General features: G+C 39.7%; 7 protein-coding genes across 16 annotated transcripts in view; 2 read left to right on the top strand and 5 right to left on the bottom strand.

Moving 5' to 3' along the window:
- Window positions 1-3849, top strand: part of LOC128380537 (inactive tyrosine-protein kinase PRAG1-like) — an 18758-nt gene extending 14909 nt beyond the window's left edge. For both annotated transcript variants that reach the window (XM_053340394.1, XM_053340393.1), the window contains one exon: window positions 1219-3849. In XM_053340394.1, the coding sequence (XP_053196369.1) occupies window positions 1219-2400 (1182 nt within the window). In that variant the 3' untranslated portion in view covers window positions 2401-3849. The remainder of the gene's footprint in view (window positions 1-1218) is intronic.
- A 2977-nt stretch (window positions 3850-6826) lies between these two features.
- Window positions 6827-11537, bottom strand: edf1 (endothelial differentiation-related factor 1). The gene is made up of 5 exons (XM_053340309.1): window positions 11294-11537; window positions 10298-10349; window positions 9049-9209; window positions 7550-7643; window positions 6827-7432 (listed from the first exon to the last, which is right to left on the bottom strand). Exons 1-5 carry the CDS (start codon window positions 11369-11371, stop codon window positions 7365-7367), a joined length of 453 nt encoding a protein of 150 aa, XP_053196284.1. The 5' UTR covers window positions 11372-11537; the 3' UTR covers window positions 6827-7364.
- An 8304-nt stretch (window positions 11538-19841) lies between these two features.
- prrc2b (proline-rich coiled-coil 2B) lies at window positions 19842-42462 on the bottom strand. Of its 5 annotated transcripts, none has more exons than XM_053339726.1 (31): window positions 42328-42462; window positions 36429-36606; window positions 36138-36315; window positions 35580-35682; window positions 34956-35019; window positions 34684-34827; window positions 33990-34303; window positions 33700-33824; window positions 33426-33589; window positions 33138-33222; window positions 32863-33013; window positions 31877-32222; window positions 31575-31762; window positions 30771-30972; window positions 30456-30663; window positions 28292-30316; window positions 26834-26997; window positions 26500-26615; window positions 26255-26396; window positions 26007-26083; window positions 25531-25818; window positions 25205-25306; window positions 24879-25071; window positions 24704-24801; window positions 24470-24597; window positions 24080-24320; window positions 23771-23935; window positions 23547-23626; window positions 23319-23400; window positions 22702-22911; window positions 19842-22321 (listed from the first exon to the last, which is right to left on the bottom strand). In XM_053339726.1, exons 2-31 carry the CDS (start codon window positions 36541-36543, stop codon window positions 22154-22156), a joined length of 6666 nt encoding a protein of 2221 aa, XP_053195701.1. In that variant the 5' UTR covers window positions 36544-36606; window positions 42328-42462; the 3' UTR covers window positions 19842-22153. The 5 variants fall into 5 exon arrangements, with proteins under 5 accessions (XP_053195701.1, XP_053195702.1, XP_053195703.1 ...); XM_053339727.1 differs by having other exon boundaries at window positions 30456-30660; XM_053339728.1 differs by having other exon boundaries at window positions 36138-36312.
- A 5779-nt stretch (window positions 42463-48241) lies between these two features.
- Window positions 48242-56619, bottom strand: LOC128380410 (inactive phospholipid phosphatase 7). Its single transcript, XM_053340220.1, has 2 exons — window positions 56142-56619; window positions 48242-49783 (listed from the first exon to the last, which is right to left on the bottom strand). The coding sequence occupies exons 1-2, from the start codon at window positions 56617-56619 to the stop codon at window positions 49395-49397; spliced, it is 867 nt and encodes a 288-aa protein (XP_053196195.1). The 3' UTR covers window positions 48242-49394.
- A 1651-nt stretch (window positions 56620-58270) lies between these two features.
- On the top strand, window positions 58271-67312 carry fam78ab (family with sequence similarity 78 member Ab). 2 transcript variants are annotated; one of them, XM_053340012.1, is made up of 3 exons: window positions 58271-58733; window positions 59488-59791; window positions 65895-67312. In XM_053340012.1, exons 2-3 carry the CDS (start codon window positions 59529-59531, stop codon window positions 66418-66420), a joined length of 789 nt encoding a protein of 262 aa, XP_053195987.1. In that variant the 5' UTR covers window positions 58271-58733; window positions 59488-59528; the 3' UTR covers window positions 66421-67312. The 2 variants fall into 2 exon arrangements, with proteins under 2 accessions (XP_053195987.1, XP_053195986.1); XM_053340011.1 differs by lacking the exon at window positions 58271-58733 and having other exon boundaries at window positions 59018-59791.
- Window positions 67313-81490: 14178 nt separating this feature from the next.
- Window positions 81491-109740, bottom strand: nup214 (nucleoporin 214). The gene is made up of 36 exons (XM_053340284.1): window positions 109590-109740; window positions 108751-108946; window positions 108507-108661; window positions 107736-107934; window positions 107578-107648; window positions 107432-107492; window positions 107135-107238; window positions 106476-106582; window positions 106253-106319; window positions 105722-105845; window positions 102919-103077; window positions 102267-102747; window positions 102020-102138; window positions 101803-101891; window positions 101315-101398; window positions 100145-100294; window positions 99841-99999; window positions 99644-99747; window positions 99351-99530; window positions 98896-98984; window positions 98483-98569; window positions 97788-98096; window positions 97448-97615; window positions 96910-97021; window positions 94953-95028; window positions 94291-94360; window positions 94088-94172; window positions 93168-93220; window positions 91551-93065; window positions 90082-90149; window positions 89778-89961; window positions 89436-89585; window positions 86886-87057; window positions 84349-84494; window positions 83853-83886; window positions 81491-81897 (listed from the first exon to the last, which is right to left on the bottom strand). Exons 1-36 carry the CDS (start codon window positions 109629-109631, stop codon window positions 81861-81863), a joined length of 6006 nt encoding a protein of 2001 aa, XP_053196259.1. The 5' UTR covers window positions 109632-109740; the 3' UTR covers window positions 81491-81860.
- A 6137-nt stretch (window positions 109741-115877) lies between these two features.
- Window positions 115878-143352, bottom strand: LOC128380044 (nucleus accumbens-associated protein 2). Of its 4 annotated transcripts, none has more exons than XM_053339714.1 (7): window positions 142991-143352; window positions 121372-121553; window positions 120507-121268; window positions 118745-118921; window positions 117300-117405; window positions 116958-117055; window positions 115878-116863 (listed from the first exon to the last, which is right to left on the bottom strand). In XM_053339714.1, the coding sequence occupies exons 2-7, from the start codon at window positions 121481-121483 to the stop codon at window positions 116331-116333; spliced, it is 1788 nt and encodes a 595-aa protein (XP_053195689.1). In that variant the 5' UTR covers window positions 121484-121553; window positions 142991-143352; the 3' UTR covers window positions 115878-116330. The 4 variants fall into 4 exon arrangements, with proteins under 4 accessions (XP_053195689.1, XP_053195691.1, XP_053195692.1 ...); XM_053339716.1 differs by lacking the exon at window positions 142991-143352 and adding an exon at window positions 121959-123246; XM_053339717.1 differs by lacking the exon at window positions 142991-143352 and adding an exon at window positions 122658-123246.
- Window positions 143353-144179: the final 827 nt, after the last annotated feature.

Below are 144179 nucleotides of genomic sequence, written 5' to 3'. Positions count from 1 at the left end.
ACAAGTATTTTATGTATTGAATTGAAAGCGTGTTTTATTTAACTGCGTTCACCTCCAGAACACGGTCATTTCATTTCATGTGCGATTTTGAAAACTAAGAACAAAAGATAAGTCATACAGGACTTAAACAAATGTGTTGTGTTTGGGAGCTTGTTGCAGTGAACAATAGTGTTCTTTTAATGTACAACTCATGTTTATCTTCTCCGCTCAGAGCTTCTTCTCAAGTGTGCAACTCACAACTCAGGCAAGATTATCTCCTCTGTTGTTTTAAGGAATAATTTGCACAGTGACTTTTCGTAAATTGATCTTTTAAGCAGGGATTTGACAGACAGAACGAGGAGATTAAAATAGGGCAGTGGTCTTGTTTGTTCTAAGGCTACAGATGGGATGGTCCCACTGAAAACGCGCAAACCCTCAGGGCATGAAGTGTAAACAAGAAGGAAAAAGGGTGTGGATTCAGTCTCTCTGACCTTTGTCCCCCAGTCCTTACATGGCAGCAGCCGTTTGTACAGTATGTTATGCCACAGCTCGGGCGCCCGTAGTCTTGCTTAATATCTCAAGGTCCAATTAATCTTTACATTCCAGGCGGGATTTACAGTCAGACAAACCCCTGTTGTCAAAGCCAACACACACACAAAAACTACATACATGTAGTACAGATTCAGCACAAATACTAATGATCATGTTTAATCTAAACCCAGAATGTATTTAAGTTATATATTGTTTCTTTTATACGTATATTGCAAAAAATATTTTAACATCTTCTACCAGTGTGCTGCTGACTCAAATTTGAACTGCATGAAAGTAGAATTTAGTCCAGTTAGTCACAAAGAGCTTATATCTATGATCCCAACACACTGAGAACTTTGATTTGACTCAAAGTTGAAAATTCTCCAATAGCTTGAAAAAGACACTGCGATGCTGTAGTAGTTGAACAAAAGCCGGGTCAGCCTACAAGTAAATTATTCTTTATTTATTTGTTAAGCTTTTCAGTTAGGGATTACGTTTAAATCTGCATTAATGAAACTGATTTCACTTGAATGAGAACAGGAACTGAATTGGCTTTGACCTTGGATCCAACTAACAAGAATTCCTTTCTTGTGTTTCTTGGCTCTCCTCCCTTCCCGTCTCTGTATGTGGAATCCCTCCCCCCGTTCCCTTTCTTCTCCCCTGCTTCATTCCCTCCTCCCTTTGCACTTTGTGTTTATACCTCTCCAGATCTGTAAGAGTCCATCCACGGAGGCCAAACAGGGCCATTTCTACAGTCTGTCAGTGCTGCAGAGCATGCCTCCCCACTTCAACCTCCAGCAGGACTGTGGCCACTTTCTTGCTTGTGTCCCTCAGAGCATGTTGCCCTCCGATCAAGTCTCTCTGCCAACAACACCTGCTTCATCACTGCCTCAGTCGTCCGCGCCTGCGCCTGGCCAGCAGTCAGACCGAGAGCGAGTGGTGGTCATCACTCCTGAGATCCCGCAGCAGACAACTGCTGACTTTGTTCGGGAGTGGGAGGCATTCCATAAGAGTCAGCCAGAAGTGTATGAGCGCCGCATATGCTTCCTCCTCCTGCAGCTCTGCAATGGCCTGGAGCACTTGAAGGAGCATGGGGTCACACACCGTGACCTGTGCCTCGAAAATCTTTTGTTGGTGCCTCATCACCGCAGGTCAGCGGCAGCACAAACTCAGCCCCCCCAATTTCCCCAACAGAGCACCAGTGACACAAGCACCAGTAATGGTTCAAGTGCTGTAGAAGCTCAGCGTCACCTGCCGCGGCTCCTCATCAGCAACTTTGCCAAGGCCAAGCGTCGATCCTCTGAGGATGCTGCTTCTACCAACGCGGACCCTCGCATCAAACGTGACCACGCCAGACTGGCCCCTGAGATTCTGTCAGCTGCGCAGTATCGCAAATTTGACGAGTTCCAGACTGGAATCTTGATCTATGAGCTCCTCCACCAACCCAACCCATTTGAGGTGAGTCCAGCTCTGAAGGAGCAAGACTACCGCTGTGAGGACTTGCCCTCCATCCCTTCTGTCTCCCTTTATTCAGCCGGCCTCCAGAAGCTGGCCCGGCTCCTGCTCCAACCTGACCCCATCAAACGCATCCACATCCAGGAGGCTAAGCGCATACTGCAGAGCCTGCTCTGGGGCCCCAGGAAGGACCTGATGGAGCAGCAGTTTGAGAGACATGGACATGGGAGAGGCTACGTTGACGGATCCCGTCACGAGGGCCTCCTCAACTGGCTCGACGTGAAACGGGCACTGCTGATGATGAAGTTCGCAGAGCGTTCACTGGAGCCCGAGAGGAACGCAGAGCTGGAGGATTGGCTGTGCTGTCAGTATTTCTCCTCGGCTCACCCTCTGTCTCTCTGCCATACTGCTGAACTGCTGTACTCACTAAAGTGATGAATCACTTTAGGGTTAAAAATGTGTGCAAGTGGAGTCAAAGTATTGTGTGAGCTTGTGAATGTGCGAACGAGAGAGACCAATTATGTTAAAGTCAATGTCTAGACACTGTGGATGGGCACAGACAGCTTGGTGCTTTGTATTCTCCATATTGTCCTGAAAATGAGATACTGTGAAGCTGCCCACCTGTTAGCACCACAGCTAACATGAGAGTCATGCATCCACCTAACCGTCCACTCTTCTACACAAACAGTATCCTGTCACCTTAGCAAAGACATGACCTGTGAAAACCTGTTTTTAGATGTTCCTGTAACAGCCACATTCATATAGACTAAAATTGCTTTGTGCTAGTGAAAAAAAGAATATAGACCAGCATCTATAATTCATTAATACACTTACCAAAGTTTCAGGTTTAACACTGTATTGTGTGTTAAATATTAACTGACTGATTTTCCCTCTGAGAATAGGCTAACAGTTGATAATATTTCTTATTCTGTCAGCCAGCTTTGCAAAGTACTGCTGTGTTGTGTTTTAAATGTGCAGCTAACTTAATTTTTCTGATATCTAAATAAAAACCATGAGAAAAATAGCAGACTATCACTGTTGCACCTTGTCTGCCATTCACACAGTGCTGTACTGTATATTGTGTAATCAACACACATTCAACTTTTCTTTAAACACATCCACACAAAAAATGCACAATAATTCAGTTTCTATAGTGAATACGTGTAGACATGCTAGTTAGGATGATCCTTGTTGGACAGAATTGCATAACAAACAGACAATATAAATCAATATTCATAAGCTATACTACTTGATTGAATTGACAAAACAATTGGCAATATTAGCAATTTCTCCTACTGAATGGATGATGCCCTGTTTTTTGCTTACTTTTAATACATATTTAAATGTTATGACATTTGTCACAGTGCCTTTTGTTCTTTGTATATGTTACAGTGACTTCGAAGCCAAATGTATATATTACTGATCATTCGTCCTTTGTGAAACTGGCCTTTCACCGAATGTTCTAGAAACAAGTTTGTACAGTGTTTGTAGATGATATGAGCAAACAAATGAGCCCAAGCAGGTCTTAAAAAGCCATGAATATGATGAGCAGCAGTTAAAAAATATTTATAATTTGTTATCCTGTAGTTGTCACTGGAATTCATTTTTGTTTATTTTGTGAATTATCAAGTGCATTTGCTTTTCTTGGCACGGCAGCAGCTGGGCCTGTTTTTTGCCTCCTATTTTTCCTGCGTAGGCTGCAGAGAAAACTTTTTATCTCCAACAAAAAATGTCCTAATAAAGTCCGGCATGGCAAAAATTTAACAAACAAGTTTTTTTTGTCCATGACTGGAATTTCTAACAGCAAGAAACATGGTTCAATCTTACAATTAATACATTTGAGTTATTTTGTGTGTGCCTCACCTATTTGCATCAATAAACTGTGCATATATTTTCTCACAGTAGTATCTGGTGTTTTGATCTTTTTTTGTATAATTAGGCTGTTAATATTTTGTTGATATAAGCAGCTCAGTACTGTGACGAACAGTACAGAGCACGTTTTCATACATTGTAAACCAGTCTTTGTTTTGTTTCTTGTCACACTCTGTTTTCTGGCTTTCCCATTGAAAGACTCTGTGACAGCTATTTCAAAAACAATGAAAAACTGTAACCCTGCAACAACTCGTGCAGTTAATGTATGCCACTAGCGTCAGGCAGCATGGAAATCCAAAGCAAGATACTATATAGCACATGAATGCAGTTTCTTTTGCTTAGTTTTTCTGTGCAATTGTACAGACTTTTTAAACGTATATAAGCAACTGTAGTTTTTTAATGTACAGATTGAGAATAATAATAATATACTATAATAATAATATTCAAATTTCAAACTCAAAGACATGTAAGCGTAGACTACTAGCCAATGAAAGCTGTAAATCTTATGTCTGTAGAAGAAGAATCAGCCTTTGTGTTAGACATAGAGTGTGTGCACAGCGTATCGCACAGCTCAACAACAGTTTATACGTGTGGTGGAATCTCAATTTGAGTTTGGAGCCTCGGGCCAAAACAGACCCCAGACTTTCCCCCACCCCAATACCCCCGCCTCCCTGGTGCTGCCCCTCGACTCCCCCTCATGTAGCTTTCTGCTTCACATCACTCCTTCAAAACCACTGTCTGCTCCCTTGTCATAGGTGGAACTATGTTGCTATGGTGTTTTGACCAATGGAATGGCATTTCCAGGAAAGCGGTCCGTCTCTGTCTCCCTCGCTCCTTCACACACACACACATACACACACACATACACAGAGTGAAGCAGCCTGTTGAGCAATAATCTAAATAACCCCCTGGTAACAACAGACAGGCTCCCTTCTTTGTTTGTCCAGTGAACACCGGCCAGGAGGTTGCATACTTTATCAGAGAAAATATGCATCCTGGCATTCAGTCTTCAGCAGAGAGCCTAATAAAGACATCACACACAAACCTCACTCGGCAAAAGTATGAATATGATAAAAGTACAACTAATATACAGTACCAGTCAAACGTGTGGACACACTTTCCCATTCACATCAATGAGAAAGTGTGTCCAAACTTTTGACAGGTACTGTAAGTAATGAAACAAAGAGGATTGTTAAAATTAAAAATCACTCTAAGTTACTAGCTATTGCTGCTGTACCACCAGGGTTCTTGCTTGTTGGTATATTTTTTCTTCAATTTCACTCCTTGTAGTGACCGCTCTGCATTCAAATGTAAACACTTTGTAATTACACTGTCATTATGTCTATTACACTTAACTAGCTTATCTGTGAAGACTACTATCTCCCACTTTTGCATGTATTCAAAAAGTGTGCCCACCTACATTTTTAGGCTACACATATTGTATAAATACCTCTATATCACCTAATACAAAGGATCATTTATGTCAACATTTGTTTAGAATCACAATGACTAAAAAAGGGGCGAGTCTCATGTCACCCATCATGGCCTTTTGCCCAATAATGATGCATATACTGGTCTCCAGTCCACAGCTGCAGCTTCTTCAGGTGTGCTGCTACTGCTGTCTGCCGTCCTTTCCTCCCTCTAATGATGACCACATTGATTTACAGATATGCCAGGGGCACCACAAGGTCTTATCTCAGCTAACCAGGGATGGTGCTGCAGGGCTCTGGAGGATAAGAAGTATGTCCGCACTGCACACACTGCTGTACGCTCTTCCTTTGTCTCTCTGGTGGTCTCACCAGAGAGACAAAATATCATGTTGCTTATGACTTTATTACCAAGGCCTATCATACAATATCTCACATGAACCTCATGAGCAATATTTAGAGAGAGAAGAGTGCTGGTCTCAGAAGCTCAAAATAACTTGTGGCCTGCTCCGCTTCCATTGAATCCCTAATTTGGAAAGGTCGCTAGAAAGTGGATAAACAGACTTTTCTTGAAATGATTCTTCCCCCGCCCCAACTGATGAACTGCATCAGCTTCCCTCTTCCTCCTTCACACTCCACCAACCTTTCAGCTCTAGTCAATACAGTAGCCCAGAATTTTTTGTGGACATTATGCAAGTCTGCGAGTGTGTTCTTCTGCCCCACTTGCACTTCCCCTTGTTCTGCAACAACAGGGTCCCTGCATCATTAATTAAACAGCAGCCTTACCACAAGCAAAAATAAACAGCTCTCAAGTCACTGACGCGTGATATGAAGTGGAGCACTGTAGAGAAATAAGGAGCATTGTAAATTAAAGCTACTTAAAGTCAAGCTTGATTAAGATGAGTCTTTTGAAGTGTGACAAGTTTGCACACAACATACAAATTAATTCAACATAGTGTCTCTGCAAAAGTGCTTGAATACATAACTGACACCTAATATATCAATGCATATAACGTACTATACTTAATCAGCAGTTAAATCATATGTATGTAACTTATGTAGGAAACATAAAATGTGTAGATGTTTGTTCATTTGAGTATATAGGTAACTATGACTACTATAAAAATAGTAATAGTAAGTTTGTACAAAAAAATGTTCTGTATCACAAATTTTTAAACTTCACTTTTCACTGACAGTGGTACACGTGTTATATCTCTGGCGTTATACTGACATCTGGTGGCTGAATATTACTACTACATTCAAAATTCAGGTTGCACAGTAAACTTTCTCCCAAAAACTACAGCAACCAAATGCATTGATTGTAAATTAAGTTATTTTATTCTCATATGACTATGTTTTAAAAAAAAAAAAAAAAAAAAGAGAAAAGCTTCTGTTATGAGGCATTAATTACCTTTATTTAGAGTATTTTGTTGTCACAAGTAAAAAAAAAAAAAAAAAAAACTGCCTAGATTACCATTTTAGGAGTGTTTAAAATAGCTGGTTGCTGGTTTTGTGATGAAGTTCTGTGCTAAAGTGGGTATCAATTCACACTCACATATGCCTTGAATTGCCAAACTTTATTCTTAGATCAAAACAAAGCACAGCATTAAAACATTTCAACACTGTAATGACATCCACCCACTGTCGCAAGTGTGTGAAAAAGATGCATTCAAGCACTTTTGGCTTAATATCATGCTTAGAACGGAAGTTGGTCGAACTATATTTGTTTGGCCATGAAAACAAATTCACCTTTTAAATGATTTTACATCACCACCAAAAAGTAGAATTCATCATGCCAAAAGCCTAAGCAGACATAAGTGAAAAAAAATTCTCAGAAGTTTTGAGTTTGTGATGTTTGATTATTTGATAATATGGTCGAGAACGTGTTTCAGATGACTTGTCAGTGTGCAGCCTGTATAGCAGTGGAGCACCAGGTCCTCAGGCAGGACACAGGTGAGATCAGCCCGGGTAAAGGAAGGGATGGGGGGAGGAGAAAGGGGGAGAGTGCTTGGGATTCTTGGAGGTGGGGCGCAGAAGGGGTTTAGCCTTCAGTTATAGGGGAAAAAAGGGAGAGGGAGGGCTGATTTCGAGGCTTTGTGTTCATTTCTTCTTGGGTTTTGCCTCCAGGACCAGGGGTTGGCCAATATCCCTCCCACGAAGCTTCAGCCCTGTTCATGACAGAATAAAATATCTCCTGATGAACATGGCTGAAGGTTGAGACATAATAAACACAGACATTAAAAATGTTGGGACTGAAGTAGAAATACCACAATAATAATTCTTACCAATTGCTCTCTCAACCTTGCCCAAGACCTGGTTGTTGGGAATTGCTTTCCCGCACTCATAGTCCGCAATGACTTGAGGCTTCTCATTAATTTTCTGAGGAAAGAGATTTGCAATACATAATTTATAATCAAGTTAAACCACCCAAGTTGGCACAACTATTCAAGAAGAAAGCTGTCCATTTGACTCTGTGCTGCGTTGTTGACATTATTGCAGAACATTGCATAACATGGTAATTTATCCCAGTTAAAAGTGAGCCAGCTTTGCGACACTTAAAAACCCGAAGTTAAACCTGAAGTTACCTCATTAACCCCAAAACCTGCTTCATAATATAACAACGCCACAAATACTTGTCAACCTGACACTTGCACAACTTTTCTTTCAAACACTGAGACATTATAACACATTCACTGACTGACAGACGGACACTAATACTTCGACTTGAGCTGCATCAGACCACATGTTGACAACACCACAAGATGTCTGCACGGAGACACATACTGCTTCGTCCAGGCAGGCAGACAGTGTCCCATCCGTGGCTCAGTGTAAGGCCAGGTAAGGTGCACTGTCATCACTGTGGCTGCAGGGGGCCACGCTGCTGCCCTCGTGACTCAAACAGCCGCTGGTGTCGATATTTATTTTTCTACACAGTCCTTACATTTCAAATTTCAATATTCACTTTCAAAACCGTATGAAGGATTTGTCAATTTGCCATTGCACTCTCTTTGAAACTCTTATTATTTCTGAACTCAAGTATAGACATTTACTCACAAGACGTTGATAATGTATTGCTGTGTACATGATTTGTTCAAGTTTTACAAAATATTAGTCCAGCAGCTGTCTGTATGTGAAGTCAACTTAACCTATGGTTCAAATAAATCGCTTTGAAGTGCATTTAAATGTAATGTATTTTTGTTAAAATTTTGCTCTTTTAAGATGTGCTGTGTGGTTTCCTACAACCTCACGTAATATCAACAATAATAATAATAATTTTCAAGAAAAAAATTATCTTGATAGCTAAATTCAGGTATCAGGATCAGAACTGAAAAAAGGTTGATGCATCTCTAATTGTTTGTGACTGACTTCTAATTATAATTTCAATACAGGAATGTACAAAGCAGTACTATTAGTAGTAGAAGAAATACTATATTTAATAAAAGGCAGTCTCTCACCGATCTTAAAGCCCTGCTTCTGGACAAGAAACGCAACAGGCCATCAATTTCCTTCTTTCTGAATGTTGACCTCTGGAAGGTTTTAAGTCAATGTGTCTGCAGGTTGACTGTACTGTCACAACATTTGAGTTTAAAGCTGTGTCACTGCTAGTTAGTTACCTTTATCTTATTAATTGATTTATTTTCCTCTGTACATCACTTTATGCGAGCAAATTTCAAATCCAACAACAGGCAACGTTTTACAAAACCAGTCTAAGGCATTTTGTCCAGCATTACCACTGCCTGTTAACAGTTGTACAAGCCAAATTATGAAAAGTCGGTACACTCACAGTGGCCAGGTCTTTCTGTGTCAGGCCTTTATCCTGTCTCCCTTTCTGAATGACCTTGCCCACCTCCAGGGGAACTCTGGTGTGGTGCAGCTCCTCTGTCTCGCGGTCTAGTTTGGCCGTGTTCTTTGTCACAAGATGCTGTTTGTTCTGCCCTGCAGACCCTGGATAACAAGCAGTCGACAAAGGTAATGTTGGAGCATCTTATAGGTTGGTAAACAGGGAAATACAGCAGCACTACAATGCATTGAGTTACTTTAGTAGAGCCAGGCTGATATATTGGTCAGCTGATATTGGCCTATCACAGATATATTGGTATTGGCATACACCGTAAAAACTGGTGTATAAACACACCCATGTGTCCTATTCACCAGTAAAATACAGAGAGAGGATGGATCTAGATATGATTATAGGTATGTAAAAGGCTGTCCACACTAAGAATGATAACTGTAGCTGTAAAAATACGCACTCTGCGCGCAGGTGGTCGAGTGGTTAGAGTGCATGCCATGTACGCAGCCAACCCCGGTTCGAATCCCGATCGGAGGTACTTTGCTGCATGCCACACCCTCTCTCTATCCCATATTTCCTGTCGGTCTACTGATAAATAAAGGCGTCTATGCCAACAAAAGGATGATGCTTTGTTTGACTGTGGGACAGACAAAGAGTCCGAAGACAGTGTGCTTGGTGAGACTTCCAGCGCACAGTGACAGCTCTGATGAAGAGTGTTTGGGACTTGAGTAAGCATTTAGCTACACACACTGAATAGCTACTGATGCATTCAAATAAACCAGGCTTCAATAAAAAAGCGTTTTCCTCCACATGACATCCCCCAAAACATAATGCGACTTATCCAATATGAACCAATTTTTCTTAAATGTTATATAGGCAGTGTTATGTGTGTATTTGATCCTTTTTCTTAATTCAAATTTAATATGTACATATATAGTTTTTTGTTGTAAGTTTTATTCTTTATAGGAATTTATAATGATTAAATTTCCAGTGATGTTTACAGTTTCAGTGCACTGTGTTTTATAGTTTAACTGTAAAACATTATGCCTACATGACATATCTTTACCACATGGGTTTGATAACCACCTTGCAAAAAGTTTGTGTTTTATAGGTTTTTTATTCCCTAATATCAATATCAGGACCTTACTTTAGTGTGTGTCATGTTTGAGCTGGAGGATTGTAATTTGAACACATGGATCGCAAATGAACTGTGCTCAAATGTGTATAGAAAGCATGAATTTACATTTCTTGGTCGTCTCGACTTCTTCCCCACGTCTCTGAGCACTGGTGATTGCCTGGAGGAGGGGAAAAAACAAAAACACTATAAATTTCCAAAACCCAGTTTCATTGACAGTAGACTGTGCACTATGACCTGTTTTATGCAATATCCCCTTTAGTTTCTGCCTCAGCTGGTTAGTTAATAAATGATGAATCTTATCTGAGTGTAACGAATAAGTCAAACAACACATGATTATTACTGTCTGAATCATAATACTGCAATCTGTCTGGGTAAACACTGCATTCTCCTAAGCGGACTGTGAGCTATGACTATAAACCATGTAATTAAATTAAAACAGTTCACGTACGTGTGTACTTGACTTCTCATTACTCCCAGACATCTAGATTAGGGTTGTCCTATCCCACATACAATAACACAAAACTATTAATGGAGCACCGTTTGGTTACGAGTTGCTAATTATAACTAAGCCACCACTTTCAAAGGTAGTTTCTATTTTAGGGTCACCGTCCGATATTTTAGCTAGTCGGCGGATTGTAATTAGGTTACAGAGACCCCAGACTTAGCAAATGAGGTTGTAAATTAGTAACTAAACAGGTTTAAAAAGGGCTTTCAATTAGCAAAGATGGCTGTAGCTAGATGGACTTGGGTTGAGCTACTTTCGGAGTTTCATTTGTTTGCAAAGACAGTACAGCATGCGGAATAAAGGCTCGTTTTCATTCAATTTAATACAAATCGAAGGCAACTCTGTAGCATAGCAACCACTTTAACGCTATTAAAGATGCGCTGAAAGAGAAACTGTTGTTGTTATTAAACTAAAGCTAATGCTAAAACCTCGAAGCACATGCCATGTTTGTTTCGATCCACGTTACAGAACATGATAGTTTCTGGTCATGTTTTTATACACGAGCTGCTTACTGTAATCTGAAGCTCGATTAAAGGCTCTATTATAGAACTAAGAGTCTGTTTTAACAACAAATAAGAACAGAAGAAGAGGCTAACCTGCTTGGATTTGGCCTGGGCAGCAGTCGGCCCCTTCTTCCTCAACACAGTCACGGTGTCCCAGTCGCTTTCTGCCATGTTATCAGGGGGGTTCACGCGATACCCGTAATGTTCAATATATGTACAAAAATAAGCTCAACTCACAAAGTGTTCAAAATTATCTGTATTTAAAGTATATAGCTAGAGCTACTTTAGAGACGCTCCTTCCACTATTGTCACCCACGCGTTTTCTACCAAAACTTTATGTACAACAGACTGATTAACAGTGATGTCAGCAGCGCCCCCTGCTGGTGGAGCACACGCAAGCACACACGCACACACGCACACACACACAGAGACCTACACACACACACGCACACACAAACACACAAGATTTCAGTCGTCTGATCACACATTGCATCAGACAGGAAGAATAACTAGCTTTTTTTTCAGTTTGTTGCACTTGTTGGCACCAGGTTGGCACATTTTTGAGACCAAAATGAAAGAACTCATGCCCGTCTTTCTATTACAAAATAAATCTTAACCTATTCGTACAGAAAAAATTTTTATCAAAATGTTCATGATTACAAAAGAGGTTACATCTGAAGTCAGATCTTTAAGATTTTGTTCAGGAGGGGAGTTTTTTCTCATTTTTAAATATACATCATGTTACTGAATACATATATTGCTGTTTATAATTCTTTTAATATTTTGTGTGGAGCACACCTGGACTTAAATGGGGTCACAATACCAATTAATGTCAGACTTCTGACGTTTTTCATAAAATACTGTTATTCTATATTCCAAAATCTAGATGAACTAGTGAATATATTTTCAAATGGGAGCTTGATCTTGCTTTATAAGAAATGATCTCCTTTATACATCATGTCAGTATCCAAGAAAAACACCTGAACTTAGATTTTGCTGCTTAATGGGTACACTTAGCCTAACAGCTGAAAACATTTGTTGACAATTAAGAAAGTAATCAAATGTAATAAGTTACATTACTTTAATTAAGTACCTGAAATAGTTACATCACTTATTACATTTTAAATAGAGGTGAATAGTAATCTGTAGTCTATTACATTTCCAAAGTAACCTTCCCTTCCCTGTCCCTCTTCTCCCTTTCTCTCTCTCTAGGCAGATGGCCACCTACCAAGAGCCCAGTTCTGCCTGAGGTTCCCTTCCTGTTAAAGGGGAGTGTTTCCTTGCCACTGTTGCCAAGTGCTTGCTCATGGGGTGTTGGGTGTCTTTAAATTAAATTAAAAGGTACAGTCTAGACTTGCTCTTTGTGAAAAGTGCCTTGAGATGACTTTTGCTGTGATTTGGCGCTTTATAAATGAAGACTGATTGATTGATGAAGTCCAGGGCTTCATAATTAAACTAAACTAACACATTATATTTATGCAATTTATTAGAAATTAGCTTAAAAACAATAGCTTAGATAATTTAACAAGACAACAAAGGCTTCTTGGATGTAAAATTGATAAACCGACAGGGTTGGATAGGCATACTTTTATTTAACAAATGGGCTCTTTCAACAACACAACACTACAGTACCTAAAAAAGGGTAAAGTCTTACAATGAATGTAAAGCTTGATTTATAATGTGTAAAAAATTCACTGATATAAAAAGTGAAATGTGCAAGGTGTTTCATTGTCAATCTTCTAGCACAGTATTTTGCATTAAATTGAAACCTCAGTGGATATATGAGCCACACACTCCCATATCACCAGTTGCAGGACATTTCAGAGGCAGCGTCACTGTTACGTCGTGTGCGGATGGGGGACCAGCCATACTCAGATTGGGCATCCTCAGCCTGGTAGAGACGTCCCAAACGGTATCCATGTTTGGAGCTCTGTTTCCCTACCCATACACGAGGTTTGGGATTCATCTGGGAAAAGATGAAGCAAAAATGAGTTAAGAGACAAATGGATCAGACTTCCCTACATGTTCCTAAATTTCAGTGATTGGGGGGACAGGGTTTGTTACAGTTCAAGCAGATTAAGCATGTTGTTGTTATTTTACCTCTGATATCTACTTTGAATACATTTCATATTTCAGTTGCTATTATGCTTATAAGATTTTTATTGGTTTTCCAAGCAAATTCTCTCCCCCCAGCCTCGACAATGAATATGTTTCTGTTTTTCTTTATCACATATAACAATAAAATAGCTATTTTAGTCTCTCAGCCCTTGAGTGGGTTAATCTGGCCCTGCCCACAAACAGAAAACTGTTGCTATATGTGTGAGAAACAATTGTTGGTTTTAGCAATCATATTTCTCTCATTTCACTTTACAAGAAACAAGGGATGCACTGTTGTCCTCCTGACATGCTCACAAAGGAAAGCCAGTCCTGTTTTTCAACATTGTTCACTGACAATGTTGAGAAGGAAATTAGTTCCATGATGAATGATGCAACCACAAAATCCTCATTAGGTTTGCCTCAAATCTATGATTACCTTTTAATTCCATTTAGACTACAAAAGTAACAAAGCAGTTTTCTCCTGTTCCTTAAAACAAGTTCTCCTGTTGATTATGCTGGTCGTAGATGGCTTATCTGTGTCATAATGGCTTCTTTTAAAATCTTCATCTGGGCAGTTTGTCAAGTCAGGAATGCATCAGTAAACACTATAGTTATGTTTCTGCTGGCTCCTGAAACATTCATTCTCAAAGACAGTGCCTTTTGTAGTTTCTATTACAAATACAGGACTATTTTTAATAAAGGCTGGATCTGTTCTCACTGTTAATTATTAAGTGTGTAGAGGTGTCTTTGCTTATTTCATAAAACTGAAGAGGCTTGCTGACAACTTTTGCATGCACATTACTTGGGCTGCAACTAACAGTTACTTTCTTTAATACTGATCAATCTGCAGACTATTAATAATTACAATTAATAAATAATAATTTTGTCTTCAAAATTGTATTAGACCAAAACGACAATATTTTTAGTTTACTGTAACCAGCACAAGTTTGATTACTTTACTTGAAAAATGGCTAAAATAATGAATCAATTATCAAAATTTAACTATTCATTGCAGATGTACAAATTAGCCACAACCCCTCAGAAAAGTGTTTGTCACCTGAACAAAGACGGTTGTGTTCATGTGAAGAGTCTCCACTCGCTCCGACAAGTGATTTAACCATTCCAGATGATCACTGATAGACTGGGTCAAATCACTGTTGCTCTGCAGTAGAAAACAAGGTCAAAACAGAAGAGAGCGGAATGAATTTTTTGAACAAACACTTTTTATTATAGATGAAGATTTGGATTTATTGTTGGCCAGATTTACCCCAGACAAGTTGTCCTTCAGCTCAATGGCAGTCAGGCGAACATGCTCCAATTTGTCAATCTGCTCTTTCAGCCTGTCGTCGAGCTCCTGCATCATCATCAGGCCTTCATCTGGCCTGACACCGCACTTGTTTGCCATCCTGGGTCACAGAAAAAAGATCTGTTATTCAAAGAAACCAGACACATACTGGTTTATGACGTAAGACAGATAAGAATGTCTTTGTGTCGACCAAGAGTCTTCTGTGGTGTAAATGTGTTTCTTTATAACAAATGATCTACCCATGAAGCTATTTGAGATAACTGTAGTGACACTGAACGTTAGTTTGAAAATATGTTTTTAATCCCAGTACTTTCAAATGTATAGTTTTCCACTAAGTAGACATGTCCTTTTCTAAACCTGGACCCTGAGCTCAATGTGGTGCTGTAGTTTTACTTGTAGACAATTAAAGCATTTCCTCACTAGAGGGAGACACCGCTCTCATTTCACATGCATCACATTAAGTTTGGAATAAATCTCCTGCAGGGGACCTTTCTGTACTGCAGTGCAACACATCTTTAGTGGCTGTAAACTATTCTCAAAATGTGAGTAAAACAAGGAATAAATGGGTAACAACACAATAACACAATTTGACCAACAGTGAGAAGCTTCAGATACAAAAGCACTGATCCTCCTGATGAATGCGTTTTATCGACTGTTCTCTTCCAACTGGCATCAAGTTGCTGCCACTTGATACCTGCAGCTGGAAGGAAAACAGCCAGTCTTGTAGCTTAAATCTGACAATCACTGCAAATTTCAAGACAAAAAATCTCTAATTGGGCAAATAATCCTAACCTTTCTGCATCACTGACTTTATGTTGATCATTCACTGGATAAAAAGGCATATTAGCAAGAATTAAGAACTACATGCATAAACTAGGATTCTGGTTGATAAAACCTTAATGTAATATAAGATGGAATAAAAGAATAAAAATAACAATAAAAATAGTATTAGTAATTTTATCAACCCTATAGCCCCTGGCAAAGTAAATTGGAAAAAAAAAGTAAATGAAACAAAACAAAAAATAATTAAACATTAAAAAAACAACAAAAAAAAAACATGGAAGTAGGACTGATTCTCTCCCATTGCCGTATATATTCCTATAGGCAATTATTATGAGTTGTTGAGTTGTAAATGACAAATGCATAAACAATAAAAAATAATGATCACAAAAAAATGTACATATCGAAAGAAGTTAAAAAATAGAATAAAAACAAGATATAAAATCAAGTAAAAATAGCAGCAGTACTAGAGTCTGATAGAAACGCTAATTAAAAAGCTAAATTGAAGAGAAAAGTGTTGCTTGGTAACAATCATAGTATGTAACAGATGGTTAAATGTGCCCCATGTATAAATTAAAAGCATCCTTTTTATATGAGCAGTGAATATGTTTGTCACTGTGCTTCTATGTGTTATAAATAAAGCTGCGCAAAAAAAATCCCACAACATCTCAATTTCACAGTTTTGTGTTTAATATTAAGTTGAAGTCAACTTTTAAGAGTTTTTGTGTATCCAGGTAAGATGGCTGCCATACAGTAACATTATCATCCTCTATGCACTCAACTAGCTAACTGTTAGCATTGTGATTCTTCGACTCTATTCGCCTCAACTTTAGAGGAAAACAGGTTAGCTATCATGTATATTCAAGTGAAGGGATGCTAACTAAGGTACCGACACGTTTTGTAACTAACAGCACATCATAGCAGTAAACATCACCATACATACTTCCACTTTACGATCCTGCATTTTAATGCAAACTGGAGTAAAAGTTTAGTTTCCCCATCAACCTCTCCGTCCTCACGCTATTACTACTCCGAAAAGAAGGAGGGAAAGAAAGACCAGTTACCTTGTGTATCTGACGTAGAGACACTCAGAGGTATAAAAACCAATAAGTCCTGTGCTGAAACTTCCTCACTTTGCAGCCACTAAGAGGAAACAACCTTCTTCGTCCAGACAAGCCTCTTTGTCCCGAAACCATCCCGGGAATTTGACACTTCTGACGTCACGACCCCTGCTTTTCCACAGGTAGGGAGGATCAGGATAATCTGGGACATTTATTTACATATGAATCCAATACATTATATCAATACCTAATATATCACTATGAAATCCCTATGAGGTTTCATTGTTAAATCAGAAGACAATTTTTAGATATGAACTCAAAAGGAAACATATATTAAATGTTCCTTGTGTCAGATCATTTCAGAATTAGTAGATTTTGTAATCTGGGACATTATTTTTTAGGTTTAAAAAGACATTGATTTATACAAAGCAGCCTTATCTGCCACAACTTTCTGAACTGTGCATACCCATATTTGGTCATTTAATTTTGTAAGCCTACATGTTGTTTTGCTTTCTGCATCAGATAGCTAATCAAAACTAGTAGTCTGTATAATGTTAACTTGATAACTTACACAGTTTGCATAGTTACAGCTATATAGGCTACAGCTTAACTGAATTGAAAACGTTTTCCCACATTAGTCAATGTCCCACATTACCCCACTCTACCTTCATTTTATTAGGGTGTTAAAAAAATCACCGGTCATCTGCAACCAGAGATATTATCCATCAAACTGCTCCACCTCTGTTTATTGGCTGTCCCCTGGACCCCATAGAGGTGGTGGGAGAGAGGAGGGTTTTGGCCAAACTGTCCTCCTGTGAATGCCTTAAGCAGCTCCTTCAGTGACAGACCCTTCTTACACACCCCAAGTGTATGAAGGAGCATTTCCGCAGGTCATTCATTCCAACAGCAGTCAGACTGTACAATGCTGCACTATAGTTGCACTTTAGGTCATTTTAGGGTCCTTTTTTATTTTTTTAAATTGTATTGTTGTATATATATGTTATAATTTCAGTTTATAATTTTATTGTTGTGTGTATATATATATATATATATATATATACACACACACACACACACACACTACCGGTCAAAAGTTTTAGAACACCCCAAATTTTTCCAGTATTTTATTGAAAGAAAGTTTTCAAGCTTACCATCTTGGTCTTTTTTCCTAAGGTAGTTCTGGCATATCTAGGACTTATGTTTTGGGTCATTATCTTGCTGTAGGGTGAACCCCTGACCAACTATGTGCATACCAGAGGGTACTGCATGGAGCTGCAGAATGCTGTGGTAGTCGACTCTGGATCCAGAAAAACAGCCCAGACCATCATGCTTTCTCCTCCATATTTGACAGTTAATGTCACACACTGAGGAACCATCCTTTCACCTACTCGACGGCATACAAAACTCAGAAACTTTTAAATTTTGATTCATCAGTCCATAACACCTTCTTCCAGTCTTCAGTAGTCCATTGGTGGTGTTTCATGGCCCAGACAAGCCTCTTCTTCTTATTCTGACGTCTTACTGTAGCAATGGCTTTCTAGCTGCAACTCGACATGTCAAACCTGCAACTCCAAGTCTTCTCTTCACAGTTGAAACTGAGACTTGCTTACTACGACCGCTATGAAGCTGTGCTTGAAGCTGTTGTCATGTGAGCCGCCTATCAGACAAGCTGTTGACTCTCAGAAACTCTGTTGTGGCTTTGGGTCTGCCAGACCTCTTCCTTTCAGGGTTTCCTCCAGTTTCTGAGTGCTTTTTGATGGTGAAGCAAACTGTACTCACTGACACCTTGACTTTCTTCACAATTTCTCTGTAGGACAGACCTACATTTTAAGTGTTTTTGTATAATTTTCAGTTTTGGGTAACCTTACCTTTTTTTTTAACCTCTGGCAGTTCACCACTTACCTTTGTACCATTTCAAGCTATTCATTGGACTTGAACTGCTTAAATTTCAATAAAAAACTGAAGCTCAAACAGTACATTGATTCAATTAGATTTTCCTCTCATCAAGAGACTGTAAAAATTAGTGTTTTCTTTCATTTCTTTTTGTATAACCTGTAACTTGCCCTAGAGCTCAGAGTTTTTGTTGTTGTTAATTAAACTTCTGCCAACTGCAAGGTGAATATTTTGATATTTTATACATGATCCTTTTGTGGAAGAAGAAAGTGTTAATTGTCTTATAAAGGAAAAAATATATCTACACATGTATTATTGTGGTATTACAGTAGTTGTTATCAATGGAAATCAAAATTCAAACTAGAATGAGGAACAATTATCACGTCATGTGACATGTGTAACGGTGATAACTTTATTATAATATCACTCGATATGGCAGATTATTTAAGAGTCAACCTATAGCACTGCTGCTTTAAATGACTTAAAGAAAACCCTAAATCATACATAGTTTTCAGAAATAGCAGAGGTTTTAGGTTAAATCCTTAATGGACAAATACTATGAAAATACTAACAATAATGCTTTGCCAACCTTTCTGAATTATCACGTGTGGACATCAGTAACAAGAAATTAAATCAAAGTGTGGTTTTCCCTTATCTGTTTAATCTGGAGGATGCTGAGAGGCCTGAAGTGGTGGATGTTTCCTGCATTACAAGAAAAGATGGAAAATATACCAAACTTTGTCACTACTTTCTCTCATATAAGGGCACTATTTCATGAGTACAATTTCTAAGCAGACTACTTCAAAGGGAGAACTTACTGTACAATGATAGACAAAATAAACTGCACAAACATGAGCTGTCCTGGATTCAGAGTTTTTTTTGTCTTGAATAAACTGAAATTGCTGACTTTCCATTTAAACCTCATTATAGGGGTGGGAGGGTTTTACGGTGTAGACAATGCCAGAAAAATCAGCATAGACAGAGAGAGCAGGATGTTTGCTCTAGTTAAATGATTTTGTGGCATAAATCATGCATAACAAAAATATCTGAGCAAACCAGAAGTATATTTTTGCAAATCCCGATGGTCTTTTGTTAGTGCTTGATTGAGGCTGGGGTACGGTTCACATAAAAGGCAACTATTTGGAAAAAGGCTCACATACGGAGTTCAACAAGGTCAAACTTTCATAAACTGTTCCTTTGGAGGAAGCCAAGGATGTATTCCAGAGCAGGAAGGCCTCGGTTGCCTGGAGGAAATGCTGATCTCTGGTCTTAAGTTTTAAAAAACCCCACAACATTCAGTGTTTAGGGGAAATACATGGAGAAAAGCCTAAAACCACTCAATTATAAAATACTCCATCAAAGCCACTTCCAATAAGACCACCACATATCCCTAAAAGAACCCTCAAATAACAGTCCCAACACTAAAATCATTACCCCATAATTTCTTCCACAAGAATTTGATGCATGATTTTAATATGACAAAGTGAGAATACACAATCAACGGTACATTTAAGAAATCACAACTGCTTTATTTCTTTTCTTTTCAATAAGCTCTTTTTTTTTTTTTTAAACAAGGGAGAGTAATGACCAAATATCTGAAAGGATAAAGATCAGGTAGGATAAATAGAATGCTGGATCAGCTGTAGAAAGCACTGGTCCTCTTGACAAAATGAAATATGCATCTTAAAAGTACAAAAAAAGTCAGGGCAACATTTGGTGCAGGTACAATGATGAGAAGCATCAAGATCTTTTGCAGTAAGGGAGGGAGAAAAAAAAAGAAAGAGGCAAAAACAACTCCAAGCCCAGTAAACCTATCAACAGGTGAAAGCAGTCCATTCTGAGAACATGGTGACCTTTTTTTCTGACGTCAAATCCTTTATGGTGCCACAATATCTTAAAATCAAACGTGGGTTTAAGCCTCCCCTCACTGACAAGGCTTGACTGTACAGTTAAGTATGCATATACATATATACCAGTGAAACACTGTCATAAAGATAAATCGCAACATTTTGTAGTGTCATGGAGCGTTATACTAAGCAGTAACATTTAACCAGTTATGACATTGGCATTGTGAGTTTCAAAATGAGTGTCCGTTACAACAAAAAAAAAAAAATTCAAATAAAACAAAATAAATGATGACTCCAACAGCTTCACATTTTCAAATAGAACAAACACTTTAAAAGTCCTTCGTAGTCCACTGGAACTGCAGTGCTCACAACAAGAAAAAAAAAAAGAAGGAAAAGCTGAAGCAAAGATCATATTTTAATTCAACAAGCAATGCTAAATGCTCCCTCTTTGTGATCGTTAGCATCTAAAACAGAAAAGAAAGAAAAACAGTTATTTGGACCCTGATCGTGATTATAGTTAGGCTGCAGTTATTGCTAGTGCCACCTCAGAGACCAGATGCTGAATTATCAATTGAGTGATGAATCTTGTTTCTTCACAATTTTCAACCGTACTGTTAAAGTGAGATTTGAAAGGAATTAGAGAGGAAAAAAAATGTCTTTCAGGAGCTTTAAAAAGGAAAAAAAGAAAAAAAAAGTCTAACTGCCCCGTGTTGATGTACAAATCATCACTTACATCACAGGATCATTAACAGACAATTTGATTCATTACAACCCAAACAAAGCGATACGAAAGCAAACATTTCAATCAGCTATTATGGAGTTGAGGGGGGGGGATTTCCTTTACAGCAATTATGAATGAAGCCCCTTCTTCTTCTCCTCCTCCCCCCTCCGCCGCCACAAACTTCACAACGAGCCAAAAAATTGTTGCCAGCTTGGTTTGATAAAATCCACACAGTTGATGGCAGCATTATGAATGCTGAGGTAAGGTAAAGTCTTTGTGAAATGTTGCTATGTTCTAGGTAGGAGTCCTGGAAGTTTACACGCGTTCAGCACGTCACATGCACACGCTTGTATCAATGCCAGTGAAGTTCCAGTTGGAAGCAACATGATTTTGGTAAAAATGTCCACCTTTTTGTTTGAAATTTTACATACAGAAAAAGAGCGAGCGACAGAATGTAAAAGCAAAGAACAGAAGTTTTAAGAAAAATCTTTTCTACCAATCTACGCAGTTTTAGCCACAGTTCACAGGGCCGGGTGAAGTAATCCCAGAAGATGCATTTCTGGGGGGTGACGCGCTTCACTTTTGCCGTGTTGACATGCAATGATGTCCAAAAATTGGAGTTACGGATTTTTTTCTAGTTTAATAAAAGAAGTCCGTTGCCAATAGGATGAATAAGTGATGATGACTTGACCGTTTATTTACCAGCAAAGAAGAAAAAAAAGACAAAAAGAAAAAAAAGTGCCCCACTGCATTTTAAATTTGTTTAAAAAATTTCGACTTCGCTTCTCATAGTGAGTAGTATCAAGTGTCTGCCTGGTCTTAAGGGCTAAAGTCCATTAACGGAGTAAATACAGTTTGGCAAAATGGTATGAAAAATGAACCGTTTCTCTTAATTGGCCATTTTTCTTCCCACCCTCTCCTCCCCCCACTTCGGAGATAAACACAAAAAACAGAAATATCTTTTCTCTTTACCCCCTCTCCCCTTAAAAGTGACTAATAATAAATTAAAGAGGACCTTGAAGAGATCTGCTTAAAAGACTGTTTGTGTCTATGTATATATTTATATATATTTATATATCTCTATACGTGGTGTGAAATAATAAGTGTCCAGTTCTGACAGTTCAAGAGGGGTAATTCATTATGATGTCTGCATGGATGCCCCTTGCCTTAGTGCCTTTAGCTCAGGCATTGGTCAGGGGGGCTTTGTGTTGGTAGGCTGGGTGGTGATGAGGATTTTAAGGTCCATTGTTATGCCTTGCCCTCCTCCACTTTGACAGCCTGGGGTTTGATGGCTCCAGTGCGTGCTGGTTTGGCTTGCCCCGTGGAGGGAAGGGGCTCCTGGAGTTTGCTGGTCATGCCCCCGGATGGTGTCTTGCCCTCACCCACTGCCTTGCGCACGTCTCGTATGGTTTTACTCTGCACAAAAAAAAAAGAGCAACAATTACTAAAATCTACAACAGTTCTGGGCAAGCTTTGCATTTATGAGATTAGTTTGATTAGCATTAGATTAAGCAATGGTGTGTCACCCTTTATCTGCTTTTGATTATATAATACAAAAATCATTACTGTTACCACATGAAAATGAATGCCCAGATTAAACATTTTCATAGTACAGTGCAATTATCAATATTACTATCAACACAACAGAAGTATAGCATTAAAATGTATCTTATCAACAACTCTTACTATAACTTAAAGTCAAAAGGGACACACTTAAAAATACAGAAAATCAATGCAAATTGAGAGAAAGAAAATTGATTAAATTAAATTACCTATATTTACAGGGGGTGGCTCACCTTCATGCCATCCTCTGGCCCTTTGACAGGGGGCTCAGGGGCTGAGGGAGGGGTGGAGTGGGAAGGGTCACGGACGGGGTTGGGGTAAGGGGGGGGGCGGATGATAACAGGCTTGTTGACCTGCATGACTGGTCTCTGGATGGGGTTGGGGAAAGGGCCAGTAGTGGGGGGCCGCATGTGCATCACCATGCTGCCCTGAGCGGGTGGGACCTGTTGGTCATGGGAGGGAGGGAGGAAGGAAGGGAGGGAGGGACAAAGCAGATTAGCAAAAATAAATGGAAAATACAAATAGTTAACATGCTGGCATTGAAAGTGTTGACATTTTCTGACTTAGTCCAAATGCTTGAATTTAGTATCCTGTTTGTTCCAGTTTCTTGTCTGTTTTTTTGAAACGTATTTTGTGTATTGGAAATTCCAACTGTACAGTGACGGTCATGACTAGAGCTCACTAAAAGTGAACCCTGTACCATTGCTTGAGATTTACAAGTATTTTTGACTGCAGCTTTCACAAACATATTAAAAACAGGTGCTGGAAAACAGCACTGTAAAATGCCCTGTATAACTTGTTTATTAAATATTAGATTAAATATATCTTAACATTTATGTATGACAAATACCTGTTGAGCAAAGTGTGTAGGCAGAGGGCCTACAGGACCCCCAGGACCTGAGGGCTTCCCGCTAGGGCTGGCAGACCCAGGCCTGATGAGAAGAGTGGAGAGAAAATAAAGATAATTTAACAATATGTATTACACACATTTCTCACTTATTGATGGAGCAGTACAATGGTATACGCTGTACAGTTCTACACATTTAATTTATTATTTGCACTTGGCATTATCATTCACCTGTAGGACCCTCCGGACATGCCTGGGGAATGATTTGGCTTGTCAGAGAACTGGAAGCCTTTCATTTCCATCTGTGAGCCCTGAGAATGGAGCAATGAGAGCAACACATAGTCAGTATACATGAAGGATGATGTTATGCTTTTTTACATTAGGAATGGACAGTCTGTGTAACACTAAAGTCTAAACGGAGTGGTTTTTGATTGAGTAACAGGTGAGTAAGTCACCTCTCGGCCCGTCATGACAGCAGACTGGGAGCCAGGTGGCAGCATTCGGCGTGGGGCTCCTATTGACAAGTTCTGTCCCTGCTGCAGCTGGATGGACTGAGGGAGGATGAGATGTTGCTGAGCTGAGCCATAGCGCAGCTGAGAGCCAGGTAGAGGCATGGCCACCTAAAAAAACATTTTTTTTTATGTTAAAACTACAATGATGGTGAGATTTCACTATTAACAGGTTTACACCTGCTGAGCAAACATAAATGCTATGTACGAAAGAAACAAAACCCTCAGATGTCTGAGACGCTGTGATCCACTAACCTGGATTAGCTGAGAGTCCATTAACTGGGATGATCCCATACCAGGACCCTGGTTCATCTGGCTGTCGTAGACTAGCTGCTGGCTGCCATTCATTGGCTGGTAGTGTGACCCGGATTGGGTCTTGACCATGTCTGAGGGCTGCATGCCAGGGAAAGCGGAGTAGGGTCCCTTGAGAGGGGCTCCACCCGACAGTACCAAGGGGCTGGGCTGTGACAAGTTGGGGTGCATATAAACCTGGGACCTTAAAGGAGGAAGACAACAGAATGAACGAAGGTGAAACAGTAAACTACAAACAAGATTCATCTGTGTGCCACAGACATGAAACAGATAATGATGACTGAAGGGAGGCAAACTAACAGAACCAAGAAAAACTGAGGTGCCAGTCAGTACCTGAAGGGAGGAATAGAGTTGAACATCTCTTGGGACTGAGAAACAGGTAGACCTCCCCGAAGACCCAACTGAGCCTGCGCCTGAAGAGACGTGTGTAAAGAGATGGGAATCTGCTGGCCTGCAGCCGCCTGAATAGATGAACAAATGGAACATGGTGACAATTTTGCAGAAATAAAGACATGGCTGTCAAGTTTATTTATGTGTGTGTCTGTGTGTGTTTGTGTATGTGTCTACCTGTTGGTAGGTCTGCTGCTGGGTCATGTTGGGAGGTACCAGGCGTGGCTGGCTAGGAAAGACATGACCATCCAGATACAACGGGGGGATATGATTACCTAAAGAACAAACAACAGATGTTAGTTGGGTTCTTTTTAAAGATGAAAAAAATTAAGAAAATAAAATCCACTTTTACCTTGCATGGACATGGAAGGTGCTACTGATGCAACAGGCATTGGAGGCATGGAAACCCCTCCAAAAGAACTGTAGCTGACACCGCTGGATGAGCCGACGCTGCAGGGAGGCTGAACACCTGAAGCTCCTCCACCAGGAGAGCCCTGTTCAGGGAGTGACTGGGAGTTCTCCCATGCCTTGCGTGCTGATTCCATCTGAAGAAAAAGAAAAAGTTGAAGTTGAAGTTTTTGCATTATTTAAGAAACAGTTGCATAACTAACTTTTCCGTTATTTATTACATCCTTGAAAAGTCATAGTTCAGGGTATGTGGGATTGTATTTCAAATACCTTGAGTGTGAGGTCGGCACTGGGAAAGGAGATGGGGTTGAGGTTAATGGCAGGCTGCAGGTGGTTGGAGCGCAGCATGGTGATACTCTGATTGAGAGCAGTCTATTTAAAAACAGAGAACAAGTTGCATGATCAATCAGCTGCAAACCATTATCTCTTTAAGTATGAAAAATAATCTTCCATTATCAAAAAAAAAACCTTGAGGCACTCTTTTACTGATATCAGAAACAATTATCAAGTCAACCTTTGATACAATCAAAACACAGCTAGCTTATAAATTTAAAAGACCCCACTGAAGTACAGATAAAACTTTATTCATCACTCACATTGGTGGCAAGAGCATCCTGAAGCTTGTTGACAGGATTGGACACAGGCACTGGGGTAGAACCTGGTGGTAGACTGAAATCAGAGTCTTTGGCACTGACACCAAACTCAATTGGGGGTACAGGCAGCACAGTGTCCACATGGAGATCCACACCATTGACTGGAGTGATGGGGCCCCCCTCCAACCGATCAATACCTTCTGAGCCCTTGCGGTGCTTCAGGGAGCGTTCATTTCCAATGGGCCCTGGCTTGTGCTGTTCTTTACTCTGTTCTGGGCCTGCATCAGAGTCCTGGCCGAGAAGGAGATAAGTTTATTATTTGTTTATGTTTCTCAAATTGATCCGATATTGTTGTCAATAATCAGGCAGAGAAGAAAAACGTTAAAATGGAGGATGATAAATATTTTAAATACACACGAGTGCACATACAGAATATGCGTTTTAAGTGGAGATTTCAAAAAGCAATTGCATTGTACTACCTCAGAGTTGGGCTCGCTCCCAGTGTAAGACACCTGTTTAGTCCAAGAGTCTCCACCTGAGGACTGCACTGAAAGAGCTGAAAAAGATAAATAAATGCCATCTGTAAATTATTTATATATTTTTCATTACCATTTTTTTCTCACTAAAAGGCCTAAAACCATCTATAAAACTGATGAATGTCTTTACAACAACAACAACAGCAGCACAGAGAACAAAGCATCGACAGAAAGATGGATTTGTCTATTACCTGAGCTGTTGGTCTCCCAGATTTCAGTTCCCAGGTTGTTAGAAGAAAGAGCTTCCTCGGGTTGTTCGATGCTCATGCTTCCCTGCTTTTTGGCAAAGCGCGGTGGTATCTTGGAGGTGATTGTCCTGTTCTTCACTGGCACCTGACACAGGCAACGAGAAAGGTTTTAACAACCTACATACTCTCCTATCATGCCATGTAATCTGTCACTCCACTTGATCTCAGAGCATCTGTTGTGAACTTACAGCAGCCCCCTGTTCCTTCCTCCTCCTATCATCTTCTTGTGGACGTCTTTGCTTTTTGTTCAAGGCATCCTGGTATCCATCTGGATTTGAAACTGGAACCCCTGCATCTCCTTCGACTAAAAAGCAGGCATGTGGTCAGTGTTAAACATTTCTTTATGTAGGTAGAGAGTGCAGACTGCTGACAGGACACAATCTGTTTTGGCTTAAATTAGATAAGAAATCAGTGTCTGCTCCTAAAAATGTAGATTGGAGCACATCATGTCCAATTCAACTTTCAAATTGTTACATTTCTAACAAAGAATACAAATAGACCAGTTCGAAAAACTTGACTCACTTGGATAGCCGCTGAGCTCATACTGTGAAAGAGATTCGCCTATGTCTGTCTTGACAGGTCCTGGCTTCAGCTCCTTGTCTAATTTCTTCCCTGAGGGCTCACTGGACTCCCGCTCCTCCGGCTGCTCTAAGCTGTAGACTGGGCCCGAGTCATCTGGGCTCCTGCTGTAAACACGAAAAAAGAAAGACAAAAGGGGTTAGTTGTTTCTGTTAGCCAATTAAGTCCAGCCAATACTACAGTTGGCAAGTGGTACAAGAACAAAAACTAAACAAAAACTTAAAATTTGGGCTCAGGGGGGTGCTGTGGAGGATCAACAGTGCTGTAAAATGGGCCTATCTGCAGTCAAGCACAGGCACCTTTCCCACACTCAAGTAGTCATTTTCTTGTCCAATTTTGATTTTTTTATAAGTCTGACCTGCTGACTCCAATTTTTGGTTAATTCTACATTTCTTTCTTCGTAAGAATTTTCACTGGGGTGATGGTTTTTAAGTGTTTGACTTATTTGTTTCAAATGTTTTCATGGTTGTGCCTCCATAACTCATTTTGGACTTACAGGTATTACAAATGGCAACATTGGTGTCTTCTTCACTCTCCTTGAAGAACTTCCCCACCAACATGTGTGTGTGTGTGTGTGCGCGTACTGTCTGTGCTGCAGCTGCTGCTGTGTGCAGACTAGCATGTTGTGTGTGTGTGTGTGGCTGTGATGTTGCTGTCTGTAAAAAACAGCTATATAAGACTGGCCCGTCGTGGCTGAGCAGCTGAAAACCGACCAGTTTCGATCAGTGGCCAATCAATCAGCACATCTCTGCAACTTGGACAGGCTGCATAGTGAGATATGCTCAGTACCTCACTTTGTTTGATAGCCGATGTAGTAAAAAACTATGATTAAAAGTTTTATGTCTTTATCATTGAAACAGAATGGAGGAAAATCTACAGAATAAAAACTACAGGCAGCCGATTAATTTAGCTGAAAAGGCATGTGGATGTGTTCACAGAAGGCCACACCAGTATGCATCTCGGTCACTTTGGAGGAATTAAGTGGCTTAATGTTGGTACAAGTTAAAAATAGACATTTAACTCTATCAGAATGACAGGCTGGTAAATCAGTGCTGGTAAAATGAAAGCTAGGTATCTCTTACTGAATGATCTAAGGGTAAGAGTAAGCGCTCACTTTTGTATTTGTATTAAAGGACTGAGCACACAAAATAGGTGGCAATTCCTGTCACTGTAAGAGTGTAAGCCAGAGTACATTAATGTAAAAACTATAAGAACACGAAACTCTTATTTGTTTATAACTAGTAACTACAACAACCGGACCTGAAACAATACGCTCAAGTGTTAATTAATTCCCCCCCCAAGTAATAAGGCTGTTTCATTCCCAGCATCTATAAATACGGGTACAAGACAGTGTGACTACAATGACCTTTGCGTTAAAATTTGTCCCACTATCGGTCTCACCTCTTACAAGTTGTCCCTCCATTCTGCCAGCTGTCACTCCTGTTAGAGGAGGTGGGGGGATTATCAGATGTACGTGTCATCTTGCTTGCTTCCAGCAGGGATGGCTCTCCTTTTCTGTTCTGCCGTTCCACCAATGGTCTCTGGCTGGAGAAGCTTCGCTTGGAAAGTTCCCTTTTCTCAACAGAGCCTGGTTCACTGTGGCCAGAGTCTGAGGGAATGTCACCATGTCCCTGTGTAGCTGTCCCCACACTTCCACCTCGCTTCTCTCTCCAGTCACTGAAGTCGCTGTTGTCTGATCCAGTTTCCCATTCCTCTGCCTGGCCGTGCTGATTTGTGCGTCCCGCAGAGTAGTGGCCGCTGGGCCAGTTGTCATCCCCAGTGCTTTTGGGGCGACCAGGCCAGGGGTTTGCTACGTCTCCATTTATGTACTCGTCACTTGTCCACTGGTTTGAGCCAGGTTGTTCTTGTCGCAGACGACGGAAGCGTGGAGGCTTGTCTTGTCGTGGTGGGCGGCGCCTCCTTAACACCTGCCTGTCAGGGTTGTCATTGTCAAAATAGTATTCTCCTTCACGGTCCTCTGTGCCGTTCTCCATGAAGGAGCCAGATAATTTAGCTGGATACTTGAGAGTGTCGCGCTCAAGCGGAGGCCTGCGAGTGTAAACAGTCTCAGCTCCAGGACCATAACCATTTTCTTGCATGGGACCACCACTGCTACTGAACTGGGGGCCACGGCCCCTCCATGTAGAAATATCCCTGGAGCCTCCAAAGCCTCGACTGTAACTTCCAGTGGTGTTCAGTCTGGGAGGCAGCATGCGACCCCTGCTGGCCTTGGCCTTTTCTCTGGCATCATTGGTTGCCTGCTCATCTGTGTACACCTTGTTGGATCTCCAAGAGTCTCGGTCAGCTTTACGGACTTCTCCAGACTCTGTGTAGCCATCTCCATTTTCAGACCCCTTCTGTCGGCGCCTCTTTGGCAATTCCTCATACTCGGAGGCTTCACTCAATGTCTCACTGACATTACGCCTCCGGGGTTTGCCCCTCTGGAACTCCTCCACCTTGACAAGGTCCCTTGGTGGTGCTCGCCCTCTACCTGTCCGCTGTGTGCCACTGTTGTTATTGTTATTATAAGCCCCTCTGATATTGTCTCCACCTCGGCCACCACGGGTCCCACCTCTAGAGCTAAATTCCCTAAAGCCTCGACTACGGCCTCTACCTGTTCCTCTGACTGCCCCAAAGGCCTGTTCTTCATCAATGAAGATCCAGTTGTTGCGCCGTGGGGCCTGGGGCTCTCGGTTTTCCTGGTTATCTCTAGGTGATTGGCTCTTGCCACTGTCCCAGGTGCTCTCCTTAGGAGAGTCATCGCTTTGGGTGCTTAGAGGCCTGTCTGTTTTGGTGGGAGCTGGTGACTGACGCTGCCTCTCTTCGGGCTGTTTCTCAATAACAGGTGAAGCTGAGCGCCTGTTAATGGCAGGCTGGTTGTCTTTCTTCAAGTCATAAACATTAGTTAGGACTTCTTTCTCCAGGCGGTAAGGGACGGGCTTCTCTTCAGGCTCAGGTTTAGGCTTCTCGTTCTCCTTCTCCTCCACTTTGAGAGCCTTGAGAACTGGCTTCTTGATAGGACCAGTTCTACGGGTCATGGTGCGCCCAATGGTCTCAGATGGCTGGCCAACACTACTACTGGAACATGAGCTGGGTTCAGACCACTGGCTTTGAGCATTACCGAGTCCTCCATCTAGTTTCTGGCCTCCATCTCTTTTCCAATTGTCCTTGGGGGCATCTAAGGTCTCATCATGAGATTCAGGGCTATCTATCAGATGCTTATCTCTAGAGTCTTGTTTTGGGTATTCATTATCTGCATGGTGCTGGGAGTGGCTCTGAGCAGTGGTCAGCAACCCTTGGTCATGGTGTTCTCTGTCTGGGCCTCGGCTCTGGTAGGCATGATGAGGGAGATCATCTTGAGGGTGGGACAAGCACTCACTAGCCCTCTCTTCATAGGAGTCCTGTTGGGAACAGGCCATATCACCTCTGTGGAAAAAAGAAGATTTAAAGAAGTTGAAGAATGACAGCAATGACAGACAAGGACTTTTAATCAAAATGAGAGAATTCCTTAATTTAAGAACAGCAAGATTCACAGGTTCTAATATTTTTAAACACAATAACTGACCTGTCATCTGGCTGACCACTTTCAGAGCTTTCATGCTGTCTCTGATAGGGTGGAGTAAAGCTGCGCAAGGGGTAGCCATCTTGGTTCCACATGGGATAAGGCTCAGTGGAAGGGGCTCTTCTCTCCTGGTGCAAATTGGGATGACATCCCTCATCAGAACCAGGACTGTTCAAGTGGTCTTGATGCATCATGGGTTTCATCATTCCTGCTGAAAACAATCACAGAATTCACAGGTTTTTTCCATTGTAGAAAATCTGAGGAAAGTCTGATTTCAGTTGCTTAGGTATTAACTTATTTTCTTGAGTTGATTCTCACCTGAAGAGTGCACAGCACCAGGGTAGTAATCCACAGGAGATCGACCTTGGGCCATGCGGGGATCCATGAAAGGTGGCATCATCATCCAGCGGGGGTCAAACCCGAGGACATGTGGGGGATAGTAGCCCCGCTGGGTGTGGCTTGAACCAGAGGGAGCAGGGTGACCTGACTGCTGCCAGTGTTGCATCTTGTATACTTGTTCCTGTAGAATTGATACAACAAACACATTTGTAAGATGGTGGAAAATCTCCACTGTCCTTGTTCTGTGTAAAAAAAATACTTCTATAGTAGGACACTGAATCCAAAGCTAAATAAAGCTCAGACATCATAAATCAATATTTACACCTGTGCTTCTCCTTCTGTCAAAATGTCATTCATGAAGAAGGCCTATGTATGCTTGACTAACTCCCTGAAGGTGAACTATTAAGTTAAAACTAATTCTAGTTTACATGCTATTAGAGTGTGAGTGATTAAGACAGAGGAGCTCAGCATTAGAAATGTCCATGTGAAATACTGAAACTTCATATTTTGCAACTTAAACAGATATGAATGCATGCTGCTATTCTTCTTATAAACAATATTGGCTCCCAAAACCCCTAACAGGAAAAAACAATGGACAATCAAATCAAAGACAAATACGTTAACACCTTTCACAAGGCTGACAACATTTCATGTTGGTGACTGCAACCTTAAAATAACCCTGTGTCCATTTGAATCCTTTAAAGCCCTCTTCTCACAAAGCAGCCACTAACACACTGACACATTAGTTTGGGATTAAGACTGTATGAGTACAAGGGCACTCACCTGCTGCTGGTGCTGTGGTTGTTTCTGAAAGCGTGGTGGGATGGGTTTGGAGGGGTGACGTCCACTGTAGTCTTCAGAAGGGGAGGAGGGTTCCTGGCCGTCATCCCCGCTGCCACGGTAGTTGGAGAAGCCAGGTTCCTCATGGTAACTATGGCCAGGGGAGTTGTCTGGGGGACACTCACTTCCATCTGGAAATCATTTGGTCAGAAAAAATGCTTAGAATTTGTTGTTTAAACCTTCTTCCAAATAGTTTACATAAAACATATAAGTCTAACTGTATGTAAGTATATGCAGTTTCTTACCTTTTGTGCTGTACTGCCAGTTCTCAAGGTGGGCTTTACTCTGTTCCCTGTTTGGAGACAGAGGGGCTTCTTTGACCTCTCCATCTTTCTGGCCCTCCTCTGTCCTTGACATCTGCCTTTCAGTCTTCCCAAACTTCTCATCCAGCTTTTTGAGTTTTTCAGCACAGGCAGCCAGCCGTTCCTCTCGGGCACGTCTCTCCTCCTCCTCCCTCCTTCTACGAGCCCTTTCAACAGCTTCTGACAGCTCCGGCGACACATACTTTGCCCTAGCTGGAGCCTGAGTCTGAGACTGGCGCTGGTGATCTTCCTGGTCAGTCAGTGGCTCAACTTGGTTTTTCTGCATTGCCTAGAGGTGGAACAGAGGGTTACATTTAGAAGGACTGCTGTTTTATGAAACATGTATCAAAGATGTTGTATTCCTTTAAATTCTACAAACATGATGAAAAGGGGGGGGAAAGCATGATGAGCAACTATGGTCCCAGGTCGAATTCAAACTCTACATAATGTGTACCTTCGGCGACTATGTCATACACATACCCAAAATTAGTTTTGTCTGCCAAGTCCTACCTAACTTAAAGATTCAAATAATTGTTTAGTGAAAGAATATTAAATATGTAGGCCTAAAAGTCTGCCTGTAGTTTATTCTAGAGAATTAGTCTGACTGATGGAAACTGGCCAAAGAACAGAGCCATTTCCATTTTGTCTGTCACATCCTTTTCACAAAGGCTTGCAAAAGTCGTCAGAGACATATCACTATGGTTACTGCAAGGTCATCTGTCCCAATTCACAATGACAATCTCACTAGAGGGCATGTGAAGGCGTACTGCTATTCATATGCTCAGTAGTGCTGCCTTATCCTTTACAGTCACAGAGCGATTAGAGGACAAGGTGTGTGTTAACTGTGAATAACACCATAATGAGTTAATCTTAGATAAGTAATCTCAAAAGAGTAAAATTACAGTGAAAAAACACAGCATAGTGTATACCTGGGTGTCCGTAGAGAGGTATCTGCCGTTGGTCTTCCTAGGAGGCTCTTGGTGATGATGTTGGTAAGAATAACTCTCCTCAGGACCCTCCTGGGGGTAACATGCTTCACCTGAACTTAAGGCGATTTGGTTCTCTCTCTCCCATTCAGTCCTAAAAAATGCATTGAATCAAGAACCCTTTAAATGATGACAACATTGTGATATGTGCATTTTCACCATTACTAGAGGGTGAGCTCATTTAGAGCATCAATAAGCTATGAGAAAAGAGATCTCACCACATCTTGTTTTTATCACTGGAGTGTTCTTCTTCATCGTCGCTGAACTTCAGTTTCTCACTATAATCAACTTCTTCATGCAGTCCTGAAAAAACAAAAAAATGATGAGTCAGCATCAGTGGGAAGGGATTTTTTTTTTTTTGTTGTTTTTAAAAAATTGTGGTGGGAATGAAAATGCAGAAGCTGGGATATGTAATACGTGAATACAAAAAGCAACATTACACAGATAATTCTGGTCTTTTTTCTGGTTGCACTGTAGGCAATTAAACAAGTTTAAAAGATACTGACCAGCCCATCCGTCCTCACAGTCATTGTCAAGCTCATCCAGATCCTTCAGGTCCTCTGGGTTAATGATAGCTGGGCGTTGGGGTCTCTCACCAGGCCTACGGATGGGCTGAGAAGAGAGTCGAGGTGGAGCACGGACAAAGCGGTTCTCTCTTCTCACATCACCGCTGCATCAGAAATAGTAAAAAGACAAATAAGAAACTGCCAGAAGTCACAAACCTGTATGTCAAACTGTTAAATTAGTGGATACATTTTATCACAGTATGAATGCACTTACTTGACAAGTTCAGGTTTGGCATAGCTCTGTCTAAAAGTGGGTTTGCTGTCAAATCGGGCTGGTGCTGCTACGGTGGTAGGGACATGGTCTGTGCCTGGGGCTTCACGTGTCTCTTTAGAGCACATCTGAAAGCAGCAGGATGAAACAATGATTTCATTGCAGAAATACATTTAGCCTACAAAATGATTTGACTATATCTAAAACCTAACTTTATCTAATACAAATAAAATAAATCCATTAGAAACTCTTTCTTATAGCCTGAAAAATCATAAATGTCAAATAGTACTCACAAATGCTGGCAACATGTCATGGTAGACAGCAGTTGAAGTGTGGTGAAGCTGGTACTGCAGGGCAGTAGGGACGGTTGTTCTGCGGACAGGCTGGGCGGGTCGCAGTGAAGGCTCTTTGGGGTCAAGGCCTGGTGACTGAGCTGTCACTACACTAGAAGAGGTGGTGCCGGTGGCTGAGGTGGGGTGAGATGAGGCTGGAGGGGTGCCAGTCTCACCCAGGGCAGTGAGCTTAACCTCAGGATCTGCTGGCAGGCCGAGGGTCAGGGACGAGGGCTGAAGGTTCCTGCCACCACCTTCCCTCCAGCTCGTCACATCTTGAAATAAGGGGGAGGGAGATTTTAGAAATAGCACTGAACAAATTATACACTGAATGAGTGTACTGACACAATATGAACTTTAAAAGAATCACCATCCAGTTTTCTTCCACTAGTGCCAATGGCCAGCAGAGTGGCAGCTGTGAGTCAGTACACCTTAGTGGGAAATATGTCAGTATGCCTGTTGTATGCCTGAGTAACCTGCTCTCTGTGTTGGAGTTTGGTTCTTTGGTATATTAATGGTATTTCAACAGTATCACTGATTCCATACAGTCAAACATTTTGTAGCCAATTTAATCATTTGCCTTCCAGGAGACATTAGCTTATCTTTGAGTTTACCATCCAATTCCTGTGAGATGGGAAGCAAGGACAAAACTTACTTTGGGGGCGGAGGCTTGGTCCGGGCCCATACGACGGATCGAAGCCGCTTCTTTCCTTGCCAACCCTGTCCTGTTCTCCAGCTGCCTTCAGTGTGGGAAATTCCTCGTGAGAGAAGGGCTGAAGTCGGTTTGAGACCCTTGAACCTGATGTCATGGAAACAAGTGGTTGCATCAATTAGCAAATACATATAGGTCTGTAATCTGTAATGCATATTATTCACCATTAGCATGATATTAAATTTTAACACATAGGTAAATCTGAGATGACTCACCATCTTGCTCTACTGCCTTTCCATTTAGCTGGGCCCATTGCTTTGGTCCACCTGTGTTTGTGTTCTGTGGAAAAGCAGACAAACAAGGTCACCGTCTAATAGTTGCATTAAGTCTCTGACCTTTTCTTGAGTCTGCCTATTGACCACTCCCCTTACTTGACTTCTGATATGTAAAGTAATCAACAGTGTTAATACTTTTTCACTTCGGTACATTAAATGACGACGCTGCAGCTTTTGAAACAACGAAAATGAGTCTTAATTACAAAGTCAAAAAAAAAGTCAACTGCCAACTCCATCTTTAACATCTCTCTGTTAGCTAAACTTAAACAGAACTGATACTCAAACAGAATAGAGGAGTGTGTACCATCCTCTCAGTATCTTTGATGAAATACAGTAAATCCACCTGTGTTAGAGGATGCCACTATAAGACTATTAAATAGAAACTGAGTCATGGTGAGAATGGATGACAAATAGCGAAAAGTATCAAATAGGCTATCACAGGATTGAACAGCAATTTGTTAAGGACATTTATTTGAAAGACATAATCCAGTTTAAGTTATCTTCTAAAAAGAAGTGACATGTTTAAACAGCATCTTTATGATGGTAAAAATACACATTACACACCTCTTGGTTGGCTATCGGTAAGGGCTTCTGAAGATTGGAGACAGATTTCTGTAAAGCCTGCTGCGGCGGCAACTCCGGCAGCTGTGGTATTGATGCAATAGAACTATAAAGAGAAAAGGTGAAGTAGAGTTTTGGGGAAATGAGTCAAAAGACACATGTGCAATTACTTAATACATGGCAAGAGCAAAGAAACAGTCACAACACTCTGGTCTGACTTGGATTAATAGACTGGACCTCCAAGCAGGTGTGAATGCTGCAACTATCTTTAATCATAAGCTAATAGAATTGAGAAAGCAGATTATTAAAAAGATAAAGACTTTTATCTTACACTGATTCTACCCTCTGAAAAAAGATTCAATTGCTTGTTCAACATTGACATTGGGCTTCCATTTTAACTGGTGCAATTAACCTTTGTCTTTACTCTTTAAAAGCCATACATATTCACATTTGAAAACCACAAATTAGAGTCTGCCTGAAGAGCAGTGTACTGCACAAAAACATTTTTCCTGCACTTTGTTATGTTGTTTAGATGTAGACGTCAAGCTTTCTCCCCCCTACCTCTTTTGTTCGGGTTGTTCCTGCTTGTTTGCCCATCCTGTACCGTCTTTGGGCACAATAATCACGTTGGGATCGTTTCCTTTGTTTTCAGACTTCAAGCTCGGTAGGTGAGCAGGTGGGGGCATGCGCCGGGCTGTGGCCACTTTGCCAAGACTCTGCAAGCCATGTCGCGGAACTACTGGAAGAAAGAAACAAAAGAATAAAAAGATAAAGCGAAAGAAGTGAGATTTTAATAAGGGACTGAAACAGAGTGACCAAGACATAAAGAAGCTATCAAACATATCAACTTACCTGTGTTTTTCTGAGTTTCTATTGATTTTCCCTTGTACTTGTCAAATAGGCTGAGTGAGGAATACTTGCTTTTCCCATCCTTGGACTTGGTTATTTGCCCCAAACGATCGGACATTGCGATGTAATGTCATCGAGTATGGAAATTTTTCTTTGCGCCTCTTCCCAGTGCCTTCTGATTCTACAAAGAAAAGAGGAAATGCCCATTAAGTTCAGATCCACAGGAGGAAAAACAGATTTGCCTGTAGGGGTGCGACACTGGGCATCATTTATATTTTAGTAAAACTGAATTTATTGTAGATTCTTGTCATATTGCTGAGTATTGATTGAATGTGAACAGACATCACATTTTTGAATTTTGACTGCCAAAAGCAGAGAATTGTAAGAACAGGTATTGTGTGTGTTGTCCTTTTGGTTCGATGAATACATTTTAAAAAAGAAACAAAAGTGTAAAATTAAATAAATGACAAATAGGGTGTATTAAAATATTGAAATAAAGATGTATTTATTTATTCAATACTGACCAGAAAATCTGCAACATTTCAAATGGAGATCTATAAACAGCATTTGTTTGTTAACTGTTAATTATATTCAAACAAGTTGACTATCCTACATTACATTTGCACAACTTATGTTTCAGGTTCTACCGTCTAACAACAGAATTACCACAGAAGCCTGTCGACCGGTCAGTATGCAAATCACTCTGAGAGGCCATTTAATGTTATGTAAATTCTGTGTTTTTGCACCAAAACCAACATTCCACTTTTTTTTCTCTACACCATGCTGTACTGACATGATATTTCTCTGTGTGCGTTTGCATGAGATTTGGGTTATCTAACTGTTTAACGTTAAATAGCTACAGCTGATCAAATCTATACAAGATGGCTGTCATTGCAATAAGATAAATTGAAGCTCTGATGCTAAAAATAAGATTAATGTAGTTTTATTGTATCCTGCACTACTTGAATGTACTGTAGTAGTAGTAGTAGTAGTTTTTGATGTCCTTGCAGATTCTGGGGATTATGAAGACAACTGGTAACATCAAAAATGGTACATTTGTGTATCATGCAGCATTAAACACTTAATTTCCTACTTACTAATCTTTATCAGCTTCCTTGTGTGAAACAGTTTTCCTAACTTACAGCTCTTTCCATCAATGTGATGTGTTTGAAACTGCTGGGCTGCATATGGCACCAGTGGATCAGCGTGGCCTATAGTTAGTGCCAGGTGCAAAGCACTATTGAGCCTGCCTTTAAAAGTGACCAGTCTGAGTCTGCAGCGGTGCACCGGGTTGGTAGGCGCTCAGCCTGAAAACAGCGCTACATTAAAACAATGCAAGGCGCTGAGTTTTTCCCCTAGCATTTTTTTCAGGGGGAGGTAGGCCCCACTGAAACTACTACAACTACTGTTGTTGCAGTCGGGCGTGTCACGGATATGTGGTGTCGACAGTGTCATCATAGACACACACACAGTGAGGTGGCTGTTCGTTTATTTCTCTACTAAGAGATTAAATGAAACCGGTGCATATAATTTAGGTAAATAAATATTTATGATAGGCTAACAATAAATCAAATACCATGGGAGCAGTTTTTATCTTTCATCACAACAGTAATATTTGGGCTTTACTACAAGTAGTAGCATTAGTAGTTTACTACATTTCTCAGCAGTAGTTTCAATAGCTTTTCTGTTTTCAGAATGAAAAAGATTTTCAGTAGTAAAGCTGATTATTGATCATGTAGAGCAGTAACGTCAACACAAGCTGAACATTTCTGAAGTTCAAGCACAGAAACGCTTTCGCGATGCCTCGGCCATACACAGACCTGTGTGTGCCCAACAGAGGCATGTATGGCGGTGACATCACTAAAGAAACCTTCAGCTGATGTCTGCGCTGCCTCTGCTGCAAGGGAGTACCGACTCTGTCCCAAAACCCACACCTGCAGTCTCTTTAGAGCGCTCTCACATACCGTCAGGTAGCCAGCAGGCGTGTCCCACGCTTAACCCAAACTGATGCACACTCCTCCCAACCCTGTTTTAAAGTTTTATTCAGAGCCACAATATTCACCACAATGTGTTACACAACATCAGTCCAGATGTTGGCCGTATTGCGTCTGTGGGCTGTAAATTTCGCATGAAAATGATTATTACGCAAACACCACATTATGGCAGAAACTCCACAGATGGTTATTACCGAATATTAACAATGAATCTGTTCTTTTTTATGAGACAGATATCACATATCTGACACCATCAAGATCAATATAAAATATATCCATTATTAAAGATTTTTAGAACTATACCCCATTCTTAAAAATGTTATCACACAGGAACATTCGACATGAAAACTGTATTGTCTTTTTTATGCAGCCTAAATTAAACCTATCTGCTTATTATAATAGATCATTTAATGTAGTTGCTTTATATTTCTCTTCTCAGCTCCTGAATGTGAGTTGTTTTTTTTGTTTTTTTTACTGTGACTGTAACAAAGTCTGGTTGGTCCAACAAATCAAAGGAGCTCCACTGAGCCATTTACAGTATTTGTATTTAAATGAGTGACAGGAGGTCCTTATTAATCTACAGCGAGCCCTCATAAACTTTCACACTCTTGCAGTTTTAACAGGTAATGTGACAGTAGGTCATAGGTGTCACACAAGTAACCACTCGATGAAGACACCTCTTTTTAAAACTACCACTCACATAAAATACAAAAATAATAATAATAAATCAAAATATAAAAAGTAGCAAACTACTTTTGTCATGTTGCGGCATCTTACTTTACTAAATATCTCTGGGTGATTACTTCAATGTAGTGGAGATTAATTTCATGTAGAGTAACCTATAACTTAACTCACTACGCTTTACCAATAACCAACGCTGTCTACCAGACTGTACACCTGATGGTCGGACATCACGAGTACACAGCTAATGAAAAGCAAAGCGAATCAAAACTTGATAGAGAGGTCCAGTTGTACCTTTTTAATGAAACATACTGTCACATTGCAGTGTAAGCAGAGGAACAGACAGTTTAATTGTATTTACACTTGTATGTAAATGTGGCTGAATAGTTTGCCCTGATGTTTTAAAAAAAAAAACAGGGACACAGACTGACTGATAATTACCTTACAGGGGAGTAAAAATGTTCATGTATGTTGGCAGTCAGATGGCTGCCAGTGACGGCTTTTGCTCTGTGATCATGTGCAGCTTTTAACAAAACAATTTGAGCCAATGTGAGGCGACACATCAGTCGCCCTTTGTCCGCACCAGCCTGTATGTATGTGTGTATGTATGCACCCTCGGTCACATCTTTGTCTTATAAAAAGCATTTCCCCTTTTTGTATGATTTGGCCCATATGTTCCTTTCAAACGAGTAATCATCTAGTGTGTTTTACACTTAATTTCATTCCAAATTAACCATCACAGACCAAATTGTAGTTGACAAGAAAAAGAAAAAAGCGTTATTATTTTGTCTGGCCAAGAATCCCTTCTCATTTTTGGTTGAAATCCCATTTCCATCTATCCGTCTTTTACTGCTAACACATCCATACAAGAAATGCCTTGACATAAACCACATTTTGCAGTAAGCTTAAGCTTATTTAAACTACATGCTTATGAGGGCAGTAATGGTTATTTTAATTACGGATCAATCTGCTGATAATTTTCTCAAATTACTGTTTAATCACATTTAACAATACATTTAAAAGGGTTGTAAAATAGTGAAAAACTGTTACAATTTCTTAATAGCTCAAGGTGATGCCAATAAGTGTTTTTTTTTGACCAAAACTAAAAAGATAAATTTAGTTAACAATCATGTCTGACACATAAAAGCTGAAAAACTTCAATTTTTTGAAGCTGTAAACAAAAAATGTGGCATTTATCCATCAAAATGACTAAAACAAATGATCGAAAATCAAAAGGAGTTGCCAGGTTATGTTTTGTTAATCAACTCATTGATAAACTGACTAATCACTGCAGCTCTAGTACTCGATGACATTAAATTATTTGCTCCAACACACCTTACACTTATTAACAAACTGCGATATGTGATAATATTCACTCAATGAAATTTAACAATAAATAGCAAATGATGTTGTAATATCAAGCAATACTACAAAAATACATCAAGGCAAGTTGATATACAAAATTGAGGAAGACACTTTAAATAATAAATTACACTATAAACCATTGTTGTTTACCTTTAGCTATCATTAAATGGTACATACCTCAAATTGGGAGGGACCTTGAAATGGGTTTATTAGCTTAATATACATTTAAAATCTGCCACAGCAGTAAAGTAAAGGCAGAAAACATTTCTGAAAATGATAAAACAAAATCTAACCAAATTGTTACCCATAAGCAAACAGATTTATGGTCTGTGTTTTCCTGGTTAAATGTGTGTTACATGACTACGGCTGTTTTTGTTTTTTTATGGGTGAACATTGTTTTAATGATGGCTACTTGCGCTAATATTTCACAGCGGTTGCTTAATATATGTACCAAAACAATTTAACGATATGTGGAGAGATGTTGAGTCTAACACGATGAGACACAAGACATTAAAAAGATGGGCTGTATTTTCTCTCTCTCTTTTTTTGGAGGTGGATTGTGTAACTTAACATTAGCTATGCGCCAACAGTGCACAGCTGATGTTTTTTTTATTTTAATACACAAACTCATGCAAATAAACATCGTCTTTAAAGCGGAATATAGCAGACAGCCCATAATGTAAAGGAGGCCGCTCGACCAAAGCTCCGCATAGGCGTTATATCGCAACTTAAAAAAGGAAAATATCCACACATCAAGATCAATTTAACGATCATTATGTATGAAACCACATTTTACCCTTTTAGAAAAATAGCTAGGTTGTTTTTTTGTCTTACAATGGCCACCGAAATTACACATTTAAACACGGAGGCTAACGCTGTGACAGCTAGCTCGAAGCTAAGGATACACATTCTTTGACTTTGGTAACACATTTAAAAAACGTCAATTTCCATCAGATAACCAATCGAAAATAACAGAATTTGTGGGAAAACACAATACACTGTTAGTATAAGATAAGTTCACTGACCGCAGAGCAACGTTTTGAGCCTCTTGTTAGGTTGAGTGAAGGTGTCGTTAGTCACTGTGAAGCTAAGAGCTAATGCTAACTTCAGCACATGAAACTGAACACCGAAGCAAAACGGGTGAAGGAAAACAAAAACACAAGCTACTTCAACTAGTGGGATAAAGAAAAAAACTCAAATACTGTCTTTGCGAGACATCAGACTGCACAGACTTACTAACATCATCCTTAAATGTTAACAGCAGAAACTACAAGGAGGACGCTAGGTACAGCTGCCAGAAAAAAAGATGCTAGTAAACATTAAGTGCTACTACTGGGCAAGCTTTATATGATTATAATATATACTACACTGTTATGATATTAGTAGATAACTGATGTCCAGTTTATTAAAGCTAGCAAGCAAGAATAACTAGAAACACAACCCAAATTGTATCCAGTTTAGCATCGGCTAGCTAGGACAGACCGTTAACATAGTCGCAGCTTGTTCGGAAACTAGCGACTAACTTCCAGGGTAGCGTTAGTGTTTCAGAAACACCCATGACAGGCCGGGGTTTTTCTGTGCATTCAACATTTTGTTCATGACATATACAAAAAAACACGCTATTTTTTTTCATGTGTAGGAAAATCTCTGTGAAAACCCCCTCGAACCCCTACCCCCCCTCTCCCCACCTTCTTCCATGCTAACATTTTACAGAGCGGGTCTGAAGACAGCGATGGAGAATGTAGGACAAGGCGATTAAAAATGGCTGCTGCCCAGAACAAAGCAACAATAAAAAACTGGGCTAGAGGAGAAGACGGGCAAAAAATGGAGATTTGACACATCCAAAGACACTCATAACTCACCGATTCAACGACTTAGTGTACTTTCTGAGCAGTGACAGTGATATATTTCCACAAAATGTTGTCTATTCAAAGGATGGATGGCGATTGTAGAGCCCGATCTTCATAGGTTGAACCGCTCGCAGTGTTGTTGCTGGGGTCCTACCCGGCCTGAGAATGATACGTCACCAAACGTCGTTGGCAGGGTAACACAACAAGCCCCTCTGCCGGGTGACTTCAGCACTTACAGGCAATGAAAACAAAAAAAACATACATGCACACACACACACACCACTCTGTTTCTTTTAATGTGAAATGTCAACAACAACAACAAAAAAGTTTGATGGATTAATCTAAATGGAGTCTCTTTGTGAAGCTCTCAACTCTGCATACTCTTTTGACCTCAAAGATGTTATAACTCAGAAAATAATGCTGCAGAATATCTGATTAATTTTGTCATTCTTTACAGAGCACAACCAAATAATCTATATATATATATATATATATATATATATATATACAATATGTAAATAAACATACTTTGTTTCCCCCAGACGTGGTTACCAAACACAAAAATATGTAGCCTACTGGAGGCCATGTTATTTTACAATTTAAGAATACATTTAATTTTTATAAAATGACATCAGTGCACTGAAAAAGTAGGAAAAAGGATTAAATATATATACAATATTTATCCGTATATCATTATAAAAAAATATCGGCACATATCGGACAGCACCAATACTGATGGTTGACTGATAAATTGGTCAGGCTCTGATTTTTTATGTGAAGCTGGTAGCTGCAGCCAATCACAGCTGACATTGGGTGAGAGGTGGGATACACCCTAGAAAGCTAACATGAAGTTTAGAGACACACAACCATTCACAGTAACATTCAGGGGCAATTTAGAGTCCACATTTGACCTCGTGTTTTTGGTCTGTGGGAGGAAGCTAGAGAACCCGGAGGGGACCCATGCATGCACTGGGTGAAATGTGAACTTAACACAGAATGGACATGGCTGACCAGCGGATTCAAACCCAGAATCCTCTGTTATAGGAGGAAACAGGGCTAACCACTGCATCATCATGTCTCTTAATCTTCTTGGTGACATCTTTTACCCAAAACCCAAAGACACAGGAACTTCCCCCTGTCTGTCACACTTAAGAACAGTTAACTCAAGTAAAATAGCAGATTAATACCAAAGACCTTACGGAACACCTAACAATTTTGGTAACAAACACTTATGAGATTTCAAGATTTCTGCACTTCAGTTCTAAACTTGCGCAGAAACACTTTTATTGTTAATATACTCAGGAAATCATCTGAGTACCTAAGGTCTCTAGTTTCACAAAGCTGTGATTATCCCAGAGGTCACAACAGGTTATTTTATAGAGGGAGGTAAACCTAACTCTAACCCAATAAGTGGTCTCAAATGAAATGGCTACTATGGGGACTAACATAATCGCGCATGAATACATTAGACACGTTGAATCCACAAGAGTCACAGCTTTCCAGTCATACCCAATTTATACAATCGCAAGACTGAAATATTCAAATACATCATTTTTAGAATAGGTGAAAATAACCCATTTATAGTGCCTGCCAAAAAATACATGGTTGTTGTCCAAAACTGCATGGGATTAGAATAAGTAGGCACGTCTGTAAAGGGGATACTCGTGACTACCCCTAAAATACATTTTCCTTCAGATGTCATGAGGTGAGAGGTCATGGGTCCCCTTTGAAAATGGTCGTGTACGTTTTTACAATGCCAAAATTTAGTCTATGGAGCATTATTTAGACCTTTTCCTGACAAACTATATAGCGTGATGATTGGTACCAATGGATGTTTTCGGTCATCTAGTTTCATATCTAGATTCAATAACCAAATCATTCTCTCACATAAAAATTCTGTCTAGCTTTAAAACTGAGCCTTTTACAGTCTCTGAAAGACAGAAATGTGGGTCTACTTTTCTACTAATGGTAAACTAAATTTATTGGGTATCTATCAAACTCTGATTTACCATGTTGATTTATTATCTCATGAGACTCACAAAGTTAAGAAATAATGCAGTGCATATGCATGGATTTATCCACAGTGTTGCTACTTCCATCTCCCAAGCACCTGCTTAGCATTCATGGGAAACCTAAGGGAAATATCAAGTTAAAAAAAACAACAATAATAATTATAACACTACAGAGAAAAACACCACCAAAGTGTCCAAATGCATGTATACGAGTAAACTAATCTTCTGCTTTTTATACATAAAGTATGTTTCTCAACATTTTCATTCGGATAAATATCAGTTTGCTATTCACTTCCAACAACTGATGTAACACAGTGGTGGCTTAATCCATACCTAGTTGGACTCAATCTAGCACATTCTGGTGTACTAAGCACCTGGTGTCAGTAGGATTACCACGGATACAAAGGAAATAATCTGTTCAGCAATAACTACATGTGAATTGCCTGAACAGAAGGAGCCTGAATGGTTGAGCACATCAAATAAAGACGACAAACATCATGACAACATCAACAGAAAAAAGATGTCTCACTTTAATTAATGACATCATAACAAAAGCTTAAGCCTTAATCATACTCGTAAATCATAATCTTTGATTTCACAGCTAAATCTTCATAACCACAGTTCCACCTGACTGGCTTCTTGTTACATCTTCAAAGAGTTAATTTTGTTTCCTACAAAATTCAATCAATGGCACAAAAGGTTATCACCATATATTACCATAATTAATTAAAATATTTTTCTTTTTTCTTAAAAAAAAAAAAGAAGTCATTTATTAGAATGAGCAATTATGTCTCTTGTTTGGCATGGAACTGGCTTGCCCTCATTGGTTTTATGTGCAATTGTCTCATAAAGAATGTGTGATTCATTAGTGATGTCTAGTGCCAAAATATATAGGAAAATGAATCCCCCTCTGATAACAGTGAATGCAGCTGTCTCATTCAAATTAGTATCCCAGATTTGATATGGTCCTAAATTAAATGGCTCAACAGAAAATGTGTCTTTTATTCAATTATATTACTTCCACCAACCAGTGTTCTATGTAATATTTAAGATCTGCTCCAATGCTCCAACAATGACAGAACTCCTTCCTGTATTTACCCGTGAACATATGATGATTTTTGTTGTGTTAGGAGATAAAACATTTTACATCATGAAGTTTATGCTTTGAATCCTTTTCTAGCAGCAAGTAAACTAATGTCAGACAATATTTACCAAGAAAAAAACCTTTCTGTAACTTTTCTAGTGTTCATGAAAGTGTAAAAAAAAACAAAAAACCTGAAGTGGTTCCTGGAGTGCCGGAAAGTGTGGTCAAGTGGATTCCTCTAGAGGGAGAGCTTGTCCTATCATTCTCCAATCATTCCTTTCAATAAAGCTGTAAATGTCTCCCAGCTTTTTATTACCCTGCAGTATTGTCAATTTTCATCTGACAGTGTTGTTTCTTTTCTTTTGATGAAGGAACATTTTCAAGATGAAAATACTAACGTCACCAAAATAGGTGTTTTTGCAACGTAACATGTACAGAGCGACACACCTACAGTACACAGAGAGGTCAGTGGCAGCAGGTGAGTTGTGGTGTCTAATGTGACCTCTATCAGCTTTAACAGTTATTCAAATGCTCAATACTCAGAGCATAAAGACATAACAGTAGGGCGTGTGGTGTCTGTTAATTCAGTGCATGTGGATCGTGCAGAAACAATCCTGCAAGCACGATCAGCACTTACTCACAGGGATATTTTGGGTACATGCTATGCAGAGCGGATAAGACCTTGATTTTGGCACAAAATCAAACAATCCTGCATGAGACAAGCTGTGATTTTGTGATGTCTCTCAATGTCTTTGGCCACAAAGCAATAGCTGGTTAATGAACTTGTAATGTAATACCTGGTTATAGCATGACAGCACAGACACTCAGAGTCTAAACTGTGTTTATTTGGAAACTTTGTCTTGATGGTGGCACTGATAAACATGAAGAATCATCTTCTGGAGATGATGAATGTCCACTGTAAATTTTAAGGAACTCTGGCCATCATTTGCTAAATCATTTGCCCATCTCATGAAGTCAGTATGTGCTACCAAACAGTTAATGAATACTAAGTTTATTTTATTTATATGTACGTTGTTGCCTCCTTACACATCCAACAAAGGCACAGCAACACTGGTGCTCATTTGAAGTCATTAAAAATGCTGGTAATTGCATTTGTCCATACCAAATTAGATTACATGTAATTTCATGACATTGTATCAATTGTTGTGTACCAATGTGTTAGATGGTTAACCAACCATACAACTGACTGACTAAAAAAACAAATTAACTTCAGCTCAACCTGAGTACTTCAAATCAACCTGATTTTCAAGATACACTATGTCAGTGTGCAGCATTGGTAACTAATGTCAAAGTGTCAAGTGTTTGATCCTGATTAGGACAAAAAACCTTCTCCATTTTCTTTTAAACTTGTACTTTACTTGCAAGATCCTATTAAGGACATATCTTTCTTCTTTGCACTCTTCTTTGCTCCTCTCATCTGGCCGAACAAGCTAGATCTTGATGCTAGACAATGATGAATCAATGCATATTGTTTTTTTGAGCAAATGTGCTTCATTTAATTCTTCATTCTTTCTGATCTTTTACAATGCACACACAACCAGATAACACATCTCTGACTCCTGAAACCTTTGCACAGAGATTAAAACTCACACCCTCTTATTTTCTTTGCCAGAGATTATTTTTAAAGCAGTTTCAGTTCCTGCTATTTGAACTGTTTCAGAGCACACCCCTCACACTGGTGGTGTTTCCTGTCACATTTTCATTGGTAAAAGTGATGAGAGAGGAAACAGAGTCAAAGGCTGTGAAGACACATAACCTTTTAAAGACAGTAAGAGCTACTGTTGCATCTCCACATGAATGTTTGCTGCTGGATTATATCTCAGTTACAATTTGGTCTAAAAATTATATTAATGCAGTTAACAGTCAACCTTATGCTAAAGACTGAAACACATCTGTTGATAACAAACAACCAAGGTTTTATGTCAAGTGAACTCCAACTTTGCACACTCTTGTAGGAGCATCATTGCACTAAACTGATATGATATATGTTAGTTTGAAGTCAGGAAACAGTACTGCTCCATTTGAAGTACATTTACATGTGGTTGCACCATGTGATGCTTTATAGTCCATGTGATGTTTGAAGTGATGAAGTGGCAGTCATACTTCCTGTAGGATGCAGCTAATTCATCAACAGCATTCTGTTGATGTTTCTGTCCCAGTCTGGCTCTGTGTCCTTCGACCAGTCCACCAGATACCCTCAGGCTTTTCTGCATGTTTAAGACTGTGCTGAGTCAGAAGAAAGACAGATAAGAGAGGTTCCAGGTTATAGGACCACTTGAGTGACTGTTGCTTTCTACATTGACTTGCTTGTTTCAGTGCTCAAGTGCGCTGAAACAATAGTTATGTTATTCAGAGCTTTAGCCTCTTATTTAAGTTGTATTAATGTGACTTCTGGAAAAGTTTGCGCTTAGGTACATTGTGTTTTCTGGGGATTTTGGTTTTCTGTTCGCAATGTGTTCCCCTGCTTCACACCTGCCCCGCATCAGTCACGTTAGCCTTGCCCTGCTCCCTGTGTCTTTCCAACCAATCAGTTAAAAGCCTGGCCTTGTGTCATGTCACCCGTTCTTTGTTGTTTCATCAGTTCAATTTGAATTTATGTCCTGGTTTTTGTTCTGCCTGCAGTCTCCTGCATTTGGGTCCATCTGCTCTGGTCCACCTAACACATTCTTCCCTTTATGTTTAATCTCTCAGTCTAGCTGACACATAGCAAATTTCACCAACACACCCCTGAAAGATTTTGCACTATTATGTATGGTCACAAAAAAGGCAGCAAAATACAAATACAAATACAAAGACATCCACATTTTGCTGACAAAGCATCTCGGTTTATTAATGAGATGGAAAAACAGAAGTAAAAACATGATATACTTTTACATAATAAACTAAGCTAATGTACACAAAACTGTATTTACACACCAAACCGATGCATTGAAATAGTTTTGGCACAAAAAAACCCAACAAAATAAACTGCTGGTTTGGTTTCATAGTCAATCAATGACACATTAAGAAGAGAAATTATGACTAAATTGAAAAAAGAAAGATATTTTTGTTTCATTGTTTCATATGTTGGCATCCATACACAGTTCTTTAGTGGGGCACATAATCAGTATCATTGACGAACAAATCTTAAACATCAGTTTGGCTAATGTGAAGCACTGAAGAGATACATGTACTGTATATAAAAACATTTTTAAACTCATTAGAGAATAAATTGTAGGAAATTACATTTAACCTTATAAGAAAAATATTAAATTCTGTGCAAGTGTGGCACAAACAGCTAAATTCAGCATAATCTAAAATAAGTTCATATTTGATAAACGTACAGTTTAAAGAACAGAATCCCACCAGGAAGATACAAACATATTGTAATAGCCATGCCAATTAGAAACAATGTGGAATATCCAAACAACAATTACCTTATATGTTTTAGTGCTACATCCAATATTACAGCCCTACACCAAACTATATCCAGTGCTCAACACTATTCAAGTATTTCACTATCTTACTTGCCAATGAAAACTCAATTAAAAGCACAAATATTCAAAGAAAAAACTGGGAGAAGATGAAGAGGTAACATACAAAGAAGTAAAGTAGTAAAGAAGAAGAAGCACAAGAAGAATTAGAATAGACCGTATAAAATCTAAGTCTCGATCTTCCTATTTATGCACATTTTCATTAAATCATTGTCAGTTTGCAGTTGCCTTAATTTTGCCTTTATTGTTAGTACTTATTGTAATTGAAATGAGGAAGGAGTTTAGCTGCGTGTGAGTTTGACTGGAGATGCTAGAATTTTTAAAGCCTGATGTGTCTTAGGCATTACATGCAAGCTAACATCTGCATCCAAATATTAATGCTTCTCTGTTCACAACCTGCAATAATCTGACCCTTGCAAAAATAACTACCTTAGTCCTTGACATTGCAAGTATCAAATGAGCCCTGTGTTCTATCATCATATCAAAAGCTCAGAAAAATGGGCTCCAGCTGAAGGTGCTTATGGAAATAAGAGTCTGGCAGGTGTTTGATGAGAGCCACACTGTCTCCATCAAACTAAAGTGGAACAAGCCCAGAGCAAAGCCACACACCATATCTGTCAGATGGTGTTTCCCCAGCAGCACCCGGGAAATGCCCACCAGGAAGGCCCAGAGCACTAACAGGATGCGAAGTGGCACAGCCAGGACCAGGTGGGACAGCAAGAACTTGGAGACCATGGCAGCCCGGCTGGCATGTGCAGCAGGAAAGGAGTACATGTCCATGGCGACACAGTCCATGAAGCCTGGCATCATCTCCCAGGGTCCTCTGCGCTTCACCAGTCTCTGGACCCCAGCCACAGTCATGACGTCAAGGATGAGGGCTATCACAAAAAAAATGGGAGTTGGATTACATTTTTGCTGATGTGCTATAAGTTAGACAATAACACAAAAATGCAATAAAAAAATCAAACAGTACACACAATGTAGAAAAATGGACCCTGTGAGTGGTATTATATATTTAATTTTTAGATGGTTAATTTACCACTTGTAACTGATGAGGTGAAGTTTGTTTCAATGACTTCATACATTACACACCTCAGATAAATCTCAAGGGTTGTCAGATGACTAATGGGTTAGAAAAGAAGAAAAACTGAGACATTTATATTCACTTTTGCACTTTTCTTTAATCTTGCTTTTCTTGGAAATGTTGCATAGTTTTACCTCTTTGAGCCTGTTCATGTATTTAAAGGATCAGTGTGTAGGATTTAGTGACATCTAGTGGTGAGATTCCAAAATTGCAACCAACATAATACCTCTCACCCTCCCCTTTCAAGCATATAGGAGAACCTACAGTGGCTGCAAAACACCTGAAAAACACGAAAGGCCCTCTCTAGAGCATGTGTTTGGTTTGACTGTTCTGGGCTACTGTAGAAATATGGCGGTGCAACATGGTGGGCTTTGTGGAAGACGACCCACTCCCTCCCATTGTTGTTTTTTTCCCCTATTCAAATGAATCACATTAAATTGTGCACAAAAACTTTCATGAGGACAGTGAAATCACCCAAAACAGAGTAACTGCATCACTCTGAACTTTGAACTTATAGGACTAATTATGAAATCCATTGTACTCCATTTGTGCTTTTTGTAAATCTGTAGACAGTGAAACAGTGAATTACTGAGCAATACTAATGAGCAGATGATTGACAGATGAGAGTAATGGACAGCAACAGTAGGTTTGAATGTGTTTTATCGGGATCTTCAAATAGAGCAGAAAACAACTATAGTCATATGTAAAGAGATATCCTGCCCAGCAATAATAATACACTACTAAGCAGCATTTGCTTTGAGTCCACATACCAAACATTTGCAGATGCCTTTTATAGCTCCATGGCACTCCTAAAAATATCTGTACCATCGCCATCTTTAACTGCTGTTCAAGTCTACCATTTTCAAACACACTCAACCAAGCCTGCGCTAAATAACTATCACTTGGGTGACATGTTGGTTATATTGCCTTTCTTCTCACTCCAGTCGCCCACTTGCTGTCCTGACATACTGTTATTTTAACTTCAAAAAAGAATTAGACAATAAAACTGGTGAGATGTGAGTGATGACAGTTGCGGACTTTGCTGCAGGGCCCCACGGTGCCTCCTGGCAGTCCACATCTCAAAAGTACTGAGGCAGAAGGTGAGCCAAGCAATGACACATCATATTATCAGATGTAAGGACAAGACTGTCTGCGGTGCCCTTCAACATCCATGATCACAGCAGCAAATAGTTTTTACCTTATTTTTCCTGAAGAATTTCAGTGTTTCCCAAAGTTGTACCCTGTTGTGCAGCCAGACTGTGTGACTTCTTTCAATTTTTTGTTCTGCAGTGTGTGTTGTCTCTGTAGACAGTTTTTCAGTGTTCTGGGCTTTGAAATATTTTCAGGGCAGACAGAACAACTGTACTCAGCACAGTATGATGACATGTTTGAAACCAGCCCCAAGTTATTGATCGCACAAAACCACACAAACACTCTGCATCAGTAAGTCAGATTCCTGGGATGCTGAGCTCAGGTTTACTGTTCAAGCCTGCTATATTGAGAACAGAAACTCATTCCAAAGAGGTGCAACAGGTGTGGGCATATCGGCATGACTGATCAAGTCAACTTGTATTGTGACAAAACCCACAATGCCCATTATTTCTAGTTGTGCCAGGCTAAGATAAAGGGGTACTAACACCATTACTTATGCCTTGTCTGCTCTGAGTTTCTTCTTTCAAATTGTAGCAAGAGTGAGAGAGTGATTAGTCTGTCATCTAACTGTTGTTTTTTTTAATTGTTTTTATTTGTTTGTTTTTTTGGGTGAGTATGTTTTTTTCTGTTGAATGTACAAATGTCTTTTGATGCAGAGATACTGAACTTAAGAAAAATTTCACTAAAGAAACAGTAAAGTATTTATTATCTTATCCTATAAAGGTTTTTGCACATCTGTCTAGTTTCTACAGTGATACAAAAGTTGTACATTGCATATGAAAACTTGCTAAATCAGTCTATTTAAACCTGTAATAACGGATTTTTTGGAAAATGGAGGGCAGTGGAAACTAGCTGTAAACATAACATTACATGTAGTATTACCACCTTTTAAGTTGTGTATTTACACATCCAGCAAATGAGGAACAATATTAGCATTCACTTTGAGTTTTGCTTGTGTCGACCTCATGATTGTATGCCCAATATTTAGTTTTTGGCTTTGTTTTGGTCTCTACCAACTCCTGCTTGCTCTAAATGGTCCACTATGTTCACCAGCTACACGTTAACTTAATTTGTCTGCAGTTTTCTGTTTGGGGGGTGGTGTACAATGGGTTTTTAGAACTTTGTTTGCTGGAAACAGCTGCCTTCTGTGGCCAATAGCAATGTTCATGAAAGTTGGGAGCTGGGAATTGTGGGAGTGAGCCAAAACTTTAAGAGAATTGGTGATAATTAAGTGATGAAGTGATAATTCCCTGTGGGTTTGACACTACAAGCAACTCCTGTCACATATAACTGGTCTGGTCATTAACCGTCAATGTCAAATATTGATTAAAGCTACTTCAATAACTGTATCAGGGAATTCTTGTTGCTAACAGAAAAACAAGAGATGCACACAGATAAGCCCCTTGAAACATAATGCTAAATAATCAAGCATAATGAAAAATTAACGGCAACAGCTGTGTGAGCCTAGCCTCATCATGTCTGTTTGTTCCTGTCACCATCCACACAGGCCTCAACTACAGTACAAGGTGGGCATTTAGGTACACCAAACTCTACTTCATTAATCTCTGTTTAAAGGATGATATTGATGCAATTAAATCTGTGTACTTGCAGTGCTGTTCTGCAATAAGCAGCAAAGCTTTTTATATCGGACACATTTTTCAAAGAAGTGACTTTAAAACTTAAAAATCCCCTCCCTGGTTATTTTTGTTTAAAAATCCTTGAAACAACATCTATCCTTCCCCCACATTGAAAAACCTAAATCTATGCAAATTGTTAATTGCAAAAGCTTTAAATTTCCACATCACGTTTTTGTAAGTTGTAACACCACAATGATTGGCTCCAAACTAGTTGTGATATCACAAATCCTCCTCATACATATACGCCTGGAACTCAGATTTTTGGTTAACAAAACTATTGATGGTATATGCAAAGTGTGGGGCATCAACTCAGGGTAGAAAACGGTGACAATTTTCAAAACTGAATGTAGCTAAATTGTTAGACTTTTTCCCATCAATGGTGGTGTTTTCCATGATTGAAAAAACTTGATTTTTTTCCATCAAGTTTTTAAATGCCTGATAGAACAGCAATTTGATACTGATGGTTCAAGCATTGAATCATTACTGCAAACAGAACAATGTCAGTTTAGCACCATTCTGATGCCTAAAGCATCCACAGCAAAAATCAATATCTTCCCCACAATTTGAATTGAGATGCATTAAGTGAGGTAAACACAGATTTTTTTGAGAAATGGAGCAACTCAAAAGAATAATTGCTGTAAGTCACACAGAAGCAGAGACCACAAAACACCACGCTGAGGTTGATAAGGATGGGAACATCCAGTCAAGGTCTGCTTTAGGAGAATTTTTTGGACAGATCCAGTCACTACACTGTGTTTTCAAAACACTGCATGGGAAATATTTCTAATCAGTGGACTGAATTAAACTAACCCCAACATCTTGGCTAATTTCTTATCTGTTATGTAAAAACAAAACACAATTTCAGCCAGCATTAAATATTAATTCCCCACCCAGCATTTGGTATGTTCCTAGATTTTCTCCAGGCAGACCTCAAAAGAAATTATCCTGGAACAGCAAATAAATAAAGTACAAGCAATTGGGACTCAACAATGCCCCCCGCACAATACAATAGTGTCCCAAATCCAGAGATTTACTGGCTTCCAATCAGAGCTCAATGTAGCTACAGCCAGGAGATTTGTACTACTTTTTGGTCAATAATCTTTTTAGGCCGAGATTGTGCATGTGTGCACGCACGAATGTAGGCAGGCAGGCAGGCAGGCACACGCACGCACGCACGCACGCACGCACACACACACACACACACACACACACACACACACACACACACACACACACACACACACACACACACACACACACACACACACACACACACACACACACACACACACACACACACACACACACACACACACACACACACAAATACCCACAGTTCCCTCAGGAAAAAAAAACATGTCATGCAGCCTATGCTCTTTGCTGCAGAATTATGTTGGTAAATAGTGCTGTACTGCTACTTTAAACTATTATATTGCAATTAGTAGAAACACACAAACAATAGCATAGTGATATTTTATGTATGGATCTAAAGGAAAAAAACCCTTTAAAATAAAAACTATAAATTACTAATGTCTGGGGTACTTTGATTTCTAAATGTTTCAACTGCTGAATAAGCACTGATCCAAAGCGTCTTGTTTTTACAGCTCAAACTATAAAGCACATAGAAGGTTCAGCACAAGGATGAAAAAACTAAACAGTGGTGATTCGAGATTGTAGTCACTGACTATATGGATTTTGCTCACTTTTTTCTAAGCTAAGTGACTCATCATTCATACCACTGCAACACCATTAACATCCAGTTAAGTACAAAACTAGGACTATAAAAGCAATGTTATAGTCATCACTTTATAGTAGCTTTTTTGGCTTTTGCAGCCTTTTAACAAGCTTTTATTGGAAGTCACATACTGTAAAGTTCAATGTTAAAAGCTACTGATTCTGTCACTGACAACAGTGATTCAGTACAGTCATGGGCTGAACACGTCTAGTCAACATAATATCATGAACCATCATGCAGTCTAATGTAATTGAGTAAAATAGTGCTGCAAAGAATAACCGTTTTGAATGTTTGCATTTCTGAAGCAGTGTATGGATGTGTTATATCCGTACATCACATACAGTAACGTGGAGTTAAATTAACACCTCTCTGACATAATGTCAACAAAGACTAAACAGAAGCTTCATGAGATGATGATGTTAAAAATTAGATTCACAAAGGTATTATTGTGGGACAATGCATTAGACTGTGGGGGGATTGTAAAAGCACAGGGAAACTGCAACATAAAAAACATCTTTTTTCATACATAAAGTAGACCACAGGTTGTCAAAGTAGGGGGACAGGTCTCCCTTGGGCAGCTCCAAACTGTTTCAGGGGAGGCTCAGTGAATGGAAGTTAAAAAATAATTGATATTATTTATTACATTAGTTATCAGAAGGAGATCACATATAAAGCTTAATATGTGTGATTTGTTAAAAATACAGTTCTTAGATACAGTAGTTTTGGGGATTTTTTCTCACTTTCTCAGAGTCAGAAGCAAATAAATGCCTTTAGAAAGATCTATGTTATGTATTTGGTGTAGTCTGATGTTATGTCAAACAGCAATATCCGGCTATCTTGCTCAATTGTTGCGTGTCTGTGGGATCAAATAACAATCATGATGCCATAGGTATCTTTTTCCAAGCTTTGTTTGGGGGGGAGGCCCACAGTCTGAGACTTTGAAAACCCCTGATGTAGACATTACTGCACAAAACTGAAATATGCTGTCTTTGTCCTCTGTTATAGTCTGAATGTGCAGTTTTTTTCTTCTCTGTTGCTGAGCGACAATCAGTCTGATGTGCCAATCAGCCCAATAATGAAGTGTCAATAATAATGATAGGATATGAGTTTGAAAACACAAACTAGCACCACTTTCTAATAAGTCAAACCTTATAATGGGGTTTAAGTCTTTAGTTTACTACTACTACTTGTGTTTTACAAAGCAGTAATCGTTTGTGAGAACAATTTTAAGGTTTCTATATTGTAATGGTCTCTTCCTCCTTCCTTGATCTATTAAGCAATAGGCTAATACAAGACATACTAATAACAAAAATGGCTTATAAACTCTTCATAAAATATGCCTTATGAGAAAGTGTAATTTTGCATGTCACAACACAGTGAGGTTTGGCACATCTGTCTGATTTCACAGCAGGTGAAAAGAAAACAGGCTGAAAGTCTATGCAACTTTTGACAGTGTGATGTCATGCTGTGAATGGGCATAAGTTTCATGCAAAGACGCTCAAAGAAGAATGCGAGCTTTATTGGTGCTTGTTTCATGCAGCCTCAGCGCGCACGTGTATGGTGCATTTTAGGGATGAGCTGTAGTTACGGTGATTTGGAGAGATTGATGATTGTCGTGTGGCATTTACCAAGCAGCAGGTTGACCAGGACCTCTTGCCCAGCCAGAGTGTTACTTCTCGTGAGACACACTATGGTGCCAATGATCCACGTGATGCCGTGCCCTGTAAGTGCTAACAGGCCGACCATGGAGCGGCAGCCTCCCCAGGAGGACGACGTGTAGGCGCACACCCCCATGCGCTTGGACAGAGAGATATCAATGGCGAGGAGGGAGTTCATCGCTATTCCCTTAAATGAAGGGTTCAGCTGCATACAGTCTTCCTCTGGCATTTTGCCGGACTCTCTTCTGTCCTTGCTGCCGCTGTCGGTAGGTTCTTCACATGACTGGCTTGTTTGGTGTTTGATTTGACCGGCTCGCCTTGTACTGCCTCGGCTTTCAGATGGGCCTCCGCTTCTTATGGGCGGCTGGTTCAGGGACATGAACTCAGGTCTCCCCAGGACGTTGTTTCTCTCCCTCGCCCTGGATCTCACATTGTAACTCGAGGGCATGTTTGAATATAGGGCTGGCTTCTCCTCTGAAGGCGCAACAACCGATTGCCAATCTCCGGATGATAATTCAAGTGGTGCGAGTTCACCACGACAGTAAAATGTCCCAGGATAAACCCCCACAGCACCAGTCCTCCCCCTCCCGTGGCCTTAATAGATATATTTAGACACTGGAATGCGCGATGGCCATGCTGTTTATACCGCGACCCATGCAGGCTGGGAGACTGTGTTGAATGGCATTTGCTTCGACCAATCCAGTGAAACCCGATCTACAGCATGGAGATAAAATAACAGCATAAGCATCTTGTTACGCCACAGTACTGCACAAGCACACTGCGAGCCGGTGCTTCACTGCGAGAGTGTTTCATCCAGCAGCTATTGAAAATGTGCAAGACATAACGCAAGACACGGTGTTGTCATCTTACCAGGCGAAGAATACCTAGCTATGAATCACACGTACAGTATCACTCTAAATCTCTCCTGCATCCTCCGGAAAACCTCTGATTTCCTGTCAGCGAGGAGAAATGGGCTCTAGCACAAAGCGATGCAGATCAAAACTGAAAAAAAGTTCACAGGCAAAGCAAAAATCATCAACAAAGGAGGAAGACAAGCCAGCCCAGGCAGTGCAGCATCTGGTTTTCCCGTGCGGATTTGACGTAATTTACGCACGTTTCCGATTCAACCTCTGCGGTGCGCTCTGTGGAGGAGAGGAGTTCTCCAAGGTGCTTAAACACAGGCGCGCCTTCATGCTGCCGTCATTACAGAGGCGGAGGGGATTTTTAAAAGTGGACAAAAAACATAAAATACCTGCTAGTGTAAATAAATGTGTTTTAGGTTGTTTTATGGAGAAGACAAATAGCCGTATTGATCACTAAGAAGAAAAGCTTTTGGTATACTTACTGGCACAGGAGAGTGATCAACTCACTCTCCTGTGCAAAATATGATGTGACCATATTGATTATGGTAGAGACTAATCACATGTGAAGTTATTATTAGAAGGGAAATAATTAATAGATGAGCCTTCTTTTAGCCTCAATAATACTGTAGGAAATAAATCTGTGACTACTTTGATCAGTGAATCATTTGAGTTCTATTATTACTTAATATAATATGATTATACTTACATAATACATTTATGCCTTTATAATACCTTCTAAATAAATTTCTTCATAATGCCTTCTAAATAAATAGCTCTAAACAAATACCCATAATAATAGCCTAATTGATTAGCATAGTCCTATTTGAACACATGTTTATAAAAGGGATAAGTCAATGGACAAAATGCTACAAAATGTTGTTATCATCATCATCATCATCCCAGAAGATGATATAAAGCGACGAATTCATATGTTGAGTCATTTCAGTTTTCTGTGGGCTCTGAATGCAGCTCAGTGCAGATAAGTTACAGAAGTGTCCAATAAGAGGCTGACCCTTTGTCACGTTATGTACACTGTATATTAACCTCGTGAGCAGATGCACTTAATAACATCGTGCAGCTTTTAGAATAATTATGCTCCGTAATTTACCGCAACCAGCACAAGTCGCTCTGCCTACATTTCCCAGCATGCCAGCGCCCCAGGGCGGAAATGTCGTCTCAAAGATACTTAATAAAGCTGCTTCCCAGGCAGCTGAAATAGACCAATGCGTAGCGGGGGTGAACCTGCTGTGGCCGCGATGGGACGGAGGAATGACAGCTTGTGCAGGAATTTAGGCTGAGCTGCATCCCGGCACAGAGAGGACCGCAACTGTCGGCTCGGACGAACTATGTGACAGCTGTCACTTCTCCCTTCAGAGATATTTTTTTTAATTTTTAAAATTTTAAGAATGGATCCGGTGAAATGGGTGCTGAAGTTGACCCGGCGGTGTCCTTTGGATGTTGCGGTGCTCGGTCTCAAACTCGAGCAGATTTAAATGTCAGTGGAAATGCTACCTCTCTCTGTGTGGGACGGTGAAATTATTAGCAGCAATTTGGGGAGAAATAACGGGAGCCGGTGTGAAGGAGACAACGGAAATACCTCTGTGACCGAAGAACTGTGTGAGCCGCCGTTCATGCTGAATTTCTCCGGGATCTCACCCTGCTGAAGACACTGGAGACTTTCCAGTGGTTTGTTTTATAGGTAGACCTCTTTTTGCATGTTGTCTTTTTTTGGTCGGCTAAAAATAGACGACAATTCATGCAATTGCTTTGCATGAATCAACACATGTTGTATTGACGTAATAACGTACGCTCCTAAACCGTTATATTGCACTTTTTTATTGTGATAAAGTGAGACTATTGCGGATTAAATGGACACCAGGGTGCTCCATGCAGTGTGAGTGTCACACCTGACTGCCTGACATTTTTGTATGTAATTCCTGTCACCAGACATAGCTTTAGTCATTGGATGATAGTCTAGGGATGAGCCTATGACAAAAAGAGAGAGAATATGACGCCAACCTGTAAGGCTAGTACTTTTTGTTAATTATTTAGCTCATAATTAACCTGAACCTTTTACGCGCACCTTTCCAGTGGATGCATGTTGCCAAAAGCTCATGTAGCCTATTTGTGCGCATTCAGGAGGCAATGAGTTGTAACTTGACAGCATGAAAACACAAGTGCTCGGATAAGGAAAGTTATTGTATCTGCACTTATTTGGCGAAGTTGCTTTTTACGCACCGGAAAGCATGATGCGCTCTACATATATGAAGATTTTCTAGGCCTGCCCTCTTCTTTCTGACAGTAATTTTGGATCAAAGGTGCATGGCTTTTTAATGAGACAATCTGCTATGAATAAACGCCTTTTATAACAGTAAGCAAATTTTTTTTGGGCGAAACATGATCCAATTTTGGTGATTTTCTTGCTGTCCCCATGCGTCTTTCTCCTTCTCCAGACCTCTGGACGTTGTTGTGGATTGTGTTGCTATTTAATGCAATGGGCTGTATCCAGAGTATCAGGTGTAAGCCCAAGAGTTTCCGAGACAGTATCATCGTCCTGGAGGTGAACACTTCCATCGACTCCAACCCCACCAGCATCGACGAGTCATCCAGCGTGGTCCTGCGCTACAGGACACCGCACTTCCGAGCTTTTGCCCGTGTCCTGGTGCCACCAGTAGCCGGAAGAGAGACATGGACCATCGGCTGGATTCAAGCTTGTAACCACATGGAATTTTACAACACGTATGGAAACAAAGGGATGTGAGTATCACGGTGTCTATTCGTTTCATTCTGTGGTCAGGCTTTGGCGATCATGATGAGCTTGTGTTGAGCACATTTGTTTGGCAGCTTCTTAATGAGAAATAAGGATAAAAAAAACTAAAAACTAAGACTGATTAATACTAGGTATGTTAACTTGCTACAACTGACATGTCAATTCAGGGCAGTTTATATATAATTTAAAACATGGTTGGCTCGGTTACGTTGAACCATTAAAGCACTCTTCACGTTACCAGGTCATGAGGTCATCATGGGTTAAAGAGACTATGCAAATATTCGGATTATTCTGTAATCACCTATTAGAGATATACTGACAGACAAGAAGAATTAAATAGCTTTGAACAAACATTTCTTGTGTGTCTGTTAGTTGTTGTTTTTTTTACACTTTTATAATGTTTCTGGATTCACTGAGGTGATTCCCTTTATCCATCACACATAAGTTATATTTAGAAACTAAATGAAAAAGTAATATAACTAAATGGTGATGCTCCTGTATTTTAGAATAGGTTTACTTATATTTTGTCTGTGCCATTCAACTCTCCAACTCTGATTAAAGCATATCACTTAAGACACTTATAGAGAAATGCTTTCACCCAAACACAGAAACATTTTAGACCGACAGCATCTACCATAAACCAACCCAGATATTAGGCTATGCAGACAAAGGATTTAATGCGTTTGATAAACTTAAAAGTACTTATTGCCAAATAAGGAAAATGAGTCAGTATCATCCACCAGAAGAGAACATTTAAAGGTTGAGTTATGACACAGTTGGAGTTCCTGTTTAATAATACTAAAATTATGCTTCAGGGGAAATGTTCCTAATTGTCTACAGTTGTATCAGGGTTTCCCAGCTGTACATAAGCACCAGTCAGCACAGTCGCATTCATACACTTCCTCACATTATACACACTCACACACATTTGAGATGTACATTTACAGAGATAGGCTAGAAAGTACTGAAAAACCCTGACAGATATGAGAGTATTGTGATGGAAAGTAATTGCTCTGACCTTTAAGAGCCCTCACTTGTCAGTACACAATTCTTTTTGCATCAGTGGTTATAAACAAGACACAAACAATTTCATGCTTATGATGGAGCATGCTTATGAACTGGTGTCTTTCTCAATCTTTGTACCTTTATTTCTCTTTTAAAGTGGTTTCTGTTTCTCTGTCCTTCAGTGTGTGTGTGTGTGTGTGTGTGTGTGTGTGTGTGTGTGTGTGTGTGTGTGACACTTTCACACATGCTAGACAAGTAGCGTTCGTTTTATATCCTTTGGTGGCCAACCACAAGCTCACATGTAACCAGAATACACTTTATCTATAGACATTGCAGCAGAGAATGTTTGAGTGCTGCACATCTAAGATTAGAGAGACTATGGTCCCCTCCCCAGCTCTCCAGCCCCAGTATGGCCCTGCACGTGTGTATGTGTGAGAGAGAAAGAGAGAGATGGTGAGAACATGAGAGAGAGCCCTCCATTACTCTCTAAAAGTCCACTCTGATCGATGCCTTTTTGGAAACTGCATTTGTGTTGACAGTAATCACCTCTTCCATCCATCTACCCAAACTCCACAATGTTATTGTGAATATTTACTCTTTTATTTAGCTGAAGTTTAATAATCACGCTCTTTTGTCATGTTGTGTTCGCGTTAGAAATTTTCTGTTTCCATCATAGGAACACGGACACATTCAGAAATGTCCAATTCTAAAATGTAATATAAACAAAAAGAAGAATAACTGAAAAGGAATTTAAATGCTCCTGAAAAAGTGTATATTAGGTTAAATGCCAATAAGCAGCATTTGACAGGCATTAAAGAGTAATGGTTGTCAGCACTTTGACACATGTTTCAAACCAAAATAAGACAATTAGCAGCTTTACTGAGAAGTCATACCCAAACTGCAGTGAACAATCACAAAATTAAGAGTTAACATTCTCAAAAATCATGTCTGAATATGGCTCATACAGACAAACCATCAACAAACAGCAATCACAAGCAATCACAAGCTGGAACTAACCAACAGATATATATGTATATATGTATATATAGGGTTGTTGGAATGTACCCACCCACATTTGCAGCAGTGTTTGCAAAGTCAAATCCTCTCTTTGTGACATGTTTACATTTTTTGTCTACCGCTGTAGCTCTCGCACACAAAAAATCTGCTTCATACATCGTCAACATATTCAAATATGAACTTCATTAAACCTGTGCATGAGCAGCCGTCTCCTTCAGCGAAGGCGGATAATGGCACAACTCCACGAGCATATCAAGGCCACCTAAAAAGAGATGAGTCTGCTCTCGCTGCTGAGACTCTCATACTAAGTAGTTTCTTTGATGGCAATAAAGTGTCAGTGTAGCTGTAATTGGACTGAACAGCTGAGAATGGTAATATGGAGGGTTTCTCTGTTGGCTTTGGATGATGTAGTTTGGATTCTGGACACATTCATTGTCTCTACTCCTGTTGTCGTCCACTTTCTTTTAGAATGGCTTGACTGTGGTACGGCCTTGTATTGTTTGTATTATATGAGTTTATTAATGAACAGGCATACATGCCGATACACATACCAATGTGTGTTCTGATTGTATGAGGACTTCTGAGTTGTCTAAAAATAGCAATAAATTCTATAAATATATTCATTCCAATATGGGGCATGACCTTTCATATTGAACACAAAATATAGCTTCAGCCTATTGTCTTAGTAGTAGTGTAGTAGTTTTTACACACACAAACACACACACACACACGCTGTAATTGATTGATTGATTGTATCAGCACCCCATTTCTTTACTTCCTGCAAAGCAGATCCAATCTTTACCACCTGTGAAAGAAAGTCTCTCTTAGATGCTTTTAAATTGTCTCATCAACAGAGTTTTGATGCTCCAAACCATTTTACCTGCCACGTGCAAATGAATGTGTGTGGCAAAAGTTGCACAAACAGGAAATGAGTCGTGTTTCCGCATCAGTTTTGCTCAATCAGGATTAAAATTGCTCAGCAGAAACACAATTTCTCACTGAAGCCCTTTTTAAACTTGTTATAACCACAGTGCTTTCAACTGGCCAAAACCTCTGAATCACACAAAATCACTCGCTTTTTTGTTGTTGTTGTTTTGTTCTTGTTGGGTTTTTTTTTTGGGGTGGGGGGGTGGGGGGGGGGCTGTAAATGTGATGCAATCTTAACTACATGTTGCACAAAAGCAGATATTGGTGACTTTTGCTTAAGGTATCGGTTCAGTCAAACCTTTTGTCAGTTTCGTTGTGTTGAGGTGATGGCACTGGAGGTTTTATGTCATGATATTGGTGAACAGGAAATTTCAACCCTCTAGAGCAGTGGTTCCTAACCGTCTATATCAGCTGCACCTCCACAGCCCTATCAGATGAACTCCCTTCATCAACAACACCTATCAGTATTTGAATTGATTTTAAATCTGGTATATTTATTAATATTAACTTTATATAAGCTGATATTGTTACAATAAGAAATTTCACACATTTGAATTGTCAGTGTTTAAGTTGGTTAATGTTTGTACTACTAGTGGCAGAAGCTTAGCTTTTCGACCATTATCAATTACTTTTAGATAACTGTTTAAGCTGCATCCATTAGCTCTCTATTCCAACTGTTAATATGTTATTTTTATAACTCTGAACCATTTATCCACTCTTAACTAACTATTTAGATTTCTCTGTTCACTTGCTGACTAGTTTTCATTCAAACAACCAGTGGTGCTCAGTTGTTACAGTAGACTCAATATGTGGATCCATTTTAAAATCTTACATGATAATGACAAAATTAGTCAGAGCTATTTCACAATCCTTCTATGTCCCCCCCTGGGGTTGAAGTAACTTTGGTTGGGAGACACTGACACGCGCGAGTTACAATGTCAGACCTTTGACTAGTTTTTTTGAAGAAGTAAAACTCCATCTCTTTGTCACACTTGTTGTAGACCATTCAACTGTGACAAAGCTGCCAGTGAAGACACAAACAGGAAGTGAGCCATATCTCTGCAATGCTTTCTACAGTTGCAATCAAAAGTTCCTCAGTGGGTAGACGACGCCTCACAGTACTTGTGGGCAGTCTGCTCTTTTTTTTGCCCCCCTGCTATTACTACTCGCTGCTCTGTTTAATATTCATTCATTCACCGGGACAGTCTCACTTCAATTCAACACACAACCATGTCTCCCTTCACAAACAAACCAACATTCAGGCAGTTTGATGTTCAACCTTTAAAGGAAAGTGCCACCTGTAGGAAAATGGCATGCTGCTCAGCATAAATGCTAAAGAGGCCATTTTGTCTGCTTTAAAAAGCTGAAGATTTATATGTATAAGTCATGTGGTCACAAATGATAAATAAGAAAAGTTGTCGGAGGTAGATATTCACTGTCTGACTTCATGGCTCTGATTAGAAACAGCAAATTGTTTTGGAGGCATCAGTTGAGTGGATTATGTGATTTTTCAGAACAGAAGTGTGCATATGTGCACACCAGAGCACGCGTGCACCCATGCGCACACATGCGCACACATGAGCTTGCTATTATCACGCCTGACATGCTAATCTTACCCCCTGGGTGAATACATAAATCACAATGTGAGGCCAAGCCAAGCAGGCAATAAGTCATGTGGCTGGTGATCACACTGTTATCTCTTCTATTCTGCTGATCCTTGGCTTCAGGGAGTGAAAGGTAATCTTTTTCCTGCTGTGGGCAGAAAATCGATAGGTGGACAGACCAGTGGTACCAGATCACTTTAGTCGTTCAGCGTGGCATGCTGTGCGTCGCAATATTTCATTGCTGTATTGTGTTTTTACCCTGCAGTTTGAAAATTGGCGGAAAAATCAAACTGCAAGGCTTTGAGGCGACTTCATGCTTCTGTCATGTGTCGTTAGATACACTGCGATACCAAGTGAGAGACTTGTCACGCCATGAGATGCAAATTTTCAGCTATTTATACAGAAAGGATTAGAAATGAGGTTTTTATAGCAGTAATTATTCAGTCTGGTGCATTGTGCATTATAATTCTAATTTATTACAACTTGGTTTATATTTTGTAGGTTTTGCCATCATTTCTTTCAATGTTATTAAAAGGTCAAGAAATAGCACTTCACACTTTACAGAATATTTTGTGGTTCAACATTGGCTTATTGCACTTCTTCATGCATACTGTTTCCTGCCCAAATATGCATATTTACACAACATTTTACATAAGAATACTGCCAGTTTTACATGGAAAGGAAGTGGTTTTGGCTGTTGGCTTATTTGTTGCTGTCTGTTGCCACAATAATTGATGACTATCATCAGTTTGATCTAAATCCATAGCAATGATGACCAAACCTTTGACCAAAAGATCAAAGTTGTAATAAACTGAAATTATTCCTTACACATTTCTCTTAACTAACACCCAGTTTAGCACAACCAAAAGACTTCATACACATCTCAGTACTGTGTACCATGATACTGACTGCATTTCTCTCTTAAAGAATCACTAACAACATGTAGCATTACAATATGTATGACTATAATTATCATTAATGTTATTGTAAAAGTCAAGAATGGCAACTGTTTAGTGCATGGGTTGAGCTGAACCACAACTTTCCTAAACCAAAATGATTTCTGTAATGCATTACAACATAAATGTGTATTTACTCAAGATACATGTGGAGGTATCTACAGGTATATTTACGGCACTGCTAGTTAACCCAGTCTTTCACTCCTAGAAACCTCCTCAGATATGTCCAGACATCCAAGAGACACATGATCATTTGGACAGTGATCATAAACGTTAAACTTCCACCATCAATGGGTTATGTTCGAATTTCAATGTTAATTTTTATAGTTTTAGAATAGTAATAGTAATTAAACATGTGCAGAATAGGCTTCTAAAAGAATGAGTTTAAGTGAGAAAAACTATTAATGATTTTTTTGTATCAAAGCAATGACCAATTAGCTACAGTTTATTCGACATTAACTGCTGTTGTGTTGACTACAGTATGTTAGGAGTTTTGAAAAAGTCAACTTAGTGTAGAAAACTAAAGTCCAGGAGCTATTTCTGAGTAAAGTCTCATCCATCTATCCCCTTACAACTTCTAGGTCAAGCTGGGAACTGCCGGACCTGCGTGATGGCAAGATCCAGGCCATCAGCGACTCAGATGGTGTCAACTACCCTTGGTATGGCAATACCACGGAGACCTGCACCATCGTAGGCCCCACCAGGAAGGACAGCAAGTTCAACGTTAGTATGAATGACAATTTCTACCCCAGTGTGACCTGGGGTGTGCCGGTCAGCGACAGCAATGTGCCTCAGCTTAGCAGCATCCACCGAGACCAGAGCTTTACAACCTGGCTGGTGGCCATCAACCAGGCCACCTCAGAGACACTTGTCCTGCAGACAGTCCGCTGGAGGATGCGACTTCACATCCAAGTGGACCCAGAGAGGCCTTTGGGCCAAAGGGCTGTTCTAAAGGAGCCCTTCGCCCAGGAACAGCCTCAGATCCTGGGCAAGAATGAGCCCATCCCCTCTAATGCCATGGTCAAGCCCAATGCCAATGACGCCCAGGTGCTGATGTGGCGGCCAAAGAATGGTGACCCTGTGGTGGTCATCCCCCCCAAATACTGACCTGTTTCACTGACCAGACTGGCCTTGGATACCTGAACAGTATCATCTTTTTTTTTTACCCTTCTTTTATACCTGCTATTCACCAGCTCTCACTGCTTTAACCCTTCTTTGATATTTATTTTCTTCTTTTTTGCCTCTTTATTCTTTCCTCTTATGTTTAAAAAACAGGAAAAAAAAACAGGCAGAGACAAATGAAAGCAGGACGAAACCAGCTCTGAAAAAAGACCAGTTGTTGCTTTGAGGTGGGGCTACTTTCAAAACTGGAGTGAAAAAAACTGCAACCATTCTACCTTCAAACTGGATCGGGCCTCACTGTGCTAAAATGAAGTCACTGCAAAAATGAAAACAAGAGGATTTCTTGTTTTTTTATTTTAATTTTGTATTTTGGCTGTTTGGGCCAAGTGATATGGAGTTTGTGAGTGTGGTATTGAAGTATTTACATGACCATGTCTGCGTACATGCTACATACATGGATATGCACAGACTTTGTGTATGAATACCAGTTGTGTTTTTATTTATGGGCTGGGAGAGAGTGCATTTAAATGTGTTTGTTGTTGTGTCTTTCACATGACGAATTGCATTGGGTGACATAGATTTTAGTACTTTTTTAATAACATGCAAGACATTCAATCCATGCTGCCTTAAGTTTACATTGCTTTCCACTGCAAACGTTTTAGCCTTAAACTAAGTGCAATGCAGTATTATGCTCATTTGTCCCATCTCTTCCAGACTGTTGGTGCTGGCATGTGTGGGTTTAGGACAGGAACAATACCACAGAAGAAGACCAGGGTCAGAAATCCTGGATTTTGTATCGAGTTGAATTTAGTTGACTATTATATTGACTCACAAGTACAACTGGCATTATGTGTAGACACAGTTACACAATCAGTCTAACTAGTTGTGTTTCAAGTGCATTATGCAACAGAAGAGATGCTCTGTGCTGATGAACATCATTAAAGCCAGCGCTGGTCAATGGCGCCCAACATAATAAATGATACGTGCAATAAGCGTGAGTAAAAGGAAGTCAAAAGTGCTCCTCAGTTAACCTCATTTCATTATTCTGTTTAGCAGCAGTTGTAGCATTCAACCAGAGAAACAGGTTTTCCCTACTCTGTATCACTCCATCTCAGGGCCCCATTCACTTCCTTCCCTTCTCTTTTTTTCAGCCACCCTCTTTTCTTGCAACAGTTGTACTTGCATTGCTCACACTGAACAACCACTACTTTTATTATTAAGCAGTCACAGACAGGGGAAATAACTGGAGAACGAGATAGCGCCACTTAGTAGAAAACAGCAAGATATCTACTATGTGTGACTTTTCTGACATTCTTATACATGTCCTATTTGTTGCCTTCCTTCAATCCAATAATATTCTTAATCCTGTACACAATTTAATAGATTAAAATCAAAACATCTGTCGCTTCTGTTACTATGTTTTCTGCTTTCTTTTCCTTCACCCTCAATCATCTATAATCTTCACCAATCTACATCAGTGTTCTCTCTCCTCTCTTTCTCTCTCTCTCTCTCTCTCTCCCCTACCTCCCCCTCTTCTTTCTCTCTTGTTTTATCTGCTGTGGAGGCTGAAAAGCAGAGCAAGAGGCATGCAAGTTTGATCCTGACTGCTCGGTTGGCATATAGATGACCCACTTCTCTGCTCTGCCAGTTGTAGCTCTCATTGCAAAAATGTGGGGCTTGTCGCCCTTTAGTTCATCGCCAGCAAATGTAAGACATGCACATGCGCATAGACAAATAGCTCTGGTTAACTAAATACCAACATTAAATGGGGTGATGCCCATTAAACTGTTAATCTTGGTTTGTGGTGTCAGCTGCAAACTAACTGAAAACTCCTAAAAGCAGAGAGAAAGGGAAGCAGCATTTTGCATCATGATTTCTTATTTCCTCATCATGGGTAAAATGTGTTTTCTTTGTGTACACATATTTTTAAGTTTAGTTAAGTTTAATGTTCAGATGTTGGAAAAACTCCTTGCAAGTTCAAAGTGCCCCCCAAGCTGCTGTGTTTTGGCCCCAACCAAAGTAATAATTAGCATGCAAGGTCTTAGCTGCTCATGTATTTCACAAAGATCAGAAAGCTGCTGCTGTTTCACTGTCTCTTGTAGCATTATGTAGTCAAAGTCAAATGATATCCAACTCAACCAGAGCTCAAACGTCAAATCTGTTCACACCATGGGGTAAATTACTATGTTATTAGAATTACATAATAAGGCCATACATGGCTGCATCAGACACTTGTGTTCGGTGTGGTTCATATGTAACTGAGACAGCCTCTCCTCCAGGCTGAGTCACAGGGCATCGTGGTGAAGTGAGAAGAAGTAAAAGGCTAGAAGGGGGGCTGCTGTCATAATTAGATTGGCAGTGACACACTTTGATGCCCTAAATGGACTGAACTGTGCCGAGTCGTGCATGAGTCATGCATAAGGTTTAAGTGAGGTCAAGAATCAAAGGTCAGGGTCAAAGTGTTGGAGTGAGGGGAGCTGTCACAGAGCTCAAATGTAGGCAGCAGAATGGCTAAGCAGGAATGAATACAAAGGTGACAACAAATTAAATCCATTCAGATGTTAAAGCCAGCTCAAAATAACGTTGACATTTGCCAAGCTCAACTTGGATGTCAACCACAAATTACTTCAATTTGTGGTTTGTTTTGAAGGTGGCTTAGAAAGTTGCGGCTCATGTTGTGATCTCGGCGACCTTTCACCTGACTATCGTTATGTGGAACATAGTGCGGGTCCATTTTTGTGTCACGGACTACCTCATAATGTCTTGAGGGGACCTATGGACACCGTGGATAATGGTCAAGCAGGACTACATCTAATGTGATTAAACCTTGACACGCAACCACAAATGTGTGTTTGTGTGTGCTGTTCATGTGTGCGTGTGTGTTAAATCTCATTGGAGGGATTTAGGCAGGATTTCACTGTTTTGCTTCTGCTGTTGTTGAGTCATGATTCTTTCTCTCTGTCTCTTTTTCTCTCTCTCTCACACACAGTGCAGGGAAGGTTATGCCCTTGTCATAAAACAGGGACAGAGCTTACCCTCACAAATACACAAACACCCTGAGGGAGAAGGAGCAGGCCTGGTGTGGTATCTGATTGTCACAGCAGTGTCACATTGGCAGTGTGAACCACATTTATCAGCCCCACACGTGGACCGTCTAAACACCAGGCACGCTCCTACACACGCTGTAAAGCCATATGCACCTAACACACCTGTTCACTAGTAAACAGTAAGCGATACAGGTATTTTTGTGCTGTTAAAAAAAAGAGTATGTTTTAATATGAAGGAGAAGGAGAGTATTGAGGTGGTTTGGTGGGTGCCTGTCATCTATCAACAGTATTTCATGTAGGAAAAGGGCATTAATTGTCTTCTCTGTTTCTGAATCTCATTATAGTCTGTTACTGATGCGTATTTTATGTTCACACCATAGAATGAACTTCATAAATGCTTTATGTGGTTCCTGAGCCACTGACAAACAAAATCACATAGTGTTTGTTTGCTGTATGGAGGGCAAATGGTGCCAACATTGGACAAAGCCAAAACTATGAATAGGGCATTGTTAATGACATGTGAATTCAAAAACCTATTGGCACTTAACTCTAAGCCTAATTTCAGTTGTTGTTGATCGTTAAATGTATTAAGCATATTTGTATTTCCAGAGAAACATCACAAATGCAAAATGTAGCCACATGGAAGATTCTCTGTTGTAATGTTTTCTAATTGTAAGGCTGTGCCAAGATCCTTTCCTAAACCCACACTGTGACAGTTCTTCTGAGGGCTGCTACCTTTGTTTCAGATCTTTATGTCGTTATTTAATCCCCCAAGAGACGTCAGTGAATCATCATCCCTTTATTTAAACCAATATAACATCCCAAATTCCCTCTCAGGACCACCTGCCTTCATTTCCAGCCTTTTACTATTGATCCTATCCCATGATAAAGCAAAGCTAGTGTTCCATAAGTCAGTTTATCTTGCTGTTCTCATTGTTTCTGATATTAAACTAACATAACTTTATGGTTTAAATGTAGCACATGATAATATGGTGACTAAATATTTTTCTCATTTTGTTTGTTTTTTCTTTTCTGGAAATACAGCACTGAAATAATTAAAGCAGTACGCATTTTGTTAAGCTTTTACTGTTACAACAATACTTGAAAATGGGTCTGTTCTGGCAAATATTTAAAACTGTGAAAATGCACAACACAGGGGCAGCTCCCCGACAGGAAAAAACAAAAAAACCTATATATGTAAGAAAGGTCTTTTTCATGACTGAATAAAATGTACAAATGTAATGTTGTCTCTGCATTTCTTTCACCTTAAATGTGGAGATACTTTCCCTACAGTGATATTCAAATATAACATGTTCATATTGTCATTTTAAATTGCCAGAGAAAAAGTCATGACCATTTAATGTGTTCATGTTTGTTATTAAGGCCTTATATTTCTATTTAAAAACATGATACTGAACCTTCTAATGACTTCCATTAGACTTCCATCCATACATGTGTCATTTCAGCATGGTTCTCTCTCCAAACTGTGTTCATTCAATCTGCACAAATCAAAGAACCAGATGCCCTCTGAGCCAGGATAAAGAAACACAGTCTTAAGTACTAAATTGAAAAATCCTGAAAGCCTGCACGCATATGAACATCCCCGAGGCAGCACAAACTCTTATGTGCACATGATGCAGTGTATGCCTGGCTCAGTCAAAAGATTTCTATAGCCATAGAAAAGCTGTTACTGCTGTATAGGTCTCCTTTTGTTCATGGCAGTGATTCAAAGTAATAAAAGATAAAGTAAACAGTGAGTGACACATACAGGAGATGAAAGTGAAAACCGGAGTAAACCTGAAGAACTTTAATATATGTAGATGTTTCCAGTGCTTCCTTTGCAGTCACCAGATCCTAAAGTACTGAACACCTACAGCAGAGTTTAGACCAAACTGACAGTGCTCTCTATACCACCATCATCTACCAGCTGTAGAGGTTGGGAAAGGAGCCGTGTCTTAGAAATACACTCCTCATGTATTTACACTATTAGGGCTGGGTATCATTAAAAAATTACAATACCAGTACCCTTAAAGCGATACTTAATTTGAAAACTTTTTTTTCTACTTCATTCTATATTCATCATGTGAATGGAAATATTCAGTTGTGTAAAATGCCAACACTCCTCTTACTTTGCAAAGCAGCTGGATTTGCAAGATCATGACATCACAAGATGACGTGAGAATCCATCTTCTCAGGAACCAGTGGTGATTGGGACCGATCAGCACCGTGAATGCAGCTGCCTCGCAAGGTAAGATGGTGATGGATGGTGATGGACAGGTAGTTCATCTGATCACCTGCCAAGTATCTTTTGAAAGCACCTGCCTTTTTCCAAACAGTTTCTATGGACAACTTCTCAGTTGGTTCTGTGTAACAAACCATCTGACATGTCAGGTTAAATCCAAATGATTTTTACACAAATACATTTTGATAGTGTTCAAATTATTAAAATGTTTATTTTTGTAACATGTTGGCACATTGAACTGCCGACTCTGTCAAATACAACACACTTCATCCCCACTGGGTTGTAGCTGCTCCAGTAGTGAGCTAAGCTTATGTTGAATTAAATCAAAGAACACGATCATAATCATAATTTTTTTTTCTCAATCTGGGCACAAAAAATTAAATGCAGGTATTGTTGGCTGGAGACATTTCAATACAACTTGGATTATTTGCGTCGACACCTTAAAAGTATCAAATACTGATAGCCAACCCTACACACTGTTGTCTATACAACAATGGAGAAAGCAAGAAAAAAGAAATATTCAAATGCCTGCTGTGTGAAGAATGCCATGTCCTCCACCAGTCAGGATATGACTATTATCTTGCCTCTGTCTCTCATTACTGATTCACAGATGTTTTTAAAGGCTATTGATGGATTCATGATATGATTTTGGAAGGATTTTCATTTGTACACTTTTAGCAACATTCATATTGAAAGGATAAGGCACCATTTTTAATCTAATTGTCACCAAGTCCCATGAAAAGATCAAAACCAACAATCCATTAATTTGTTTCAATAGTTTCTGTCTCTGAAATGTAAATCTTTAAAAACGGGAAACTAATACTATAAATAAAGAGCTGAAGTGAGACCAGAACATCCGGGCACTGCTACAGGAGTAAGACAACTTCATTGAAAATCAAATAACTAAACGTCCATCCTCGAAAAACTCAACGGTATGTTGTGTGGTCAACTCCATATGTCTACATAAGGATTGTAATAAGAAACAAAAATAAATTTCACATAATTATTTATTCAACATGTTTTTAGCTTGTTTAACAAACACAGTTTCACATCAGCCATCATAGCTAAAACATTAGCAGCTTGACAGAATGAGACACACGAGGACTAAATGGTGTGGATGTTTTTTAGACAGCAGAGAGCATTTGGTGGATATCATGGATGTGGAATTAAGTCAAATTACAATACATGTTTTTTGTATGCTGACTTTGTTTTACTTTGTTAAAGTCATACATGTTTCAAATTATAATAGCAAGTGCTCAGAGTATGTAAAGTAAACCCTACAAACATACTTTACTTTAATCATAAAGACCAATGAAAGGAATGCTCACTGAGAAGTTCAACTGACAACTAACGTAGGAACTGAATTTCCTGAAACAGCTGAGCAATGCAGTTTTTTGCAATCTGGAGGAAATGGTGCATTTGTTGGGGACTATTTTCAGCTGTGGATTAATACACATTTGGTGTGCTAGTGAATATTTAAGGCTCATTCAAGTATTTTTAATATTTCTTGGACAACAATGCAGGTCTATGGGACAGAGGTAAGCTATATCAAGCTTTGGCTACACATCCAATACTTGTTAGTAGGATCAACTCATTTCTTTTACTCTTTTCATTGGATTTCTTGGCAATATAAAGATGAAAAAGAAAAAAAAAACTATCCCCAGCCTTATCCCTTCATATGCACAACTGTTGAAATTGACGGTTTATGTGTATGACCCCAATTTGTTATATTCCTGTTTATGCATTTTTATCTTTAAAGGAGATACAAATGTCACAGGAAAAGGTATAATTTATCTAAATTCTAACCGAGCTACATTATATAAGATTAAGGCCCAATGGAGCAATGACTAACTCTCGGTGGCTTGGGGAACTTTGTACCCAACCAACACACAATTACTGGGTGACATGAATAAAAATGTATGAATCTGAGTCAAGTCATTGAAATGCAAGATGGGTACACAGGTATGCAGAGCAGCAATGACAGTAGAGGAGATTTTTTCCCTTCTGCACTGTGATTCCCCCATAACTCTCTTTGGAGTTAGAATTGCAAAGTCCTTAATTTTTTCATCACATGGTATATTACGTTACCATATTAAACACGTCGGTAAGGGCTTAAAATTAATCTGTAGTCTACGGCGTATGCAGGGAGCTGATATTTTCCCTTTCACGACAGGCTCAGAGAGTCACTGCAGATATGGAGGACATTGACTTTTTAAGACAAGCTTGGGATTTAGCCACCTGGGCTTTAATGAGAGCTGTGAAAAAGCTGTAACGGTGAAGCAGAGGGGGACAGAGGGGCTGTTATCGACATAGCTGGCACTACGACACGTCCATATATCAAACAAAATGCTCCATGTGATTTCAAAGGGAATACATAAATATCACTTTTGTGTGTGTGGAAAGGTGTGTTTTCATTGCAGAGTCCAGCTGACTCTGTATGTGTCATGGCTGGACTCCAGTTTCAGACCTGCAGCCTATCCTGGTCACATTCCCGAGCTGCACATTCATATCTATATTTATATGGCTCAGAGTAGCTGTTAGTACGTTGCAGTGTTTTCCTGCATACAACCACCTGTCACTAATTGTAATACCACTGTATCTTTGGCACCAGACGTTACTATTAATACTTCCATGGTGCCAGTGTTACAAGTCAAACAGCTCTCTATCATTCTCTGTGCTCTGTGGGCTAATACTGGGGTTTATTAGGCACTGATCCATAGAAGTCTACTGGCTTGGCTATTTTTTGCTCTATAAGACGTAAGTTTTTACCGGGATTGAATATAACTTTGGGGCAGGATTCATTTTAACCTTTATATCACTATTTAATCTCTTTAATTTAATAAAGTTACAGTACTTGAAAACATGAAAGTATAATGCTTTTGAGTCATCTGTATATAAAAAATAATAATATAAAAAGACATATATGTGAAGATAAATTACTCTTGACGAAATCTATCAATAAAAATTGCCTAATGGAGAAAAACAAGTCTAATGGAAGCTGGATACAGCTTCTGAACATTTTCTGAAGATTAAAGTTCCCTATGCATTTTGTATGAAGTCATTATCATAGTCTGGACATAGTCGAGGTTTGAGACTTTCTGAAAGCACTGAGTAATGATACCGCAAAACCTACACTGTGTTTGTGTTGCTGTCTGCTTTCAAGGATTCCCAGCCAGCACTAACAGGAGAGATTATTGAAATGAGGAACAATGACACATTTTAACGGATCTGATGCCACAGAAAAAACATCGGTCAGCATTATGGCTAAGCTAGATTGCTTACATTGCAATCATTATAGTTACGTAAGAGATTGGTTAAACAACATGTACATCGAGGCTACATCAGGATTGTAAGACTAAGCCTTGAATAAGGACAACAGCTATTTACTATACAGTAAAAAGTAATTTCCGTTTAAATTAATGATAGCCATTAAACACTGAGCATCCCACAAGCTGGAACAGTGGTACTTATATTCAACCTTTAATTGCCATCAGTGTAATTACAGCATGTGATGCAGCTAGATATCACACTTCCCACACTCTGCCAAGGCTTTTGTAATAAACCCAGACATCACAACCAGGTCCTAAGGGAAAGCATCTAGATCCTTTACACGGTTACAAGCTGAACTACTTCATAAGAGTTAAATTGAACACCTCACTTGACCTGTGCCTGTCTTGTTCATAATTAATTTCTGTGCATACTAATACCTTCACTCACATTAATAAAACATAAGACTTAGCCCCCTTTCATTCCAGTTACTTTAATTTCAGCACAGTTGTGCAACTAAAAGGAGCTTACAAAAGGTTGGGAAAAACCAGTAGGATGAGGGAAAGTCTAAAGAAGCTGAACAAACAGAGATAACGCAATATATTTTGAATAATTTCAGACCCAATTATAAACTTGTTTTAACCAAGAGAACATTGATAATTCTGTACACCAGCAGTGTTGATGTGCTATTGCAGCATTATTCCAGCTGCTGACATGCTGCAAGGTGGTGATATACAGTATGCTCTCCTTGTATCTTTCATCATGTTTTTTGGCTGATTAGCCCACCTACTCAGGTAGGTGGGCTCAGGTATTTTATCATGAGTGTTGAGGATTTTCAATAGACACATCAACACATCCATTCATGATTGATAACAGTAGGGACAATATGTGAAACATTCTTCAACGCAAACTTGCTTTAACGAAATTCATGGGTGTGGCCTGTCATGTCTCGCAATTCCACACCTATGTGATATGTGTAGCGCCTCCATATATCAACAACAAGCCTTGCTGGCCTCTTAACAAATATACACTGAATTCTGGTCATGTTCCATCAAGTCATTTTCTAATAAGGCACCATTTATAAAAGAGAGATTTTATAAGTTGTAATTAATGGCTTTATTAATGGCTAATACATCATTTAGTAATGCTTTACATTCATAGATCAATTACAAGCCATTAACAAGAACAGCTGGTACTAAATTTTCTTCTATAAGAAACTGTCAACTTATTTTGGACTTGGCTAATTTAGTCTGCATAAAAACAAATTAACTGGCCAAATTGGAGATCGATCAGTCAACAGCACCTTGTCTGTAGGTTAGTCTTTAGAAAGCTCATTTACTTTCACTGTTTTATCTTGCTGAGTTTTTTTTAACCATTTGCTAACTGAGCTAAAGCCAAGCAGCAATATAATAAATTGGATCAGTCCCAAGTAGGATGCCATACTCACGAGCATTAAGCTTGAGTGAACATTTGACCTCTGATTCCATTACTAATCCTCTATGACCGAACAGAAGAAGGTAGCTCGTAGTTTGACCTCATTTCTGTTCAAATAAAGGTGTTATAAAGGCATGCAGATGAGAGGCAATGAACTATGAAAATCTGTGTGCGATACACATACAGCCCAGGGAACTGTATGACAAACACAACATTCATACAGTGTTGAGCTAAATTACTTTAAATGTCTCATTAACAGACCATTAAATTGTATTACTCATCAAAAAATAGCGAACAAGAAAATAAGTTCAGAGTGGATATGGATGTAGTTAATTTATGTTTCTCAAATTTTTCAACACATCTGCTGACACCAGCAGAGTTTAATGTGCATTTAAATGCAAGATGCTTACTGAGAAAAAGAGGGGAAAGTCCTCGACTCAACAAATAAGAAAATTACACAGCGCCATAAATGAGATTCAAGAGCTCAAACTGAAATACTTTCAAAAGGATATTGACCTTATAATGAGTGAACCAAGTCTTCTGCTACAAAACAGATTCCATAAATTATAACAAAATTACTGCAGTCAAATGAGCCTTCAGGAGGCTGGATTAGCTATAATCAGCGTGGAAGAACAACCAGTTACTTTTAGGATCAGTTTTGGCGAAGCAAGTGAAACCTGGGTGTTGACTGAGACCAAAGCTTAAAGCTCAAAGTGAATGCCTGCACTGTAAAAACAGGGAATGCACACCTGAGTGAGAAATTCAGATGTGATGCCGGGAAGTCGGGTGTGGCTCAGCTCTTGCACTTTAAAAAGGACCTTTTGTGGCCAAGAAAGGGGCTAACCTCAACTGTGCTTCAGAGCAGATGAAAGAGTATTTCTCATGATGGTGGTGTAAGCAGCATGTTAAAAGTGCTGCAAGTGATATTCTGTAGAATTCTCCTTATTATGACAAGGAGGAAAAAGAAGAAAACATACCAAACATAAATTATTTACCAAATAGGATTGTGTTTTACTGCTCATTGTGTTAATTCAAATATTCCCTAATGTTAACATATGAATAACAGGAAAAGAGTGGAAGGAATCAGCTTTGGGAGCAACTCTGTGGACCTAGTGATGCTCAAATCCTCCCCCTTGACATCTGTGATAATGCCTAACTTCCATGATCAAGTCTATTAGATGAGACTTTAAGCCCATTGTCGCTAATCCATCCACATAAAGAGTAAGTGCTGAAATTGAGTTGCATGCACCTGGATGGGTTGTGGAGATAGGCAAGGGAGTGCAGACTTCATTTACCGGGGTTAGGGCTCTTTTCCTGGACACTATGTGTATGCTTGGGAGACTAAATTGGGGTTTCATTAAAATGAAAACTTTCAATGGAAAGCTCCTTTGAAGTATCAGGATAAGTAATGACACTGACCTGTATAATCCCTGTTAATGAGTTAAAGACAGAGGAAAAGAGTGAAAGAGGAACTGAGGCAGGCAGGTAATTAAAGGGTGGGAGGTTAGAATGGACCTAGTACAGTGGACCATGAAGTGGTTCAGGGGTTGTACTCTCTATACAGCTTTTTAACCATGCCACTGACACAGCTCTGTGGTAGTATCATGGCAATATCAGTGCGTCTGTCGGTACACTGGTTGTTGAAAAATCTCAGCAAGTATTGAATGGGTTGCTCTGAAATGTCATCAGGCTTGGCAGCCAGATGATATATTCTGATAAGTTTGGGGATCCTCTGACATCAGTAGGTTGAAATGTGTTTGGGGTTGTTTTTTAATTATAGAGACAATAGAGAGATGACAGGAAATGAGAGGATAAAGAGTTGGGATATGACATGCAACAAAGGTCCACCGCCAGAAGCAATGTGGCATGCATCTTCACCAGTGGGCTATCTAGTGGGTTTCAACTCTTTACTTTTCAGTCAGATCTCAAGCTTTGCACTTCACAATCTGAGATGCTCTGAGTATCTCAACTTCAGTTTTTGTCATGCATTATGTTCATGTCAATGCTGCTACAATGCTCAAAGCTGTGCTTAGCATTTAAGCATGAATGCCAGCGTGAGCACGGCCTAACATTCTGCAAGTTAGTAGCACCAGTTACTGCAGGACTGAGCTGGAGGTGATGAGTGGCACACGATAAAAAGTCAATTCTGATATGGTCAGAATTCAGTGCAATTTCAACAGTGTGTTGTGTTTAAACACAGGTAATAACAATGCCATTTAAAATAAATAGACATTAAATATGGGGATGCAAGATGAGCAAACAAATGCAAATGTTACCAAGTATTTCCTTTGAAATGACAGAAAACAATAAAATGGGATTTCTTCTTCAGCAACATATGGCAACCTATTTTAACAGTACAATGGAACTAAGGTTAACTTCTGACTCTTGTGAATTTGAAGGAGTGAGTCATTTTTGCATCCAATTAACTTTATTATGGGTGTATTAAGAAAAGTCCAGTGTTTGTATACACAAATTAAATTACAGGCCTAAAAAAATTCAAACTATTCATACAAAAAATGTTAAAGAACCTATAACTAAAAACACATTGTTTTCCTTCAGTCTCAAAATAATGGTTACAAGTGGTTTCAGTCTTATTTTTCTTATCTGCAGAGAGAATGCAAAATGCAGAAACTGGTCATTTCAGACATATTAAAATGGCCTTGATTATTTTAAAAATGTTATGCAATCTGGTGAAATCTTTGTCTTTTAATGACAGTAAGAAGACCCAATGCCATTCTCCAAACAGGGAGATAGCAATCCGCAGTGCACCACAGTGTGCAGAGAGAAGAGAAACTGGGAGCGTGGTCTCCCTTGTCTGTTAGTGGATTATTGGATTTGGATTATCTGTGTGGACAAAATTACCCATTAGGGAAAATTGTAGCATGCGCTTTACAGAGGTGCTGGTGCTTGCAAACGCTTCAGATAACGTCAGCCTTACAGAGCAGTGTGACCTGAACAGTCTGGCTAGTACATTGTGTACAGTATGGGAGACACTTGGGTGACCAGAATCAGTGGTATTCACATGTTCACGGAAATGCCTCAGGACGCAAAAGGCATAGGTGCATGGGGGAGTGCAGTGGAACATGAAGAGATGATGAATATGTCAGCAAAGCAAAGCAGGATATGCTCAAGAGCTGCTAATCATCACTCACTGTGGAGGTGGAGGATTGGGTGGGGGGGGGGGGGATATCTGAGAAAAAAAAACAGAGAATGAGGGTGGGGTTGGGGGAGGGGTGAAGGGTGGTTTGGACTAAGCTATTTTTATCTGGATTCCATAAAGACAGCTGCCATCCTCCCGAGTGTCTGTGAGACTTCCCTGCACTTTCCATCACCACAAGGAAAAAGAGAGAAGCACTGTTGCTGTTTAGTATTTCTGTAATATTTGTGGCATAGTATAAAATAAAATTAAAAAATACACTGCTTTAATGCTTTCATAAAGGCCAGTTGTGGAGTGGGTGCTGAAAATCTCATAAGCTCATCCGCTTTAGCTGAAAGCATTACAGACTTTGGGCTCTGTAACTGCCTGTGTGCCTCTAATCTGCCACTGTGTTAGACTGTAATTCTTTACCTGAGATATCAACTATGTCTGGTGCCGATGACACATTATTCTGATGACGTCATTATATCTCAGACAATAATATAAAAGCACATTTCTTGATGAAAATGCATACACAGAAGTGATTTATAGCCATGACATTTTTGAGATGTGGACGCCAAAGCTGATGGTTCCAGTCTGTTGGGAACTGTTTATCTATTAAAGACCGGGGAATGTGGATTTCACCACTTTTAGCAGGTGGCTTGTTCAGGTCACGCGTTACGACCCTGACATTCCCGTGCCACTTCAGAGCAGTCAGGACCTCTGCCATCCGTTTGGCGCGAGACGCCAGATAAGGGTCGACAGAGTGACAGTGACATGCTCCACAGTCATAAGCCGGGAATGTAATTCTGTCGCTGGTGGCCACATGCCACAACATCAAGGCCCTGATACAAGCCATAAATTCCAATCAGCGTTCTCCCACAGTCCAATTAAGCTCTGTGTGCAACTCAATGAATTCCTTACTGAAGATGGAGCAATGAGCTGCATATCAAGAAGGGTTCAGCATTAATTAATGAACCATCTAAACATGTCCTAGAGGTAACTGCTGTGCTATTCTTCATGCCACCTCACACTCAACTGATTATTTTAAATGGGTTGATATTCATAATATGTATGTTCATATGTAAAAACTATGTCCAAATTTTCTAGCTACTATTTTTGTTACTAAAATTTGCTGCAAGTAGCAGTCCCTTAGTGAATTAACTGTTTTATGATCAGAAAATTATTTGTTTGCCTTTGTGGTTTGTCCTCATTCAAAAGAATAAGTCCTATATGTGGGCCATTCACACAGTTACATTAACCAATACAGTAAATGTGGGATTAACAAAATCTACAGTGATAGAAAGCCAACCACTCTTTTTTCTTATGAGTATGAAGAAACATGTATCAATAACCGGGAAAAATATTGAAATATAAAACGTTAATTGTATTTAGACTAGACAAATATTCAGTTTGAGAAATTCCTTTTATTTCCATGTAAAAAATATACAACAGTGGGATTACTGCAAAAAATCAATCGAAAAAGAAAATATATATATTTTTTCATTTAAACTAGTTTTTTTCCCCAATTGTGGTCAAGCTGTTTAATTTTACTACATTCCACACAAGTGTACATTTTTGATTTACATCTGCTCAAGACCGTATTGACAGATAGAAGTGGAGTGAATTGTAATTAATGGAGCCATGCTGCAAAACCATTTTACAAATCAACAGATACAAAAAAAAAAAAAAAAACTGGTTTAATGTTTAGACGTGTGAGCTTCATGTTGTTCAGCTCCCGTAGACACGAAGTAAAGCTGCATTTATCACACTCTCAAAAATATTCAGCGATGCAGTAAGCAAAACTTAAGCATAACTGACAGTCATGATGTAAGTATTATGAAAATAGGTCTAGATTTGTGTGAAATATACTGCAAACAAAACCAACAACAAACACCCCCCCCCCCCCCTGCCAGAAATGATCCTGCGCCCATTCATATAAGCCCATCTTTGGATCAAAAACTGAAAATGTTATTATTTACATGCATTGAAGGATTCCTCACACTGACTGGTCTTGTATGGATATCAACTCTTCTTAGTACTGCCCTAATACTAAGATCAGTGAATGTAGCAACTTAAAATCTTCAATTAATACACAGACTTTAAATAGCAATCTGCAAGTTTCTTAAACTTGCAATTTCTATCATAAATATGCAAAGGTTCTCAACAATGACAATGCAATTTGGCTTCTACTTCACTTTATTCACCCGTTCAACACTTGTCCCATTGTGTGGCACAAAGAGCTTGATTACAGAAAGTACTGTAGCAGTGGCGTCCAGCTTGTGACGGTTTAATATAACTAGCTTCTCCAACTGCCAAATGTTTGAGCGCCTGACCTGGAAGAAGAGCAGACAAAGCAGAAAGGAAGACTTTTGAAAAAGCGTTTCAACCCTTGAAACATCACTCACTCGTAGTAATGCAAAGAAATTGCTTATTTATTTCCTCTCCCATAAAGCAGACCTTGTGCAGGGGTTGTAGTCAGATGAACTTCTTGTCTCTACAGATTTGTAGAACTTTGCCTGAAATTATATTTTAGGTCTCAAGACATCGAAAGATACCAAATATTTTTATACTGAATCACACGGAAATGTGTATAAAACAATGTACAAGACCTATACAATTGTCCATATAATATAATGGTGCAGTTACTAATGTATTAGATATTGGATTTGAATATTTTAGTCAACATAAGAAGAGAGCTTCAGTAAAGAGTTGAATCTACCAGACAGATGATGTTAGTGATACAGAGGAGTATTAGTTCATTTAAAAGAGAACGGGAAGAAGAAAGGTGAAATAGAAACGAGTGGAGCTGGACTGACTGCTTCATATTCAAAATGAGCACAACATGGAAAAAATAAAAATCTATATATTTACTTTCTTCTTCATAGATTTGATGTCTGGTAATAGGCTTAATGTGCATTGATGTGCATGCATCTACTGCCATCCAGATCAATGCAATGTTTAACTGTGAATGACTGTAGTGTTCCATGATTATATGTATGTACATGTGTTTGTGTGTGTTGGGTAGTTTTTAGCTATAAAGCAAAACAGTTCATTTATTTTGTTTTGATTTCACAATCCCACCAGGGCTATACTAAATTTGGTGCAATGACTTGTCAGTAGCAATAGTTATCATACATAGAAAAGTTCAGTAATCTGATCATGAGATTTTTTTGGCAAAAATATCGCAAGGGCTGAACTTAATCGCAAACAACACTCAGATTGTTTGAATTCTCATTTTTCCACTATAATCTTTTTCAAGCATGACAGTATTGGGGTGTTAAAATGAACAGGACATTGATTGATGTTTGATGACCAGCAGTGATTTTTTTCCCCCTTTTGACTGGTTTCGGTAAAATATTAGAGCCTTTTTGTGTAATTGCTAGAAAATTAGTCATCAATCATTTTTGCTACAATCCTAAAAATTGGTGCAAGCAACACAATTAGCATAAAGCTAAATATAAGCAGGAGACACATAATAATAACCAACAAATGAGTGAGAGGGAAGGATTATTAACAGCATGTGAATGTCTCCAATAAGCTAAACCTCGTCTCCACGCGGCCCTGCACACTTCAGAGTGCATTCCACTGGAACACACCCCGGGGAACACTGGCTGCCATGTGACACAGCAGCAAACAGCGGGAGAGGAGAGGAGGCAGAAAAGGAGGAGAGATAGGAGTGGGATTGAGGGATGAGCGAAAGAAAGGGAGAGGCATAAGATGGGAATGATAAAGTAATCACAAGGGGGCAATTAGTAAGGGAATGCTACCAGAGCATTAAATCATGCACCAACCATTTCAGGGACAGCGACTTCCCACAGAGGTAAGAATTATGAGCCACAACTACACACATCTGAAACCACTGCATGTTTAGTATGTGCATGCAGCATTGTATTTATAGTTTCATTAATTGTTTTTTTTCTTTTTGAAATATTATTTAATGAATATTCATGTCTGTGTTTTTATTCAAGGTTGAGCATGCCAGACAGAAAAACATCACTGCATTTTTACAGTGAAAATGCAATAAAGCTAAAAGGCGACATTAAATGAATAAAGGAAAGAGGAACGACGGAGAAGTGGAAATAAATGAGGATAGATGTGTTTGTATTAAAATCTGAAAAGGTTCTGTGGGGGGCAGTGTTGTGGAAGAAAAGATGTGAGTTTTTGAACAGCGGCGTTCAAACACCACAGGAACACTGCCTACAGGGAGGAAGGGAGAGATGTGGATCTGTCTACTCATCAGTTCATACACACAGAAAGGCAAAAATTAAAACTAAATGTATTGACTTACTGGTTTGCAGCCCCAAATGTGTTTCCAGGGAATCCTACAAAATGGAAAAAAAGATGACATTATTACTTGAGCTGATAAGATGGGTGATTCTAGGAATAAAACATTATCAATGTGGCAAAAGATGAAGGAACAACAATACTAATGCAATGCTGATGTCATAGCACAAGTCAAAACTAACAAATACATCTGTGGCTGTGTGTTGTGTACATAACATGACCCTGCTCTCAAAGTACTGACATTTGGTCCTGACTGATCTAACAAGAATAAGTACTTCAGTTGGTACCCTTAAAAATACAGAGACTAAAAGCAAAAGGGACTTTTTTTGTACTGATGCTAAATTTTTTATTCGGTATATTAAAATATGAGACAAAACAACAGGAAGAAGGACTGCATACTGATGTATACAGAACTGAACTGCTGGTAAGCAAGAAGACATCTGACAATGATGAGATGAGGAAAAGAAAAGAATAAACAGTAACTGGAGTAGTATTCTCACCTCCAGACTGTGGCTGTTGTCCAAAGCCTGAGAAACTGCTGGGCTGACTTCCAAAACCAGAGCCCTGCTGGGCCATGCCTCCAAATGACGGAGTGCTCTGATTGGCTAGAGCACCAAAGGACGGGGCGTTGGGAGCTGAGGCAAAGCTGAAAACGGAAGCAGACACAGACGATTGATGTGATATAACTAAAAAGGTTCAAATTATTAACTCAAAATAAATATCTGATATTGAGTGAGAAATCCATTTAACAGGGCTGGTTTGAACACACACTTCATTTGGATAAAGAGAGAAAATATGAACACATCCAGGCTACAGTATACTTTTTGTTTAGCTCCTTCCAAGTACACATGTCAGCATGGCAGAAGGTGTCAGATGGAGTGTGTGTGTGTGTGGGTGTGTGTGTGTGTGTGTGTGTGTACTAGAGGATTGAGAGATGGAGGTTTAAAGTGGTAATCCCTTCTACAGGACCCACGCCCATTGAGTCCCGAGGGAAAGAAGAGAGAGAATAAGCAAAACAAGAGGGGGAGAGACAGAGCAGGCCAGTTTAATCTGCAGGCAGCATGACCCCAGAGTGAGATTAACTGAGGGGAATAATCTAGCACAGAACAGAGCTCTATAATTTCTGGCGACTAGTTATGCTCACTGCCACATGCCGGACACACGAATGTTGATAAAGCTGGAGAAATCATTTGTGTGGAAAGGAGGTAAAAGATGATCCCCTTTTCTGGAGCTTAAAATTAAATCTGAATTGGAAGAAGGCTGTAGCGATTTAGTGGTTTACTATATTACAGTAAAATAAAAGTTCATTATGCTTCAGAGTAGGACTGCACAATTAATTGATCAAAATAGTGATTTTCGGCCTTTATGCAACCAAACTCATCAATGACAGTGATTCTGCAGCATTAGTAGGGACAACAGATGCTTCCAAATTCCTCCCTAAACTGTGACAAACTGTGCAGAGGCAGAAGGGACAAAAACAATCTTGAGAAATCTTACAAATATAAGATAGTCAAAGTCAGGAAAGTGACACATGTGCAAGCTCTTAAGATTGTGGGCAGCTGCATTGGATACAAAGTTGCAAATCTGTTTCATTAGATGGACAAACACAGAGCAACATTTTGCTAATAAAGGGCAGCAAGATGTGGATTAGAGCTCCAGAAAAAGCAACCTGTTGGGAGTTAAAAGAAAATACAGTTGTACATTCAACATTGTGAACGCAGTCTCCTTTAATAAACAGACACGGCTTCAAGAGTGCTTTCCATAATATCCTCCATTTGGCTTCCTAGCAAGCCTTGAAATTGGCTTATTTTATCTCGTCATCACTCTTTATGTTAATAGAGGTTTTAACAATACGGCGAGTGCTGCCCTTGAATTACTTTATGTTATGCTTGTGTGATGGTGCAGTGAGCGAGAGGGAACACAGATGTTCAGATTTCTAAAAAAGCTGCAGGCAAAGATCCTGCTGCCCCGCTCCTACACACATATCTTGGTGATGCTGACATTTTCAAACGTTTACTGACAGCAACAAGGTAACAACCAAAAATGAGACAGTTGGTCTGCACCTCTTTGTTACTCAGGAGTTGTACTGCTTCAAATACTTGCTGCTATACTGCACAGTGTATTCCAAATGTAGATAAATAAATGTATTCTGTGTCTACTTCTAGCTAGCCGGCTGCTATCATTAGCTAAAGGTGCTTTCAGACACAGAGCTGTTTCTGTCACCGCCTCCTTGATGGAAAAAAGAGAAAGAGGCAGCTACGATGAACGTGTGTAGCCGTTTGCTGCTGTGATCTGAGTTGATGATTTTTCAAGTTAATCAACTTGCCACCACAGCTTGAAGTGTGAACATGCCAACCACAGAAAACTGCATAGAAATGATTTAGTTTTATTGGTCGAGGACTCATGCTTTGCTGCCAATCATTCAAAATACAGGACAGCTACTTTCTCAGGCGGTACTTTACAGTTACCACTCTCTATTTTGTACTTTGTGCTAGGGCTGGGACGATCCGCGATCAAATCGTATATTGGCGTTTGGATGGTTGCCAGGTGCTCTACTGTGCATTAAGAGATGTTTCTGGAGGAAATACATCCCCGTTTACAAACAGACCTACAATCCACTTTCTCTCTTCTCTTCTCTCAGCGCAGGGTAGACTGCTCTTGATCTGAACCGACACAACCCGTTTGCTCATGCTTTGGAGTCGTTTTGCAATTTTTAAATTTTTAATTTCAAATAAATATTGTTTTAATGTGTAACTATTGAAATGTTCACACAAGGGCTTTCATAAATTCCTACAGTGTTGCAGGTTAAAAGTTAATGACAGCGACTTGAAGTGAGGAGGAGCAACGCGTCTCCGGCTTGTCAGCGCAGTGGTGTCGCTCACTTTTGCATGCATGTGACGCAAAACATTAAAAATAACTTCATTATAACAAAAAAAAAAAAAGGTGCCAAGGACACGGACAAATTGCAATGTCCATGTAACCATGTGTCACTTTAAATAGAAATAAAGTCTTAATGGAAACATATTAAGTTTCTTACCCAAATCCTCCCATGTTAGCTGCTGCCGTTCCCTCTCCGAACACTTTACCAGCTGAGGAACCCATGTTGTTGGTAAACGAAGGGCTTGAGCCAAATGATGCTGTAGCGCCAAATGACGGGGAAACGCCAAAAGCAGGGGGACTCCCAAACACTGGTGCACTCCCAAAACCACCTGTAGGAGGGAAAATGGATTAAAAAAACATTTAGCCAAAGAAGGCAGCAGAACATATTCAGAGAGATATAAGTGTAGTAAAAAGTAAAGAATTTGTGATGCTGTTTCCTTGGCTGTTTTATGGTTGCAGTATTCAGATTTATTTACAATGAACATGAACTTCTTCCATGTGTCTCTCAAACAAAAGAAAAGCCTGAGCATAACTACTACACCTACTTTATTATATTTTGTTGAGTTCATTCCGTTATTGTTTCGGAATAAAACACTGTGACAGCTTAATGAGGAGGTGACTACTTCACACCAACTCAAAGCCTCAGATGAAGGAGTAGCAGGGGCGAAAGGGTGCACTGAAATTATAGCCTGGCGACCAGCATGCCCCAGTAAATAATTGATTGAGCTAATGTAACAAGATTACATTTCCTGTGCGTAGGCCAGTGACAGGGCATTAGGGTGCTGAGTGGTACCAATACCCCATTGTGGTGGGGTGGACGGATAGCTTGGATGGCTACTCCAACTACTATTCCTGCTGCTGCTATTTATTACAAAGAACGGAAAAGAAAAAATCCACGAAAGGAAGCTCGATTTCCATCTTAAAAATAAGCAATCTATTTGGGAAGGGATCAAATTAATTCTTCATGCTTTTTTTTTTACACTTAATTTCATCTGCACTTGAGCCACTCTAAATGTTTAATTTTCTCATCAGTCTCATAGCTTGGGTGTAAGAGCACTATAGGCAGTTCAGACCATGTGGAAGATCTATATAGGCTGTCTTTATTTTTACAAGTTTATTAAGAACAAAATCTGCCCCTAGAATAATAATAGCTGCTAAGCAGAACATGTGTTGGCTCTGGCTCCCACTCAGAAAAATATTCTGGGACTGTTAAGTCTTAAACCATCTTCTGGGATGAGAGAAAGACTTTTGCCTTTAAGCAAAAAATAAAGCTTATACTTTTAATGTCACCTCCCTCTTTCCTTCCCCTACCTGCAACTCATGCTGCTCGTATCCTACTCTAAAAATAAGTTCACTTTTGAAACAGACAATATATCTATTTTTTATTAATCTCTATTAACTAATGAAGATTTTTAACATGAGCAGGTCTGACACAAATATCAACTGGGACTAAATAAGGATGCTCTGACATGTCAGTCCTCTTCCAAGTAAACTGCTGATGCATTTTAAAGCAGTGAGACCACCCTATGACTCAAAAGAACACACAGAGGCCGTCTGTCCGACAAACAAGTAACTCCTGTTCACAACACATAGTATAATAAATCAGCAAGGACAAAGCATAACATCAGCTCATGCTCATATCCAACTGTCCTCATATACTTTTAACTGTTACGAGAACCAGATAAAATCTGACATTTTTTAACCATGCAAGATAGTGCATGATTAGCTCAAGGTGCAAGGAAAGAAATAAGAGGGAGTGGTGTAGAGGAGGCAGCCTTTCAACACAAAAATCTATTTTATCTTCTATTTTATCTGTATTATTCTTACTACACAAATGCATTTATATATATAAGTTTTTACTTTAAACACTGCAGCTCTATTGAATGGTCATATCCAAAATCTAGATCAGCAATGTAATTGTGCAGCCAGTTTATTGTGGTATTGTTTGTTGTATGGTTTGTTTGTTTTGAGTGGGGGATTTGTACCATGTACCAGACAATCCTCATAAATATTAGTTTTGAAATAAGTGTAGATTAGACTGATAATTAAAAGAAAAAAAAGTTGCTCATGTAGTTAATAAGCATCTGATACCGAAATAAGAACATGACATGTTTAACTTGTTGCACTGTGACAGTGCAGAGAAGTAACATTGCATCAGCAGTATTGGGGCAGGTAATGATGGAGCATCTCACTGCTCTGCTGGGGTGAGGAGATAAGGGCATTTTCTGTAGCTCACATGATAACGGAGAAGGCAATGTCAAGAACATCTTGCTGAGTTAAATGGATAATATTTGAGTGTGCTTTAAAAAGAAAAGAAAAAAAAAGGCATCCCAATCACAGTCATCCCCACTATCACTCAACCTTAAACATTAATGAGACAGAACCCCTGAGCTAGATCCTGGAGAAAATGTTCAAGAACAGATAATATCAAAAATCACTAATTCAAGCCCTATCAGCTCAGCTATGCATGGAATTACAAAATTCTCCAATTACTTAATAACTGAGCCCTTCTCTCACTTCTAATTAAGAGCATTAATCCATACCCGAAGGGAGCAGGAATGGAAAGAAAGTAAACAAGTCTGGCATGAAAATGTCAGCAGTATAAATTGCCTGATGCTATATTAACTGCAAAATACAAGTAATCATCATTTTCCTATAATGAGCAAGAATATCTTAAAGGGTGAGACAGAAAGCACTAAAGCTGTACCTGCTTTGGTTGGAGTAGAGAAGGAGCCAAAGCCCTGTGCAGCGACACTCCCTCCACCAGTGCTGAAGGTCCCAGCAGGTTTCTGTTCTCCAAAGGAGGACTGTCCAAAACCAAAGGTCTTGGCACCACTGTTCCCAAACAGACTGGAACCTGGAGAAGAAAGAAGCAGACACATGAAATTTTCGGGGATAGCAAAATGAGGATTTGTTTCTTTTGCTCAGTGGTTTCAATTTGGCTTCTTGTACGGTAAAGCAGATGTAAAACTTACTCAACATGTAAGCAGAGGTGAGAATAAAATAAGATTTGCAATCTCTTTTAGATATTGTTTTAGCCTTAGCCTACCTGTCTGAGCAGGCTGCCCAAACCCTCCGGGGGAGGCAGAGGTGCCAAATGGGTTCTTGTTGGCAGCGTCTTCGCTCGGTTTGCCCCCGAGGCCACTGAAGAATCCTCCAGCAGGGGATGAGGCTGCTGTGTTGGCTGAACTTGAACCAAACAGACTACTACCTGATGACGGCTGCTGCTGCTGCTGCTGCTGCTGCGGGGAGAGCAGTGTTAAGTTTTGCAATGCGTGCAGAAGAATGGAGCAAATTTAATTTCAAGAAAACCATTTAAATATTGTAAACTATAAATAATCAGGGCATGATACCTGTCCAAATACACTCCCACCGCTGGGTTGTTGGCCAAACACAGGGGTGGCGGAGGAGCAGCCAAAACCTGTAATAAGAAGAAAAGGAAAAAATACAGTCAAGATTGAGAAACTCTGTTAATTCTGCACTAGGCTTACCACAGTAGTCAGTGTAACATGGTGTTACTGGTGTGGAAGTAAAACCCATGCTTCAATGGGTTTAATGCTACAATTATAAACTGAACGTGTCTGTGCCATTATTGTCCATAGCAACAGCAGAGTCACAGCACAGAGTAGCAGAGTGAGACATCTGTCCTCTCTCCTGCTCTCCACTGTAAACACAAGTAGCTGTTAGTGAGCAGCTGCTCTCAAGTCTTTCTGGGTCTTAATGTGTCTCTCTCTTTGGTGAGGTGAGCTGGTTGTTCTGGATCAGCTGTCCTCTGGCTCATCCTTGTGTCTGCGTGCACTGCAGACCGGCTGTATAATGAGGACCTACAAGCAGCGGCCTGAAGTCCACCGTCACTGACTCTTAATGTGAAGGTCACAACAAAAATCTAATGTTAAAGATCAAAGTAAGCAGTCAGCAGACATTGAGCATCATCAATTAATAACTTATCTCACCAATGTAGCCACAAATATATTAACCGGTTGGAAAATGTTTTTACTGCACTACATTAATAGATGTCATGAAGCTAGTGATGCCACACAAACTTTATACCATTACATAGCTTCACATGCCCTTTCTTCACCCAGTGTCATAAATCAGAATGAGTTGACTCTGGAAAGTCAGACCCTCATAAAGTCTGCAGACAGGAGCATCGAGCTGCTTCTAACTGCTGAGCTGATACACTGATCAGCTGTCCACAGAGCCTCAGACATTTCCATACTGAATCGGGAATTTAGAGAATCTCTGGGAATGGGACAACTCCCTCATGCCACCCTCCTTACTCAGATCACTACAACACTCCTCATTTCACAGCTGCTGCCACACCTCTGACCCCCTCATGGTGGCAGTACACTACAGACAAAATCAGAAGTCTTCTCACCAGCAAGCTGATGGCAGTAAACTGACAGAAGTGACATATTTGGTTTTAATCACCACAATATGTGCAGGCTGGTGAGCCGAATGAGTTGAAATTTTCATATTCTTTCGTAGCGCTGTTTAGTAAATATAACTTCACTCTGAGTGATGACAGGCCCCTGGCAGACTTGGATTTTTACAGCTGACTGGTTTGAAATTGAGAACCTTGTATACCACATCATTTTGATAGTCTGAAGGTGCCATCTCTCCAATTTATAAATAGCAACAGACTTACTTCCAGTCTAAATTTTGTGAGCTGAGGATGTTGTGCTGAAGTGATATAATGCATTACACTATTTACATATGCCATAGCACAACTTTTCAATGCTCTCTACTACATTGTCAGGAATAAGGAGCCTTACTACTCCTGTATCCTAAAGACATCAAATCATTAACCATTAAGTCTTACCTGATGACTGTCCAAAGCTGAATCCCGTAGACGAGGATGTGGTGGTGTTGCTCCCAAACACAGATCCTTGGCCAAATCCAGAGCTCTGCCCAAATGCTGGGGTCGTGCTTTGTCCAAACAGCCCTGTGCCAGTGCTGCTGGCTGTGTTGGCACTGCTTGTACCAAAGGAGAATGAACTCGCATTGCTCGCAGTAGCAGCACCAAAAAGACCTCCCCCAGTGGTGGCACTGCTGGAACTCGTTCCAAATGCTGACTGTCCAAAAGAAAAGCCACTGGCTGTTCCGGTGTTGCTGGCAGGCTGGCCGAAGCCACTTACCTGGCCAAATACTGACTTGCCAAAACCAGTTCCAGCTGATGTACCAAACCCAGCTGAGCCAAAACCTGTGGATGCTGGTGCTGCGGGGGCTGAGGAGGCTGGAGGTGCAGCAGGTTGCCCGAACACTGTGCTAGCAGAAGTAGTTGTTGTGCTGTTAGCAACTGTAGGGGTGGGAGTGGCGGCTGCTGTGGCAACTGTATTGATTACTGGTGTCACTCCAAGGGAACCGCTGTCAGTTGTTGCAGGAGGCGGCTGAGTAAAAATGGAGCCTGGCTTGTCAGAAGTGGATGTCTGGAATGCTGCTGGAGTGACCTGAGAGACGGGCACGACCGCAGGAGTGGCAGCCTCTAAAGTGGGCACAGGATCAATGGTGGTGGTGGTGGAGTCTGGGGTGGCTTCTACTGTGGGAGCAGAGCTGGCTGGTGCTGGAGGAGTTGCTTGAGCTTGTGCGGTGGTGTAGGGCGGAGGGTCTGGGATAGGGGTAGTTGTGGCTAAAGGAGGTGTTGGTGCTTTAACTGTTGTTGAGGTTTCTGTCGTGTCTGTGTCTGTTGCTGGCTCAGGTATTACAGATGAGCTGACACTCTCTACAAAGGGCTCAGCAGCAGCTTCTTTTTCAGGGGGCGGAGTGGATTCTGAAGGTTGTGGAGGAGCTTTTGGTTCCTCTGATGCTTCGGGGGGGGCTGTAAGGAGACTACTGAAAGACGTGCGCGAAGCTGACACAGTCGAGCTAGATTGGGGAAAAGAGAAGGCCAGCTTGGCGTTTGAGTCAGGAGGTTTGAACAAACTACCTGACACTGCCCCCTTGGACAAGTCTGCTCCCGTAGAATCTTCTGAAGACTTCAGGAGATCGCCACCGAAGCCAAACTGTGCTGGACCCTTGCCCACACCAAGTGCAGAGTCCCCAAAGCTAAATGAAGCAGCAGAGGGTTTGGTGGAGGAATCTTTAGCTTCTTCTCCTTGACCCACACGCAGTCCAGAGAAACTGCCCAGAGTCTCTCCTCCAATTGTCTTAGGGGGTTGTGGCTCTATCCTGAGGGCTGCTGTGCTGGAGGCAGGTTTTGCTGCTTCTACTGATGTGCTTGTAGGTAGGGTGGGGGACCCAGCGCCAAGAGCAGGGGAGGTGGAGGAGAGTGGTTCCTCTCCAGTCTGACCAAACATCTTGCCATTTCCACCAAATGAGAATTTATTCACATCCTTCGCTGGAGAGACATAAAGAGAAAGAAAAGAAGAAAATGAGGGGGACATGTAAGCTTGATATTATCCTACAACTATGTCATACAAAGCTGTTGTATTGTTTTTACCTTGTGACATTCCGCCTGCTGGCGTAACTGAAGAAAAACTGAAGCCTGCGGACCTGAAAAAGAAAAGAAAAAAGTCTAAATGAAACAACAGTGAGAGCATTTTAGCCCCTGCATTGTGACACATTTCCGAGTGAAGCAGATGTCTGGAAAAGGTGTCAAGTTGACCGGGATTGGATCAAATTGTTTGAGTCTTTGGAGAATCGCCGAAATGCAGAGCTGGTCACCTTCAGCTATACCTCTCAAACCTTAGTGGTTAGATTAAGAGGTAGGAGCTAAGGGATACATTTTAAAGTACATTTTTTCAGGCTTTTTTGCCTTTAATGGACAGGTTAGTAGAGATAGACAGGAAACAGGAGGCAGAGAGAGGGGGGAATGACATGCAGGATAAGACCACTCGGTGTGGGATTCGAACCGGGGTCGCCTGCAGCAAGGACTGTAGCCTCTACACATGGGGCGGGTGCTCTACCTGCTGAGCTATGCTCAACCCCGAGGGATACATTTTAAATTAGACACACTATTATGAACCAAATTATATTGTGAAAGGTTCGTGACCCCTGATATTACTAGACTAGCTACCATGATCCACAATCTGACAAACAAGTGCAGTCTTACATGATGTAAGAGGCTACTTGGTTGTCAATATCACTTTGATTGGATATAATTGTGTTAAGATGTGAGATGATGAGTAATCAAAAAAATCTAATAGAAAAAGAAAACATGATTATTATTATTTTTTTAAACGTATATTTGGCATATATCAAAGGATAAATTAAAAATGAACATAATTAGAACTTCCATCTTTCTTCTCTATTACACTGGGTCTTTAAACAAATCAAACATTGCCCATTATAAACAATGTAATGCCCTCTATTTACTTCAGAATGCTTCCTTAATATGACTCTTTTTATAAATTTACTCACGATGAAGAGAAGGAGAAACCTTTACTGGCGCTTTGTTCTGCTGAGCTAGCAAGAGCAGCAGGACCGTCTGTTTTGGGTAAATTACCTGAAAGACAAAATCAAGTCAAAATCTATCATGAAAGTAACAATATCACATTATTTGGTGTAACCAAATATGGCCAATATGTAAGAGATCTTATGCATGTGTATCTAACAGTGCTTACCAAACATGAAGCCTGTCTGTGGGGTGGTTGTACTTTCAGTGGACAGTTTCGGGATACCTTGGTTAGAATTCTGCAGACAGTGAATATTAAGCGAAACTGTAAGAATTTAACAGAATATATCTCTTGTGCATATGAGATTTTCAAAGAAAACCCATCATTATGCAAGTTTTTTTGAACACACCGCAACATGTTACAGCCCAGGTGCAATAAGCTGGGATCTTGAGACAGATGTAGAAAGAAAAAGCAAGTATACAATGTATGTATACATGCGGCAGGAGATCAATATGTTTGGGTCATTGCCATTAAATTTAAGTTGGGTTTGAACTGTGAAATAATATTCTTGCTTGCATGATTTTTGAGTACATAAGTAACAACATGTAAATGGATACAAAAATATACTGAAAAATAGAATTTGTGACTGGTGCAGGTCTACTTATAAATCTCAACTCACTGTAAGTCAATATTTTCACATATGCCTTTCTTTTTTTTAAAAGTGTATGTGGTGATGGTGGCTGACATTGATAAATTCTGAATTTCATAAACTATTTAAATTTGAGGATTATTTGACATCCATGTGTCAGTGATACAGTGACACATATGTATAGATAAACAAATATGTGAAAAGATGAATGACAGTTGTTGGAGTGATAGATAGCACTCACTCGTTTGGCCTGGTTGGAAGATACAGTTGCGAAAACCTGCTGAACTGCCAGAGCTGCTGGATCTGGTACTGATGAGCTGGAGAAGAGAGCAAAAACACAAAGAAGTGAGTCTTCAGGTGTTTTTGGTCTTCTGTGCTTTTAGAACTAAATACAACAAACACCTTACAATTTATCCCCATCTACATATTGTAATTGGACGATAAAAAAGTCTGCTCTATGCTACCAAATTTTGACTTTGTGTCGGGCCAGACAATAATTCAACATTAATATCTCATGTTCTGATCACGTTTTCATTCTGATTGTTTGGTTAACACTTCACATTTCAATAATTGATAACTTTGACTTTACCCAAATCTGTGTATTTTTTATGAAAACTAAGATTCTGTTCTCATAAAGTGTGCCAACTGTTTCTCTATATTGTGCTGGGAATCATTTGAAGAAATGTCTCAAACATTACTGTATGACAGTGGAAATAGTACACTGGTGCAGAATTGGGGAAAAGCCCACTTTTATAATCATCTTACTTTCACAATGCCTTGCTTTACTTATTTGTTATTGTAAGTAGGCTTTAAATAGGAAAAGCCCTAAGGAGGGATGACCTGCCAAAATATCAAGCACAAAAGTGGAGCACAGCCCAGCGAGGCAGAAGGAGTAAGGCGAAGGTAAAAAAAGGTAAGTGTGAGTCATGGAGAGAATGGAGCCAAAGAGCCAAATGGGGTTTTGGCTCCATTCTCCAGCATACTTGTTTGGTGTAAGGTTATCATGGATGAAAGCAAGAAAAGATTTGTGAGCTTCCAAAATTGCTCAGGAGAAAATGTATACAATGTATTGAATTAAGTATAATAATGAATTGAAAACTGCTCTATACCTGAAATCAGTCATAGTGCCTGAGAACTCAATATACACTCATTAAGTGCAGTGATGCTTGAAAATTTGTGAACCCTTTAGAATTTGCTCTATTTATGCATTAATGACCTAAAATATGATGAAAAGTCCTAAAGCTAGATAAAGAGACATCAGTTAAACAAATTAATCCAAAATCTCACTTAATTATACAATGTCACATATTTGTGTGAGCATCGACAAAACTAAAGGCCTCTTATTGCAGTGGCTACAGTGAATGTTCATCATTGAATCTCAATGGTGTATATGGTATGTGTAACAGAGTTGCAAACAGAAAGCCACTACTTTCCAAAAAGAACATCACTGCCGCCTACAGTTTGCTCAAGGCCATGTGGATAAGCCAAAAAGCAACTGGAAACTTTTTATGGACGGATGAGACCAAAAACAAACACTTCACATACTTTCACAGGGTTCATATATTTTTGCTTCACACAAATAGGAAAGATAGAAAAACATGTAATAATTTTCCTCAAAATGTAAATGAATACATTGAATGTTTTAGTCTCATTTGTTTAATTGGGTATTCTTTATCTAGTTTCAGGACTTGTGTAAAAATCGAATCACGTTTCAGGTCATATTTATGCATAAATAGAAAAAATCTTAAAGTGTTTACAAACTTTCAAACAGCACTGCATATATTAATGATGAGTACAGAGAGAATATGGAAGAAATTCAAGGCTTGAGAAAACAAGCTGGGATGCGAATGTTCCGTGTCCTCAAACAATGCTGGCCTCTGATAGTTGTGTGCATTGGCTTATTCACACAATACTAATGATTTAATGCCAAAAATGTTAGATAGATGCTCAATAATACAACAGAAGACAGAGTGCCTTACGAATCTCAGTAGGCTCATTGCATGGATCCCAGTTAAGAGAAGACTAAGACAGAAAGTATGACCAAATGCTATCAATCACTTTCGTATATCGCCATATCAGATATCATAAAAGCAATAGAATTTCCTTATTACCCTACAATCGACAAATGCTGAGTTTAAATCTTTGAAGTACACCCAAAATTTTAAGAATCAAAAAAATCGATTATTTTTGTGTTTTACCATATAATAGTAGAAACTGGCACAGGAGGCCCTCTATCCTTCAGCTCCTGAACATTAACCACTTGAGGAACCGTCTTCAATGTGGACTCTGTCAAGGAAGCACTGACGACAGCTGGAACACACACACAAATACGAATGTGAGCAATTCACACACAGATATGAGTCAATAAAGTTGACTTTGAACTTTGAAACACACAAACAATGTTTATATAAAAAACACAGCGCAGACCAGACAGGTGTAATTAAATGAACTGAGTCATGTTTCCATGGTGATTCAAGCATAATTTGAATTATAATGAAACTAACAACTCAAAAATGATGGGGCACTGAGCTGAGGCTTAAAGCTGCCAGTTTCACATGGTTTTGTCTGTAGGTCTGTGTCTCCACCTGGTGAATTACAGTTGGCATAGCAACATTATACTAAACAAACAGCTTCTTATACACTTAATGTGGCTCAGCTTCTTTACCATTTAAAAATGAACACATAATTGTATTCACTTGCAGTCAAAAGTTGGTGGCCGTTACACATATATCCTACCTGTCTTCTGATTGGCCATCTGTCTTCGGAGAGCAGCAGTGGCTGCAGCCTGCTGGGCAGGAATGGTGACAGGTACGGTCCTCTCAGTTGGTGGAGCTCCATGTTTCACTGTCTTTGTGGCAAGAGCAGTGCTGTCAGCCCCACTGAGGTTGATCTTATTGGTTGGAACTGAAATGTCAACACAGTGAGCAACATTTATAAAAGCATGTCTACTAATGTTTAGCAGCTGTTAAATGTGATATTAATAAGCAGTCATTTCATGGCTTTGAATGACAAACAACAATGTGCGGCATCACATCTTTGATGGACTCTACAGCTGACATTGGCGTGATTTACTTACCAGGACTGGCAATAGGGCTGAGTCCAAAGGGCATGCCCTGTACTGCATGGACTTTGGTTAGAGGGGTGGACTGGATGGCTCCAAAGCCTGGTTGGATAGAGGGAGTTCTCACCACAGTGGGGTGGCGTGGGGTGGACAATGCTGGGGGTATGACAGTCATGGGAAGGGGCTCTTGTTGAAGTTCCTCCTCCTCCAGCTCCAAGTGAGGCAGGTGAGGCTCCAGGGACTGGGAAAGGGAGGAGGTGGAGCTCACATCGTCCAAATCCTCATAATATTTTGGTGAAAGGAAGGCTGAACGAGACAGGTTAGCTACAAGAGAACAGATAAAGAAAATCAAAATAATGCCTGCATCATGGTAGGGGATTTCAATGTAAAAATAATGTCATCAGGGAATTCCTCAAATGTTGAATTTTGAGGAAGTATTTGTGGTTTTGGTCAAACTGCGTGTGAACTATTGATATCTCTCCAATTATTTTATTTCAAAGTATCTTCTTTTAAATGCACAGGAGAGAGTTATTCATTTAAACATTTTCTGTTTTAATATGTTCTGAGAGTAATTTGACAATTATTTGAGGTCCCACTTCAGGAGCTGATGGTAAGGCCAAAATAAAAATGGTAACTTTCACACAAACACCTATTTCAGTAAAACAAACTTACGAAACGAAAAATCAATATAGATTCTGGGAGGTGTGTACCTGGTGCAGTTGAGCGGACAGGAGGCATCTGCCTCTTTGACAGGAAGTTACGCAGCTGGGACTGTTTAACCGGCGATATCTTGACAGCTGGAGAGAGATTTATATGTTAGTATTTGTTGAAATTAAGAAATGTGCCATCCTTTATTATTTACAGTGCAGACTAAGTATTTTAACAGTTACACATTTTTTGATCTTCACTCTGTGCTTCATTAAATTCAATTTGAAATCAAGCAATGGATACTATATAACATCAACCTTAATATCTCAGCTTAGCACTTAAATAAAGTAGCCACTATTTCATTTCAAATTGAATGTGAAGTGATTCTGAAGCACAAAGCATGAAAAACAAAAAATGTGTAAATGTCAAAATATTTACTGGACTGTATATCAAAAAAATACACAAAGATTCAAACCTGGAGATTTGGATTTGGTCTTAGGAGGGGTCGTGTCCAGTCTGGCCTTCAGGAATGCGTCCCTTAAAATCTCGAGCTCACTTTCCAAACTGAAAAGAAAAAAAAAAAAAACACAAACAAACATTTACACACTGCCTCACTGAAAGAAATCTGTGCAATATTTGATGGCTATTATCAAGTTGGTCATTATGTGAGTCAGTTATGTAAATTTCCCCACCATGGGACTAATAAAGGAATATCTTATCTCAAACAAATAACCTGCTAAGTTGAACTTATTTAGTTTTTATTATTAAATTTTTTTTTTAAAGTGTAGATTCAAATTGTTGCCCATTTGAGTGGAATTTAACTTGAAGTATGAGGTTTCTAATTACAAGATCTACTCCACAGAGTCTCTCTTCTCACAGCAAACTCAAATACTAATTTATACCAGATATTTTCACATTCTTTGCTCCTACCCAGCAGTTGTTGTTGCTGCAGTGTTTTGGTTTCTATGCACAGTGGTAGTCTTGTTGTAGAGATGCAGTGAAGTGAGTTCCTTCACCAGCTGATCCAACCTGTTCTTCTGCTGGTTGATGATGTACAGGTTGTTGGCCAGTGTCGTGAACAGACCTTCACGCCCCGGCACAACCATGTGTCTGTGAAGAAGAGAATTATTTTACAACGAATAATTAAAAGTCCTACTCAACACGAAATGTTTACAGTGTGAATTAATTGCTTAAACAGAGTGAAGGTCATCTTTTAAGCTTACCTCTGTTTCTTCTTCTTCTCTAGGTGTTTCTCCCATTCCACATCCAGCACATCATTGACATCCTCCACAGCAAACGTGACATATTGGTACAGCCTGCGAATCTCCTGAATTAAGGTGAAAAAAATGTTATGAGGATGTGGCATTTGATTTAAAGGCTTTACACAAAGTATCCACTCATCTGTACTTCTGCGTCTCACCTTGAGCTGTTCCTCACTGCGTGGATCCAGAGGTTTTTTGTACAACAGCTGCCTGTAATTTCTGTCTTTGCTGAGCTCACTCTGAGCTTTGGCTTCTTCTGCACCAGCAAAACCCTCCAGTAAGGTGGTCTTTAGTGTGCCAATATCCCCATGGAGAGACTAAGAAACATAAAAGTTTTAAAAACAGTTATGCTATAATAATATCAGCGATTTAACTAAATATACACAACAGCTGTATATGTATGGATTTGGTTCTGTCAAAGCAATATCTGTATGTTTTGGGGGGGGGGGGTTTTCATCATACCTCTGTAGTTTCCTTTATCTCCAGAGTGAAAATATGGAGGTCCTCTGACTCTTTCCTCAGTTCCTTCATCTCCTCATTAGAGCCAACCTTGAAGTCAGCTCGTGCGCTCCGTGCCTTCAGGTCATCTAGCTCTGCCTGGAAGTGTGCAATCTAGGGACAAGTCAAAGACATGCTTAGTTGTAAAAAGGTCTGAAGAAAAAATATTCAAGACTCATTTCAACAACTGGTTTACATAAGTTGGGCCAGCTATTCATAAATTCTTCACTTCAAGTTTTTATGAAAAGTCCTTCCCAAGTTGTTATTAACTGCTAGCTATTTTTAAACTAGTAATTAAAAAATATATAGTTGCCCTATTAAGGCTAAGAAATGTCTTATGCAGCTAATAAGGTGTAATAATTAAATTGGCTGCTGGGAAACATCTGCAGCGTCATCCAATCAATAGCAATGAACCATGTAAACAGGAAGTCAATAGCATCACAAGTTGTAATGCAGCTCCCAAAAATTACAAGTGATATTTTATAAACTTGTCTGCCAACCCTTTGTAAATATGGTTATGCCTGTTTTTGATTCATATATACATATATGGAGAAATGTGTGTGTTTTAGAGGTAGTAGTGTTTATGTAGTTGTTGGGAAATAGCCTGTTAAGCTAACTTAGCTAATGTTATTTGGTCTCTTAGTCAGATGGTATTAGATATTATTAATGTTTTGCAATTTCAGGTTTATGGTGTTTATTGTCAAATTTATTTTTAAGTGTACCCCATTTGCCTCAATATTAAAACAAAATTTTGACAAAGCATCAGGCCAGACTTTTTGACCACATTCCATTCCAAGTGATTAGCTACAGTTAGGGAGAAGTTTTTCCAAAATATCTACACCCACTATGTAAGAAGTAGTTTGTGTGGTGCAACCCCTTTCAATTTGGAGATAATTAAATCACTATAGCAGACACTTATTATATTGTTACTATGCTATGTTTCGACTCAGAATCACTTCGCTCAACCAAAGAAACCAAACTGCCTTGACCATCATTTCTGACACTCTGTGGAGCATAACATAATCAAAATACAGAGAAAACAAACAGAACAGTTACTCTGCAACTAGCAAGTAACCAAGACGTAATTTAAGTGGTACATTGTACTTCCAGAGCTGACAGACAATGTTGTCTCACCTCCTCCAATATACCAGCCATGATGGGATCAGAGTCTTTCTTTTGCTGTAGCTGCTTCTCCAAGGCCTTCACGCTAACAGCTGCCTGTACCGAGAAGTGATAAAATACATCAAAACCTAGAATTACAACTAAGTAAAAATGCAGACAAATACACACAACTCATATACGCCAACTTAAAAAGGTAAAATTATAAAGAATTTAAGTTATCTAATACCAACTTTTTGTTTTTTATTTTTCTGTCATTAACAGTTGGTTTCAGTTGGGTGTTCTGTCGCTAGTAGCAACCATTACCAGTTGCACAGCAGTGGCAATTTAACTGAAATGTAGGTGAAAATCAATATAATAATAAAAGTTATGTGCTTTCAATGTGTCCATATAGTGCATGTCTGTGTCTTCTAACAGATTTTTGGGCAAAATATCAACAAAACCATAAAAGTCAGGTTAGTTTGTGTACGGAAAAAGGTATCTCATAATAAAGCAGTGGAGACCTGTTGGGTTTGGACACGGCCCTGGGCAGCAGGAGCAGGTTTCTGGACGATTGAGGGTGGTGTGCTGGTTTGAACTGGACGCACTGGGACTGAGATACAACCAACAGTAATAGAATTACAACCCAAGCCATGGGTACTTAAGACTTAATTTAATCAAGTATTCATTGAGTAAAATGAAATTACATGCTTGTGCAAAGTGTAACAGTAAATTTCTTACCTAACAGGGCGGGTGACTTAGTGGCTGCGGGTGCAGGGGCGGTCAAACCACTTTTGATCAAAGGGGAAGTAAAGGAGAAAGACTGTGATGCTGGTGCTGGAGTCTCCAATGCTGAGAATCTTTGGAAAGAGCAGACAGATTATTTAAGTCTTTGTATGTATGTATGTATGTATGTATGTATGTATACAGGCCTTAATGCCTCAGTCTGAAAATGGTAATCTGTGATTGCTCAGAACTAATAGTTTACCTCTCATTTAGATTTGATTTCACTGAAAGTGAGGAGGCAGTGGCAGAACTCTGAGGTATTGGAGCTGGAGCTGGAGCCGGAGCTGGAGTTGGAGCTGGAGCCGGAGTTGGGGTTGCCACTGCTGATGGTTTGATGGAAGGGGCGCTGACAGAAAATGCTGAGGGTGCAGAGGGGGTATCAGAGGGAGGTTTAGAGGCAAAGGAGAAGCTTGAAGGTCCCGATCCAAAAGGTGTGGTTCCCGCGAGGGAGAATACTGAAGGAGCAGATGGAGCGGAGGTGGCACAGGTAGATGGCACCGAGAAAGTGAAGCTTGACGATGATGACGACACAGGTGCTGTGGGAGCTATGCTGAATGGAGAAGCAGAGGCAGCAGGGGCTGGAGGAGTGGAAGCAGCTGCTGGGGCAAGACCGAGGTTTGCGAATGCTGCTGGGGCAGCTGGGGTGGAGGCAGCAGTTCTGGGTGGTTGGGTTGCCAAAAAGCCTATGAACAGAAACGAAACCACCAAACTATAGTACACACTTTAAAATGTCTCTTTGGAAACTAGTTGGTGACACAGTTGAATAATACGTCCATCTTTCTTAAAAACCTATAATGTCACAGCACCAGTAAATTTAAAATCTGGCAAAATGTTGGTGTCACTGGCTTTCTCACCTGGCTTTGACAGTCTCTCCCCCTCCAAGGGGAGAGGGTTGGGGGCTGAGACCAGTTGCTTAACTCCAGGATTGAGGTTAAGCAGAGCAAATGGGCAAAGTAATCCTTCTGTGGACAGCATCAGCATAGTGGGTACTGGGGGCAAGGTCTTCTCATCAGCTTTGAGAGAATGGAGAGATCAGATACAGACAGTCAGACAAAAGACAAATTGCTGACATTATGCTGAACAGAAGACTGAAAAATGTGTTTGGTATAATTACACAGAATCTACCAATATATAAGTCTCCAGTCAAACTTACTCAAGCTCCCTCTAAGCTAACTCCCCCATTTCACTCATGAGGAAGAAGTAGAGGTAACATTGAAAATGAAGGGTTCAGAGCTGGCTGAAGACTGAGCTTTTGACTTGCTGGGAACATTTTTACAAACGTTCACCTTAAGTTTTGGATGCTTGACGACGACTAACAGACACTACATCATAACGATATAAGAATAATAAAAAAGTGTTGTCTGCACCATTACGCCTACTTTGCTCATGATGATACAAAGCTCTCATGAAAGGAGTGGTGGTATTTTAGCACAAAGGCTGTCAGTTAGAGCTGGTGTTATCTCATTGACCTCTGCTAATTTCACCATCCTGTGGTTAAAATAAGAACCCAGCCCACTGCATTCCCCTTCTTCAACCTCTCCCCACCCCAACTCTTTCCTGTACTTCACACCCACTTTTCAGCATTTTCCAAGAATCACAAGTGTGCTGTAAGCAAGAAAGGCAAATCCAGTCCAAACCAACATATTAATGATGAAAGTGAGTATTCATTCCTCTTTGTCAATATTACTCATTTTAGATAAATCACAAAAGTACACTGAACACTTTTTGTGGCTCTAAAGCAGTGTCTGATGTCTGAAGCTATTCTTCAAACTCCAACTGTTTTCCTGTATATTTCCATTTCTGTTTATTCCAGTGGATCGGTATTGTATACTATGCATAAATTCACAGCTACATCTACTACAGCCTGACACATACACCCACACACAGAAATACATACAAATATTCATATACAAATAGCGAGCAAACACAGAAAATGTCAAGTGTTATGATTAGAGAAACAATATGATATTGAGTTCTCTACAATACAGGCGCACTATGCAGAGAACAGGAACCTAACAAAAAAACTGTATGATTAGTTTAATGTCAGTTATGAAACTAAACTTTGAAAGATAGTGAAAAGCAAAAGAGATAGAGGGTGAAAGAGAAAGTAAACAGAAGGGAGAGGCACACGGTAAACCTCATCAGCATTCTGCAACAGGATTGTCAGAGCTTTGTTGTTTGTTGTGGTCCTCTAGCTTGTCTGAGCCATTTTAATGAGTGCAATTTTTCTCTGCAGACAACTCTCTCGTTACACTCCCTTCACTTTCTCGGGTGAAGTGAATGTCTCAATTCAGATAAAGGTTTTGATCAGACTACAATCATGTCAAAATGTTGCTCAAATTGCAGGGGTTTTTTCCCTTTTCTTGCTGGGGAGCAAGTTCTTGGAGTGAGCAGGGAGAGATGTGACTAGACAGCAACAGCAGCTCTACGTGAATGTCTGGCAGACTGGTCCAGTTAAGATAAAACAGTGAACTGAGACGGTAGCTTATTACTATTCTTTACACAAGCTGCAATAGAGCACTGCAGTGGATGCTGTATGCACACAGACGCCTGAAGGATTTCAGCTTCATCTGATTGTTGACCATAAAATGTTTTAAAGCTTAAACAAAGATGACGGAATGAAGGATGGGAGGTAACGCTAGCTATTATGAACTGAGAGTTAACTTAAATACAGCAGAAATGCCCCCGGTTCTCCATCCAATAGAGAGGATCTTAAATATGCCTATGAACAAACTTTAAACTACAGAGATCATTAGTTTGTAGAAATCTGGAGGCACAAAGTAAGAAAGCCAAAAAGCCTTGAGATTTACATTTTTTAATTTCAGTGTGAAATATTTTTAAATTCATAGCACAAAACATTTATGTTGATTGAATCAGCCTTATTGGGGTGGGCGGTATCGCTAGTGGCAGATGGTGGACAAACATGCCTAAACTGATTTAATTTTCTCTACTCTGTCCATACAGTCATTCTAGTATTTTCTGAAAAACCCTGACGCATCCAGTGAGCCTTGGCGTCCACATACAACAACATTTATGATTAACAAAAGTGATAATAATAGGAGTTTCAACTGGGAGGGGATGAATATGAATGTTTCCTAAATCTTAAAGGGAAAGGTTGTAATTTCAGTTACATTATGGCAGAGAATATGGCTGCAAATAGGAATGGGCACTTATATAATATGTACCATAAGTATAACACCTATAAGCACATTTTTGATGAGCAGTTATAATTATATTGGGCTATAGTCAATTTTCTGACATTTAATTAAATAACAAATAAATAACCTGATGGTAATGTTAACCTTTTTAACTTGGCAACTGACTTTTGTTGGGTAAAACCGTGTCAGACACAAATTATTAATAAGAGCAAAGCATTTTTATACATCTCAAAACATCTTTAACTAAAGAGGCTTTTTAAACTGCAAGCCCCAAAGTATAGCTGAACTTGTTATTGAATATTACTAAAAAAGACTATACTAGGCTCCAATATATGCGTTTGTCTGCCAACCAACAACCATCCCTGAGTTCCAGCTTTGCTGCAGGGAAATTACCTTCAACATTCAACAACACACCTCTGACTCACAAGTAGGTGTTGTCCCATTGTGTAGAAGTGCAAACTGCTCTGACAGGTTAAGAAGGGAAGTCAAATTAACTTACTGATGTGGATCTCCTGCTCGCTGGTGTAGTCTATAGCTAAGCCCAGGGGTAGAGTGTCTTCACTCGTCTCAGACACGGGAAGCTCAGCCCTACCGGCATCCTCCAGGATCCAAAGCTCCCAGATCTAAAAGGACAACAACAGTTCATTGACATCACAGATATTTTCTGAGAATTTACTGGTAATAAGAATTTCAGCACATCCACAAACTGATCTAACAGTAATCAAACTAAAACCAGACCAAAATATTTGGCATTAAGTTTATTGACTGTAGATGGGGAGAGCTCTGCTTGCCTACATTATTTGAATTGCGTTAAGTGTGAAGAACTGTCATTCTCCTTGATACTTCCCATCATCTCAAACACACATGTTTTCCTTTCAAATGTATTCTGATCTCATAGTTTATTTATCTGCTTGAATTTAAGAGGACATGTTTAAATGAATCAGTGGTCATTCAAACATTTTGACAAGATTTCATTTTTGTAACATTTAAGTGCAGAAAATTCAGCTTATCACTGAATTACAGAAGGTACCTTGTCATCTTGTCTGGCTATGACGCTGACTTCAATTGAAGCTGCTGATGCTGCAAAAACAAGGTCCCTAGATGAAATAAAGGAGGAAAAGCATAGTACATTTTTACTCCATTTTAACATGATTAAAATAAAACACAGTGTAGTGTTTAAGGGAATATCAATGTGAACACAGTTTTGGGTGGCTGCTGTGCCATCTATGCTCATTAATTGTGATAATTCTTACCAGTCCTCTATGTGGCTCAGGAAGTAATGGTGTTGTCGCTCGATGCAGCAGCCGTACACTATGTCACCAAAGTTCAGATACTTTGTGTCCACCTTCTCATCTTTTTTCTGTAACATAAATTAAATAAAGAAAAAAAAAAGGAATAAAACTGAACACTGTCACATAAATTTACTTATGGTACATAAACAAGTTGGAGCAACTGATGAATGTATTGTGGAAGCACATTTTAGCTGTTGGATAATAGCATTTGACCAGAATAAGAATTCCTCTACAAATACTGAGAGGTATGCATTATCACGCTGTCCAATAACATCCAGCTGTGATTTGCAAATTCATATTCTGAGACATAGATGATATAAACGAGCACATGTGTGATAATCTGCCAACTGGCTCTATAACCAACAAGAGGCTGAATTTTGCCTTCAAAAGGTGCAATACATAACCTGGCAGAGCATAAAATGCCACACTTGCTTATTCATATTGATGCTGTGGCTATGTGGAGAAAGTGTCCTTGACAAAAAAAAGTTAAAAAGTTTTATATGGTAAAATGTATCTACTGAAGCAACAACTAAAACAGCACTGAAGACTGGAGGGGTGCAACCTGACAAAAATCCAAATGTGTTTTGGTGAATGTTACTATGGATGTAGGGCGTACTCACAGGGAGGGAGATCAACACTAGCTCAGGAGGGGTCTCGGGGGACCCATCTGCAGCAGCATATACCACTGCAAACACAAAGGTTTTCAGCCACAGCACATCCAGAACTGTGAGAAAAAGGAAAGAGACATCAGACAAAATACGGGTTTAAACATGGTAATGAGAATATTAACATAATGGTTACAGATAAATCTTTCCATTGTACGCCGACAATAATCAATAAGGAGGATGAACAGCTCACTATATGGCGTAAATCACAGATCTCATTGAATTTCATAGATATGGGAGCATCCGTCTTACCTCTGACAGGATCAGAGGTGTAGAAGGGTGGACCTGGTATCACTTTCTTTTCTTCTAATGTCTATTCAACGAAGGAGAAAAATCAGTTTTCATCTTGTCAGCCATAAAAGCTGTATTTTCAATTATAGTGAGATTGGTTTACTTACTGGTGTATACTGACTGACTGTGCCATTCAATTTCCCTGCAGCCACTTGTTTTCCTTTTGGACTCCAGCAAACTGTATGAATAAAACAGTACATTCACTACATTTGAGCCACATGACAAAACAGAGATATGCAGATATTATGCTCAGTGTCTCACTCACTGCATGTGATGCCACTTGAAGCAGGTAGGGAGGACTGCATTTTGACACTGTTAGTAACATCCAAAATCATCATACTGCCATCAGACAGACAGGCAGCCAACATGGATGCTAGAGCAGGACTCCACTTCAAGTCCTGCACTAAGGTTCCTGGGGGCACTGCTGGCTGCAGTGATGCAAAAGGAAACTTCTGTGGTTTCGCCTGAAAATACAAACACGAATTATGAAGTTGAAAAAATAAAATTCAAGACACCAAATGCTTAAATTGATATGATCTAGTAGCTCAGAGGATATTAAATTACAGAATACCTGACCATCAAAGTCAAGAACATGATCTGTTCATCCCTCCCACTCACACTCTCTCTCTCACACACACACACACAGACTGGAGGGCTACAATCTAAAACCCTTTTTGTGGAATAATATAACCGGTGTGCCTTAAAAACAAGAATTGCTGCTGTTTGCACCTCATATTGAACTTAAATTGTTTTAATTGTCTTGAATGTTTTTATGGCTGAGGGAGCGTTATCTAAATTTCATTATATTGTTGTCTGACCCTCAATATAATGACAATAAAGCTACTACTAGAATTCCCATCTACACTGTAATTATAAAGGTCAATATTTAACAACAGTAAGTTAATCATCTGGAAAAGGCAAAACTGACAAGCAAGTGTCACTCTATGTTTGTTATACAGAGCCTGGAAGAACCTGAGACACATGATGTGTGTCTAATACAAATACACAGGCACAATGAGCAAAGTTAAGCAGTTACCTTGTTCACGAAGGTTCGGACATCGTAGAATGATAGGGACAAACCGGCCACATCAGACGTGCCGCAAACTGACAGGGTGAGTTCATCACAACTGAGAGCCAAGTGGTGCAGAGCCAGCTCCACAGTCACCTCTGCCAATGCTGCTATTCCATTAACTACAACAAAGAGGAAAGTTTAAGTCCATTGTAAATAAGATATGATGTGGAAGTGTGTGTTGTAAGTAACAGTATAGTCAAATTCATACCTATTACGTTGGAGTTACCATCAACTTTATCAGCAGCAAGAATGTCTTTTGTTAGATAAACTTTAAATGTTTTGTCCAGCCCAACAAAAGTTAGACCAAATTTGTTTGAGAGGGCAAGCAGACTAGATCTCTCCTTCGGCAAATCTCCGGCAGGCTCAAAAACTCTTGTTTTCTTCATCTGACGAAACTGAAAATCCTGGGAAATGAAAGAGAAGCAATGTTTGAGGACAGTGATGGGTGGTAAATGTGTGGTTCCACTTCGAAAACTGCAGACTTCAACTATATGGTACCACCTTAGAAGAACAATAATACGGCGAAACATGCTTGAAAACGAGGCTTGTGTGTTAACATGATTGTCTGGCAGCCTGTCCGGCATGTCCTAAACTAAGTGAAAACTGATGCAGCATAAGCTAAGCTACTTTTCTCTTTAACTTTTCAGCTCGCTTTAAACTACGTTATTGACTACACAGGTAGCAACGCAAAGTTAAAGCCCTGTTTTGGTAACATCACAGTCAGATGTATTGAATTGGACTAGTATTTCATGATTTGATTTCACTCATATTGAGCTAGAGATCACCTCTCGTGGAGCCCGTCAACATGTTGATGGCTACCTCGCTAGTAGCTAGCCACACAATGACAGGATAAAAGTCGCTGCGACAGCGTTTTCTTACAAGACTATTAAAGTCTAATTGTTAATTATGTCTAAAGTGTTTGATATAGCAGTGTAAATAGTTTTGGGATAGGGTTAACTTAACAGAAAATCTTAACCATTGAGGGTGAATTGACACAGGCGCTAGCAAACATTAGCTCCACTATGCTAACCTGTCAACACAGCTCACCTTCATTTCCCTCTCAGGAGGGGAGTCCGTGTCGTCACTCATTTTGAAGGACAGAAGCTGGTGTTTTATTCGAGCAGAGCCGCTGTTTAAAGTCTTCCAACTTTGTCTCTATATGAACGAAACTTCTGGTGTGCCACATTTAGTCTGCCAGGACCGAAATGAAATCACACCGCGCGATTTAGCAGCGGAGAAAAACGTGATGACGTCACAGGACGTCAAATCGAACCCAGGGCCAGAGATCCGTTTGATCAAAGGTAATCACCCTACAGTCTATGGTAATCACATAAAAACACAGCAGCAGCAGGCAATACTTATTTAATAAGGCCAGGGCGGCCAGGGCGTCCGTCACGTTTCCCAGAAGTTACGAGGTTCATTTTTAGATCTGTACGATATGACCTGACGATATTTCAAAAACTTCAGATCATGACTTTTCATAACATCATTATTTTTTAAAATATGTGTTTTTATTTATAACATACAGTCCCGTGAAGCTTATAGTCCTATAGTAGGCTACTGTAATTGTTTGGTTTGTTCTCAATTTTATGTGGTCATATTATATTCTGTAATATTGTGAACCAAACCATTACCCCCATCCTGCTGGGATTAAATCTGACAGAGGAGGAATTCATTCATTCAGTCAGTTCTACAGCATTTAACAGACAGGCTGTTTAACACAAATTACAAACGTTTATAGGCCTAATAGTTAAATGTGGGTTATAGTTTGATAAAAGGTCAGTAGCCTAATATCTCCAGCTATGTAGAAATTGGCAATCTCTATTCCCTTTGTTAAAATTACTTTAATTATTATTGTGGCTTTCCAGTAAATGTAAATGTGTAAGAGACAGATTAGCAAACTTGTGTCATGATGAGATGCAATTGCCTTGCTTGACAATTTCCTGCTATGTTTTACAATAATCTGACAGTTAATGAACAAATAACAAACTTGCTCATATCACAGTCCTGTGTGTTTTGTATGACACATGTAATATTTAACTATTCAGTGAAATGTACTTTTAATAAAAAAATATATTATTCACATCAAGTTAGAAATTTCAGTTTTCCATGCATCTTGGACATTTTGGACAGCTGTGCATTTCTCCAACAAACCACAACTACCAAAAAAAACATGTTAAAGTTCCTTGGGGTGAAATACTTTCAAATAGGATCATCTTGAGTAACAGGTATTTTGGGAGAGAGCAATGGGCAAATCCCTGGAAGTATTCATTCCACTCTCATGACAAAGCTATCACAAAGAAATCACTTGATAACATACAGAGACAAGTGAAACAGGAGAGTATGGTGAAGTAAGGACTTTTATTAGAAAGCAGATTTTTCCGTATTGCATTTAAAGAAATCAGGTACTCTTGGACTACACAACTGAAACTGGTGATGGCAAATACCATGATGGGAATGAAAGGTAGATTTTTATGCAACATCAAAAGTGGCAACTTGCATTTCGGTTGTATATATTATTGATGCTCGAGTCAGAAGGCGCATAAACATTTGAACATTTCTCGTTTAAAACATAAAGCAGATTCAACACTGAAATTGTCCCATCCCAGTTAGCCTGGTCCAAGCCCTGTTGATGGTGAAGAATATTTCCATGATCGAAGTGCAGGGTTGCATGATAAGGTCCTCTTTTTTTCGTATGGACTCTTGTCCATCAAGAGGTTACCAATAAGCCTAGACTGAGGACCAAGTCTGGCCCATGTTTACCAGAGCATTACAGATATTGTCCATTTCAATATGGGACAGCTCTGTTCACAAAGCACCAAGGTATCAGTCAAATATCAGTCAGTCCTTGTTGCAGAGACACACACTTGTAACCAAGAAGGCTGGAGTTGACATCACCATGTCCCTCCACCCTTGGAAAGTAAGCTAGCAAAGACCAAAGCAAGCTGGAGAATGACAAAGCAATTAGCAAGAGCACAGCAATTCATGTCAGATCTCCCATAGTGCACTTTGGGTCTCATCCCTATTCTGATTGTCAGCGCTCTGAACACATGGCTTTAAAAGTTACATTTTCCCCTCGCTCACTCATGGTGTTTTTCTCTTGTCTTTCATTTTTCTAAGTTGCTCTAAAGTGCTGGCATTATGTTCAAGGACAAGTACGTACACATAGAAACTTTTAGTGCATTTTTTTCTGAGTCTGCTGAAGGTTCAAATGCACACTCAACTGGGTAGTTAAGTCTATGTATTCCACTCTTTATCGCTGCTCTGCTGCTCATTATTACAATAGGTTAAACTTTACACAAACATTCATTAAAAGGCCAGGGTGTGTGATAAAAATACAACCCTACCCACTGCAAGACTACAAAGTCTTTGTTTGCTAACTGTGACAAAATTTATTCAGCATAAAATACATGGTGCATAAAGATCAGAGGTTTCACTGGGTTAGAGTGAGTGTCCGAGTGGCATGCATTTCATGATACGAGCGTCTCTTTGCATATAAATGTATTGTTTTCAGCATAAACCACTCACTGGAACGAAAACCACTGTGCCCATTCATTTTACAGTAATGGGGGATGAAATGAGCATGATCTAAGATTTTAGAAAGTGAGTAACAATTTATTTGCAAAGAAAGGTTTGTGAAAATTGGGTCTTCTCAACCAACAGTCCTGTCCTGTTTATGCTGTTTATGTCCTGCTTATTTTGTAATTTTCAATGATGATCCAGGTGAATGACAGAGAAGGCAAAAGACACATTTCTATCACATGAAAAAAAAGTCTTAACTACAGAGTTTGCAGTGAAGGAGATAATGATTTCAATCAAAGAAACATAACATCACATACGTTGCTCAGGATTTCTCTTTCTTTCAGCCACCTCAGCAAAAGCTTATCCTCTTAAGGGTCTAGCCATGACATTCTCTGAGAATTTCTCAGTTAATAGTGCAACATTTTTGTTGTTCAAATTCACTCTGCACAAGAAAAAGAAGACCCCAAGCAAAAGGGAAGAAGCAACATATTTTCAAAAAAAAACGTTCTTTTGTTGGTTTTTTTGGAGTCAACAGTGAGGAACTGATTGAAACAAAATGACACCTGAATGCATCATGGGAAATACATTACAACTTTTATGTATTTGTGACGGTTTTGTGAGGAAGACTAGTCCAAAATGAAGTCCCTCAAAAGCCCCATCCAAAATGTGAGCAAGGCAATGGACAGGTTTGATTACAGTAGATATGATTTCATTTCACTTTTTTGGCTGGTCCGTCAATCTTATAAATAATATGAGGATGTCAGTCATGGATATCCAATTGTTGTTGATGAGTAAATCGGCTAACGATCTTGCACACTTTCTCCTTAAAGAATGAAAATATGGCAAACATAAAGTTAGAAAGTAGGAAGATCAAATTTGACATGAAACACACTGAGCAAAGGTTCTTGGAAGCCAAATTTAGTAAAATTATAACTTTAGTAAAGGCATAAATGTCAAAGTCTGGGTTCTACCACCACAGGTCCTTTGTTTTGTTCATTTCTGAACATACAGTTATGGTGCAATTCACAATATCCACACCCACACAGTCACAGTCTAAGGCACTGCTCCACATCCGTTAATCACTACACCCAACTGATTTCAGTTACTGCTTTATTTTAATTTGAATTTATTTCAAATTCTTCTTAGATAAAGTAGTGGCCATGCAAAATGTTGCTTCTTAAAGACAGATTTTAGAATAGAATAAAGTTGAATGGTAGATTTATTGTATAAGAAAATGGAGAGAGAGGAAAATTAAAAGAGATTAAAAAGTTTAAATGTGGATATTATGGATATTTACTGCACAGTTTAACAGGGGAGTAAATGTTTTTTTGGGTTTTGGGTGGCAAGCAGATTGTGTTGCAAGCTGTTTATGTAATTTAAGAATTGCGAATTTAATAGTAAAATAATCAGAAGTCATTCAATAGTCAAATTTTACAAGTAAGGTAGTGGCTCCAATAATCAAATTCATATTATCTTCTTTACAGGAGCAACTTTAGGATATAAAGCTGAATAAATTAAAAATTAGATTAAGACATAATTAGCTAAATCTTGTCTAGTTTAACAGTACATTTCCAGCTCTCTTGATTTTGTGAATACATGTAATCTCAACATTAGATACATATATCATTGTCAAAGTAGATTAAAAAAGAGGAACTTGTAGCAATAAAGATAGAATAAATAATAGATTAATAAAAGCCTATACTTGAACCTCGCTCAGTTTTCTAATTGTTAGGGAAATGTTCCTTGGTGTTCACCACATTGGAAGACCTGTTCACAACAGTTCAAAAATCACAAAATCCCTAAAGCTTTTAGGTTAGAACATCATCCAGACTCACAGTCAAAATAATGTTATATTATGGCCTATTTTGATAGTATACAACCGAGGAAAAAAGTGATTTTTGTTAAATAGATTTTCAGTATTTTATCATATTCAAGGTTTGGACCCCCTCGCTAAAGCAATTTACATTCATCCATGATCTCAGCCATTCTATCACAGCCTTGTTTTCTATGACAGATCACATTTCTTCCAAAAGAAGAGTAAGAAAAAAAAGATACTGTAAACGTCATTATTATTAGCTAGTGCAATTATAACCCTGCGCTCTTTGTGCAGGATCATCTTAAAGCTTCCTCCAAAGAACCGGAAACAAGAAATGTAGAGCACAGTATAGAATAATTTGAAGTGGCACAGCACTTAAGCATAAACAACAAGATCAAATATATCAGGGGCATATACTGTATTTTTTGGTGTTCGTTTATGATATATGCTAATTTCTGCAGAAGAATGAATCTGATTCATTTCATTTTTTAACATCTCTCACATAGGTAAGTTTTCCCAAAAATGTCGGTGGCTTAAAATAACTTTGGGGCTCAGTCCTTCACTCAAACTGATTGTATGATCTTATGATCAAATGCAATTTGATGGCTGATCAGGAAAAACCTAGAAAACGCACAACAGTATATTTTAAAATCAATGCACAAAACAACAAAGAAACACTGTTTGGACTTTGTCCATGTGTGTGGCAGAAAGCATGAAAACAGACATTAAAAAAAATGAAAATGCGAATGACAAATACAGGTTTAATTCCCTGTTCAACGTTCACCTCACTCAGGCCCCTCTTCCAAAATATAGAAACAGTCATCGTCAGAAAGACAATTTCTTTCTTTCCAAATCCACAATCCCCCAATCAAAGAATTTATCAGGGTGATATGAAGGAAATTCTCCATCTTTAGTACAGTCACATCTTGCCAAAAAAATCTTTGTTTCCCACCCTATAGACTTTTTTGAGTGCAAATACAATAATCCAGCAGAAATTGCTCTTATAAGTTTTATTCAATAATTTACCCCCCTCCCCCCAGGGAAAAAAACAGGATGGAAGCAGGACTATGTAGTCTTGGTGCCAATCACACCACCACATCAAGGTAAAACAGTGCTTCTCTCTGGCAATTTTTCTTTTACCACTCAATGTAGTGCACTTCCTCCTACTACTCCATGTACTCCCATGGTGTATATGGAGTACCCATGGTGACAGCACGCTCCGTAGGTTTAAAAAAAATCCAATCGATACTATGTCAAATACAGTTATTCCTGGGTCACACCCAGGCCAGTTCTAACACGTGTCAGACTGAGGTCAGATCCCAGTGAGAAATGGAAAAAAGTTCTTTTGTGTATTAATGGCATATCTTGAGGCAAAAGTTGCTGTTTTGTTATCTAGATGCAGGTTTGTGGCTTCTTTGTTGTTTTCTATAATTCTCTGTATCCACTGTTTGTATTCATGCATGCAAGCTTGGATTTAGAGCATGTTCTTATTCTTGCCTCTCTCAATCTTTCTCTCTGTATCTCCAAGACAGAATGTCATAATTTAAAAAGGATTTTTCAGAGTTTAAAAGAAAGCATTGTTGCACTTTTGGACAGTGTTTTTTATGCATTGGTGCCGATATTGAAGGCTAGTATCATAAGGTGGTAAATGTGCGCATGTGTGTATGTATGTGTATGTGTATGTGTGTGTGTGTGTGTGTGTGTGTGTGTGTGTGTGTGTGTGTGTGTGTGTGTGTGTGTGTGTGTTAGGAGGGGCGGTCTAGAGCAGACACAGGCATCACATTGACAATCTAATTCAATATGTCATGGGCAAATATGCGTTAAAAAACAACTCCATGTGATACATTTTTGTTAGATTGTGGAGAACCTTTTCTTAAAAAAAAAAAATTAAAATGACATGCTTCTTAAACAAAACAGAAAATAGCTTACTGTTTTATGGCGGGAACATACATGTTCTTTAATTATTTTTTTTTAAGTCTTTGCTATATAGTATGCAGCTTTCAAAGAAAACTGAATCTTTTTTAAAATCATAATATCAAATTCCACAAACTGCCAGCAAAGCAGCTGTTTCTTTTGTATCGCATTGAAATGATGAATCATTACAGCCATTTGTTTGCTATTGCAGCTTGTGCCAAAATACTGAGTAAACACTGTATATACTAAGGAAACGGTGGAGGGTTGATATTCTGAATGTAGTACTGCCATGCCTGTGTCTGCTTCTACTATCAGTGTTTTGCTTCCACTATCAAGTAAATATGCGTGTACACAAGCACGTGTGCGCATGCATGTGTGACAAATTCCTTTATAGTAAGATCTACGAGCGCAGCATTTTGTGCCGAATAATTTCTGTTGAGGAAGCACAGAGGAGAAGAAAGAGTGGTGGAGAGCAAGCAAAAGAAAATGCAGCGTTAAACAGATTTCACAATGTGAGTGGCCGCCAAAAAGGACATTCACTGTCCATTCACCCTCAGACCTTGTCCAAAACTTTCTACTTCTTGCTCAGGCGGCGTGTCACCACAATCGCTCGCCTCAGCCCCTGGGATCAAAGATGGCGCCCCCAATGATCCGTCTACACCCTCTAACCCAGCTTCATCCTCATCCTCTTCCTGTTCCTCCTGGACTACTCCTTCACCTTCACCTTCAGCCTCCGCTCCGGCCGCCCCAGACCCGGGGCTGCCCTCTGTCAGCGGTGGGTGAGTCCTGAGAGGGTCCTTGCGGTCTGGATACAACCTTTGCTCAAGGGCCTTGAAGTCAGGCTCAAAGGGGAGGTGTACCCCTGCTTGAGGGGCACCCAGTGCCAGGCCCAGGCCCACAGCAGCACCCATGCCCATTCCTGCACGATACACTTCCATGCCATCAGGTAGCATGGACTTGATCTTGGGCAACCACCGCTTGCGGACACGCCTTGCATTTGTGCACATGTCAGCAGCAATCACATTCATTTCACTCTCCTTGAAGTTAGGGTTGAAATTTTGACAGTAGACTGTAAAAGAGGGAAAAGCAAAAGCTCATGTATACAAATTATCCTCTTTGAAAATTCCATTGCATATTCTGGATGTTTTAGACAATCAACTCACGTTTGACAGCGTTGAGGACCCTGCTGTCCAGGGGTTTCCTACTGGGGTCACTAGTAGAAGAACGGATACCTGTCCCACAGCTATTGGCTAAAGTGTTTCTGCAAGGCAACAGAGCCAACACCAGGGGGCAGAGTCAGCAACAGGCACATACTGTACATTGCATGAACATGGGATTACACACAACTAACCGCACTGCACAACATGGCCACAGATGGAGTGTGAAAGTTGGTTTGTGACAAATAGCAGTAGTGTTGAAGTCGTGCACAGAAGTCAACTCTCACAGTTGGCCCTTAAAGACTAATACAAACTGTTCTCTTTTGTTTCACATGTCTTAATACTCACCTATCAAAGAACGTGGCTAGCAGACGCCGGAGTAAGACTTTGTGTTTGATACCGGCACATAGATGACAGTTCATCAGCTGGCCTCGAGTCATGAACACCTGTGTACCTGTGTGGCATGAAAAAAGAGGATATTTGCTGTGAGGAATCACATTATAGCCCATTTCTTTGTGTTTGAAGAGTCTCTGGGTCTCTCTTCCTCCAATTAGTAGTTCATCTTTTATTCTTTTGTTACATTTAAAATTCATGTTCAAGGAGATCTTAAATGGAGTTTAACAAAGCTTCAGCTGAAGTGAGATTAGAAATCAGGAGAGGAATTGAAGTCGAAGGACATGAAAACAGAGCACTATTTAAATTATTTCTTTCTTTTCAATGCTATCTTGTTCATCACACGTTACATGTTTCCTTTGTGTCTTTTTTAAAAACTTAATTCAGGAATGACACTGGTCAAATCTGACTATGTGGTAACCTTTTGAACTCATATTCATTGGAGATCTTAGAGCTGTTTCTGCCATTCTCCGTTGTAAGGTTGGATACAAGTTGTGTTATACCAGTCTTTTTGTAAGTCTCTGGTCTGACTGCCAAGAGCTATATATGGCAGCCAGACCAAAGAGTTACATTTTTGTCTCATCATACCAAAAAATCCTTTCCCTCATGCTCACAGAGCCCTCTAAGTGCCATTTGGCAAAGTCCTGGCAGGCTGTCATATGGTTTTTACTCCGGAATGACTTCTGTCTAGTCACTCCACCATAAAGGCCTGATTAATGAGGACTGCAGAGATGGTTGTCCTTCTCTCACAGCCTTCTATCTCTGCAGAGAAACTCTGCAGCTTTGTTTTATCCCTTTCAGAAGAGTGATGTGGGTCAAACTCACTATGGCAGTTGAATGACTCAATGCACATCATCTGAAATGGTTTCATGACCCTCCTCCTGACCTCAAAAGCTTCTTTGGTGAGCAGACATTTTAATTAGGGATGACAATTTAATTTAATGTTATTGACACTTAAACATAATTTAACCAAAATGTCTTAATTACATGGTTGAGCACTAATATATGAGTTAGAGACTCAAGTCAGCCTGAGTGGTGATAACCAGATATTTATCTGTTCCAGCAACCACATATTGGTCAAATGTACATTGAATACATCTGTTTGAAAGGCATATTAGAGAAGTCACTGGGTTGTGGGTTGCCTCCTAAATTAATGGCTTCCTTACCAGACTACTAAATCTGGCTGGATTGCGAACTTAAGAAAAAGTCTAACTAATTTTTAAGATTTTCTATTTCAGTTCTCTAAGCTTCTGAATTTATTACTTGAAATTAATTTAATCAGTTAAATTTAATTGTAACTATTGTGTTTTGAAATAGCAAAGGGGAAGAAGTGAAGAATACTTCAAGTACTATACATGTGTCGAGTACATGTGATAGGATGTTTGTATGCATGTGCCTACCAGCTACCAATTCCAGCTTCTCCCCAGGGTCGCCCTCAGTGTAGAGTTTAGGGTGGCAGCGGTAGCCTATCTGGCTGATGAGGCTTGCAGGCAGCGCCACCAGGTCCCTGCGGATCAGCACACAGTTGCGGTTCTCCAAGGCCAAGGGCACCGCCGCCATCTCTGGCTTGTCCTGGACTGATGAAAGCAAGCACAAAAAAGGCCTTAAAATACTCCAGAAACCAAAGAGGTTTTGTGTTACAAAGCAAATCAGGAATAGATACATTTGTATGTCTGCATCCATCCACTGATTTATAAACTATAAAGCTATACTATTATCTACACATATGTTGTTGTTGTTGTTGTTCCCCAGATTAAAAAGATGCTACAAAATTTAATTTAATTTAATCAGTAAAGCAGTTTAAGGTAATCTCATAAAAGTTTTTTGTGTTTCATAAATGTTTTAGAGCATTGCAGATGTATCCCAGATAAGTCGCCATGCTGCATCAGCAACTTGAGTTTTGGAGGGGAACAGATCCGAAGCTGGGTGATAAGTCCTTACCCACAAAATTGTTTCTTCTTACCTCTGAGAGGGCTTGCACAAACACGTACACACAGAGAGCAGGAAAAACTCATTCATTCACTTCCACGCACACATGCACAGATTCTATACCAAAAAGTTTTGATTAATGCATTTGCATGTGCGAACACACTTATGCCTACACACAGACACACACACCCACACACACACACAGGCAAGATGCGCATAGATCTCAAATATCCCACAATGTCACCCTGGGGTGCTCTGACTGATTACAGATAGAGTGGATTTCATAAATATCTGAAACTCTAGAATTTGACAAACCTGTGTGATGCCTTTGAGCTGCAGGATGCTCATAATAATGGAAAGTGTGCGTGTGTGTGTGTGTGTGTGTGTGAATGCAGACGTGAGTGAATATAGCACCTATGCCTGCGTGTGTAGGCAAATGTGCACCAGTATGAAAGTGCGGAAGAAAACCATTACCAAAAGCAGTACAGACCAGCTGTTGGAGCTGTGATAAGGAGTCTGTTGTTGGTCACGATGCACTCCAATCATAACTCCATAAAGCTATCTTTATGCTGAGAGAACCCACACACACTGGAGGCTCAACATCCTGCTTTTTCAAGATGTGCAGGATACATGATTTATGAAAGATTAAATAATGTAACTAGGATGAAATGAACGTGCATCGTTTTTTGTTTTTTGTTTTTTTTGCACAATACATAACAATTCTGGACAAGGAGCAACTACATATGTTCAACATTTATGGTTATATATTTTTGCAAGTCATGCAGAGTTTTACTTTTAGATCGATCTGATATCAAATGTAAATCCTCCATCTGAGCCAAGGGCAATGGAAAAAATAATGCACTTAGTCAGATCTTACATGGATAGAAAGTGAATACGATAATAAAATTGATGCAGGATAGCTTGATAGCATCTGCTCATTTGACCCTTTTTTCCTTTAGACCACTTCAATTTGTTTGGGTTTAGAGTTAAATACCAAAATAGTTTGTATAGTATAATACTTTGTGTACTGGAACATGATATAAAATATTATTGATGGGGTTTTTTTTTGGGAGAGTTTTTCCACTATAGTTTTATAGTATGTGAAATGTGAAACGTAATCCAGAGAGTAATGAGTGCTCTCAGCCAAATATGACATTAGTGTTTGAAGTACCTCTAAGCACTGCAACACTTTACAAAGATTTTATAAAAGGGTCAATACAACAGTATACTCACTCCCGTAGGGGTTAGCTGATCGCCCATAGAGATGACTGTAGGCATCCTCTGTGATTCCGTCATATGGCTCTTCCTCAAACTCCTCATCCTCATTCTGGTAGGATGTGGGACTGTCAGTGGTGGGAAGGCTGGATGACCCAGGACTGGACCTTTCAACTCCAGCTCCTCCTCCTGCTCCACCTCCACCAGGCCCTTGTAGGTGGTAAGAAGGCATACCAGTCATGGGGGTCCCTGCTGCCGTGGTGTAGAACAAGGAACTTGCCCTCGCCAGCCGACTCCCCAACTCCGAAGATGAAATCTTGTGTGTTGAAGGTACTGTCAGGGGTGTTGGGTCAGCCCCCTCCAGTTTAATCTTACGTTGCGGCATGATTAGGGATGGAGACCAACCAGGGGTTGCCAAAAGAGCAGCCACCGCTAGGCCGTTACCATTATTACAAGGACTCTGTGGCTCGGATCCCGTTTCCTCTAAGGACCCTGCAGTTTGCGAGTCACAGTGAGGTGAGTTTGCCTTGAACATTAGGTCCATGCCTCTTTCAACTATATGCTGGATTTGGAGGTAGCCAGCTGTGTACATGACCACCAGCTGTTCGCTAGCTGCCATGGTTAGCTTCCCTGTATAGCAGAAAGTGAGGATCTGCTCAAAGCAAGCAGGTGTGACTGAGGAGGGCAACTCAAATTGGGTCTTGGTGGAGGTGCTGAAGAGGTCACGAAAGTAGAGGCTGCTGGCAGCCAAAACAGCCCGGTGGGCTTTGAACGCCTGACCTGGTTGATAGAAACAAGAGACAAGTTGATATTGATTTAAAAAATCATGTAATTTCAAAGTTCTGTCACTGAAATAAAATCTCCAGATTTCCAGCAAACTGACCTTTGACCAGGATCGATACATCGCAGTAGTGTCCCAGCAGGCGCTGCTCATTAAGGGAGCCCAGAACTGTGGCTCCAAAGTTCGGGATCTCCACATGGAGCAGCTGGGACATGTTGAACGCAGACAAAGAGGAAGATGGGGTTTCAGATATTCACTGCAAACACTGCCAACGAGAGAGGCATCTGTAAAAAAAGAAAAAAAAGAAAAAAGGGTATGGAGAACCCATTGGAGAACTTGAGATACAGTGATAAAGAAGGAGTGAATAGAAAATGCGTGAAAGATGAAAAGAAATGCCAGAGGGAGGTAGAGAGGCGAGAAAGGGAAAATTGAGAGAACCTTAAAGGAGGCAGAGCAAAAATGGAAATAGAGTTGAAATGAAGTGAGAAAATGAACACAGTTGAGGGAGAAGTGAGAGGTGTGTGAAAGAGAGATGGATACAAAGAGATAGTGGGTGAGAGAGTAGAGGCAGGACAGAGAAAGAAAGAGTCAAGTCAGTCCACAAAAAAAGCAAAAAAACACAATAAAAAAAAGAAACAAATACATTACCATGCCTATTGTATACAGTGCATGAAAATGCTGTGAAATACCTTAAGGCTAAGTTATTTTACATGACTTATATTCCAAGAAGCTTAGACTCAAATCAGTATTGCACTCTCAACGCATCCACACCAATACTCTGATGACCTGTAAATCAGCCTCGAGCAGAACTTTTCTCACGGATGAAATCACACTGAATTCAACCAGTTTTTCACATTTTAAGTTGTTCTCCCTGATTTTTTCCCACAACATACCTTTGCTAGCATTCGTCCTCTTTTTAAACTCATAACAACTTACGTCTTAAACACAATTCTATATTAACTTTGATAGCTTTCTTCACTCCTTCTCACTAACATTCTCCAGGCATATTTGCACCTTCTCTCCTTCCCTGAACCTTGTGTCATAGTTTTTTTCTTCTCCCCACCAACCCACACACATATACACACACGCACACACACACACACACACACACACATACACACACATACATATACGCACTAGTTTCATTATTGAGCAATGCTGCAGAACAGTTTCCAGGAATACAAACTGAAAAAAATGTCACCGCCTCTCTCACACACACTCTCTCTCTTTCTCTCCCACTTCATGCACTCCATACAAACAGACATGCACTTTGGCTTACTTACATAAAAGTGTGCATGCCTAAATGCACGCACACTGGCACACACGCACACACACAGCACAGGCTTGCATAGGGAAATTACTGTGTACTCTGGCATGCAAGCACTCACCTGGAGAAACCAGCACACAACTTTTCCCCCCGCTAACAGTCTCTCTCACATGCACAAATGCAGAAAAATGTGCTCACTGTTATCCCAGACAGTTCTGACCTGTGTAAGCCAGTCCTCTGGTTGAGACACACCATGGAGCCTTGATACACACAAACACACCACCAGCAAGTCAGGACCGGGACAGAAGAGGAGTAGTTAGAGATGGAAGGAGAGCAGTCTGATGTACTCCGTCTGGTCGACGCTCTCTTTCACTTAAAGTGTCATTCCCACTGTCTGAAAAATGATTCTCTCTGCTGTCTGGCCGACTTTTCTCTGTCTGTCTTCCACAGCATATCTTCTATCTCTAGATCTTCCAAAGCCCCATTTTCTCTGCTTGCTGTCTGTTCTAGCGCTGTCTCAAAGCCTCCCTCTGCCTCCCTGTCATTATCTCTCTCTGTTTCTCTCCCCTCTCTCTATTCTCTAGGGGTTGAATTCAACAAGTGCCAGTGTAGAGGGATAGAGAGAGAGAGAGAGAGAGAGAGAGAGAGAGAGAGAGAGAGAGAGAGAGAGAGAGAGAGAGAGAGAGAGAGAGAGAGAGAGAGAGAGAGAGAGAGAGAGAGGGAGAGAGGGAGAAAGAGAGAGCAGAGCAGAGCAGAGCAGAGCGAATCAATGATGAAAGGAGTGGGAGGCTCAGTGTGTGCGTGTGTGTGCATGTGTCTGTGTGCGTGTGTCTGATCAATGCAGTATCTATACGTCGCAGGGAGTGGGAGGGAGAGAAACACACAGGCTACAGTTACAGACAGAGACAGAGACTGGGCAGAGCTAGAGAGAAGCAAAGGAGGGAGGGAGGGAGGGAGGGAGGGAGGAGAGAGTTGAGACAGAGAGAAAGTCATTTGAGGACAGTACGAGTAGAGAAAGACAATTAGGTTGAAGCAACTTCTGCCACTTGCCCCTGGACACAGACGCCTATATGGTTTAACAGAAAGAGGAGGAGAATGACTAAGACAAAAGAGAAATGAGAAAAAGCTCTCAGAGGTCATAGTCACCATTAATTAATTAGACAGTGAATAGTGAAACTTCTGAAATCCCTGTTTGACGCAAGTCAGGAGAGAATGCGTCACATCTTGGTGAACAAAAGCTTTACCAAACTAGAAGGAAGCTTTATATACTGTAGGTGATGCAGTAATCCTCTAATCCTTCCAATTGTACAATTTAAAAGGTTAGTCAGAAACACAATCCATCATTTGAAGGTATTTCCCATTTTTTCTTGCGGTCTTTCGAAGACAATAGTTTTAAAAAAAGGAGGCTTTACTTTCGAGCGTGTTGTATATTTTCTCTGAATCATGCAAAGACCTCTTTGCCAAACACCTACACACAAGCAGAGAGAAGTACTGTCTTCACGCAAGACTATTTTGTTTTTCCTGCATGAACTGATAAATGAAATGATTAATTTACGCCTGCAGTTTGGCAGTTTAGCTTATTCAGGTGACATTTCTGTATTTTCAGTTGTTACTTTTTCTTGCATAGAAGTCCTCCCTAAATGTTGCCTTGATGTGAATCAGGGAGGACAGGAGCCAGATGTCGCAGCCAGTGTTAGGCAAGCAAAGACAACGGCTAACAGGGAGGATAACTTCCAGAGAGAAGTGTGTGTGTGTGTGTGTGTGTGTGTGTGTGTGTGTGTGTGTGTGTGTGTGTATGTGTATATATGTGTGTGTGTGTGTGTGGGAGGATATGAATGCAAAATTACTGTGAAAGATGAGTAGGCCTAAGTGTTTTTGTACATCATGTGAGGACTTACTATACACACACAAACACATGTAATTGCAGTGTGATTCAGGCCTGTCACAGTAAAAACTTTGTCTGACCTCTGTGCTGCATTTCGAATGAGGGCCGTACACATTTCGGTGGATGATTTCAAAATCTTGCTCCATCTCTTCACCTCATGATACACAATCTGTTTAAAAAACTAAACAGCTGATGCACAGCAATTTTATATTTGAGTGTGTCCCCAGAAAGTATCCAGACATATTGTGCTTCATTTTTTTTTTTTTTTTTGCCAAAGAAACCTCAAGTGGAGAAAGTTGTGCTAAACTGAGCAAACTTCTACTCTTCAGTCACAGCGGAAATATGAAAGGGAGGATATCACAAAGCGCTCAATGTAGTGAGTCAGAATTTGGTTTAGAGAGCTTTGCCCCAGCAGTGTGATATCTGCACGGCACATATAGCCACACATGAGTGAGCACACACAAAAAGCACAGTCAAATGCAGGAGACACAAATCCACAAACACACTAATACAAACAGACATACACACTCCCCCCCTGTTCTTTCCAACACACAGTCAGGTAATCTCCCTGTGCACACTCAGCAATACACATTCTGTTTGTTTGTCTGTCTGTCCCTCTGTGAACCTGCCAGACTGCTTGTCCATCGGTCTGTCCATCAGTTATTGTGACTATTGTGTCCTTACATTGCCTCTTCTTGCTTCTCCCTTCTCTCTTTTCTCTATCCTTCCCGCCCTGCATACCACGTACCCACTGTCTCTCTGCCAATTAATGCACACAGGGCTGCATTGCAGTGAGGTTGGCGCGTGCCACGGCAGCAAGCACAGTACAGAGTCTACAGACATGCATGTACGTGCCAGCCGGGCAGAGTGAGAGGGGGAGGAGGGAGGGAAAAGAGGAAGAGGGAGGGGAGAGAGAGAAAGAGCAGAGGAGAGTGAACGGAGAATATGTTGAGTCAAGCAGACAGGACGGCGGAGTGCCACACTGCACATATACACAGACACACAGCCGCAGGTTCATGGAAATGTATGCACGAATGAATATGAAACAAGTATGCATGTCGTTTTCATGATGAGGGTGCATAGACACGTACATTCACACACACATAAAAGCACACCTATACACACTCACATACACACACAAAAACATGAACATGCAAATTGCAACCTCCTCCTGCCTGCATTAAATATAGACTTTGCACACCCCTGATAAAAAATATAAGGCATGAACTCCCTCAACTTGTTAGCCTAACGAATGATTATATGTGTGCGTATGCGTGCCTACTCTGCTGCTGGTGGCCTCATTTCTTACTGTGTGTGTGTTTGCATTTCCATGTCAAAGTTGTTCACATACCAAGGCGTGTTTTTAATAATCATTGTTATATACCCAGCTCTGACTTTTGGCACTGTATGTCAGGTGTGTGTGTGTGTGTGTGTGTGTGTGTGTGTGTGTGTGTGTGTGTGTGAGAGTGTGTATGTGTGCCGTTGTCATTTGTGTGTCGAGATATGAGATTTGAATGCTGTACTGATTGCCGTTGTCTGCTTTGTTGGAATGTGTTACATCCATTTTAATCAAGGATTCATACCTACGCACAGTGTTATTAACTGTAGCAGCAGGTCCAGGCATATTTGAATAATGTGAAGAAATGAGACGATTCACCAGATGGCACACACACAAACGCACATACACACAGATTTTAATTACTAGTTATACTGTAGCCACCTATCAAATGACAATAGGGTAACATTCAAACATAAAACCATAAAAGTCATACACAGTTATGATTCATGCTGGCGCCATTTGGAATAGTTAACATAAGTTCAGTCTTGAAGTTAAGTTGGCACCAACTTTTATTCAAGATGCATACCACAAAAACTTCAACCTAAACATATATTAAGAAGAGAAATGTGGATAAAATGTATGACATTGATTAATACCTCTGCAAAACTATAGCAATCAGCGAAAGAACAGTGAACTAAAAAGAAATTTTCAAAGTGAGACGAATAGGGACAGATCCTTCCCCTCTTGCTTATGTTGCCTCTATACAATCTCAATATGAACAGTCCCCTCGTTATAAATATTCAGATCCTGCAGTTGTTCTCATGTCTAAAGTGTACCAGACAACAGATTCTATCCACGTTGAGACAGCAACGCTCCCTGGCAACAGTTCTACCAATCGGGACTGAGCGGGTGTCTGCCTGAGTCTGTCTGAGTATCATTATGGGATGTCGAGAGGGAGAGAGAGAGAGTGAGAGAGGCTGCTTATCACTGCTTATAATGCAACATCATTCTCTGTGTATAGCCCCGCTGGGTAAAGTTGTCTGCACAAAGTCAGGATCAAAATCATCTTTTCTTTAAAAAAACAAACAAACAAAAAGGAAAAAAAAGAGTCTCTCTATGATTCACACAGTTATGTAACAAACAGACAACTATGAAATGATTTGTTGTGGGCTGAATATTGTCTGGTATCTTTCCATTTGTATTCACTCAATATGCACCAATAATGTAACTCGTGGTCTGACTAGAGCAAAAAAAAGAGGCTGAATTCCAGGTTTAACTAATGGCATAATGTTGTCTGTGGCGATACAAAAATGACAAAGTGAGTATAAAATCTTGTAGAAAACCAACTGTTAAACCTGGACAACCTGGACCTACAACCTGTATAATTAATTTGAGAAATGTAATAAAAAGTAGTTTCTAATGAATCAGTGCCTGATTATTAACTTATTGTGCTGCCTAACCTTTGATTTGTTTGTTCTTACTAATAAAGTACTAAGAGTTTTCTGGACTTTCACCTGATGGATTCATTGAACATATATGACAACAAATCTGAAGTCACTGGTTGCCATGTAAAGCAGCTGTAATCAATATTTCATAGTAACAGTTACAAATGATTATGTGATATGATGGGGGAAAATCATAGCAATGAACCCACAGGGAATTATCACTTGACTTTACAGTTCTCTCATTGTTTTGGTTTTTTGACCTGCATCTTCACTGTTTTGGTTACTTTCTTACCATTCACATATGGCTCTGGCAGGCTGAGGAACAAAGGGCTGTAATTAACTGCATTATTTTTCTCAGGAGTTAGTGGAGATCAAAACAGAGCTAAAAGGAGAGTGAATGTTGGAGTCACGTTTGATATATAGCCAGAAGTATGACTCCAAATGAATGCTAATGCTACTCTGAATCAGCTGGATGCGTAAATTGGTGTTCGGATGCTAACACGTTAGCTATATCTACATAAAGGGGACACAGGCTTTTTGTGATTTTATTTTATTCATATACTGTTATGATGTTAGCTATCTATGATAAACACATCCAAGTTCCAAAACGTTAGGTTAACGTATGTAGACCCTCAATTAAACGGCCGCCTGTAGTGTTTGTCACTAATGTTGTCGCTATGTTTTTTTAATGTATCATTCGCGTTGTCCACTCTCACATTTCTGAATGGATATCGGCTCAAACATGTACGGATATATTTGAGAAGTTGACATTTGAGTCAAGAACAAGACAAAGTATTACTGTAGTTTGTTGCATGCTTTGTTAACATAACCTCCAGAGCCAATGGAAGCCTCCCGAGGGGAAACCTCCTAGAGCTGGCCAATCAGGACAGAGTGGGCTTATGAAGGGGGGGGGGGGGGGGGGGCTTAAAGAGACAGGAACTAAAACGGCCTGTTTCAGACAGAGACTTAACTGAGGGGCTGTATAAGGTGTCAATATGAGATAAATAATGAAGGGTTTGAACTGTAAATCATACAAAGTTATACCAGTAGATCCACAGATTAAAACTATAGACCTGTACATGTGCATAGTATGTCAGCTTTAAAATGTGATAATACATCAGTGTTGTTTTCAAAGCTTGCACACTCAAATAGACTGAACAACATCAATTCTAAATGTGCTTCGGGGTTATTAGGCTATGTTGGTTGTGTTCAAATCTATTGGAATATTGCGTTAGTTTTCAGTTATTTGATATTTTGAAAAAGTGACAGCCCTGCAGTTGTTGTAGATATTCTAAATTAAATCATGTAATTCAGAAAATTAAATGACTGGCTATTGCAGTTTGAGTGAAGTTCAAACTGGTAAAAGATAATTTTGTTAATATTATAAATTTGGTCTATTGCCCAGCCTTATTGAATAAGTATTGCCTGCTGCTGCTGTGTTTTTATGTGATCACCTTAAATCAAACGGATTAATTCTTAATTGTCATTTGTGAGAATGAACAATAACATTACTGCTTATCCAGTGCAGAGAAAACAGGAAAAACACACTCTCATGTATACAGAAATATTTATATCATATAATTGTGCAGCAGCTCTGAAGTGGAAGATATATTGCAACTAAAACTCCAACATGTGTTTGGGGACTTTATGAAACCCTAAGTTGTGACATAAAGCTCCTGTAACACTGGGCTACCTGTCAGTGTAGCTTGTAGTTGCAATGATGTGCGTGAGTGGAAACAAGACAGAGGGAAAGACAGAGCATGAGCATGTATTTGTATATATGTGTGTGTGTGTACGCTTGTGTGTGTGAGTGATCCTCCTGAGGCAAAGGCATTGCTAATGGACTCCAAGTGGCTGTGGGAGGTAAACAAACAAACAGTAGCATCATCTACTATCACAACTCTGGTGGCTAGGGCATCATGAAGGCTGCATACACCAATACACACAAGTTTATCATCCTATATACCCTTGAATATATATGACTTTTGGACACACAGTTGAGAGCTGAAGAGGTAGAAATAAAGTCACAGACAAAGATTGAAGGTACATGAGGGGAGATTAAAATGAGAGAAGTGAAACAAAGGGGAGATAGGAGAACAAACGGAGAGACGGAGAGAGGACAGAAAGAGGGAGTGTGTGTGTGTGTGTGTGTGTGTGTGTGTGTGTGTGTGTGTGTGTAAGATGCAAATAGAAAAGAAAAAAGAGAAACGTCACAGGGAAAGTAAAAGAGGAGTAAGAAAATGAGTTGGAGTGATAGACAAAAGTAAAACTCAGAAAGAGTTGTGGGTGAGGGGACAAACTGTAAGACAAACAGAAAAAAGAGCCCTGAAAATAAAACAAGCAAATCCTGCTAAATGACAAATGAAAAGGGGAATAGAATACCAGTATAACATAAGAACAAATAGGGGAAAGTGTTAGAGGATAAGGGCATTTGGATTTCTCGGCAACACTAAGCTCGTATTGCAGAACCACGGGGGCCTACAGGTCGTTCCAGTTTATAGCAACACATGAGTCTGACGTTAGAGCAGCGTGGAAACAAGGACTCACGCAAGACAGATATTTTGAACAAACACTGACACAAGACTGAAAATTCCCCCATTTTCTAACTTAAAAGGAAGCTACGTAAGTAATACAGGAAGAAAAGGAGGGAAGAGAGAGTGTACCATTTCCAGAAATGATTCAGGAGGCTTCAGCAAAATGAGTGTGTCTATGTTAAGCAGCAACATTTGTGTACACAAGAATACAGTATGTGTACTATCATGTGATGTGTCTTTTTTGGGACAGTTTCTAGCTAATAAATCATTTGCATGGACATCTCCACACAGCCACCATGTGACTAAGCGGGTGTCCAAAATACAACACAGAACTGTACATTTGCTGCCTAAGGGCCAATTTCATGCTGCCACGCACTCATCTTCTGGCAGAAAAGTATCAATTTTAATGTGCTCAAGCTGCTTTTTTCCCACCTTTGCTTCTTTTGTAAATGTATGGATTGCCGTGACATAAAGAAATTGTTGATGAAGGGAAAACTGACGGAGGTGTCAATTTTGGTATGCGTGGCATTTATAATTGCACCATTAGGGACATTATGAAGATTATTGCGATAGATGGTCAGAAAAGGGTGTCAGACCATGAATGAGAGCCATATTAACTTTTTAAGCAAATTGATGATTGTTGCATTACTTTCTTGTTGGTTATTTTATTTCTTAAGCACTTGTCTACATCGTGTTGTTTCTCTGCTTAATAAAAAAAACAAAAACTAGTAATAATAAAAAAAAACATTTCTATCTAGTCCTTATTTTTACTGCACTGGTACCTGGTCATGTACTTGACAGGTTAGACCATGGCTGCTTTGAGAGTCTTCTAATGCTTGATTGTCTTGATTTATAGTGACTGTGGTGGACTTAATATTAGAAACACCTCTCTGTACAACACAGTATTGAACAGCAGCACACTCTAAACTCCAAAATGGCTGTTAAGTTGAATCCACACCTCTCTAAAATTGTTTCAAATAAAGCTGAATATTATAACTTTACGAAGGTAAGATTTATTGTAGGGCTATGCAATTAGTTTTAGCTACATGTACCAAATAAACTAGCAGCTAAATGGAAAGAATGAAACAGAGGAATTTATGAGATTTTTTATCATGTATAGTGTTATATGTGCTATATGTGCACAGATAGCTGTCTACCTCACAGAAAAGTGAACTCCACTTGAAACAGACATTATTTGCCCTTGGCATCACGCTTGGGGTGTTGTACTCCTGCCTTGTGACTTTGCTTTGACAAGGACATTGATGTGCTCTCAAGAGAAGCTTTTGTGGCATCTCAAATGTGCTCCTTCATTTCCAAACTGTGATTGTGGCATAACAGGGAGTGTATCGGTAAAAAGGGAGCTAATTGGCTGTGGTAGTCTGCCTTTTGAGCACCTTGATAATTTATTCTTGCAAGTACAATTACAAATCAGGTGTGTCTGTGCTGTGCTAGCGCTTCTGGCCACAAGACATCTGATACTCAAGTATGCTAAAACTCAGTGGATTTGTGCAGTTGCTTGCACTTTGATTTACATGCACAAGGTCCTAAAACTTTATTGATATCCTTTTTAACATGACCTTCATCTGGGGACAACAGGGGCCATGAGATGGCCTGCTGAGTGTCACTGACTGTCACACAAGGACTACAATTAGGTTAGATTTCACAGGAGGTCTCTATGTGAGTGTATGTGTATCAGTGGTGACACACCCTAAGCATTTGTTCCAAACATGATTTAATTTTCATGGTGCATGAGACAGTGAAACATGAAGGAAATAGAGTGAATCAGCATAAAATGAAAGCTTATCGGCTGTGATCCTGCACAGACATATGCTTTACAGAAAGATAACAAGTGAATGGAGTGGTGAGATAATATAAAGGTTTTATTTGTTAGTTTACTGTTATCTACATACTAAATGTATTCAAATATTGATCTGTTGAATAGATTGACCTAGAGTTAAAACTGTTTTCTGTTCATAATGAGCTATTATTGCAGTTCTACTTAAAGGGGACGTAACATACAATTTCCAGGTCTATATTTAAATTTTGGGGGTCTAATGGAATATCTCTGCATGATTTACAGTAAAAAAAAGAAATACATGACATTTATACAGCCCTTCAAGCCCACTCTGTTCTGATTGGTCAAATTCCAAAAGCTGCCCCGCCAGCAGCCAATGGTAGAAGTCACATTTCACATCTATTCCTCATTCTTTACTTGAAATGGAAACTTGTTAGAGTCAGAATCTGACCCGAAATATGCGAGTGGACTGCCATTAGTGGGCATCCGTGAAAAATCTGATGTCACTATGAGGTGGTAGAAATTTTATTTAAAGGCGCCTTTTTTGGCCCTAAAGGTCACCGTACAAAGTCACAGAAATTAAAAACACATTAAAAAGAAGCAACAATACAAATAAAATATAAAAATAAAGTGACAGAGCAATTGGCATCAGATGGAATGGGCAGTTTTAAACAGATGTGTTTTGAGTTGTGATTTGAAATGGGGGAATGAATCGATGTTTCTGAGTTGGGGTGGTAATGAATTCCAGAGATGGGGAGCAGAGCAGCTGAATGCTCGGCTCCCCATAGTGGTGAGACGGGCGGAGAGGACAGACAGGTGTACAGTATGGAGGAAGAGGATCTGAGGGAGCGGGAGGGAGTGGGAACATGGAGGAGGTTGGACAGATATGGGGGGGGGGGCGAGGTTGTGGATGGCTGTTGGAAGACAGGAGTGATGTGGTGGATGGAGGGGGTTCGAGTAATGATACAGGCAGCTGAGTTCTGGACCAGTTGAAGTTTATGTAAGGATTTGTGAGGAAGGCCGAAGAGGAGAGAGTTGCAATAATCCAGACGGGAAGTGACGAGGCTGTGGACAAGGATGGAGGCAGTGTTGGGGGTAAGGGAGTGGCGAAGGCGATTGATGTTTCGTAGGTGGAATTAGGCAGATTGGGTAATGTTATTGATGTGGGATTGAAAGGGCAGTGTGCTATCAAGGATAACACCCAGACTCTTAACCTGGGGGGAGGATGAAACAGACGTGTTATCAATAGTGAGAGAAAAGCTGTTGGTTTTGGATAGAGTGGATTTGGTGCCAATGAGGAGAACCTCGGTTTTGTTACTGTTTAATTTAAGGAAGTTTAGGGTGAACCAGATTTTTATTTCAGTGATGCAATCAGTGAGGGAGGTGGGCGGGAGAGCGGATGAAGGTTTAGTGGAGAAGTAGAGCTGAGTGTCATCAGCGTAACAGTGGAAGTGAATGTTAAATTTGCAGAAGGAAAGGAGGGGAAGGAGGTAGATGATGAAGAGGAGAGGCCCCAGGAGAGAGCCCTGGGGCACACCGGAAGTGACGGAGGAGGGGATGGATTTAAAGGACACTGCAAATGGAGCGTTAAGAGCAGTCTGAAGCTTGAGCTTTTGATTTGCAGGGAGCATTTTAGATGCATTCACCTTAAGTTTTAGAGCTCTGATCATGTTTTAGACACATCCAACATCATAACAGTATAAAAATAACAAAATGAATGATATGACCTCTTTAAAAAGGTACCATGAAAAAACAAAATACACTTTGTTTATATTCACACTTTGTTACTCAACGAAAAATATTATGCATATCCTTGCGGAAGAATAAACACATTAAATGCACTTTCTTGCTCATAAAATATAAAAAAACTGAATTGTCTACATGCATGTTTGCTAGCTTGCAGTCTTCCTAACGGCCATGTTGGCACATTGCTACACCTCTATGTGTGTTACTGCCACCAACAGTCAATCAGCCACGTAGTGTGAAACCAGTGGAAGGAGAGTGCATGCACAATACAAAAAAAACCCAGGCATACTCATAAAATATTGCTCTATAGCACTATTGGTGGTGAGGTACCTTTAAGGGTGCTATTAAACAAGACATTTTTATTTTTATTTATCTTTGAAATGTTTACCACAGCATTGATGTTCCTCTTCCACTCATCTCTTTCGCATCTAACTGTTACAGTCTTTTGTGGTTGATGGTCATTTTGTGCATCTGTTCTATCAACATTGTGATATTTTTCTATGAAAATTCAGTCATCCATGTCAAAAGAAGATATAGAAGTCAAATAAAGCTTTATTCGATGTTATACATTTATCGGTCCTAGTAACCTGTGGGGAGTCAGCAGGTTTTTACAATGATAGTTGTAGTTTTAAGCCACTAACAAATTATTATAAAATTATTGAAAAATGGTTTCACTCAATGAATGTTACGATACAGTGAAAGAAAAAGAAAAAAATGATAAGCCATCCTACTTCTTACTAAGCAATTTCACAGCCTGATTGATCTCAGCCCTCTTGATCAGCAAGATTTGAGCCTTCTGAAAATAAAATAATTCTAACACAGATTAATAATTCATGGGCATTCCTCTAAAAGAACCCAACAACAAACTATCTTACTGTAATGGCTTTCCAGCTAAACATTGAAAAATTATAGCTAAGAGTTGATTACCTTCTGATATGGCCCTTATTTAGCTCTAAAAATTGACCATTTTAGGACCTTCAAGTGTCTCAACTGGTCAACTCAAGTTTATTTCCTGTTGCAGTGTTTTGTAATGATGGGAACATTTGACATATTGCAATTAAGTTTTAATGAAAATGTGTTGTGATAAATTAAGTCAGTGGATTTACATCCAAGAACAAATTAAAGAGGGCGGAATTTGGCAATGGTATTTTTCTGTATTGGAAAAAAAAGATCCTAGTAGGTGGATCATGATGATAAAAAGAAGAAAAAAACAACTTGAATGACTAGTTGTGTCTTTAAGTTTCATGTGTGTATAAAAGAGAGTGAGTGAGTGTCACAGAAGTGAAGCGAGAGGGGAGATATTGAGAGCATAAACATGCCATTTTGATCACTCTGCGCTGTTGTTCCTGAGCTGAATGTTCTACAGTGACACATGCGTGACATCAGAGCAGCCCAACATGTCCGCCAGAGGAGCCCAGTGCAATGCAAAAATGAGGACACATCTTTCAGCATCAGTGCCCCACTGTCTACAGACAGGCATACACAAACACACACACCCACGCAGACAAAGACATACAGAGAGAGCGGTGCCCACAACGAGATCCCCATGTATTTTTCAATTAGCGCAAAGAGAATGCTGTAATTCATTCTCTTCCATGGAAAAAAGCAACAGGGGAACGAAATGCTGTTTGATATCATGATCATGGTAGGTGAATCAAAAGAATGTCTCATGACATGCGGCAAAGATTTCCCTTGATAAAAATCACAATGTCGTCTAGTGTTGAAATGTATCATAAAAGACGGTTTGTTCATGTGCACAGCAATACATACAAATTTATTTGGAGTGCATGCACTCAGCCTTCCCTACCTCCACCCACTCACACACACTTTACTGTGACCTAAGAATCTTCCAGTCAGCACCAGACTAAGCTAGCATACATGTGCTCAAATAACATGTCACCTTGGATAACCTCATTACACTGGTAAAACACTGAAAGGGGCCTAGCTGCCCTATGTGAGCACAGCTTGTTTATCTCTCTCTCAAGTCAGAGTTGAGCAAAAGAAACAGAAAAAACAGAAAACAGAAAAAAGCACCATGCCCACACAGCTAAAAAAATCCCATGCATTTTTTCCATAGATATACGTATGTGCTACGTATAGATATATAGATCATGCAGTTGGGAATTAGAAAATGGTGATTTCATTTAGTTTCACCAAAATTAACACGCACATAAAAGAGAAATGCTTACGACACATATTTATCTTGCAAGAAACAATTAGCTTGTGATATGGAGCAATGCGGCCTGCTGTTTTCATGTCCTAGCTACAAAGGAGCATTTTATTCAATAAAAACAAAATTATTTATATTAAAGCATAGTTTGATAATTTGATAAAAGTCACTCAATCACTGTTTTGTTGAGACTTTTGAGATTGATACAACTCTCACAGCTTTATTGTAAATATGAAGCTACAGCCACCAGCCACTTTTCTTACCTTAGCATAAAGGAAAGCAAGCCATGCTAGCAGCTTTGAGGATCTGCTTAACAGTGATGCTTTGAGCTAAATGCTCATATCAGCATAATAACATGCATATTGAATTTAGTTTTGGACAAACTAAATGTTTGACCTGATTATGGCACTAGATAAATCATCAGACGATTAAAGTTTTTATAATTTATCCTCTGGGCATCACATGTAGCTGTGCCAACTTTCACTGCAGTCCAGTCAATAGTTAATAGATATTTCGGTTTAAAAAAAAAATAAAGAAAAAAAAAGTCAACCTCATGGTGATGCTGGAGCCAGGCTATCGCCAACATTATTAGGACTTGGATCTAGGTACCATGAATATCTCAAATTAATTGGGAAGATGTTGTGATACTTGTGAGAAAACTTTGACCTGTTGTCGGCGCTAAAGCAAAAGTCAGAGGATCACTAAAGTCATAAGAATGTATCTTCTAGGCAACCTGAGTATGTGCAGCAAATGTTGTGGGAATATTCACCAAATAGTTTTCAATATATTTTAGTCTGGCTCACAAATGTCAACCTCTTAGTGGCGCAAAAAGAAAAGTCAGGGGATCACCAACGTCAATGGGATTCATCCTCTGGGGACAACAAATAGGCTGACCAAAATTTGATGGGAATCCCTCCAATATTTCTTGACATGTTTCAGTCCAGCACTTCTAAAGCTAACTCATGAACATGTGACATAATATCTAATTTGTTTAATCCGTACAAAACCATGGGTTGTAAAAACGACAAGTTGTGGTTTAATGGGAGGTTATGAGATGGACTATTTCTTGGCCAGGAGCATCGACTTCCTAGAATCTTGTTGCCGTGAGGTTGCCAGGAAACCGGCTGGGTTTTTAATTTTTTTTCTTTCTTCTTTTTAACGTATGACATAAACAAAATATTAAACTGTTTAATTGGTGAACTTTAGAGGTACTGGTGGGTGGATTTCTTTTAACCATCTGTCAGAACCAACCTAGCATTCCCCCCCAGTTTCAAGTCTTAATGCTAAGCTGTTTGCAGCTTTGTATTTAATGTAGCAATGTGAGAATGGTATCAATCTTTTCTTAATTTATTTTCAAAATTGTGGAACTATTCCTTTAATATTTAGAAATAAGTTTACAAATTCAGGGTAGATCAACAGATTATAGAATTAAGTGTTGTCATCAGAATAACCACAAAGCAAATTACATTTCCAGAAATAAAACATATTAAAATGTCTTTTACCTTCTGCAGGGAACACAACTGTAATGATGTGCATCAGGTAGGTAGTGCTGTTATTTAGCAGTAATTGCTAACGCATGTTAGCTGTGGAAATGGGAGGGGGGATGTGTACTGAAAACTACCCGCCTCAGATTCCTGTCTTTTTCCACTGGCCCCCACCAGCATTCTGCCAGCCTCTCAGTACATGAAGAGCACATACAGGACAGGTCATCGCCACAGAGAGGGGGTCAGCCTATCTCCCTTCCTCACTTATTACCTTAAGCGCTAATTTGCGAGCTTTGTTTACTGGCATGAGTCTTGAGAGAGGCTTGAAGTTTGCAGCAATTTAATTATGTACAGCATACAGCAAAAGAGCATGGAAAATTGAGGTGGTCTGCAAGGATAAATGCCATCCACAGTGCTCTCTCTCTGTCTACTTCTGTGCGAGTGTGTGTGTCTGCACGATTCTGTGAAGCTTTTATCTATGTGTTGGTGTGTGCGTGTGTGTGTGTGCTTGCGCATGTCTGAGTGTGTCATCCCCAGAATTATAGGTTTAACTTTCACAGCAAGTCTCGTGTCCCCTCACTATAAATCTGACGATCTGGGAAAACTGTCCTAAACCCATTCAGGATACCGTCTACTTCATTTAATGAAGCCATCACAAAGATAGGAGGAATTAAAAAGTTAATCTAAGCCCACATATTTTCTCAAGAGATGTTTACACAAATGCCAGAGATGTTATGATCGTGAACACGACGTACTGTAAATGAAATATACATAGGGTGTTCAACACAGGTTCCCAGAAATGGAAATCAAGTGCCAGTTAATACGGATGATGATCACACAAGAAAGTTGAAAATGTTTTCAGCTTTTTCGAATTGCTCCTAATGCATATTACCTTAACAAGTGAAATAAGCTCTATATAAGGCTACATAACCTTCATGAATTTTTAACATGCTGATGCCACAAATACCGTCAAATGAGGCAAAATAGCTTTGACTATGAAGTATCATTAAGTGCAAAATCTAATTCTCCATCCTGTTTGAGAACGCAATCTCATGACTGTATCAGAAACACATCCCTGTCATACTTCTCAGCACTCTGTAATTCTCTGCTATGGTTACGTGCTCCTATTCATGCTGAAAATACTTGGAACAATCAAATGTGCACATGCTCCCTTTCTTTTCTTTTTTCTACTCAGGCACAAATGCACAGACATGCACAATCACACACACACACACACACACACAACTAGCTCACGCAACACAGGCACGACATTCATGCCATGTGATCTTGCTAGGCATTATGCCAACGGCCAAACATGTCACTTACCAGAAATCTCTGAGACAGAGCGAGAGAGTGAGACAGAGACAGAGAAAGGGGGAGTGAGAGAGTGAGAGAGGATTCTGCACATTTGTCAGTTTGTGAGAGCTCCTTGTCAAGTGTAAGTACAGTACATACACAGGGAACATGAAATGTAGCTGCTACAGTCATCTGCAATGTACTGTGGTGTGGGGGCAGTCAGTTCTGAGAAAAAATAGACACGTGATCTTTGAGATCTAATGTGGAATTGTTCTAAGGAACATGCTATGTTTACTGTTCATTGTCTAAATTCTTGGAGGGCTTCCTGAAAAGCACATAGCGAGCCAAAGCAACACAAATCAGTTACATTTCAAGACTCTTAATAGCTTTTGCTGATCCTCTCGTTCTCTAAATCGCTCCCTCGCTCTATTTTTCACTTTTCTGTACGTACATAGATGGACTGTAGCTGTGTGTTTGCACACAGTGCATGACAATAAAGCAGCCAAATTTAGACTTTATGGTTTCACAAACTTAGATCCATAGCTGCTTTATTATCTGCGTGTGTGCTTCAAACCACAGCGAGAATAAAAAATGAGAGTGCAAAATAAACAGAAAGGCAAACACACTGTAAATGCTTTATGTTTTTATCTTATCCTCTAATGTGTTTTCCTCAAGTAAAGCTGAAAGTCGGAGGCAACAGCAAAAGTATGTAGTACAGTTCCTAGAAAAAATTCTGGCACATTAGTTACATTTTAAATGAGCAGAGATTTGAGGATTTCGAGGAACTGCCCTGCCCTCTTTTGTGGCTTTGGTAATAACCTTTAACACCTTCCACTGAACATATAAATGGTATATTTGCCAAGCAACAGCTTTTTGTCAGCTAAAACAACATGAAACAGGCTTATCTTGTAGTGGCAAATTCATAGATTATGTCATAAGTGTATTATCAAGACAACTAAACAGCTTTATATCCTTTTTTGCTGACCAAATATTTTCGCTATTGATTCAGGTAGGCAATGTAAGCCAACTGAGTAGCTTCTGCATATGAGTTAACAGACAAGCGAGTGGAACATTGGTCATTTGGATGTAATTTAGTTTATCTAAGTAAATTTATCTTTCAGCTGCGTTGCCAAATTAGCCCATTTGGCATTCAATCTGATTTGATGTGACTCCCAACTTAATTTTGGCTTTGATAAAGAAATATGTGGACTAGGGCAGGTCAATGGGGCCTCCAGCTTTGTTTGCTATTCATCTGCATTCAATGAGTTCATGAGAATTTATACCACTATAAACCCACTCATGCGGTTGAGTGGATACTCTTCCTGTGTAAGTAACTGAGTAATATTTGCATCTTTTGAACCCTTTGGATGGTAAACACCAAAGTCATCTCAGGTTTACAGGAATATACTAGATATGAACTAGTCTCACATTATCAGAGAATTAAAATATTGTACTTTCCTTTAAATTGTTCATTAGCTTTCTGTAAAAAAACAAACAAAAAAAAACTTGCTGCAACAGGAAAACCTATTTGACAAAGGATTTGCATATTGACTAAACAGAGCCAATGTAATGCAGAACTGGAAATAGTTCAGCATGATTTGTGAGCACATTTTAATTGTTGCCACTTCAAGGAAAAAACAACTTGACACCTACACAAGAAACTACTGTGCTGGAGTACAGACCAACTGATTTGGAAAAAAAAGCAGCAAAAACTAGAACAAGCTTAACATAAAACATATCATTTGTATTTTTGACAGCTATAAAAATGATGTGATCAAGCTATGTTTATGGATACCACTGAGCAAACAACCAAACTGGCTTAACATACAGTACAGTAGAAATACATTTCTTCACAGTTAATCTTCACTGTGTGGATTTCAATTCCATGAACAGCAATCAACAAGCCTCAACACACACACACTCACACACACACACACACGTACACACACGTACACACCGGCAGCAGTAGTCTGTCCATCAGGCTTTAACTAGAACAAGCTTGGCGCTACATAGAAAATGCAAGGCGTGTGTATGTATGAGAATATGATGTATGACTGGTGCCCTGTATCGCATACCATCAGCAATGACTCATCACTGTCTCAGGAAGGGAAAATCACACACATATAAACACACTCCCCACACAAGTATACACACATACAGAGAAAAGTGCACCAAACATGAGGGCACACACACACACACACACACACACACACACAGGAAAATGAATGTCTTACTGGCTCTGTGTGATATGGTGTGGTACTTTCAGGGGGACTTTTTCTTAGAATGTAGTTTGGAGCCATAAATGTCTTTTAATCAAGCAAATCTTTTTGCAAAAACAAACCTCTGATTAAGATGAATTTAATATGACGGCAAGCAGTTTTACTCTTCCTATGAGTTTGTTTTTTGTAAAATACAACTTTAGAATATGAAAAACACTTCAAACACTTGAAGTCAGCTTGAGGTCACCTTGAGCCACCTTGAAATCACCTTGAGTTTTTTTTTACAACCGCTAATGTTGATTAAGTGATGGTTAATGCTAACCTGTAGCATGAATTGAGACAACACCAACCAGCTCATAATTAACACCAACCACCAGTCAAATGCTGGTAACATTTTCTAATTGGCTGGTATATTTGCTTCACTCACTAGCCAAAAAGACATTGATAATATATTGAGTGGCTGGTGAAATTTGAACATTCACTAGCCATTTGGCCCCCAGACAAAAAAGTTAATTTTTAACCCTGCACCAACTTTTTTACATTTAACATGAGATGAGGCAAGTCCCTCACTGAGGTAAGAATCTCACAGACTTCGTGTTTTTTCTCCCTCTCTCACCTGCTCTGTCACCATCCGCATCAGTTATATTTGAAACCGTGCTGTCGTTCTCTCTCCTTGACACTCCCCACTTGCACACAGCCCCGGGCCCCCTTGTGGAATGCTGTATAGTGTGAGGCCTATGGAGGAAGGGCATCCCAGGACACGGCAAGAACACACACACACATGTACACACGCGTGCACACATGAGCAAACACACTCACCCACCACATGCAAGCACACACACACAGACAAATACAGCTGTTGAGAGCCATCACAGCCCTTTGGCAGACACCCAAGTCAAAGACGAGTGGTGTTGGAGGGCCTCCGTTAGAGAGAAAGAGAAAAAAAGTCCCACATTTTCCATGTATGTTGTGTTTAACACTTAAGATAGAAACTTGACAAAGCCGCATTACTCCGAACTGATTTCCCCATAGTGGGGTGGGCGGAGAGGAATATCATAAACTCGATAAAAGCTTTGTGTTGCCTTAGGGTTGGCAAGCACACCTACAGTATGGATGCATACTCATTTAGATTTTCAACAGGAAAGTACAGTATTATTCACTATGATCATTTATGCATTGAAGAAACAGAAACAGAACGAAAACCCTCTCATGTGGGATTCAGAACTGTAAAATGGTGAGAGGTGTGTTTTTAAAAAAGCTGTGAACTTCACACTATATACTTAAATGATTCAAGCAACACTCTTAGACTCAATTTTCAGCACCTAACCTGTTCAACATCTGTCTGTCTGTCTGTCTGTGACCACGATGCTGCTGCAGGTATACTGTAAGTTACACACTAAAGTCTGGTTTGTAACCACATGACAAAGAGAAGATATAGACCATAACAAATTCACAAATATTTGGCATTTTGAGAGCAAACACATGGCTCAACTAAGAAAACAAGAATGCGAGCAAGGTGATGTAAAGAAAGTGCTTGTGCAAGAGGGAGAGAAAGTGACAGGAAATGAAGAAAATTGCCACAAGCTACACACCGGCTAGCCACACACACACTGCATGTACACACAGGAGGAGGGGCGGTATTATATGTACTGTATATAGTCAGCTGGCTTCTACTGGGTTCAGGTGAGGTTAATGTTGTCTCAACTGACAACTCTTGACAGTACAGGCAACTGTCAAGTGATAGGATGAAACTTATTTTTCAACTTTCACATTTATCCTTAACATTTCAACTGATTTCTGACTCTGATAGACTTACAAACATAATCTATCAAATTGTTTTGATCCCTTTTGGTCCATGATCGTATTCTGCCTGAAGACAGAATTTAGGTATTAAATCATGAATTCATAACATCTCTTGAAACTATGAAGCAAATTACTAAAGGCTAAATTAAAGCCTGAACCGAGTACAATTTTAATGCTTGTGGCAGCCAATAGTATTGGATCATATTAGAAATCCTACACTTGTGAAATAATGCCCCATGACAACGGCAACAACTTCAGCTGTTTTGAAAACTGTCGCAATCATGCAACATATAGGACTACAATAGATGCATTATGGGTGGAGATTTTTTGGGGGGGATTTTGACTTCATCGTGACGCAAGACCGATAATATCATGCCACTTTCTCCACTCATACAGTTGAAACTGTGTCAACACTATTTCCTGTGGTTTCAAAAGTGCTGCCCAAATTATCATCAAACTACAATCTTGCGAGGAAAAAGAAAAGCAACTACACATACTGTCAGTCTGATTAAATTCTTGTCGGTGACGCTGTGGGAATCACCATCATCCTCCGCGTATAATCTTCACATTTCGTGACATTACTTTTATGAAAGTTGAAGCTCAAGTTTAGGCAGTAGTTGTTTTTTTTCTTATCAAAATGAATGATCATACTGTGCTGTCAGCAGATTGCAGGGGTATGCAGATGCCTACTGTACACATAAAGAGGGAGAAGCGAGGGAATAATGCATGGTAAAACCTATGCGTCATACATATCAGGCACTGTAAACATCAAACCAAGACAGAGGGGGATATATTTACCCGATTCGTCGCTATTCCATAAACTGCAGCTGCAGATGTGGCACACGCTTTCTCTTCGGATAACCTATAAAGTTTGCGGGGTGTAGAAAAAAAAAAGCAGGCCCCGGTTTTCCCCTCGTCCGCTGGCTCCACTCTATCACTCTCGTCCTATCTTGGCCGCTCGTCCCCCATCTCTCTCTCTCTATCTATCCCACTCTCTCTTTCTCTCTCTGCCCGCTTCTGTCCCTTTTGCAGGAAGTGAACGCCGCTCACATGAACAGTATACGGACTGCAAGCAGCCTGACATCATGCACCAGTCGGTAAAGAGTTCTTTTTAAAGACACAGACATGTTGGTCGGACCTGCCAGGTTACTGTAGGTACACTACTCTACTGTAGTCTACGAGGCAAATGGGCTGTCAGCAGTGCGTACGGTCATATCGTGCGCCTTTATGGACACATGAACTCGGTGCACTCTGCAGGCTTAAAGGTGTAGCCTACTGTATTACCAGCCCGTAGGAGGATTTATAGCCTGTACCAACTCTTGGGTGTAATATTGTATTATTAAAAGGCAACATGGGCAAATTCCGCATACACAGGCTTCTAGTGCTCCTAACAAAATTTACATGTGTAGTTACCTCACGTGTCCCTATGTGATGACAGCTCAGGCTACATGATGCGCATGTGTGCTGTTCAGCTAAATTATAAGCGCCAACTGCTGGCGGTGTGGGTGTGACCTGAAGTCAACTTTTTTCTTTACTGCAGGAGGCATGCAATATAACATCACAGAGTCACAGTACACTAAATCACTGCTACAGAGGCTGTGGACAGCATAGTGGCACAATAGCTCTCCGCCAACCAGAATCACCCTTTGTTACATTCATCACACTTCTCCTTGTGTTAAAATATGATTAATCGATTCTGTTTAATTTTACCTAACTGTGGTGAATGTATCACCGTATTTACATATTTTAAATTACACATGAAGAAAGTAAATTGAAGTCATTGTTCGGCCCCTTTAAAGAGTCATCAGCTGTTTAAGGGATCAGATTTGTTTAGTTTATTATCATGGCTTTTTCAAATTTTGTTTTATTATTGTTCAGTTCACTTGTATTGTTTTCAAGAAAACAAGAAAAGTAAAAAAAATAACCCATAAAAATACAAATTTACAAAATTTAATAATTCAGTGGTTGTGACCTTTTTGGCTCGTGG

The sequence above is a fragment of the Scomber japonicus genome, chromosome 19, assembly GCF_027409825.1.
Source record: "Scomber japonicus isolate fScoJap1 chromosome 19, fScoJap1.pri, whole genome shotgun sequence".
NCBI classification, from domain to species: domain Eukaryota; kingdom Metazoa; phylum Chordata; class Actinopteri; order Scombriformes; family Scombridae; genus Scomber; species Scomber japonicus.
This window is presented reverse-complemented; position numbering and strand designations above follow the sequence as displayed.

Excerpts from the sequence above, each read along its gene's own strand:
- fam78ab (XM_053340011.1), top strand. The coding sequence starts at position 59,466 with ATGCGTCTTTCTCCTTCTCCAGACCTCTGGACGTTGTTGTGGATTGTG. Across the intron at positions 59,792-65,894 it reads ACGTATGGAAACAAAGGGAT|GTCAAGCTGGGAACTGCCGG; the intron begins GTGAGTATCACG and ends TACAACTTCTAG.
- edf1 (XM_053340309.1), bottom strand. The coding sequence starts at position 11,371 with ATGGCAGAAAGCGACTGGGACACCGTGACTGTGTTGAGGAAGAAGGGG. Across the intron at positions 9,210-10,297 it reads AGTCGAGACGACCAAGAAAT|GGTCTGCAGGGCAGAACAAA; the intron begins GTAAATTCATGC and ends CTTGTTATCCAG. Across the intron at positions 7,433-7,549 it reads CAAGGTTGAGAGAGCAATTG|GGCTGAAGCTTCGTGGGAGG; the intron begins GTAAGAATTATT and ends TGTCATGAACAG.
- LOC128380410 (XM_053340220.1), bottom strand. The coding sequence starts at position 56,619 with ATGCCCTCGAGTTACAATGTGAGATCCAGGGCGAGGGAGAGAAACAAC. Across the intron at positions 49,784-56,141 it reads CCTGGTCAACCTGCTGCTTG|CCCTCATCCTTGACGTCATG; the intron begins GTAAATGCCACA and ends TTTTTGTGATAG.
- prrc2b (XM_053339726.1), bottom strand. The coding sequence starts at position 36,543 with ATGTCCGATCGTTTGGGGCAAATAACCAAGTCCAAGGATGGGAAAAGC. Across the intron at positions 26,616-26,833 it reads TGAGCTCAGCGGCTATCCAA|TCGAAGGAGATGCAGGGGTT; the intron begins GTGAGTCAAGTT and ends CCTGCTTTTTAG. Across the intron at positions 24,598-24,703 it reads AGCAGCAGACCTACCAACAG|GCGGCTGCAGGCCAGCAGAT; the intron begins GTAGACACATAC and ends TCATCTATTCAG.
- LOC128380044 (XM_053339714.1), bottom strand. The coding sequence starts at position 121,483 with ATGTCCCAGCTGCTCCATGTGGAGATCCCGAACTTTGGAGCCACAGTT. Across the intron at positions 121,269-121,371 it reads TGTATCGATCCTGGTCAAAG|GTCAGGCGTTCAAAGCCCAC; the intron begins GTCAGTTTGCTG and ends TCTATCAACCAG. Across the intron at positions 118,922-120,506 it reads ATCAGCTAACCCCTACGGGA|TCCAGGACAAGCCAGAGATG; the intron begins GTGAGTATACTG and ends TGCTTTCATCAG.
- nup214 (XM_053340284.1), bottom strand. The coding sequence starts at position 109,631 with ATGAGTGACGACACGGACTCCCCTCCTGAGAGGGAAATGAAG. Across the intron at positions 90,150-91,550 it reads CAGCTTTGGACAGTCATCAG|GTTTTGGCTGCTCCTCCGCC; the intron begins GTAAGACTTAAT and ends TTCTTATTACAG. Across the intron at positions 84,495-86,885 it reads GCTAACATGGGAGGATTTGG|CTTTGCCTCAGCTCCCAACG; the intron begins GTAAGAAACTTA and ends TTCCGTTTTCAG.